The 144,179-nt window shown below is 40.5% G+C and overlaps 2 protein-coding genes and 2 non-coding genes across 4 annotated transcripts in view; 2 read left to right on the top strand and 2 right to left on the bottom strand.

Moving 5' to 3' along the window:
• LOC126419453 (odorant receptor Or2-like) overlaps positions 1-16,209 on the bottom strand; it is a 113,776-nt gene extending 97,567 nt beyond the window's left edge. Inside the window, exon 1 of the mRNA XM_050086641.1 lies at positions 16,183-16,209. Within this exon, the coding sequence (XP_049942598.1) occupies positions 16,183-16,209 (27 nt within the window). The remainder of the gene's footprint in view (positions 1-16,182) is intronic.
• Trnat-ugu (transfer RNA threonine (anticodon UGU)) lies at positions 14,495-14,569 on the bottom strand. Its single transcript has one exon. It is a non-coding gene; the product is annotated as a tRNA-Thr (tRNA).
• Positions 14,740-14,814, top strand: Trnat-ugu (transfer RNA threonine (anticodon UGU)). Its single transcript has one exon. It is a non-coding gene; the product is annotated as a tRNA-Thr (tRNA).
• Positions 16,210-56,665: 40,456 nt separating the features above from the next.
• LOC126419201 (snRNA-activating protein complex subunit 3-like) lies at positions 56,666-121,649 on the top strand. Its single transcript, XM_050086336.1, has 6 exons — positions 56,666-57,065; positions 71,821-71,998; positions 91,256-91,495; positions 95,933-96,180; positions 109,421-109,528; positions 121,017-121,649. Exons 1-6 carry the CDS (start codon positions 56,854-56,856, stop codon positions 121,162-121,164), a joined length of 1,134 nt encoding a protein of 377 aa, XP_049942293.1. The 5' UTR covers positions 56,666-56,853; the 3' UTR covers positions 121,165-121,649.
• The last annotated feature ends 22,530 nt before the right edge of the window (positions 121,650-144,179 follow it).

The raw sequence follows: 144,179 nt of genomic DNA, 5'->3' as shown, positions 1-144,179 counted from the left end.
TTCTCCTTATCAGTGTTTTCTACATATTCCTTTCCTCTGCGATTCTGCGTAGAACCTCCTCATTCCTTACCTTATCAGTCCACCTAATTTTCAACATTCGTCTATAGCACCACATCTCAAATGCTTCGATTCTCTTCTGTTCCGGTTTTCCCACAGTCCATGTTTCACTACCATACAATGCTGTACTCCAGACGTACATCCTCAGAAATTTCTTCCTCTAATTAAGGCCGGTATTTGATATTAGTAGACTTCTCTTGGGCAGAAATGCCTTTTTTGCCATAGCGAGTCTGCTTTTGATGTCCTCCTTGCTCCGTCCGTGATTGGTTATTTTACTGCCTAGGTAAAAGAATTCTTTAACTTCATTGACTTCGTGACCATCAATCCTGATGTTAAGTCTCTCGCTGTTCTCATTTCTACTACTTCTCATTACCTTCGTCTTTCTCCGATTTACTCTCAAACCGTACTGTGTACTCATTAGACTGTTCATTTCGTTCAGCAGATCATTTTATTCTTCTTCACTTTCACTCAGGATAGCAATGTCATCAGCGAATCGTATCATTGATATCCTTTCACCTTGTATTTTAATTCCACTCCTGAACCTTTCTTTTATTTCCATCATTGCTTCCTCGATGTACAGATTGAAGAGTAGGGGCGAAAGGCTACAGCCTTGTCTTACACCCTTCTTAATACGAGCACTTCGTTCTTGATCGTCCACTCTTATTATTCCCTCTTGGTTGTTGTTCATATTGTATACGACCCGTCTCTCCCTATAGCTTACCCCTACTTTTTTCAGAATCTCGAACAGCTTGCACCATTTTATATTGTTGAACGCTTTTTCCAGGTCGACAAATCCTATGAAAATGTCTCGATTTTTCTTTAGCCTTGCTTCCATTATTAGCCGTAACGTCAGAATTGTCTCTCTAGTCACTTTACCTTTCCTAAAGCCAAACTGATCTTCACCTATCGCATTCTCAATTTTCTTTTCCATTCTTCTGTATATTATTCTTGTAAGCAGCTTCGATGCATGAGCTGTTAAGCTGATTGTGCGATAATTCTCGCACTTGTCAGCTCTTGCCGTCTTCGGAATTGTGTGGATGATGCTTTTCCGAAAGTCAGATGGTATATCGCCAGACTCATATATTCTACACACCAACGTGAATAGCCGTTTTGTTGCCACTTTCCCCAATGATTTTAGAAATTCTGATGGAATGTTATCTATCCCTTCTGCCTTATTTGACCGTAAGTCCTCCAAAGCTCTTTTAAATTCCGATTCTAATACTGGATCCCCTATCTCTTCTAAAGCGACTCCTGTTTCTTCTTCTATCACATCAGACAAATCTTCACCCTCATAGAGACTTTCAATGTATTCTTTCCACCTATCTGCTCTCTCCTCTGCGTTTAAAAGTGGAATTCCCGTTGCACTCTTAATGTTACCACCGTTGCTTTTAATGTCACCAAAGGTTGTTTTGACTTTCCTGTATGCTGAGTCTGTCATTCCGACAATCATATCTTTTTCGATGTCTTCACATTTTTCCTGCAGCCATTTCGTCTTAGCTTCCCTGCACTTCCTATTTATTTCATTCCTCAGCGACTTGTATTTCTGTATTCCTGATTTTCCCGGAACATGTTTGTACTTCCTCCTTTCATCAATCAACTGAAGTATTTCTTCTGTTGCCCATGGTTTCTTCGCAGCTACCTTCTTTGTGCCTATGGTTTCCTTCCCAACTTCTGTGATGGCCCTTTTTAGAGATATCCATTCCTCTTCAACTGTACAGCCTACTGCGCTATTCCTTATTGCTGTATCTATAGCGTTAGAGAACTTCAAACGTATCTCGTCATTCCTTAGTACTTCCGTATCCCACTTCTTTGCGTATTGATTCTTCCTGACTAATGTCTTGAACTTCAGCCTACTCTTCATCACTACTATATTGTGATCTGAGTCTATATCTGCTCCTGGGTACGCCTTACAATCCAGTATCTGATTTCGGAATCTCTGTCTGACCATGATGTAATCTAATTGAAATCTTCCCGTATCTCCCGGCCTTTTCCAAGTTATCTTACTGGAGAAAAAAATAAAGAAATAAAAATAAAAACATGTGTAGGGCATTGCAGAATATGGAAATAGGATTAATCTGTAGCAATGAGGAACGCTTCCAAACTACTGTACTAAGGTGATGACCTCCATTTAATCCCATGTTCCACTGTGACAAGTAGCAGACATCCAGCATTCCACCAAGGCTCCCTCCATCTCAACGGAGACATTTCAGTCAATCATTGTGTGGCAATCTACAGCATACCCAGTGAACGGTCGAGATGGGGAAGATACCACTGAAAGGGGCGATATGCTTTAATACACATCGCAGTTAATAACGAGATATATTTTACCCAGAAGTCGGAGAGAGTAATATCTACCACATTCTACAACCCGTGTAGAAACATAGTGAGCTGAATTGGTGCGGTAGGGCCGTGTTTTGACCTCTCAGTGGAAATGGGAACATGTTGTCATTGCTCCGCCACCCGTGTACAATGTGTAAGGTGAGCGCCAAACGAAGCCTGCTCCTACAACACGACGTAGTATAAAAGACAGTACGAAGAGTTCTGGTGGTGTTTATCATGAAAATTAAGAAGACGCATCATACAGGTACTGCAGTCCGAAGCAGATCCGCATCCCTCAGGGTCCACTCACGTCTATCAACCAAACATTCTAACATCGTTATTCTGTACCATGCAACAGAGAAAAATTACGAGCTATAAAAGCTCCGCTAATTTCATCCAATAGATTTTTACCGCATCTCTCGCTTCTACACAATACAGTCTATGTGCTAGCAGCGAGTATATGCCACGATCTTATTAAATATACAGGTATTTATATATTGGAGCAGGTGACCAGTGATCTACGTCGCTTTCAGAGATCGGTGTAAAGGTTTCATCGCCCTTACTGTACGAGAAGCTTCTCCCACAGGTTATCAGTCGCAGGAGACGGTCCCTGTTAAGTTGTTTGATACATCGCTTTCCGTGCTGTAACATGCTTTGTACACTCCTACACGTTTTGTTTTTTTTCCGCCGTGACTTCGACGCCTGTGTCAGATTTCAAACTGACATTAGCACGTTTGGTCCATTGCCTCCTCAGAAAACTAGACGTCACACGGTGTAAATCATGTTGGTGCTGCTGATCCCACGATACACCCACACACTGGGTGATTGAAATAAAAGATAGTCACAACATAAGGAAACTGGAAGAGTTTTGAGGCATTGTGGAGCGTTTCCAAACTTCTGTCCGTGATTGACGACCTCTACATTTAAATTCATCATTCACAGTGACGGGATAGCTCATGGCGCTGTGTTCCGTTTGATTGATTCTCATATTGCTGCCATGCACGCTATCACTATTTATGTGTTAAGCGTCCCCCGAAGGTATTGCCTCCTCCACCGAGACTCTTTCTCCGTCTCAAACAAATTATGTCAGTCAATCATTGTGCAGTAATCAACAGCATACAAGTGGACTGTTGGGGTGGAAAAGACACCGTCGATGTACTGTAACAATAAGCATCATAGTTGATAGTGCGATCAATTTTAGCAATTTTATCGTAATTTCAACACCGACCAGTGACCCAGCAACATGCTTACCAATTTTTGTATCGTCCCTAAACAGCCCCTCCACTAATTTGCTGTACCATTGCGAATGTAAGTAGATGACTGTGCAGTACGATCATTCAGTGTGAATTCTCGATCATATACTCCGAAGCATACCAGACAGCGACCTACATGTCTCTAGCACATCGATGAGAGTGCGTAACTTATGATCTTTCTCTATGTGGATGTGAGCCGTGCATGGCTCGCATTGACCCATTTATTGTTTGTCATCTTCTATTAGGGTACTGCCGCCTCGTTTCTTATTCCATTTACTGGCATCACTAACTTCCTGCCTTACTTTCCTGTGAGCAGCAGCAGCAGCGCGTATCGATAAGTGCACTGTCGTACCATCTCTGGAGCGACCAACAGTATCTCCGGGTCGTCGTGTGTCTGTCAGCATTTCGAGACGGATCAGCAGTGCAGTCGGGATGTGGCAGCAGTGAAGTCGGGGATGGAGCGCCAGTGAGGTGCCGACAGCCACTGCTCACCGACCGCTGGTGACACACATGAACTATCCGACGGAGGGAGATTGGAGCGGGGCGACTGTTGGTTGGTCGTTTGGTTGGTCGTCTCATCGGCCGACGTATATTTGGTCCTTTCACCATTGCCAGGCCTGCAGTCGGTCGGTTGGCGTGGAGGAGCGAGCAATTCTTCGCGGGATGTAGTTTGGCCAGGGCCACTGGTGGTCTCTACGCAGTGTTGGAGTGTGTGGGGCTATTCCCATTACTATGAGGTCCGTGGCTCGCCGACCCTGGACACGAAACTTGAGTTTTGATTTAATCCACCAGCAAGTCAAGACTGTTCCATTGTGTCGTTTGGAGTTCGTTGTCGGTTGTTCGGATATTCCCGCGACCAACAACGTGGTTTTCAAGTTGGAAAATTCTAGCCACCCACCGGTGGAGTTTCACTGGAGTTGGTTATTTGAATTGAAGTGCACCAGCGGAATCTTCTGCCTTGTGGCCGTTAACATTCCGGTTACCTGCCCTGGCCCTTGACGTAAATTTCAGGCGGTGTAGCTTCTTCATCGTGTTGTTGCTGTCCAGCACGGTGTGTAGTTTGACAGCTCCATGTATGATTGGTTGTGGATGGCAATATCTTCTACGTCGTTCTGTTGAACTCCCTGTTGTGCCCTGGTCGGGTGAAGTGGAAGTTATCTTGTCGGTGGGTGCGTTGACTGTCGGTCAGTTGGGTTGTCGTCGCATGGTGAATGGTTGGCCTGACTGCCTGTCTCACCTAAGCTAGTGTTAGTGTTTGAGTTCCAGGCCGACCCTCGAACATCTGGGCGCCCTTGGGTGTACTGCCTTTTTTTAAATTGTTCTTGTTGTTTGTACTTGTATGGCTTCTAGCCGTTTTTTTTTTTAAATTAAGGTTGTTTTGCCGTAAGATTCTTTAGGCCTTCAGCCTTGTTCAAAGAACTGTTTCACGTAAGGCCTTTGGCATTTTAAAAATTTTAATGTTGTTGAATTTTAAGTTTTGGGCTTTCAGACGATTTTGAATTCAAATTCTTTGCTCTGAAAATCTCAGATTCTTTGGGCCTTCAGCCTAAATAAGGAACTGTTGTAAGATAAGGCTTGCCTTTTGAATTTCTGATTATGCTTTTTTAAGTTATTGGCCTTGAGCCGTTTTTAAATTAAAGTTGCTTTCAGCCAGTAACTAATTCTCAAAGATTAAAGCTGTGTGTTTAAAAAAAATTTTTTTTTGGGCTCTTGTAATGTTTGATCAACTAATAAAGTTGTATGTTCGAGTGTAACTGACAGCCACTTATTTTGGCCCCTTTACACAGTTTAAACTACCTGTCCTGTCCTGCTGGTTAAGCGGGGTGTCTGAGGATGGTAGTCACAAGACATTCTCGCACTTTTAGGATAAAGTTAGAGACCTAAAGATCTCCTCGCATAGTCTTTGACCAACACTCCCTGCAGACCACCAGAAGTAAACCGCCACATTCCAAGTTCCGTGTAGCAACAGTGCGAACCGAGGCTGTAGCTGCTGCCCGCACCCATCCAAGAGCACAAGATTTCTCCAGATGTGCGAATGTCGAAGAGGTTAGAACCCATTAATGGTATACAATAGATATGAATCTGTTGTGATGATGTAACAGGCGATTAAGAACAAGAAACGGGTGGTTTTATGTATGATGGAGCTCCAGACGGATTAAGTTTGTGGCGTTTTACGTAAATCAACTGCGCTATCAATTCTAAAGTATTGTTCTAGTGTGTGGTGTCATTACCAAGAAGTCACTGGTAAGAGAGAACATAAACACATGCACTCCTAAGGCTACAATTTTCTGCAGTTAAAACACGCTATCATGTTAGATCGCTGCGGTTCCCGACCTATAGTCATATTGAGTGCAACGCTGTTACTATCCCAATGTAAGAAATATATTTCCAACGCATGTCATACGTTCTCCTTGCAGGTTTCTCTACGATAAACCATGGTGATAAAATGAAATATGAAAAACTGCTTCCTTTAAAACATCGATTTCTTGTGACACACGTACAATATAGCTTTTCAGAGATGTATAGCTCCCACTATTCACATCCGATGAGGGTTCAGAAATTATACTATGCTAGCACCCGTCCTGTATAAAATGATCGTTAGTAACGGAGAATGCCTCTTACAAAGAAAGGGACAAACTCATAGCAGCGGTGTTTGACATGTGAAATTACACGCCATTCCGCCACTAACTCCGTAAGCAGGACATCTGTCAAGCAGATGTATGCATGGGGACTGTAATACCTCACAAACACCTGCCGCTTAGAATCACCGTAGTTACGAAATTGGAGACTCAATTTTATGCCCAAGATGCGGCAGAGGAATCGAGTACGTCGCATAAATCTTCGTTTGTCCAAAGGAATGTGTCGAAACAGGATGGAAGTCTTTTGATGACGAGAAGTTTGCTGTTAACAGTCGCACGTAGACAGTGCTCTAAGTCACATACAGAACACGCAGTTGTATGCGAGTCGAACGCAGGTTACGTCCACAACTGATGCATCCCTACAGAACAACAGAAAAAAATGAACAAATGACCTGCAACGACATGTCCCTCTCTCTCTAGAGTGCATTATCAGTCTACCATTAAATCCTACTTCGTTACAACTCCATCTCAACCGATCACTCCATCCACTCTCTGTCATCGTTTAACGCAGATGCAAGTAAGTTTAGAGGCAAATGGTTCTCTTTTTGGCACAACAGAGGCTAGGTTTGGACTGATGGAAACATGTAATATGTTCAGGATAGTAAATGTTCTGTGTGATCAGGCAACATCTCCACTGTTCCCTGATAATAGCAGAAAATTACTCGTTAAGGGGTGTGTTATGTAAGTATTTTTCCTTCTAACATGATCAATTGACGTAATTAATTTTGTTAGTTAGATAGTGAAAGAGGCAGAAGAAGCGATGAACTTCAAGCAGGTTGGGATTGAGCTGGGAGATTTCTGTCAGTGGTGAAAGAGCAGAATTTTACAGCCTGCTGTGAAGCCACTGTGAGGAGTGGCCCAGCAAGCATCACCCCCCATTGTCAGAGGTCGAGCGAAAGTTGAAAGGTGCAGTAAAGATAGCCACCTAACAAGAATCACCTGGAATTTTTTCAACCGAATAGGAATACGTCTCCTGTCTCCACACAGGTGCCCAAGAGTAAACAGTCAAGAACTCTTCCCACACAGAACGCTTAGCATGTCCCCGCCACTATATCTGGGAACTTGTGACTGGTTGAGCACTTCAGTCATCTAACAAGAATCACCTGGAATTTTTTCAACCATGTTGGAATGTGTCTCCTATTGCCACACAGGTGTCTAGGAGTCTTCCCACACAGAATGCTTAGCACGTCGTTACCACTGTCTCCAGGGACTTGTGATTGGCTGAGCACTTCAGCCATCTAACAAGAATCACCTGGAATTTTTCAACCATGTGGGAATGCGTCTTCTGTCGCCACACAGGTGCCTAGGAGTCAACGGCCAAGTACTCTTCCCACACAGAATGCTTAGCACTTTCCCACCACTGTCTCCAGGGATTTGTGATTGGCTGAGCACTTCAGATGAACGTTGCTTTCAATTGTTTGAGGCACTTCTAGGACACTCTATATGAACTGCTAGGGGTTGGTCTAGAAAGAGTGGGAGGAATTGAGGTTGTAATGAGGGGTCATCATTGGCTGCGTCGAGATATTTGCTAATATCGAGGCAGAATCTGTCAGGGACTCTCTGGCGGGTATCCAGCCAACACACATCACTGGAGAGTGTGTAATTTGTTTGAAACTTTGCTGGCAAAGCGTCCAGTGATTAATCTCAAACTTAAACTGACGAAGTGCCCATTGTGCCGCCTGGAGCATAGGAAGAAATTGGTGCTTCTCCATGGAGCTGTAGCCATTCCAAAGTGGTCATTTACAACCACGCACTTGAGTCAAGTGGCTGCTCCGGGAAACTGTGCAAGCATATTGTCTTCACATCTGCGCATTGTACTTCGTCTCCATGACGACTGCAGCCTATCACAGATCGACATAGCTGATGTGCTCTCCACTCGACTGTGGTGATACACGCGCCACGGGTTGAGGGACCATAACGATAAATGTTTTAGTTCCACTAGGTTGTTCTCGGAACTCTCTCTTGTCAGCGCCAGTCATTTTGGAGAATTTTATTAACAAAGAGGCTACGCAATATCAACTATTTAAGAGTTTCTCACACGAAAACGGAAGATGCGACTTTTGCGTAGAAGATAGGTGTTTAGCCAAACTTAGTCTGACCAATAGGTTTAATTGAATGTCGTACTGTACAGATTCTGTTTTGCAATTTCCTTAATTTTTTGTTATAAATATGTTGTTAGTATCTTACTATTCTTATTTAACTAGGATTAGTCTTTACCCCCACTGATCCTGAACAGGTTATTTAAGAACATTTATCAGTTGTGATCTATTAAATAATTTTTGTCTGACATCAGAGGGTGCCCAACCACAGCAGAGCTTGTCAGATTGCAACATATTAAAATCACGACTTATTTTTACTGTATGTGTGTTGCATTTTCTGGAGTGAAAATTAGAGACCAGCCCAGCATTTGCGTAAAAGAGAGCGGGAAACGGTCTAAAAACCACATTCAAGGTGGCAGATGTTCCAGCCATGATCATTAATCATCCATGCGGATTCGATCCTGGTCCAGCTCACTCCTCTGTTCCACAAGGTAGTGTAATGCCCCTTATGCTAAGAGAGCAGCTCGACCTTAATTTTAGGATGAGATTTCCAAGACTGTGCGTTAGTACTGAACAGAAATCAAACATGGACGGTTGGGAAACTGGAAAAGAAGAGTTTCGAAGAGTTTGAGATGTGGTGCTATACAAGGAAGTTGAAAATCATGTGGGCTGTTAAGATAAGAAATAACGTTGTACTTCGCAGATTCAATGAACAGAGGAACTTGTGGACATCTACATCTACATGATTACTCTGCAATTCACATTTAAGTGCTTGGCAGAGGGTTCATCGAACCACAATCATACTATCTCTCTACCATTCCACTCCCGAACAGCGCGCGGCAAAAACGAACACCTAAACCTTTCTGTTCGAGCTCTGACTTCTCTTATTTTATTTTGATGATCATTCCTACCTATGTAGGTTGGGCTCAACAAAATATTTTCGAATTCGGAAGAGAAAGTTGGTGACTGAAATTTCGTAAATAGATCTCGCCGCGACGAAAAACGTCTTTGCTTTAATGACTTCCATCCCAATTCGCGTATCATATCTGCCACACTCTCTCCCCTATTACGCCATAATACAAAACGAGCTGCACTTTTTTGCATCCTTTCGATGTCCTCCGTCAATCCCACCTGGTAAGGATCCCACACCGCGCAGCAATATTCTAACAGAGGACGAACGAGTGTAGTGTAAGCTGTCTCTTTAGTGGACTTGTTGCATCTTCTAAGTGTCCTGCCAATGAAACGCAACCTTTCGCTCGCCTTCCCCATAATATTATCTATGTGGTCTTTCCAACTGAAGTTGTTCGTAATTTTAACACCCAGGTACTTAGTTGAATTGACAGCCTGGAGAATTGTACTATTTATCGAGTAATCAAATTCCAACGGATTTCTTTTGGAACTCATGTGCATCACCTCACACTTTTCGTTATTTAGCGTCAACTGCCACCTGCCACACCATGCAGCAATCTTTTCTAAATCGCTTTGCAACTGATACTGGTCTTCGGATGACCTTACTAGACGGTAAATTACAGCATCATCTGCGAACAACCTAAGAGAACTGCTCAGATTGTCACCCAGGTCATTTATATAGATCAGGAACAGCAGAGGTCCCAGGACGTTTCCCTGGGGAACACCTGATATCACTTCAGTTTTACTCGATGATTTGCCGTCTATTACTACGAACTGCGACCTTCCTAACAGGAAATCACGAATCCAGTCGCACAACTGAGACGATACCCCACAGGCTTGCAGCTTGATTAGAAGTTGCTTGTGAGGAACGATGTCAAAAGCTTTCCGGAAATCCAGAAATACAGAATCAACCTGAGATCCCCTGTCGATAAGGGCCATTACTTTGTGCGAATAAAGAGCTAGCTGCGTTGCACAAGAACGATGTTTTCTGAAACCATGCTGATTACGTATCAATAGATCGTTCCCTTCGAGGTGATTCATAATGTTTGAATACAGTATATGCTCCAAAACCCTACTGCAAATCAATGTCAATGATATAGGTCTGTGGTTCGATGGATTACTCCTACTACCCTTCTTAAACACTGGTGCGACCTGCACAATTTTCCAATCTGTAGGTACAGATCTATCGGTGAGCGAGCGGTTGTATATGATTGCTAAGTAGAGAGCTATTGCATCAGCGTAATCTGAAAGGAACCTAATCGGTATACAATCTGGACCTGAAGACTTGTCCGTATCCAGCGATTTGAGTTGCTTCGCAACCCCTAAGGTATCTACTTCTAAGAAACTCATGCTAGCAGCTGTCCGTGTTTCAAATTCTGGAATATTCCATTCGTCTTCCCTGGTATAAATAAAATGGAAATGTCGTGTGGCTAGGGCCTCCCGTCGGGTAGACCGTTCGCCTGGTGCAGGTCTTTCGATTTGACGCCACTTCGGCGACCTGCGCGTCGATGGGGATGGTGAAGGAATTTCGGAAAACTGCGTTCAATAACTCCGCTTTAGCGGCACAGTCGTCGGTAACAGTACCATCGGCACTGCGCAGCGAAGGTATTGACTGCGTCTTGCCGCTTGTGTACTTTACATACGACCAGAATTTCTTCGGATTTTCTATCAAATTTCGAGACAATGTTTCGTTGTGTAACCTATTAAAGGTATCTCGCATTGAAGTCCGTGCCAAATTTCACACGTCTGTAAATTTTAGCCAATCTTCGGGATTTCGCGTTCTTCTGAACTTCGCATGCTTTTTCCGTTGCCTCTGCAACAGCGTTCGGACCTGTTTTGTGTACCATGGGGGATTAGTTCCATCTCATACCAATTTATGAGGTATGAATCTCTCAATTGCTGTTGCTACTATATCTTTGAATTTGAGCCACATCTCGTCTACATTTCCATAGTCAGTTCGGAAGGAATGGAGATTGTCTCTTAGGAAGGCACTTTATCCGCTTTTTTAAATAAAATTATTTTGCGTTTGTTTCTGTTGGATTTGGAAGAAACGGTATTGAGCCTAGCTACAACGACCTTGTGATCACTAATCCCTGTATCAGTCATGATGCTCTCTGTTAGCTCTGGATTGTTTGTGGCTAAGAGGTCAAGTGTGTTTTCGCAACCATTTACAATTCGCGTGGGTTCGTGGACTAACTGCTCTAAATAATTTTCGGAGAAAGCATTTAGGACAATCTCGGAAGATGTCTTCTGCCTACCACCGGTTTTTAACAAGTATTTTTGCCGACATATCGAGGGAAGGTTGAAGTCCCCACCAACTATAACCGTATGAGTGGGGTATTCATTTGTTGCGAGACTCAAATTTTCTCAGAACTGTTCAGCAACTATATCATCGGAGTCTGGGGGTCGGTAGAAGGAGCAAATTATTAACTTAGTTCGGCTGTTAAGTATAACCTCCACCCATACCAATTCGCACGGAGTATCTACTTCGACTTCACTACAAGATAAACCACTACTGACAGACACAAACACTCCACCACCAATTCTGCCTAATCTATCTTTCCTGAACACCGTCTGAGACTTCGTAAAAATTTCTGGAGAACTTATTTCAGGCTTTAGCCAGCTTTCTGTACCTATAACGATTTCAGCTTCTGTGCTTTTTATTAGCGCTTGAAGCTCAGGGACTTTCCCAGCACAACTACAACAATTTACAACTACAATTCTGACTGTTCCTTGATCCAAGCACGTCCTGTATTTGCCATGCACCCTTTGAGATTGCAGTCCACCCTGTACTTTCCCGAGGCCTTCTAACCCAAAAAACCGCCCAGTCCACGCCACACAGCCTCCGCAACCCGTGTAGCCGCCAGCTGAGTGTAGTGAACTCCTGACCTATTCAGTGGAACCCGAAACCCCAGCACCCTATGGCGCAAGTCAAGGAATCTGTAGCTAACACGGTCGCAAAACCGTCTGAGCCTCTGATTGAGACCCTCCACCCGGCTCTGCGCCAAAGGTCCGCAGTCGGTTCTGTCAACGATGCTGCAGATGGTGAGCTCTGCCTTCATCTCGTAAGCAAGACCGGCAGCCTTCACCAAATCAGATAGCCGCTGGAATCCAGAGAGAATTTCCTCAGATATAAAGCGACACACGTCATTAGTGCCGACATGTGCCACCACCTGCAGCTGGCTGCACCCTGTGCTCTTCATGGCATCCGGAAGGACCCTTTCCACATCAGGAATGACTCCACCCGGAATGCACACGAAGTGCACACTGGATTTCTTCCCCTCGTTAGCCGCCATATCCCTAAGGGGCCCCATTACGCGCCTAACATTGGAGCTCCCAACTACCAATAAGCCCACCCTCTGCGATTGACAGGACCTTGAAGGCTGAGAATCATCCTCTGAAACAGGGCAGGTAGCTGCATCTGGCTCAGCCAGAGACAGTGCCTGAAACCTGTTTGTCAGACGCACCGGGGAGGCTTTCTGATCAGCCTCCGGGGATGTCTTTCACTGCCTGCCACGCCTTGGAATGACCTCCCAATCAACCACAGGCGAGGGCTCAGCCCCACTGCGGGCAGCAACCGGGGCAACCACAGCGGCAGACCGATCTGGGGACAGACGGGACGAGGTTGACATCCCCGTGATACCCAAGTCCGGCTCCCCACAGTGGTGCCCATTAACAACAGCCTCAAGCTACGCGGCCCAAGTCAGCGCCGCTTGTAGCTGTGAGCGAAGGGATGCCAACTCAGCCCTCATCAGAACACAGTAATCACAGTCCCTGTCCATTCTAATCGATGTTGAACAACAGTCACTGAAAAACGAGTCCGTGCCTAGATAGCGCAAGGGAAACACGCAAAGAATGTATGAACTAACCTGTACAAATGCCTAACGACTGCGCTACAATCTGCCTGAATTTACGGTTACAGTAACTAAAACTCAAAATTACACCTCCTATACGAAACTCACACGCAATTTAAGTAAGAATCTACGAAGCAAACACTAAAGCGCGATGCTACAACTCTCAAATACTATAATACGCCCGAAATTTGTGAATTAAACAATGCAAGTACCCAAAAACACACAAAGAAATTAAGAATTAAACTATGTAACAAATACGTAAACTAGGGGTATACGACTTGCTGCTGGCAGCTGCTTATCCAACGGCGGCGGCATTGACAAGAAGAAGGGGCAGGACGTGTTAAGACATTAAAGAATAACTTGCATGGTACTTGAGAGAACAGTAGAGGGTAAAATCTGTAGGGAAAGACAGAGACTGGAATACAGGTACTAGCACATCCAACATATAACTGAAGACGTTCCGTGCAAGTGCCGCTTATGGATAACGAGGGTGGCATAGGAGAGGAATTTGTCTCGGGCTGTGTCAAACCAGTCAGAAAACTGATTACCCAAAAAAAGTGTCTTCCCCTGAGCAAAGTATTAAGGCTTACAGAGTACAAACGGCTAAATGTGCAAGGCTCATTCCCAAACTAATGCCTCCTTTTTTTAGTTTTTACTGTGCAGTTATAATTTAAGTGCAGCTGCTCACAGAGGTTCAGCGTGGGCACTAATCGTTTTATGGCAGCGAAACTAGGTACATATTCTAATGCATTAATGCAGAACCAATTTATGCTGGAAAAGTTAGTTCCAGTTTTGGCCACCAGGTGCACATCTGGCGTAGTAAGTTCAATAAAGATTAATAGAAATTTTTCCGTATGTAATGGATCAGGAACGGGAAGTAGGCAGAAAAGGTTAAATGAGTAAGAAAGGCATAATGTTGACGTTATTATTAATTTCCAGTCACACAGTTTGTTCAATATGAGCACCAGAGACATCGACGAGATGCTATACAGCGCCAAATTAGAACCTGGTGGCCAAAATTGGAACAATTTTTTTTGCATCATAAGTCGGGTCTGCATTAAGACATTATACTATCTATCATGTTTCGCTACCAAATGATAATTGCAGTCCACACGAGACTTCTATGTGTATTTGCACTTAAGTATAACTACCCAGTACCACTTTTTGAAACTTTCCCATATTGTCCTCTTGGTTTCAACAGATAGTAGCAGCAGGGGAGAATTCCAAATTGTATGTCACATGAAAACGCTTGCAGTGCAGAGATGTGTCATTGAATTCCACCCTGCTGAACAAATTGCGCCATTGACGCTTGCTAAATGTTTATCGAAACGATACAGTTTTTTTGTAATGAAATGATAATTAAATAGACACCCTAGCTGCAAGCAGACGTTGATACACTTCATTGGGGACATGTTGAAAATGTGTGCCCCGACCGGGACTCGAACCCGGGATCTCCTGCTTACATGGCAGACGCTCTATTCATCTGAGCCACCGCGGGCACAGAGGATAGTGCGTCTGCAGGGACTTATCCCTTGCATGCTCCCCGTGAGATCCACATTCCCAACATGTCCACAACACTACATTCGTAGTGCGCCTAATAGATGTTGGGAATGTGGATCTCACGGGGAGCGTGCAAGGGATAAGTCCCTGCAGACGCACTATCCTCTGTGCCCGCGGTGGCTCAGATGGATAGAGCGTCTGCCATGTAAGCAGGAGATCCCGGGTTCGAGTCCCGGTCGGGGCACACATTTTCAACATGTCCCCAATGAAGTGTATCAACGCCTGCTTGCAGCTAGGGTGTCTATTTAATTATCATTTCATTTCTAGCAAAGCTGCATGGTCATCCACGGTAACTGTTCTTTCGGGAACAGATACTACCGTCATATATAGTATTTTTGTACTTTAGTAATGTAAGGCAGTTGGTACTGCGTTTCACTTGTACGGAAAATGACGTGCACGACCAGCTACGTATCAGTCGAACCTGCGCACTTTCCGTTCCTCCTAATGAACAGCGCCTCGTTCGACTCACCCGTGATGTTCGGCAGATTACAGCCGTGGAATTGCGTACACACCTGGATGTCGACTAGTGGCCTTTGAACATGTTACGCAACCTCAGTTTTCGCAAAATGTCTGAGAGATGGATCCCGCGAATGCTTACACAAGAAAAAATACAAATAAAAAGTCGAATGGAAATTTTTCAAGACCTACTGGACCATTACGAGGCTGAAGGTGACGTTTTCCTGAACACCATCACCACTAGAGATGAGAAGTAATGTCACCCTACTAGTAGGAACCCAAAAGACAGTCCATGAGTGGCGACAGGTGACATCAAGGAAATAGTTCGAGACGCAGCCACCTGAAGAAAAAGTGGTCTGTATTCCTTCTGGGATAGGGAGGGTATGGTTCTTCCGGATGTCTTGGAGCCTAAAGTAACTGTCATTTCAGTGCGCTACAAGGCAAACCAGATTGGGCTAAAACCACGAAATTGCATGAAACCTAAAGCAAATGTCAACTTAAAACGCTAAAAGACGACCCTGACTAGGCTGAAAGCACAAATTTATAGAGTCTGACCAGGGAAGACCACGAACTTCCGTGTACAATAACTTTAGATCTCGCCATAGTTTTGTGAGAGCGGAACTCGTTGTCAAAATTTAACTCCAGTGACCTATCAAGTCCACCATTCGTTCTTGATTTAGGACATTCAGACTTTAATTTCTGTGAGCCTATAAAAGATAAACAACTTGGTCAACATTTTCCAGATTCAGTCGCTGTAAGAGAGGGCTATCATCGGTTGGTTTTACGGGCTTTTGTTCATAGTTGGCAAAAACGAATGCATAACGAATGGTGGTGATTAGGTGCAAAAGTGACGATATGTATCTGTTTAACTTCGGTTTTATGTTTTCTGTGTCTATTGTAATTTTCACGAAAATAAATGAGGGATATCAGTTTCGGATTACCTTCGTCTCACTGAAACAGAGGGAAACATATGAAAAGAAAATGATGCAGAAGGCATCAGCGAGATTTCGAACGCTAAAAGACCAATTTTAATTACCACTACAAGAAAATATCCAGTTTTCTAACCCCCCTGTACACCTGTAAAGGTGATACCTACCGGCTTACGGTGTACGTAGTCTGCCATCTCGCCAGACCGAAGCGCGGTGCCGGAATTAGCAGTATGGTGCGCCAGCCATTAAATATGAAGCCCCTTGCCGCATGGGTCTTTAATAGCGCAGTGTAGACGATGCAGCAGATGCCCAGAATGTAGCAGCGAACGTCAATGCCTCATGAATGACGACAACACGCACGCCGCTGAGCGGACGCGCACAAGTTCTCATTAAGTCCACGCCTATATTTATATTTCCGCTGCTCCGCCTCCTTGAGCAGTAGGCTTTGCTCAGAGGCAGTGAAATATGCAGCCGGCAGGATAGGGTCTATTAATATTTGAGGGCGCAGTCAATATGCAAAACACGAGAAGCACTCCGAGTGTTGCGTTAATGGTTCACCTCACTCCTACGAGGGAAACATACGGTTACAGCAACCGATCACCGATTTTTCTCCTCCTCGGCACGACTGTAGTACGTGCTTAGGTGTAACGATTGCTGTTCCAATACGAAGTGCTTCTCGAGAATTGTTGAGAAATCGTGGTTCCAACAAGGAACCCCTTGATTGCGAGGTCGCAAGTTCAGTGTTTACTAAGGCCCATTTGAAAGTATTGTGTTAACAATTATGACAGCAAAAATATTAGCTGCTAATGACTCACCATGTGCATCAAGAGGCCGACAGAAAATGAGTGTCCGGGATGTGCAGAGATCGATCTTCTATGGGATGTATGTATTACACTTCACAAAATGGACATAGTCGACATTCAAAAAATTTTCAGAACGAACCATTGACTTTCACCATGAACATCAACTGAAAAATGTCTCACCATGATGATTACAAAGGTTCGCACCATCAAAATCGACGGCAGATTCCTTGGGAGTACAAACCGTACAGGACGTTCATCTAGATATCCACACTTAAGGAATGCGTATAGAATCATATTAGTGTAACGGGGTGATGAGAACTGACGGATTGTGATGGCATGCAACCGAATGCGAAAACATATGTCGTGGAACTTATCGTGAAACTGGCTATCCTTTAACGTGTAGCTGCAGATAGTGCAATAATATGTTTTATAGGCACTGACAAATACAAACATCCAGGATTCCAGGTGGTATGAACTGCAATGTTACACAATTTTCAGGAGAGATAGTTTGCTCGAAATACGTGCGATTTTTATACGCAGACTAGGAATCAAGCGAAGGCAAATTATTTTGACCAGCAATTGGCCGAAAGCAGTGTTCACATCTTAACTGTGGTTGTCTTACGCCCATGTGAGTAAATATTCCCTACTGTCCTTGCGAGATCATGCTCACGAAAAAGAATCGTAACGGCAGAGCACCTCCAACTTCTCGCAGCACAATAAATAACTTTCCAGCCAATTTACCATCCAGATAACCGTCAACATAATTGTATACGAATGCGTTAAGGCATTGATGTTAGCCGATCTCGATACAACTCCCTTGGTACCTCTAATTTCCAGGGATCCTTTAATACGTATTTCTTCTTCAAATCCCGACTGGTCGGAATTGAAAACAAATTCCTTACTGGACAATGAGATAAGATTTTTTATCTCGTCTATAAATTTTCGGGCCGATTCCGCTGTTTGCTGTGCATCGCCAAGTTGGCGCTTTGTTTGAAATTTCGTTACCTTACGTCTTTCAATTCTGTAGCACTGTTTCAAGTTTTACAGCTATCTACTGCCTCCCTTGAAATTACTGTTTGATGTGCATAGTAGGTCACTATCATGCGCATTTTGTAAACTGTACTGAGCATTCTTAAAACGTGCAGACAATAGTTTTTGTAACAAGTACGTCTTGTCCTCCTCTGAATATCCATAGCTTTTCTTATGCACTACACGGTCATATTGCTGCGGACTTATTGGAAATTTGTTCATAACTGTCGTGGATAATATTCTGTGTACGTAATTACAGTTAGTACCCTCTCCTCGGACAACGATTGTTCTTTACACCGTTTAACTGGACACGGGATTTGAGGCTCCCTGGCCGGCCGCGGTGGCCGAGCGGTTCTAGGCGCTACAGTCCAGATCGCGCGACTGTTACGGTCGCAGGTTCGAATCCCGCCTCTGGCATGGATGTGTGTGATGTCCTTAGGTTAGTTAGGTTTAAGTAGTTGAGACTCCCTGTCCGACAAGGATGATGAACTACATGGCTGTTTCAAAATCACTTTCGCTTTTTAAGCAGGTACCGTCATCATTGTAATCACCCATGTATATTGTCCGCACAGTCGAGCGAATACGAACCACACATTCAACTGACTCATCTTGCGGAATTGATAATATTTCATCTGTCACTTCTTTCTCACTCTGCGAAATTCCTTGGGTCCCTTTCTGACGTAATGTCAACTTCCACAACTGTTGTAGATATAATGCAATGTATGCTTTGTTTATCGTTGCCATTGCTCTGATTTGTATCACTGCCTCTAGCATTGTAGCACTATTTTGAGTTGCTCGTCGACTAAGCAATTCATCTACGCTCCGTAGCCTCATTCTGTGCTCACAACTCGATACCTCCACTCCTGCCGCCTGTTGCCATTACCAGCGAATAATGTGGTTGCGTGATAGACGCTACGTGGGGCGTCGAATGCCATAAACATCATTGGCTTTTTGGGACCTCTCACTCAAGGGGTCCTTGTAAGTTTAAATACTTTACTAGAGCGCCAGCCATCGAGACCTGCTGTTAGCGCAGCCAGCTAGAGCGGCAGACCATACGCCCCTTACTGCACTTAGACTGTTGCCATTTTTTTTTTCACTGCAATAAGCTCATAAATGTATCCGTAAGTAAATGGTCATTGCTTCATCGTTCCTTCTTATATCTTGATTGTACCGCTCCATGAATGTACCATAAGTATTACAATTTTTTTAACCTTTGTATTGACCAACTACCGTCACGTAACATTTAAATTCCTCTTCATTCTTTGTTGTTTCGAGTTTTTCGAGTACTTTTCCCTATGTTATCTTTTTCTTCCTACAGTCCATGTTGTTCTCTATTTCTTATTTTTTCCATATCGGAATCTTTCAAAATTCAGTATTTTATTCCTAAACGCGTTTCTTTCCGTTATTTCTGACTCGTTGATGTTGTTTATTTCTAATTCTTTTCTTCTTTCTGTAATCTGTGCCGAAGTCGGTTTCCTGAATTATAGGTGCATTTGCTTCGTTAGCCTGTTCACATTCATTCAATAGAGGTAAAAAAAAAAAAAAAAAAAGAAACTAAACTTATCTTTGCCACTAGTTTTGAATTTTTTTTCTATATTTTCGTAGATATCCATGTTACTCCTCATTTTTTAACCATCAGTAATTTGTATTGCATCCACTATTTTCCTCATAATCCGTCTCTCAAGTGCCTCTATCCTGTCCAGGTTGTAGTTCGTCGTTAGGGATTCAAGGGCATACAAACATTCTCGTCTTACCACTGTAGTATACTGTTTTCGTTTTCTTTTTCTAAATATGCATTTCTCGTTTTAGATATTTTTTCCAAACCACATGCTCTTTCCATAACTCCTAAATCTATTGCAAATGATTCTATTCCATTCTTCTATATAGTTTCCACAAGATATTCAAAATTACTAACTCGCTCGATTTTATATATTTCTATGTATTTTGGAGCATTTTTTATGTTTGTTATGAACTTCATTTTTTCAGCGGAAATATTGAGACCAGTCCTATTTGCCATTTTATAGAATAATGAATTGGGTAACTGCCTGTCTCAGATTCTCTGGAAGTTCTGCTAAATCGTCTCCAATAGCCTGACAGTTTTCCTTAGTTACATCTGTTTTCCTTCCCAAAAGTACTTGTTCAGTTTTGTGATTTTTTTAGCTCCAAATACCAGATCCTCGCAACTTTTTTATAAACGCATTGAAATAGTGAACGAAATATGTCACCCGTTTTTATTTTCATTGCAGTGATTATCATTATTATTATTGTTCCTGTCCGATGAAATATGTTATACATGTTTTGATGCAAAATTTAAAAAAATGAAAATGACGTCACTCGAATGTAATAGACTTTTTATCTACTGGTTGCTCAAACGTAGCTGCTCGACGGATGGCGCCCTCGTAGGGCATTCATTCAACAAGCTAGCCAAACATTGAACTTTTATTCCTCAAAACGCCTGAGAAGCTTACAGTACAAAAGCAACAGTTTTACATTAAGTATGCGCTACAATCATGCGAAAGATGAGCAAAATCGATGACCTGTTAGTTGCGTGCTTCCCTTATATGGTCTGCTCAGAATCGCATGTCAACTGTCTAGAAACTTTTGTAACCGTATCCTCCACGCTATGCATTGTTAGCATTACGAGTGCTTTACGTGTTGAGGAAGTCACCTACATCAACAAATATACATTCACATATATAGGCTGCATATTTTTTGTCTGGGACATACCGTTACAAAATTAAACCAAAAATCGTTCCCATTCCCTTGGTTCTGACAAAGGGTTTCGGGAGATTTTCCTTGGTCTGAAATCAAATGCCGGAGCTAGAAGCCATCTCCCCTCCCAAATATTCCTCCTTCCCACTACCAGCTTTCCTGGTATTTGGCCGAAAGCTCCCTCTCCTCAGTGGGTCATTACCTGAACAACCAAATCTGACATTAGAGCTAGGAAACGATGGTTAAAAAATGAAAAAAGCTCTCTGTACTAGGAGGAAAAGTTATTAATCTGGGTGTGACAAAAACGGTAGGCTCGGGCAAGATAATTCCTACAGACATACACTCTGCCACGAAGGATTTATCCGTATGGCAGGGAAATTGGTAGATGTGACGTACATGCACAGACAAACAAATAAGTACAAATACAAAAAAGTTGGACGAGTTTTTCAAGAGAAAGAGCTTCACAAATTGAGTAAGTCAACAACTCGTTGGTCCACCTCTGGTCCTTATGCAAGCAGTTATTCGGCTTCGTATTGGTTGACGACGTTGTTGAACGTCCTCCTGAGGGATATCGTGCCACATTCTGTCCAAGTGGCCCGTGAGATCGTCAAAATCCGAGGTGGCTGGAGGGCTCTCCCCATAATTTTCCAAACGTTCCCAATTAGGGAGAGATCCCGCGCCCTTGCTGGCCAAGATAGGGTTGAACAAGCACGAATACAAGCAGTAGAAACTCTCGCCGTGTGAGTACGGGCAATATCTTGCTGAAATGTAAGCCTAGGATGGCTTGGTTTGAAGGGTAACATAACGGGTCGTAGAATATCGTCGACGTACCGTTGTGCTGCAAGGGTGCCCTGGATGACAACCAAAGGGCCGCTGCTAAGAAATGGCACCCCAGACTATCATTCCTGGGTGTCGAGGCGTATGGCGGCGACATCAGATTGGCATCGCATCACCGTTCAGGACGTCCCTAGACACGTCTTCCCTGGTCATTGGGGCTCAGATCGAAGCGTGACTCACCACTGAAGACAGCTATACTCGAATGAGATGCCACGCCGAATGTGTCTGACACCACTGCAGACGGAAATATTGGCGTACAGTGAAGCATTAGTTGCACGTCGCATCAATGATAAATGTGGAGCTCTGAGTGCCTCTCTAACGATTGCTCGGTCCTCGAGTTCTGTCGTGTCTCTGGGTGGATCGCTTGCTTCTTGCCGTTATGTTCAGCCATGGTTCACCCATTCCTGCCAACATCGTCGAACAGTGGCATAGCTCAGTGGCATGTCGAGCGATTCGTCGATTACTCCTATCGGCCTCTTTGAGTCCAACTACACGCCCTCTTTCAAATGTTGGTACGAGTATCTGTATACATTGTTCAAGCTCCTGCCTCAGCTGAATACACGGAATGAAATTCGCAAAGACTTCATGTTTTGATATCGACATGCCCCTGTTTACCATCCTTCCCAGCTGGGTGGTGAAACTGCTCTGCAGGGTCACACATTCATTCATCCATTCATCATACACCTGTATGAATATCAGTTTGTGACCATCTTGCATAAATCCTTCTATGTGCGTCTTTTTTTTCTTTTTTACCCAAAGTGTATGTTCTGTTTCAAATGATACCAGTTGTAAACGAGTATTTTCCTTCATTCCTTTATTTTTTTCTCCACAGCCCCATTCTGAAGCTTTCTTTGTGGTGACTGTAACGATGAAACTTTACATCATCATTGCGCACAGTTGGACTAACTATAGGCGGTGATGACATAAAGTTCCAACATTACAGCTTGGCTGGTCTGAACCATAAATAGCACTTCAGAATAAGGCCGTACACCAAAACTACCAGCGGAGAAAGTCAAAGGAAAAATGAACGTGAATTGTCATTGTATAAGCTTGAATGTTTACTATGTACGTCTACGTTTTACGAGGGGTGCTGAGAAGTTCCTGGCTTTGTTACCTTATAGTCGAAATAAATAAAAAAATGGGGACATTTGAAAGTCTTAAATCTTAAGATGTAGCTACGTAAATATCTGGTTCTCACTATTCGTACAATTTGTTCTGTTGTAGGTGATAGCCAAATGACAGAGTCATAAGCATATTTCTCGTCATTGCAGAAATGGCCATCATGAAGTTTTTGTATCTCCAGGGAAAGTCCACTAAGGACATTCACAATGAGATGTCACAAACACTAGGAGAGAACTGTGCTTCCTACAACTCTATGAAATCTTGAATATTTCGTTTCCAGACTGGCCACTTCATTGTTGAAGACGAGTCCCGCGGTTGTCGCCCTCAAACCGCAGCAAACACTGCAAAATCCGATGCTGTCCTTCAGCTGATTCTTCAGGACCGACGAATATCCGCCAAACAAATAGCCGCGATGCAGGACATCTCTCGGGAACGTGTTGGTTTCATTATCACCACAATCCCTAGACATGCGCAAGCTTTCAGTGAAATGGGTGCCGAAATGTTTGAACTGTGATCAACGGAAACAAAACGCTGTGACATTAACAGCCATTTTGTTCCATTTCGAAGGTCCAGAGACATTTTCGGTGATGTTAGTACTGAGGATAAAACTTGTTCTTCACATTTATGACCATTAAACCAAGGAACAATAAAAAAGAAATGTACCACAGCGGGTCCCCACGGCCGAAGAAGTTGGGCAACCAGAAATAGGCCAAAAAAGTGAAGGAATCCGTTTTCTGGGACAAGGACGGCATTATGTTGCTGAGTCAGTTGGAGGAAGCAATTAAGAACAAACACCGAGGAAAGTTGACCGTAGGTATTCTTTTGTTGCTTGTTATCGCACCTGTACACACGTCCAACGTTGTGGCTTCCAAACTGACGAAGCTGGGCATGCAACTAGACAACCATCCTTCCGAAATGGAAGGAACGTCTGAAGGGTAACCGTTTTCAGGGCATTCAAGATGTCAATGGGGCTGCGGAGAACTCGTTTCGTGACCGACCCACATGACTTTTATTTGCACGGACTAGAAAAATTGCAACAACGATGGGACAAGTGTATTAGTCTCAGGAGAGAATATATTTAATAAATGGATAATTTCAAAATTCTAGCTTTCTTCTTTTTAGGCAAAGCCTGGAACTTTTTAGCATTCTCCCGTATTTATCATAACTGCGAAAGTATTAGTCTTCTATTCTTATTATTAGTCTTGTCCGAAGACCAGTTCGAAGTAGCCCTCCACGCTAATCTTTCCCGTACAAGGTTCTTCTTCTCTGTACAACTACTACAATCTACATCTCTTCCAACCTGCTTACTGTCTTCTAGCCCTGGTCTCCCTCCACATATTAACCCCCCACACTTTTCTCTATTACCAAATTGATGATACCTACATGTCTCAGGGCGTGTCATAATTCTTTTTTCCCAGTTCGAGTCAGTACCTGCTTATTACTTATTAGATGCATCCATTTAATTTTCAGCATTCTTCTGTAGCACCACTTTTCGGAAACATCTATTCTCTTCTTGTCGGAATTGTTTTCCGTCGACGTTTCAATTCCTTACAAGGCACCCTCAGAAAAAAATTCCTAACACTGAAAATTCCTAACACTTAAAATTTATATTCGATATCAAGAAATTCCTCTTTTTCATGCATTCTTTTCTTGTAATTGCCAATTTGCTTATTATATCCCCTCTACTTCAGTCATAATCAATTATTTTGCTACCAAAATAACACAACTGATCTACTACTTTTAGCGTGTCACATCCTAATCTAGTTCCCTCATGTCGCTTTATTTAATTCGATAACATTCTACACCCTGTGCTTTACTTTCGTTGATGTTCGTCTCCTAATCCCTCCTCAAGACACTATCCGCTCCATTCAATTGTTTTTCCAAGTCATTTTCGTCTCTGAGAGAATGACCATGTCATCGACAATCCAAAGTTTTTATTTCTTCTTCCTGAACTTTGCTGCAAATTTCTCCATAATAACCTTTACCGTTTACTAAATTTACAGACTGAATAACATCGGGAATAGGCTACAAACCTGTCTCATTCCCTTCTCACTTACTGTTTCGTTTCCTTCACTCTTATAAACGCAGTCTGATTTCTGTGCAAGTTGCGAGCAACTTTCCGCTTCCTGTATTTTATGCCAGCTATCCTCAGAATGTCAGTGTATTCCTGCCAACATTGTCACAGATTGCTCTAAATCCTCCGTTATGGTAGGTCTTCGGTACGTGACGAGTCTGTAGAAGCTAAAGGGAGTTGTTGTTACCTAATGCGTCCCAAAATAGTCAGTGCTTACGTGCGCTCGAGAATTAGGCCTAAAAATATACTACAGTTCATAGGGTTTTAAATAAATGCCTTCGTTTTTCGGGTTACAAAATGCAGTTACTGCACGCTGTCAGCCTGACTGATAGGCCCCAAACTGTTCAAGTTTGTTACAGATATGCTTAATGAGATCGACTGTGATGAATGATTTGTGAAGAAGATTGTGGTTAGTGTGTAATCACTTTACATGTCTGTGATCATGTTCATTGCTATAATATCAGAATATGGGCTTCTGAAAATCCTCGGACAACGGTGAGTACGAAAGTAATACCCCTAAGGTGAACATGTGGTGTGTTGCTGAGCAGACGGTGACGTCAGACAATTATCTTGACTTGTTTAAGTAGCATGCAGTGCCACAGTTTCCGCAAGGTGTCATCTCTTAACAATAAGGCGCTCCTCCACACTACGCCAATAGTTCCTGGATATAAAATTTCCCCACCGGCGGATAGGAAGGGGTAGTTTTAGGTCATGCCACCACGATCCCGAGACCCAACACTATTTGTCTTTTACTTTTGGGGTTATGTGAAGCAACGTGTGTACAGTGAGCGTATCAACGACATTAATCATTTAAAACAGAGAATCAGATATGCTATTCATTCCGTTGCAACAGATGTCTTTACACGTATGTGAAAAGAACTGGAATATCGTTTAGATGTGTGTAGGGCAACAAATTGAAGCCACATAGAACAGCTCTGAACAGACATGCATACTTGGAGAGTTTGTCTTTCATTTCCATCTTGTTTCACATTTTTATCTTGTTTCATTGCTTTTCTGTGACCGATTAAAGCTTCACCATGACTCACGGACGCACTGTATCGCCCCGTGTTTTCCCACGTTTCTCCGGAACCCAAACCGATCTTTCTCGAGTTATGCTTCTATCAGTTTTCCCATTTTTCCGTAAATAATTCGTGTCAATGTTCTTCAACCATGGATTATTAAAAACTGATGGTTCGGTAATATTCACACCTTTCAGTACCTGCCTTCTGTGAACTTGGAATAATTACATTTTTCTCGAAGTCTGAGGCTATTTCGCCTGTTTCTTGTGTCTTGCACACAGGTTGAATAGTTTTGTCATGGTATGTTCTAACAAAAATCTCTACTCCAGATGTCCTGCTTCGACTTGGATCCTGCAGAACACTACTGCATTCTTCTCGCAGTATCGTGTCTCTCATCTCATCTACATCTACTTCCTCTTCGTTTTCTATGAAGTTGTCTCGAAGTTCGTTCCCTTGTATAACCATTCTAGATTCCTTCCACTGCTCAGCTTTCACTGCTTCGCCCACTACTGGCATGCCACCTGAACTCTTGATATCCATACAGCTGCTTCTCTTTTCTCCAAATGTCTAATTTTGCAATGGGAGGCATCTGTCTTTCTTGTAGTCATGCCCGCTTCTACAGCCTTATATTTGTGTTCTATCCATTCGTGAGTATCCACTTTACACTTTCTGTCAATCTCATTTTTCTAATGTCTGTGTTGCCTTTAGCTTGATCCATTTGCTGCTTTTTTTATATTTCCCCCTTCACCTTCTGCACGACTTGCAACGCTTTTGGATACGTGTATATCATAGTTTGCGGTAATTCTCCTTGTCTGCAAGTAAACATTTTGTGTACTTAGTCCCTTTTGGGGTTGTGCTTTGGGATCTTGAAGTTCGGGTGAGGGCTGTACAAGGCGGCAGATTTAACTGGCACTGTTTAATTTTTTATATTAATATACAGCTGCGATTACTCCGTTTTCATGTTCAAGATTAATAAGTAGCGTTGGCACGGTTCTTTTCACAAGTCATATCATAGGAAGTAATGTATTGTAATTAACTGTTATTATATTACAAGATTTAAATGACACAGATAACTGTTATTATTATATTACACGGCCAAAGCAAAATTCGAAGCAGGCGTAATCTTTGCCATTTGGTTGTAATTTTCGGCGATAAAACGAGTTATAATTTCGCGGAAAAGGCTTTGCTGTTGTGATAACAACTTTAATTATTGTCAGTTAATTGCAGAGATGTTTCAATGATATAATTCAGTTTTCCAGATGCTTCAAGATGGAAGATAGTTCCACATGATCAGGTTTCATTTAGTAAAGGCCGTAGTGGCAGTAGTGTTTTTATTTACTGTAACTTGCAACAGTTTGTTAATATTAGGTTGAGACACAAGTTCGTACCCTTTTTGGTTTTGCATGTTGGTATTCCGTTTGCTATGGGTTTGTTTATCGGTTGTCACTTTTTATCTGTAGATCACTGTTGCTACTTGCGTTTATATATTGTCATTCTGTCATCTAGATACGGTGAATGGAGCTGTGGAAGCTTGAAAATGGAGTGCCAAGTTGAGAAATCGGAACATTCCCGACATATTCTTCTGTTTCAGTTTAATAGAGAGAAGACAGCAGCGGAGACTGCCACTAACATTTGCGCCGTGTATGGGGATAATGCCAATGGACAGGGCACGGCAAGAGAATAGGTTTCTCGTTTTAAAAAGGATCGTTTTGACATTGGTGACTCTCTACGTTCAGGAAGACCTTCAGGGTTTGATGAAGATCGTTGAAGCGCATTAATCCACAGTTATCCACGTAAGTATACTCGAGTAGTGGCAAATCAACTGTCCCAAGCGAAAAAAAGGCCAAGTGTAGCAAGGAAGAAAGTCATCTTCCATCAAGAGAATGCGCGCCCGCACACATGTGCCGTTGGCATGGCAAAATTACTCGAACTAAGGTATGAATTATGAGATCTCAGGCTTTCCCGGCGAATGTGCTGTGTCCAAGGTTCTCGGGTGTCCAGCCGGATCCGTTCGTCGAAGTTCCACGATATTTCGGCGGACAACCGTTCCGCCATCATCAGGCGGTGCCACCTGATGATGGCGGAACGGTTATCCGCCGAAATATCGTGGAACTTCGACGAACGGATCCGGCTGGACACCCGAGAACCTTGGATACAAGATATGAATTGTTGCCACATCCGCCTTATTCACCTGATATGGCTCCGTCAGGCTTCCATCTCTTCTCGAAACTGAAAATTTTCCTTGGTGGATGAAGATTCACTTAAACGAAAAACTGATAGCCAGAGTTGACAACCATTATTCGGGCCTGGAGGAAACCCATATTCGAGGTGGGATCAAGGCACTGGAACATCGTTGGACCAAGTGTATTAATCTATAAGGAGACTACATTGAAAACTGAAAAAAGTTTCAGTGATGTAAGTTCTTATTTTCTATTCCGTTCCGAGAATTTCTCAAACCACCCTCGTAGCTTTTCTAGAGCCTTGCATGTTAAAAGAAGCAAACTTATTTCTTTATAGGGTTTCTGTTTAGTGCTGACTTGAGCATCACGATGGGATCCACAAAGTTTTGTTACATCGTCTAACATCGTCTAACTCCTACAATCACCATAAGATGACCAAACGCTTAGTATTTTTTGACATGGTCTAGGTGTTGGTGTAAATCTTAAATAAAACAGACGTGAGTAGTAACGACAACGTGGTACCCCTACTTCTTTTCCCTTTCTGTTATATATGTTGATTTCTCTGAAACTCGAAGTGGGCTCAACGATTTCAAAGATCCCTGGCGGTACATTTTGTGTACGTTGGTCAGACGTCGGGTAAACCACATTAATGGTGATGGGAGTAGTTGATTCTCTAATGGTCGCACTGAGTTTCCAAGGGCGTGGGATCGTAGCGTGGAAATACTAAAGCACCAGCTACATCCCAGGTTCTTGTAGAACAACTAACTAATCTTTAAACAGATACCGTCTTCAAAAGAAGAAACCATAGACTATACAAATTTTTCTTTCACTGCAAGCAATATGTGGAGAAAACTAAACCTCTGTTGTGTTAGTTTCCTGCTAACTGAACTGTGGTGATATTACGAGCTGTTGTTAATGTACCATGCTTAATGTACCTGTTCGAAGTCACTCTCTCATGCATGTGTGATCTCGTGCGTGCTGGGCCGCATGCTAGCATGAAATGTTAAAATACTACCTGTTGCCATGATGCCGTAATCGCAGACAATGGGCGTGCCCTTAAATGATTTAAGATCCCAACACCGGCAAGTACGCTGCACGATTGTACGTCCTTTGCCGAGAACTCTCAAAATGTCAGCCGCGTAATCTGCAGCATGTGTTGACACGCTATAAATTTAGCATTTCATTAAAAACATTCTACTTACTTTCACATCTACATGCATTCCCTGGAAATCAGTGTTCAAAGTATTCCTGAGAGTACATATAGAATCTCTTTGGTGTTATTCTCATGGCGTGTTCACTGCACGGACGTTCGTCATTTTTCATCGAAGTCGAAAGGCATGCTCACTTTTATAAATTAAACTTACGTTACATAGTTCACTGCGTATCTGGCCTAGTTGTGCTCTCGAGCTCTTCCTGTACAAAGAAAGCTGTAAATTTGCTAAATTTTTTAGTTTGTTGTGTCACTTAATTACGAAATAATAATAGTTCATTACTTTATTCTTCTGTATTTTATCACGTTCTGACAACTGGTTGACAATATTTACACTACTTCCAAGTAATTGCGATTTTTATCTTCTCACGTGAGGTACGAAATTCCAACTGTTGTTACGTCTGCACAAAGCATGTCTACTTCTCAGAACTCGACAATACTCTTTCTTAGAATTGCACTTCCATCCAAGTGCAAGGAAAAGATCAAACATTAATTTTTAGGACAGGGAGTTTAGATTATTAATATCACTGACAGAAACATTATTTATACAAACTGATACATATTTAATAAAATATTGTGTAAATAAATTTACCGATTTTTGTGATAAAACATCAAAACAATTCTAATCAGATAAAATGCAAACAGTCAACTTTGTCAAAAGCTTTCTCTAAGTCTACAAATGCTAGAAACGTAGGTTTGCCTTTCCTTAATCTATTTTCTAAGATAAGTCGTAGGGTCAGTATTGCTTCACGTGTTCCAATATTTCTGCGGAGTCCAAACTGATCTTCCCCGAGGTCGGCTTGTACCAGTTTTTCCATTCGTCTGTAAAGAATTCGCATTAGTATTTTGCAGCAGTGACTTATTAAACTGATAGTTCGGTAATTTTCACATCTGTCAACGCCTGCTTTCTTTGGGATTGGAATTATTATATTCTTCTTGAAGTCTTAGGGTATTTCACCTGTCTCATACATCTTGCTCATCAGATGGTACAGTTTTGTCAGGACTGGTTCTCCCAAGGCCGTCAGTAGTTCCAATGGAATGTTGTCTACTCCCGGGGCCTTGTTTCGACTCAGGTCTTTCAGTGCTCTGTCAAACTCTTCACGCAGTATCGTATCTCCCATTTCATCTTCATCTACATCCTCTTCAATTTCTATAATATTGTCCTCAAGTACATCGCCCTTGTATAGACCCTCTATATACTCCTTCCACCTTTCTGCTTTCCCTTCTTTGCTTAGAACTGGGTTTCCATCAAAGCTCTTAATATCCATACAAGTGGTTCTCCTCTCTCCAAAGGTCTCTTTAATTTTCCTGTAGGCAGTATCTATCTTACCCCTAGTGAGATAAGCCTCTAAATCCTTACATTTGTCCTCTAGCCATCCCTGCTTAGCCATTTTGCACTTCCTGTCGATATCATTTTTGAGACGGTTGTATTCCTTTTTGCCTGCTTCATTTACTGCATTTTTATATTTTCTCCTCTCATCAATTAAATTCAATATTTCTTCTGTTACCCAAGGGTTTCTACTAGCCCTCGTCTTTTTACCTATTTGATACTCTGCTGCCTTCACTATTTCACCCCTCAAAGCTACCCATTCTTCTTCTACTGTATTTCTTTCCCCCATTCCTGTCAATTGTTCCCTTATGCCGTCCCTGAAACTCTGTACAATCTCTGGTTCTTTCAGTTTCTCCAGGTCCCATCTCCTTAAATTCCCACCTTTTTGCAGATTCTTCAGTTTTAATCTACAGTTCATAACCAATAGATTGTGGTCGGAGTCCACATCTGCCCCTGGAAATGTCTTACAATTTAAAACCTGGTTCCTAAATCTCTGTCTTACCATTATATACTCTATCTTATACCTTCTAGTATCTCCAGGATTCTTCCATGTATACAACCTTCTTTTATGATTCTTGAACCAAGTGTTAGCTGTGATTAAGTTGTATAGTACCCCGTTTTTGAGATAGCCTTGATATATTTATGCCTCCCCATTAATTTTGTATTGGCTTCCTCAATTTTGTCAGCGACATATAATTCATATTGCTGTATTCTAAAATTTGACACCTCACCATTTCCAGCTCCGTTAATTTAGCGCTAATCATCTTGATTTTTGCGTCAATTTACACTCGTATGTGCTTTGCACCCTTCGGATGAGTGTGCAACACACTTGCAAATTTGTCCATAGTCTACAGCATACTGACACAATAACGTTTTAGTACACTGTCTTTCCTTTTACGCATAATCTCATCGATGTTCCTCTGTACCGGTCTTCATTCAGTTTACTAGTTTTATCTATAACAAGAAAGCTATACCATGATGTATTACAGCAATCTCCTTAGCACACTGGACTCGCATTCGGGAGAACGACGGTTCTATCCCGCGTCCGGCTGTCCTGACTTAGGTTTTCCGCGATTTTCCTAAATCACTCCAGGCAAATGCCGGGATGGTTCCTTTGAAAGGGCACGGCCGACTTCCTTCCCCATCCTTCCCTAATCCAATGAGACCGATGACCTCGCTGTTTGGTCTCTTCCTCGAAACAACCCAACTCAGCAATCTCCGCATATGACAAAGAATTCGTTGAATGACATGTTGGTTTCTACAAGTGCTTGGTATATATGCTTGAAATTCAGGTTGGCATTATCCCACTCCAACTAGTTTGGGATCCTAGAATATGTCTGATTGAAATAAAATATTTCGACTTGAATATGGTGATTAGAGCGGAAATATCGCCAGATCTCATCCTGATTTTCCATTGCTATGTTGTCAAATATCATAATGCTGTTTGGCTTTGCTTTTTCAGGCAGTGGAATATCGCTGCTTTTGCTGAATGTCAATGCCCTCAAAATTCTGCGGTAGCTGATATTTTTGGCTGGAACAGGGTTTCTGAAATATATATATATATATATACACATGCTCAAAGCAGACTTCTCAGAATGCGTTAGAGCGAGATTAGTCTTCCCACAGCCTAAAGGCCTAATAATCAAAGTACGTATGTTATCCAGGCGTAGTTGTCCATTCTTTATCTGGTTTCAGGAAGCATCATTGCAGGATCATTCACCTACCACAAGACTCCCGCAGTGAGGCTGTTTCGTCCAGTCGGTCATGGTGGTAACTGTTCATTTACACTGGAATGCAGTGGTTTTTTAAAATAACTAACACATGTATGGCTCTTAAACTTTATAAGCTCTTAGCTGTAGCTGTGTAAACAAACTTAAATAAGATTGTAGTCCTATGCCCGTATCTAGTAAAGTTGAATCATACATCTCCATGTCCATCGATGCACAGCAAGCATCACAGAGCTGTACTATGGTTTCTTCCAATGGGTAGAGATTGCTTCCCAATGTCCCATAGAATCGGTAAATGCATATGACTGCCATCCTGGACGACACTCCCTAGTTCATGTTGTATTGCATAGACGGCACACATGACACTGTTAGAGGTCTGCCCCTGCATATGCATGCATTCTCTGTTGTTAAATGTTCAAACTGTTTCAAGGAAGTCTCCTAAAGAGATTGATGATCGACCAATATAACAATGGAAGAGTGAACCTTACTGTGGAACAAGGCTAAAATCTGCATATGCACATCACTTAGCCAACGCCAGTCATCCATGGATAATATTACTTTGATGTCATTAAATTAAGGTTTTCAAATGTTCTTAACAGAAAAACTCCTAATTCGATATCATACCGACACTGATGCGCTTACAGCCACTGGTGTTCAAACAATAAGTTTGATTGAAGAACACTATTTCCACGTCAGGTGGATGCTTTTGGAATGACTCACCTCAACTGTGCGATGCACATAGCCGGATGTGGCTCCCGGAATGACCCTAGAGGTGAGGAAGTGTAAATGCTAACGTCAGCGAATTATTACAAGCACAACTGTCTGAGAATAGGATGGAATGACCTTGAAGGTAAGAAAGTGCTGACAGATGCTGAGTCAGCGAATTCTGCCAGAATTCCCAGTGACCCATTACGTTTCTCTCTGCCCCTTATCACTTGCATTTTGGCCTCATATTCATCTTGGCCCAGCATGAAGTTAGTCACAACCTCTCCATAACTGTGTACCTGACTGCCATTAAACCCTTTAATTTTACAGTTTGACGCCTACCACCTTTCATCCTCAACTTTATGGCACCCCATCAAAGAAATTTAAGCCCTTGTATCAACTATGACCTGGACACTTTGTCACAGCAAATTGCATTATCGAGCAGACATTTAGAGCTGTCGTCAGCGGAGGTCGCGGTAACTGCTGCTTCTTGAAGACAGGAGCAGTGGTGGTCCTTCCGTCCTCTCTGTCGCTTAACGTACTCCTTCCAAAGCTATCCATCTTCGACCTTGTGTTCATCTTCTTACAGTTTCGCGCTATGTGGCCTTCCACTTCACAGATGAAACAGTGAATATTTTTCCTATGAGAATTTGTGCTATGTTGCCAGTTCTTCTGACTGCTGGTTCCTGAGTAAGCTCCGAATACACTTCTACTCAGTCCGATAGCAATTTGAGATCTCCATAGCTCTTCAACAAATCGAACTTCTGTTTGTATGACTTCTTCAAATGTCTCGCGACATGCCAATCTTATTGCTCGATCGACTTCACTCTGTAGCTTGTTCAAAAAGGTGTTTAATGTCCTTTGTCCTGCTTCAAACAATTTTAGCTCGTTGTGTGAATTGTTCTCACTGAGCTCGTATGTGATGGCAGTAACTTTCCTAACTCGAGCTGCAAAACGCTCAGTTGATTCCCCATCCAAAACACGCATGCCGTGGAGCTGCTCCCTGTAAAACCTTGCCGTGTTTTCCTCTTGTACCGTCGCAAAAGTGTCTGTTTAAATTCTTCACAGGTAGCTGCACGACTGCAAGTGGTACCACAAGTGGCGAAATCGAATGCATCATCTTGGAGTCGCAGTTTTGCCACAGTTACTTTGTCTGAGTCACTCCTGGAGCCTAAATGAGCTGCATTTTCCTGTTTATTAAAAACACGTGAGCATTCTCATCTGATTTGCTGCGGAAGACTGAAACATTATTGATTAAAGAAAAGTTCTTAACCATCGCTGAGTCCATTTTACTTTCATCGGTTATACTCCGACGGCTGCTGTTTACTGGATCCACGTCCCTCCTATCTCCCGCATCTGCTTTTAATTGCTGAATTTCTGAGCGAAATCACGCTATAATAGTCTACACCTTGGTATCTGTCCGTAAAGACTGATTCTACAAAGAGTGCTCGAAAGAAATTGCCCCCCTTCTAACAGCAGTGTACCGCAAGAATCTAGAGGAACGGAAGGTTCCAAATGATTGGAAAAGAGCACAGGTAGTTCCAGTTTTCAAGAAGGGTCGTCGAGCAGATGCGCAGAACTATAGGCCTATATCTCTGACATCGATCTGTTGTAGAATTTTAGAACAAGTTTTTTGCTCGCGTATCATGTCATTTCTGGAAACCCAGAATCTGCTCTGTAGGAATCAACGTGGATTCCGGAAACAGCGATCGTGTGGCACCAAACTCGCTTTATTTGTTCATGAGACCCAGAAAATATTTGATGCATTCTCCCAGGTAGATGCCTTTTTCCTTGACTTTCGGAAGTCGTTCGATACAGTTCCGCACTGTCGCCTGATAAACGAAGTAAGAGCCTACGGAATATCAGACCAGCTGTGTAGCTGGATTGAAGAGTTTCTAGCAAACAGAACACAGCATGTTGTTATCAATGGAGAGACGTTTGAAGACATTAAAGTAACCTCTGGCGTGCCACAGGGGAGTGTTATGGGACCATTGCTTTTCACAATATATATAAATGACCTAGTAGGTAGTGTCGGAAGTTCCATGCGGCTTTTCGCGGATGATGCTGTAGTATACAGAGAAGTTGCAGCATTAGAAAATTGCAACGAAATGCAGGAAGATCTGCAGTGGATAGGCACTTGGTGCAGGGAGTAGCAACTGACCCTCAACATAGACAAATGTAATGTAATGCGAATAGATAGAAAGAAGGATCCTATATTGTATGATTATATGATAGCAGAACCAACACGTAGCAGTTACTTCTGTAAAATATCTGGGAGTATGCGTGCGGAACGATTTGAAGTGGAATGATCATATAAAATTAGTTGTTGGTAAGGCGGGTACCAGGTTGAGATTCATTGGGAGAGTCCTTAGAAAATGTAGTCCATCAACAAAGGAGGTGGCTTACAAAACAGTATTGCTCATCAGTGTGGGATACGTACCAGGTAGGGTTGACAGAGGAGATAGAGAAGATCCAAAGAAGAGAGGCGCGTTTTCGCCACAGGGTTATTTGGTAAGCGTGATAGCGTTACGGAGATGTTTAGCAAACTGAAGTGGTAGACTCTGCAAGAGAGGCGCTCTCCGTCGCGGTGTAGCTTGCTGTCCAGGTTTCGAGAGGGTGCGTTTCTGTATGAGGTATCGAATATATTGCTTCCCCCTACTTATACCTCCCGAGGAGACCACGAATGTAAAATTAGAGAGATTCGAGCCCGCACGGAGGCTTTCCGGCAGTCGTTCTTCCCGCGAACCATACGCGACTGGAGCGGGAAAGGGAGGTAATGACAGTGGCACGTAAAGTGTCCTCCGCCACACACCGTTGGGTGGCCTGAGGAGTATAAATGTAGATGTAGATATAGACTGATTACCCACTTTTTCTGCTTATAAAAAATCTGCCATCACTGCCATTCGCATGCACATCAAGCAAAGTCAGAAACTGCAGCGGTCCTGCCTTTAGTGCTAGATGTCGCTTCGCTGCATCGCCGGAGAGAAGTGCTCCGACGGAAGAATGTTGTCTGCATCAGCCTTCCGCTACTTCCACGTACAGATACCACACACGAATTCCCGTTACACCCTGAGCCGTGTGGTGAGGTCGATGCCTCGTACTCGGCGAACTCGAACACCATCTTTAGGTATCTGGCGGAGGAACGATGGAGGTGACAGTGGGGCTGTGGGTTAAGAAGAGCCTAGGAGAGGGTGGCGCCCAAGGCGGTACGTACTTGTTTTGTGTTGGCGTGGCTAGCTTTGCCGGTGTGCACATGTTATAGCAGCGGGCCCAGTGTGTTAGCGCTGATGATGTAGAGCCCTCCGGCGGTTACTGCGGCGCGCCAGCTGTTGCTGGTTCATTCCGGTGGTGGTGGTGGTGGTGGTGGTGGTGGTGGTGATTAGTGTTTAACGTCCCGTCGACAATGAGGTCATCAGAGACGGAGCGCAAGCTCGGGTTAGGGAAGGATTGGGAAGGAAATCGGCCGTGCCCTTTCAAAGTAACCATCCCGGCATTTGCCTGAAACGATTTAGGGAAATCAGGGAAAACCGAAATCAGGATGGCTGGAGACGGGATTGAACCGTCGTCCTTCCGAATGCGAGTCCAGTGTGGTTCATTCCGGCCGCACCGTTTGATGAGTAGTTTGACCGGACAGTTACCCAGCATGCTTGCCATGGTTGGTCGAAGATTGAGCTTGAGATTTGCCGCTACCTGCTTCAATGGTGAGCGTTCTTTGAAATGTCTGACAAACCACTCAGTTCTCCTGTTTCAGTTACATAATGCAGTTAATTTATAGCCCTTTAAATTTAGTCAGACGTGTTTGGTGACGCGCAACGATCGAGCGCCATAAGTACTGTATCGTTAGTTATTTGTTATTCTTAAAAATCGAGCCAGAATCGTAATTCGAAGTCCAATTAACTTTTTACAAAATAATTGCTTTCGAATGAACATTATCTACGTACATAGTTATTTGCCACCAAGCGCGCCATTAACCAACAACATTTTGACCTGAAGCTTATTTTTATTCGTTCTATTAAAGTCAATGACTACAATTTCGTCCAAAGTAAAGATAATCAGCGTTTAGAGCAGTTTCAGTTACAAATAAGGTTACTTCCACTTCCCCTTTTTATCGCCTTTGGTGTGGATCCTTTTATTTCAGACTTTATGAAATTTATAATCTGGAGAATCAAACGTTTTACACAAAAGGAAGCACTTCAAGTGGTGACCGTTTATCAGGACTTAAGTGCAAGTTTGTTGAATTTTCTGTATATACTAATTTTACCATCGCATAACTGCGGTTTGTAATTTTTTTTTCATGTTTCAACTAAGTGACCAATGAGGTAACATAATGTGGAGAAACAAAGTAAATAAGCAGTAAATATAAAAGGGTAATGTTACCCGCCAGGGTAGCCGAGAGCGCTAACGCGCTGCTTCCTGGACTTGGGTAGGCACGCCAGCCCCGGATCGAATCCGCCCGGCGGATTAACGACGACGGCCGGTGTGCTGGCCAGCCTGGGATTTGTTCTTAGGCGGTTTTCCATATCCTCCTAGGTGAATACCGGATTGATCCCCACGTCCCGCCTCAGTTAACGATTCGCAGACATTTGACAACACATTCACACTGTTTCATGATTTACACTAGACGCAGACAGCTGGGGTACACTACTTCCAACCTGGGGGGTACGGGATGGCGGCAGGAAAGGCATCCGGCCACCCCTTACAATTAACCATGCCAATTCCATACTTAACCCTGCCGACCCTGCGCACAATGCGGGATAAAGGCAGTAGCAAAAGAAAGAAAAAAAGAAGAAGATGAAAGAGCAATGTTGAAAAGTACATAAAATTTTCTAAAGGAAATTTTCCGATAAGGATATTTTTACTAACGTTCTAAAATATGCCGCCAAACATAAGGTTAGGGTATCATTGTTTATCCCTCTCCCTATAGATGTTATAAAATTTTGCCAATCAGGTAAATAGTTCAAGCTTTATCTCAAATTTAGTGTTCAAATCTGTCAATTAATTACGCTGTTCATGAAGATAACTGACGCAAAGTGGCTGATTTTGTGCATACTGGAGACAATATGGAATAGCACTATTATCTTGTCTCTTCAAATCGATAATTTCTTGTTCAAAATTCACACTTTGAACCAAAATTACAATCTAGTCACATGTAGACTCGTTTTTGGATCTGTATAACAGATAGAAACAATGATGAAGGCAAATTTCAACCGTTTGTTGTTAGAATAGGACACCTTTCAATCCGCACATGGTGCCTTTCACTCCTAACAGGACGCCCTAAGATCCGAAATTTCGGAATTAAAAAGTGCTTATCAGGGCATTCCTGATGGTAAAAGAAAATTAACAGACGAAGTGGCTTCAGTACAATCGAAACAATCTAACTTAAAGGAACTGTATAGCAGTTAACCAAGAGAGTAAACAATTTAGCTGCTGATCAAAAAGTAAAACAGAAAGAATAATTTGATGTACAGAGGTGGAATTTTTGTGGATTTACGAAATGGATGTCTGAGAAAGATGCACAGATGAATGAGAGCTGGACTCTGAGTTAAAAGTTGTTACTCAACAGTCTAACATCGGATCATCATCAGAATTAGATGCTTCAGTCGAACTACTCGTACTTCAATCTGAGTCGTGTCAAATTAACACAACATTAAGTAGGTACCTCCATGAGTTGCGTAATGATGTTGTTGTACAAATTAATGGTGTAAGGAGAGAGTTGTCCGCTGTTAAACACACAGTGAGGGAGCCATCACCCCTTGTTACTGCGGCAGGTGATGCACATAACATTCCAAATCAGTTTGACACGATACACACCGTGAATCCGTTGCAAGCTGGTAATAGGATCCTTAAGAATTTGTTCATGTATGTGAGGATCTGAAACATTTTGAGTAATGGTGTCCTTGATCACAGCATCACTATAATAATGTCCGCTCACACACTTAACTTTGCAATGGTATGTAAGACACTGTAAGTCCGCTACCCACTGCTTACGAATCTGATTCAGTTGCTCATACAAAGGAAATAATTTGTAATGCGCCGCTGCCGCACTACTCTGTTTATCAAAGTATTTGTCTAGTGCAGTAGTTGATCCTTCATAAGGAACACTCTCAAGGTAGTTGGTGGAGAAAAGTTTGCAGCCGGACCTGTACACTGACATTCCGACTCTTGCAAGAACATAAGTTTGCCTGCCCCTACCTTCAATCTGATGGCCGTGAAGTGTGCATCGAGCTGTGCATAGTACTCGAACCATTCCTCTTGTATTGAAACAAAAGCGCAGAATGGATGTGTGGACACAGGCGCTGCTTGCTGTTGCTGTGCTGCGATAGGTGTGTTTGCTTGACAGCAAGAAATCTTGTCACCGTTTCGACAAGCTGCTGCACGTGCTGCTCTTAAAACTGAACAATCTGTGTTACTGACAGTTCTTGCAGAGGACTATCTATGATCAATACATACAGGAGTTACAAGAACAAGAAAACGCATCTACATCTAGATACATACTCCGCAATCCATCATACGGTGCGTGGCGGAGGGTACCGCGTACCACAACTAGCATCTTCTCTAGCTGTTCCACTCCCAAACAGAACGAGGGAAAAATGACTGCCTATATGCCTCTATACGAGCCCTAACCTCTCTTATCTTATCTTTGTGGTCTTTCCGCGAAATGTAAGTTGGCGGCAGTAAAACTACTGCAGTCAGCCTCAAATGCTGGTTCTCTAAATTTCCTCAGTAGCGATTCACGAAAAGAACTCTTCCTTTCCTCTAGAGACTCCCACCCGAGTTCCTGAAGCATTTCCGTAACACTCGCGTGATGATCAAACCTACCAGTAACAAATTTAGCACCCTGCCTCTGAATTGCTTCTATGTCCTCCCTCAATCCGACCTGATGGGGATCCCAAAAACTCGAGCAGTACTCAAGAATAGGTCGTATTAGTGTTTTACAAGCGGTCTTCTTTACAGATGAACCACATCTTCCCAAAATTCTACCAATGAACCGAAGACGACTATCCGCCTACCCCACAACTACCATTACATGCTTGTCCCACTTCATATCGCTCTGCAATGTTACGGCCAAATATTTAATCGACGCGACTGTGCCAAGCGCTACACTACTAATGGAGTATTCAAACATTACAGGATTCTTTTTCCTATTCATCTGCATTAATTTACATTTATCTATATTTAGAGTTAGCTTCCATTCTTTACACCAATCACAAATCCTGTCCAAGTCATCTTGTATCCTCCTACAGTCACTCAACGACGACACCTTCCCGTACACCACAGCATCATCAGCAAACAGCCGCACATTGCTATCCACCCTATCCAAAAGATCATTTATGTAGATAGAAAACAACAGCGGACCTACCACTCTTCCCTGGGGCACTCCAGATGATACCCTCACCTCCGATGAACACTCACCATCGAACAAGGTACTGGGTTCTATTACTTAAGAAGTCTTCGAGCCACCCAGATACTTGGGAACCAATCCAATATGCTCGTACCTTAGTTAAGAGTCTGCAGTGGGGCACTGAGTCAAACGCTTTCCGGAAGTCAAGGAATATGGCATCCGTCTGATATCCTTCATCCATGGTTCGCAAGATATCATGTGAAAAAAGGGCGAGTTGCGTTTCGCAGGAGCGATGCTTTCTAAAGCCGTGGTGATGCATGGACAGCAACTTCTCTGTCTCAAGGAAATTCGTTATATTCGAACTGAGAATATGTTCGAGAATCCTGCAACAAGCCGATGTTAAGGATATTGGTCTGTAATTTTGAGGATCCGTCCTTCTACCCTTCTTACGTACAGGCGTCACCTGCGCTTTTAGTTGGTTCAAATGGCTCTGAGCACTATGGGACTTAACTGCTGAGGTCATCAGTCCCCTAGAACTTAGAACTACTTAAACCTAACTAACCTAAGGACATCACACACATCCATGCCCGAGGCAGGATTCGAACCTGCGACCGTAGCGGTCGCGCGGTTCCAGACTGTAGCGCCTAGAACCGCTTGGCCACTACGGCCGGCTCACCTGTGCTTTTTTTCCAGTCGCTCGAGACTTTACGTTGGGCAAGAGATTCGCGAGAAATGCAAGCTAAGTAAGGAGCCAATGCAGTAGAGTACTCTCTGTAAAACCGAATTGGAATCCCATCAGGACCTGGCGATTTATTTATTTTCAACCCATTCAGCTGCTTCACAACAAGGATGCACAACTTGTGAAAAAAAAGAAAACGAATTAGAATGTTAGCCTCTGAAAAGCGCTAAGGGCAGTTAATTGCAGGGCCAATGTTCTGAACCACAATCAGACAAATGCAAAGCAAGGCAAGCACGGTGAAGAACAACAATCCTGCAAGAAAGATACACAAATATTGTCGTCAGGTGGTTGTATGGCGAGAGTCGGAACCAGCCTGGACCTGGAACACCAGTGGGAACATCCTCGTCGCCAGTAGTTTGGTCAGCCCAGCGATAAATACCCAGGAGAATTTGTGTGCTGAGACACAGAGCAAAAATAACGACATGTAATAAAATGATGGAAAAAATCACAACACCAAAAAAATAATTAGTGTAGAGTAATTAAATTTTGCGAATGCATTTATCTAGGTAACCTATTTAAGTGATTAACATCACAAAATGACAGGCTAAGGTAAGTGTAAGATAAGCCAATGCAAATGTGAAATGCTGGTACATTAATAACCGGTGTAACCGCCAGAATGTTGGACGCAAGCATGCAAACGAGCATGCATTTTGTTGTCCAGGTGCCAGATGTCAGTTTGTGGGGTGGAGTTCCAAGCCAGTTGCACTTGGTCGATCGATACTGGGACGTTTAATGCTGTTTATGTATGACGCTGGAGATGTCATTCGATGGTGTCCCAAGCGTGCTCGTTTGGAAATAGATGTAGTGAGTGAACAGGCCAAGGCGACATGTCGACACTTTGTAGAGGATGTTGTGTTACAACAGCAGTTTGTGAGCGAGCGTTACCCTGTTGGAAAACACCCCTTGTAGTGCTGTTCATAAATGGTTCCACAACAGGTCGAATCACCAGACCAACGCCCAATTTTGAAGTCAGGGTGCGTCGGATAACGACGAGAGCGCTCCTGCTGCCACACGAAATCGCACCCCAGATCATAACTCCAGGTATTGGTCCAGTGCGAATAGCATGCAGAACAGTTGGCCTCCTCCTAATCAAAATACAGCCATCATAGGCACCGAGGCAGGACATATTTCTACGCTGCCCTCCAATGAGCTTTCCCTTGACACCACTAAAGTCGCAAATGACGGTGGTTTGGAGTCAGTGGAATGCACACTGTAGGATGTCTGAATCGGAGCTTTTCTTGAAGTAACCAATTTGTAACAGTTTACTGTGTCATTATCATGGCAGCTGCTACTCAGAATGATGCTGCAGATAAAGTACAATGCACCAGAGCCATAGGGCGAACACAGTAGACATCCCTCTTAGCAGTGCCATGTGGCCATACAGAGCCCAGTCTTCTTGCACCTGTACATTCTCGTGACCACTGCTGCCAGCAGTCATGTACAGGGCTACATTCCTGCCACGTCTTTCTGTAATATCACAGAAGCAAGATCCAGCTTCTTTTAGCCATACTACATGGCCTCATTCAAACTCAGTGAGGTGTTGGTAATGGCATCTTTGTCGCCTTAAAGGCATTCTTGACTAATATCAACTAACTATGTCCAATTTCAAGTGTAACTAACGCTCACAACTGTTACAGCGTATATTTATAGCAAACCTGATTTGCATCCTTAAAGTGGTGCTAACAGCTCCACTCTTACAAGACTGGCAAGAAGTTGGAACAGACACCATCTTTCAGATTTAGAAACATGCCTACCAACTTTCGTTTATGTCATACAACTCCTTCTTGATGTTGCGATTTTTTTCCTTCAGTCTATATATGTAACTTTGGTTTACTTAATGTGGATTCAGCAAGTCCAAATATAATCAAACAGTTTCATGAGACAGGCAGGTTCATCATATACAGTAACAACACAGGCTAACTAGTTGTTTGTTTGTTGTGGTCTTCAGCCCCAAGACTGGTTTGATGCAGCTCTCCATGCTACCCTATCCTGTGCAAGCTTCTTCATCTCCCAGTACTTACTGCAACCTACATCCTTCTGAATCTGCTTAGTGTATACATCTCTTGGTCTCCCTCTACGATTTTTACCCTCAGCGCTGCCCTCCAATGCTAAATTTGTGATCCTTTGATGCCTCAGAACATGTCCTACTAACCGGTCCCTTCTTTTTGTCATGTTGTGCCACAAACTCCTCTTCTCCCCAATTCTGTTCAATACTTCATCATTAGTTATGTAATCTACCCATCCAATCTTCAGCATTCTTCTGTAGCACCACATTTCGAAAGCTTCTATTCTCTTCTGGTCCAAACTATTTATCGTCCACATTTCACTTCCATATATGGCTACACTCCATACAAATACTTTCAGAAACGACTTCCTGACACTTAAATCTATACTCGATGTTAACAAATTTCTCTTCTTTAGAAACGCTTTCTTTGCCATTGCCAGTCTACATTTTATATTCTCTCTACTTCGACCATTATCAGTTATTTTGCTCCCCAAATAGCAAAACTCCTTTACTTCTTTAAGTGTCTCATTTCCTAATCTAATTCCCTCAGTATCACCCGACTTAATTCGACTACATTCCATTATACTGGTTTAGCTTTTGTTGATTTTCATGTTATATCCTCGTTTCAAGACACTGTCCATTCCGTTCAACTGCTCTTCCAAGTCCTTTGCTGTCTCTGATAGAATTACAATGTCATCGGCGAACCTCAAAGTTTTTATTTCTTCTCCATGGATTTTAATACCAACTCTTTTACTGCTTGCTCAATATACAGATTGAATAACATTGGGGAGAGGCTACAACCCTGTCTCACTCCCTTCCCAACCACTGCTTCCCTTTCATGTCCCTCGACTCTTATAACTGGCCATCTGGTTTCTGTACAAATTGTAAATAGCCTTTCGCTCCCTGTATTTTACCCCTGCCACCTTTAGAATTTGAAAGAGAGTATTCCACTCAACATTGTCAAAAGCTTTCTCTAAGTCTACAAATGCTAGAAACGTAGGTTTGCCTTTCCTTAATCTTTCTTCTAAGATAAGTCGTAAGGTCAGTATTGCCTCACGTATGTCAATATTTCTACGGAATCCAAACTGATCTTCCCAAAGGTCGGCTTCTACCACTTTTTCCATTTGTCTGTAAAGAATTTGCGTTAGTATTTTGCAGCTGTGACTTATTAAACTGATAGTTCGGTAATTTTCACATCTGTCAACACCTGCTTTCTTTGGGATTGGAATTATTATATTCTTCTTGAAGTCTGAGGGTATTTCGCCTGTCTCATACATCTTGCTCACCAGATGGTAGACTTTTGCCAGGACTGGCTCTCCCAAGGCCGTCAGTAGTTCTAATGGAATGTTGTCTACTCCCAGGGCCTTGTTTCGACTTAGGTCTTTCAGTGTTATGTCAAATTCTTCACGCAGTATCGTATCTCCCATTTCATCTTCTTGAACAGTTTCATGAGGCAGGCAGGTTCATCATATCCAGTAAGAAGACAGGCTAACTAGTAAGACTTCGAATACACTGAGAGAATTGCACAAACAGACTAGGCTGGCGTTAGTACGCCATCTTCTTAATTCGGTTTCATGGTGGCGACTGCAATGCATGTTGCAGGGGGTGTCTTCGAGCCAGCAACAGATTGGCAGGGCATTCACATGAATTACTGGCTGCCACATGACATGGACTGCTTGCCATGATGTAGATAGCATATGACACACACCAGGCATCATTCGAGCTTAAGAATACTGTACTGTCATACACCTTACTCCATCCTGTGGTCCAAGCGAGCGTCTGTTACTAAAAAAAGGTAGAAAATGCATCCTGGAAGTTCATTGAGCCTTTGTTATCACCTTGCTGTAGTCCACTATTAGCCATGGCTAAACCTGGTGGTAGCATTTTCCTTGTGCTTGATGCTAGACTGCTTGATCAAATTATGTTCCTATCTATATTGGGCCTGAGAACTTGAATGAACAAATGCAAAAATGTCATGGTGTAATGTTTTTGACAAGTATTGATCTAAGACCCTTCTGTTGGCAGGGGCTCTTAACAGAGGAATCTCACAAATATACTACGTTTAAAATTTCAGGTAGGTCTCAGTATCTTGTGTTCTGCCATTTGGCTTACGTGCCAGTTCAGGTATCTTTCTTACTACCCTAGACAGTGTGCTACGACCTGAACTGTTAGATAAGCTAACCCTGTGTGTCGATGATTTACTCATCACAACATCAATCTAGAAGGACCACATTAATTTAATATAAAAAGTATTAGAGAACTTTTTAGAGACAGGATTTACTGCAAATCCTCAACAATCGGAATTTGCTAAGGATAAAATCAAATTTCTTAGACATGTATTTTCACCTGTGGGAATAATATCAGTTGGTGAGAAAACCAGTGAAATAAAATTTTTTCTGTTCCTAAAATGGAGAAACAATTCAAACCATTCCTAGTTTTAGCCTCATTTCTAGGTGTTTTGTGCCCATTCAATTATAAATAGCGAACCACTCCTATATTTATTGAAAAAAGTAAACAATGCTTTTGGTCAAAAGACTGTCAAATAGTTTTTGATTATATTAAGCAAGCTTTGATGAATTCTCAACTGTTGCACCCTCTTTGTATGTCTAAGGGCTGTAAGTCTGCTTATTCCAAATAAATGAATAAGAGGGAAAAACCTAACATTTACATTATAGGATTTGCTAGATGCATCCTTTCTGAGTGTGAAGAGCATATCCTACCATTGAATTAGAGACTTAAGCCATTTTATGTGCATTTCAAAATTTTGAGTTTTCTTTTATACTGTAAACTCTTGCATGCCTACCTAGCGTGTTGGTCTTTATTTTTGCAGTACTGTAACATTGAAGTAATTCATGTTATTGGAAGAGGTAATGTGGTGGCAGATGCCTCATCCTGCCTCTCCCAAGGGCTTCCAAAATAATCAGAATTTTCTGAACAAACTTCAGACAACAAAATCTCCCTTATAAAGGACAACACTTACAGCCAATATTACATAGAATATGTAGACTGTCCAGGATGATGACCATAGGTGGAAAAATGTCAAAGAGTTACTACTACAAAATCCTACTGGTAACACTGTCACAACGCTATAGAATCAAAAATAATTTATTATACTATAGATGAATGCACAGTCTGAATCTTGGAGTGAGTGTGTGTGTGTGTGTGTGTGTGTGTGTGTGTGTGTGTGTGTGTGTGTGCATTCCCACAGCTTGTCAAGCTAGTCAAATCTGGTATACTCATTGTTTATCAGGGCACTTTGGTGATGGAAAAGTTCAAAGAAAGAAATCTTTATTGCTGGTTTCCAAACATATGTAGACAAGTTCAATAGCTTTTAAGAATTTCCATCATCTCTCAGAAGACTAAATCAAAGGACAAGTGATGCCAAACAGAACTACACTGAATATTACCAACTAAACTGTTACAAATTGTGTTGATTGAAATCTCTGGTCCCCTGCCTCAAGCTCAGGGTAGAGTTCAATATTTGATCATATTATACAATTTGTTTGTAAATAGATCACGTTGTGGGCAATGAAAGCAACCACAGCAATACTTATTATTAAAAGAATACCAAATGGCTATATGGCAAGGATTGGGAAGCATTGTGCATTACTATCAGTGTTTCTAACTGTACTAGGCAAACTGTACTAGGAAAGGATTAACAATAATTTAAGCAGACTTTAATTTCAAGATTTCATCCAGAGGCAAACCACATAAGAAGAACTCTTAGAGAATGTAATTGATTTATCTGTACTTATGCTGCCGATCAAGAAACAAACTGAGTTGAGTACCTTGAGCCTTTCGAACAAATATTCAATAACTTGCCATAAACCTGTACACAATACCCACCAGATAAGTTAATACTTGCAAAATCAGAAAGGGGTTAGAGGAATGACCTATTTCCCCAAATTTCAAGGAAGGAGAGCTCCTGGGAAGGGAAAATAAGATAAACACTGACTACATTGACCGAAAATGCCCATCTAGGGAAAGCATACTATGACAGAAGGCTAATATATGCCCAAGAATTCCCTCAGCAGGATAAAATATTTTAGAGGATACACCCGAAGCCATCCCTTTTAAGTAGGAATAACTGAGAATGGCAGCTAATGTATTCAGGTCCACATAAATTGATTAGGATACCTTATGAAGGGAGGTTCCTATTAGCCTGCCCTGAGTTAACCAAGGTTAAGGAGTTATACCCTCTCCAGGACTTAAAGAAATATGTAAGATTATATTAAGTTTTCTACACACACAGGTTTGTGTAAATATGCAGAAGTTACAAATTATAAATAAGTTAGTTGCTTTATGGGCATTGGTGAAAAATCCAATTATGTGATTTACACAAAAAAATACAGGGATACAACCAAGCTGCAGTAATATTTTAATATAAACAGTACTCATGTGCACACTGTATATATAATATATGTATATTTTATAGTTATTTAGGATGTCATTTCGGTTTCTATAGTTATGTAGGATGTAGTTCAAAGAATGCTCACAAACAGAAACTGTCTTTTGTCAACTGAATGACAGTTACACACAAAATAATTAAGCTGTGGAACAGAGTGAGTACTTAGCTAATCCTCTCTCTCTCTCTCTCTCTCTCTCTATATATATATATATATATATATATATATATATATATATATATATATATGTGTGTGTGTGTGTGTGTGTGTGTGTGTGTATAAGTGGTAGTGAGTAAGCCCACTGGTTAAAATAAAATTCTTTTTAAAGATTTCAAGTATGAACAATACTGTCCTATTGAAGACTACCTACAGTGCTATTAACAACTGTATCTATTTATGTCAATAATTATCACTATTTCATTGAGCTATGAATATAATAGTCCTATCAAGACACAGTCAGATTGACAGCATATGCATGTGGTCACTTAGAAAAGCATAAATGAGCATTAAAACGAAGGACAGTATATTGTACTACATGAATTTTCTTATGGTATTCAGAGTCAAACATATTTTCAGTGAGATAGTAACTGATACGCACTCAGATGTCAATGTAGTCCAGGTAAGAAACTAACCATTGGCACACAGTGAAAGGAATGTGTCTCCTGTCATGATGAATATAACTGGCGCCAAAGGAATGTAGAAGGGTTATGTACAATAACTACATACATAAATGTTCTTCATGTTTGTATACATGTATCTATGTATGGTAATTTAAGACTGCAGTGTGGAAATAATTTCCAAGTTCATGTCTGTGGATGTCCATAGACCTAGGGATAGTAATATTAGACCTTTATGGGCTCTGAACAATCTACTGTGGAACTGACACTAGTCTGTAGCTAATAAATGTTTATTTGAGTAGTTTTTGGAGCTTACAGCTGGTTTTTCTTTTCGTGCTAAATGAATTCTACTTCCTGCATGCTGAAATATGTATAGTATATGCACAGAATTATTCTTTTGAAAATAAACAGTGATATCCTAATCCTTCAGTAAACCTAATATGTTTGTGATTTTGTAAATGTAAACATAAGGCCAAAAAACTCATAAATTTGTATGGTCTTTGTGGTTTAAAGTTAGTGACTGCTATGAAATGTGTAAATACAATGTAAATGTTTTTTGCACTTTGTCTAATAAAAACCAATTATCGATGGGGACAAAGTTAAAAGTCTGTTCACATAAAATGAGAAATGTTACATCATGCAGCTATGAACTCTACATAGAAGTGCTTGTCTAAGTTCTTTAAAGTGAATGGTTAAGATACTCCTCCAAGTGATGCTAGCAACTGTTGACATGGACGACATGTCTAGAGTATAAATTTTTAAAAAAAAAAAACTTGATTTTTCACTCACCTTATTCATGTCTGTTCACATTCATGATCCAGAGAGAGATGTCAACTCCAGATGAGTTGTATGAACAGTTTTCATCAGCAAGTATGCACAAGGTCGTTGTGAGTGAACAGTAAACAGCCACTATATCTGCACTCATTATAAGCAACAGCGTTGTACCTGGAACACTGGATGTGTGACCATTATTAACTTAAACCGTACAGTTCCACAGTTAAACTTAGTTCTGTAAAGACAGTCATCCAGAGCATATACTGGACATCGACATTTATATCGACATTTATAACTAGCCTTTAAAATGTCACGAATAACAGATAGTAATTTGAATGAATATACTAAAAATGTATGGTTCAGTGAATGATAAACTGACCTGCAATTTTAAAAGAAAAGAAAAGAGGATCCACAACAAAACCACTGATGTATTTAATGTACCCAAATAATTTACAATTTCTGTATGTATTTATGAACATTTGAGTTATGTGTTGTTAGTTCTTTTCAGAACAACTTAATGTAAGTCTTATGCTATATGTTACTGAAACCAACATGCAACTGTTTAATATAATCCAAAAATGATAACCTGCAAGACAACTCCTTGAAATGAAACCAACCTGTTGTGAGTCCTGTGATCACCTACCATGTCATCAACCTGGATGTCTGGATCCCTTCCATTCTACAATGAGTGTTGATGACTGTCATTTCCTTCCTACCCAGTGTCCAGTTCATGTTTTCTTAGAAACAGAAGATCTTTTGTTGGCATCTACTATTCAGATGTCTTAGCTTCTCAAAGCAGTTTGTTCTAACATATATACTAATGTGTTTCTCTTTTCCATATATTAACATGTGTGCATGATTCTTGTAAATCATCTATTCTATGACTGAGGAGAAATTTTTTCCTTTCATGTGATGTATAAGTGTATTATTTTTGTAAAAAGGTTTATGCTCTAACAAATTCTACAGACTACAGTTATTTATTCTCAGATAAGATGTAAGAGCATATGGACTATCAGACCAGTAGTGTGACTGGATTGAAGAGTTCCTAGATAACAGAACATGTCATTCTCAATGGAGAGAAGTCTTCTGAAGTAAGAGTGATTTCAGGTGTGCTGCAGGGGAGTGTCGTAGGACTGTTGCTATTCACAATATACATAAATGACCTCGTGTATAACATCCAAAGTTCACTGAGGCTTTTTGCGGATGATGCTGTAGTATATCGAGAGGTTGTAACAATGGAAAATTGTACTGAAATGCAGGAGGATCTGCAACAAATTGACGCATGGTGCAGGAAATGAAAATTGAATCTCAATGTAGACAAGTGTAATGTGCTGCAAATACCTAGAAAGAAAGATCCTTTATCGTTTAGCTACAATATAGCAGGTCAGCAACTGGAAGTAGTCAGTTCCATAAACTATCTGGGAGTAGGCATTAGAAGTGATTTAAAATGGAATGATCATATAAAGTTGATCATTGGTAAAGCAGATGCCAGACTGAGATTCATTGGAAGAATCCTAAGGAAATACAATCTGAAAACAAAGGAAATAGGTTACAGTACACTTGTTCACCCACTGCTTGAATATTGCTCACCAGTGTGGGATCTGTTCCAGATAGGGTTGATAGAAGAGATAGAGAAGATACAACGGAGAACAGCACACTTTGTTACAGGATCATTTAGTAATCACGAAAGTGTTACGGAGATGATAGATAAACTCCAGTGGAAGACTCTGCAGGAGAGACGCTCAGTAGCTCGGTACGGGCTTTTGTTGAAGTTATGAGAACATACATTCAGCGAGGAGTCTAGCAGTATATTGCTCCCTCCTATGTATATCTCGCAAAGAGACCACGAGGATAAAATCAGAGAGATTAGAGCCCACCCAGAGGCATATCGACAATCTTTCTTTCCACGAACAGTACAAGACTGGAATAGAAGAGAGAACCGATAGAGGTACTCAAGGTACCCTCCGCCACACACCATCAGGTGGCTTGCGGACTATGGATGTAGATGTAGATGTAGATGTAGATGTAGATGTAGAAAACATGTTGAACACAAGTCTATGCTCACTGCTCATGGATAAAATTTAAAATTTGTTGAATGCTATATTCGCCAGAATATCTCTACTTTTACTAATCGTGTTTGAGGCAGATTAACTTTATTTAAGAGACAAATACTTAAAATGGTATTCATGGACCTTCAATTCATTATCAATTACGCATGAAATAAATTCCTAGCTTTATGTGGCATGTACCTACTGATACAAACTAGTTAAGGGTCATGAATGATGTTAAAGTTTGAAGGACCTGTCCTCGTTTTTAGCTCGCCTGAACAGAGTAGCAAACATCTTAAATATGACCCTGATGCAGTAATCCAGATTTTCACAATATGCTATAATCTTTAATTACCTAGCTTAGATTTGATTCAATCTGTAACTAACGTGAATGCCCTGCCACAGAAAGACCCTAAAAATAATGTTTGTTCTGCAAACTCACATTTGAACAACAATCAATATTGTTCAATCAAAGAATTCTCTCAACATGAACACTATGTGATTATTCACTGCACCTTTCTAAAGTTTTTGGTAACAACTAAAGTGAACAACATGCAGTAGAATGATGGAAGCCAAGTTACACTGATGAATACTGCCTTCACTATTCAAGTGGGTTGTATAACACAGATATTGATAAAGACATAAGTGTGAACTTCTGTGCCTGACTGAATGGTCTATAAGGGACATGATAGTAATAATTACAAGTGATATTCCTGCTTGTGGACCGCCATATAACAATTGCTGATACTATTTCGCTTAAAATGTATGTCAAATTATGTCAGTTCCTTTGCATGAACAGCAAAAATCTATTTTTTCGTTGTACTTATGAAAAGACAATGTCTTGGAAAATTTAATATCTGTAAACCACTGATATTATACCAGCCTTTGTACCCCAATAATTGTAATTGTTCTACTTGTGAAAAATACTACATCAGATTGAGTTTTCTTCTTGTTCTGGGATCAACATGATAAGGATGTAAGTTGTGTAAGTTGTAGCGTTTTGCAAGTAGTAATTACATGCTTTATTTCGTAAAACCATAACCCTATGAGTTCTCATGTTTTACTCAAGTAATGCAGTAATTCCTGGCTTTTAAAATCGTGCTTGGTGATGTAATGATCAAGTTCCATAAATGCTCTATCATTAGTTGTTTTACTATTCAGAGAAATCAAGCCTGCATCTTAATTCAGAGTCCAATTAATTTTTTACAAAATAATTCATTTTTACAAACATTAATTACATATGTTGTTATTTGACACCAAGTGCACTGTAAATCAACAATTACTTTCGGGTGTGGAGCTCGTTTTTGTTCTTTATGTTAAAGCCAATGACTACAATTTCATTAAAGTAAACGTAATCAGAATTTACAACGGTTTCACTTACAAATAGTTGCACTTCCCATTTTTATCACCTTTGGAATAGGTCTTTTTGTTTGAGACTTACACTCATAATCTGGAAAATTAATCATTTTATAGAAAAGCAACCCCTTCACTATCTAACCCATGAGCAGAGGCATTGTCCACACTTGCTCTAGCATATTACTGTCATAGTGTGGCATGATTGCTCTGCTTAAGTCAGCTTGTGCCATTTGCCGCATCTGGCAAGGGAAGGTAAACATGTGCTTGTGAATCGAACAAAGGTACAGTCACACATACACATTATTGAGCCCATGCACTCAGAGAGGTTATATCTGCACAAAAGGAGATCGGTATGTTCAAAATTTTGAATGATTAATTTGTACTAATCACAACATCCATTCACTGGCTTATCTCAGATGTAAACAGTTACATATAATATACAATTCATAAACAGCAGCTCTGACATCAACTGTCAACAGTAAAGGACAACAAGTTTAACATCAAATTCTGTTACATAAACAGGTATCACACAGTGAAACATTACAATCATTTATGAAAAGTTTGGTGCAATTTATATTCTGCATGTTTGAGAGAAACGATGAACAAAAGGGAGCTCTCTGATCTGAACACATGATGTTGATGTTCAGTCAAACTGAGCTTCATGGAAATGCTCTAAACACACTGTGCTTTATTTTACTAATTTGCTATATGTCATTACAAAGTCTTGATCTGCAACTTTTTCCTTTCAGTGCCTTTCGTGAATCTACATATTGTGAACACAAAAGCCAGTGAGTAAAAAAATTGAAATGAATATTTCAACCAAAAGCCTTATTTTAGCTAAAGCATTTACCTGTACAAAGTAATAGCAGACTTTCCACTTACTTTGATCCCTCAAATGGCGATATAAATGTTGGCACTTTGTTGGTAACACTAGTCTCTCAAACCTCATAATTTTTGCTTGATTTTATTTGCACATTTTCACTAAATATTGTACATATGTATGTATATAAGAAGTAAACACCACAGTATATATATATATATATATATATATATATATATATATATATATATATATATATATATAATACTGTAGTGAAAATGTGCTAATAAAATTAAAAAATTAATAATTTTCTAATAGTGTTCTTGTTACTTCATTGCAATCTATTGTTTAAAAACATTTTTAAACTTTTGAACAACAAATTACAATTAAGTAACAAAAACATTTACTAGAAAATTATTAATTTTTTATTTTACTAGCACATGTTTCACTACAGTATTATATATATATATATATATATATATATATATATATATATATATATATATATATATATATAAAAATCTGTAGTGAAACATGTGCTAGTAAAATATTATATATATATATATATATATATATATATATATATATATATATATATATAAATACTGTGGTGTTTACTTCTTATATACATACATATGTACAATATTTAATGAAAATGTGCAAATAAAATCAAGTAAAATTACAAGGTCTGAGAGACTAGTGTTACCAACGAAGTGACAACATTTATGTTGCCATTTGAGGGATCAAAGTATGAAGCCTGTACGAAATTCATTTTCATATATCCTACTTTTACATTGATACATAACTTATTCCACATAATAATAATATAACATAGTGTCTTTTTTCTTCATAAATTTGAATTGCATCCTCATCAGGAAAAACTTAAGAGTTTCATTACACACTCTTTGCACAACTTCTTCGAACACTCCAAGCAGTTTGGTACCCCACACTTGACACACTTGTAATTAGTTTTTCTGCATCTTCGTGTAGACAATAGTGGCATATTGTTCTTTTTTCAAGTCTCTCTGATCTCCACTCCATGTTTCTTTCTGCATCCTGCTGTAGGAAAGTATATATTATTATTTTCCTCACTTCTGTTTCTAAATTTCAAATGTCCAGCCATCTTATCCTATTAGATTGTTTGCTAATATCTTCATGAAGTTAACCTGTTCAATGCTGGGATTTGTTTCAAAGCTGTGAATATCATTTTTGTATTTACAAAGACAATTGATGTCATCTCCTGGTTCACCTATTTGTTGAATAGTTCCACATTTGTCCATTGAGTTAGCACCAGATTTGGTGGCATTATAGAAAAAAAATGTTCTCCATTTGCTATTTGTCGAATATGTGTACTTTCAGTGGTTGTAGTGTCCCTTTTGCGATGTTTAAAAATAATGTGTGTGAAGTGCGTATATAAATATTGAATAAGACCAAATACACCAGACTGAAAGTCAATTGTGAAAAAGATATAAAATTATTTACAAAAAAATATAACGTCGATACTATGGTAGGGAAAGATAATAACGATGATAAACAATGTCGCAGTAAGGAATATGGTGTTATAAAACATTGATATCTTTGTATAACTATAGAAGATGGAAAAGATAAGTTATTACTCGCTCTTCTGCTGCTTGCGATTCTCATGTTACTATTGTTAGATAGAGATTGTGTGTAGGATTGAAGGCTAACAGATGCTCTTTTTGTTCGTTCGACTAGACGATAAGAAGGTGTGTATCAGGTTATTGTTGGAAATATATATGTAAAAGTGAATTCATTGTATTATTACAAGAACATGCCAGACACTAATCGCAATGTTTTAATTGAAAAGAGAGAATAATTAGTATTTTCAGCTATCAAGAAGACGAAATCAGTGATCGCTGACTGGCAACAATTGGCCGCCATTACGTGGCGGACTTAATATTAACTTTTCTTACAGTTTTCCACAAGATCAGAAATCATTAAATCATTTTAAAACATTATTTAATTTAAATCTGAATAGTTCCAAGAGTTAATTTTGTGAGAGTTCAAACACTTTCAGAGATACCCTTTGTTGTAGATCTGTGAACTTTGACCTTGACTGTATTTAGATGAAAACCAGTTATGATAATCTTGTAGGGAGCCTGGCGCTCATTTAAATTGAAAAAACAAACAATTATTTTGGCTTCCTATAAGATACTCTGCTTATAACGGTCTCACCTATGTAAAGAAAATAATTAATGCTAACCTCAATTTCTGCAGTTCAACTTCCAAATTATCGAAAAAGATGTTGATAATTTCTGGAGAAACTTGTGCTCGACAAAGCTCTATATATTGTCTGCTAACCACACAGACAGCACATAACTATGGTGATTTAGGAATGATTGCACCCACTCATCACCAGGCATGTTGTTCCTGAATCTAGGGTTGGTTCTCCCTTGCCTGTCACGATAGTATTTAACTAAAAGTCTGATGTTATAAACAGTAAATGGAAATCCTCATTCACTTACTGTAAGAACATTTTTCACTTGAGTATCTTCTTCTGTTGCCAACAGAATAGTTTGTCCACCAGTTTTATTAGTGTTTTCCGTTAAGTGCACGAGAAAGCTTGCACTTCTCTATAGAATATTTCTCAGATGCTTTACGAAGGCTAAGGCGGCACATTTTTACATCTTCAAGAGCCTTTTCCAAACTTTCTAAGTTGCTACTTGCGTATTTGCTTGTACCAGCTTTTTTGACATGAACATGTAGCATTTTCTGCAAGAATAAAATTAAAAATCTTTAGTAGGAATAAGGTTATGTCTATACTTCAACAAAAATTCCACTTTTATTATTTTATATTCTTGTCAAAGCTTCGAAGATACTCTCCGAAAATTATTTTTCATGCAGTCAAACAAAGAAAGTTCCGGAACAATTGTCAAAGACGATATTTTACACCCTGTTTTCAAATGATACATGGCTGCCAACATTATTATTTTAAAAATGACTTTACCTCAGTCAGAAAGCTGTTGTTACGTACAAACCAAACAAAGGATAAAATTTTGGTTATGTAAACTAAAACCTGGCATAATGCAGAACTATAAATGTATATCATTTTGTCTCAAGTCACCCCGGTGTCTCAAGTCAAGAATAAATCGATGTCAATGATATTGAATGATAGTTTTGTGGATCACTTCCACTACTTTTCTTGTAAATGGGTGTGACCTGTGCTTTGTCCCAACTATAGCATACACTTTTTCGTTCGAGGAATCTACGATGGATTACAGTTGGAAGAGGGGCCAATTCATCTGCTGATTCAGTACAGACTCTGATATGGAATCCATCGGCCCCTGGAATTTTGTTCAGTTTTAATGGCTCCAACTGTTTCTCAACACAACTGACACTAACACTTATATACTGAAATAATCAGTAACCAGCTACATAAAAGAAATTTAATTTCTTAGCCAGTTGCAGGCATCTGGGGCCTTCTTCAAAAGGTTGGAACTATCGCATTATTTGCCTGAAACCGGTTAAGAAATTAAATTTCTTTTATGCAGTTGGTTCCTGATTATTTTCATGTATACAGCTACAGTGCTGAAGAAAATTGGTAAAATACTAAACGAACACGTCTTTCTCTCATCTTTTCAGTACCACGACGGTTTTGACACGAGACTGCTGAACCAGCAGCACACGGAGGCACTACTGTATCAACTGTCATACCATTTGTTGTGGCGTAACTTTTGTTGCTTATGGAAACATGAGTTCACGATATAAGTGGTAGCATCATTTTAGTGGCGCGTGGAAGTTTGTCTGTATATTATATCTTTCGCCAAAGATCTTCATTTTAGAAGAGCAAGTGCAGAACAGGTGGGGGTGTGTATGTTTTTATTCGTTGATTGTAGTTGCTTGAGTAATTGGTAGAGTGAAAGGGAGGTATCACATAGGATAAACGTTGTCACGGTTTTGATGTAATAGTGTGCAGTTTTGTTTGAAACAGAATTTTCTGTATAGTATTTATTTCCTGTAACATGGATTTCTTATACGAGAAAAATGCGTCGTTTGAAACGGAGAAAATTTACTTGTCAAGATACTTTCAAGAATTCCGATTATCACTGGAGACCGTGCCAAACACTGTAACCATTACAAAAAAGAAACGCAAGAAGAAAAACCCCAATGAACATAGTCTCATTGGTAGAAAGATTACTCCGGAGGAGCATAAAGAGCTCGCGGAGAGGTGCAGGTCAGTGCATGTTTTATTATTTTTACGATACATTTGTCGTATTCAACAGATATTTGTATATGGGACGTGAAAAGAAGTCTAAGGTGTTCTTTTAATTTAAATGCTATATAGTTACTTACTTTTCGACGTTATCCCTTGGAACTATCATTTTCGATTCCCCCACGCCTCTTTCGCTCCGTTCACCCGGTCTTAAATTTCCGTCTACCGTTGCTTACTGTATGTACTTTTCCCATCGTAGCGCTGGCCTTCCTCTCCTTCTTCCAGGTTTTAAAACATTTCTTGGCCACCTTTGGTTAGGCATAGGCCCTACATTTTACGTGCCAGTATCACAGAAGCCTTCTTTCTCCAACGTTTTTGTTATGGAGAACAGTGTCTCCATTCGGCTCCACACCTCCTCATTTCGTATCCTGTTATGCCCAGGTAGCTGTAGAAGTTTTCTCATACGTTCCATTTCAACTGTTCTAATTTTGTCTGTAACTTTCCGTGATGGGGACACGTCTCGGCTCCTTCCATATAGAACTATGTTCTCCACCATGCTGTGACATATTCTTGTCGTAGTGCCTTTCCGTATATTATTATTCCATATCCGAAATATTCGGATATAGAAGCGTCCGATTCCATCAGTCTCCTTTGACCCATGACGTAAGGGTGTAGGGTGTTGTGTGTGCTCTGTTCCAACTATGCCATACACTTTTTCGTCCGAGGAATCTACGATCAATGCAGAGTTTATGAATTGGTTGTGTTTGTAGATGTCGTCTTGTGTTTGATGGCGCCCTGTGTGTGTGTGTGTGTGTGTGTGTGTGTGTGTGTGTGTGTGTGTGTGTTACTACATACACGCGGCAACAAACATGAAAACACGTATAACTAAGACACCGTGGTTATAGTGGGTGGGGCAGGTAACAGTATTTACAGAGATCCTAGGTACAGTATGGAGTGTGACCTGGCGAAGATTGCATCAGCATCGAAGCGTACTACTGTTGAGTTTGCTGATGATACAAACATTGCAATAAATAGCAAATCAAGTGTAGTCTTAGAAAGATCAGCCAATAAAATATTTGTAGACATTAATCACTGGTTCCTAGCCAATTCTTTGTCACTAAACTACACACTACATGCAGTTCAGAACTTGTAAGGGGTGTCCCAAGAGTATATGTCTAACATATGATGACAAGAAGATAGAAGAAGTGGACGGTGTTAAATTCTTGGGATTACAGCTTGATAATAAATTCAACTGGGAGGAGCACACCACAGAACTGCTGAAGCGTCTTAACAAATCTCTGTTTGCAATGCGAATTTTGTCAGACATAGGGGATATAAAAATGAAAAAGCTGGCATACTATGCTTACTTTCATTCCATAATGTCATATGGGATTATTTTCTGGGGTAATTCATCAAGCCAAGCTAAAGTTTTCCGGGCACAAAAACGTGCAGTAAGAATTATATGTGGTGTGAACTCAAGAACATCCTGCAGAAGCCTGTTTAGGGAACTAGGGATACTAACTACAGCTTCCCAATATATTTATTCCTTAATGAAATTTGTCATTAAAAATATATCACTTTTTCAAACCAACAGCTCAATTCATGGAATCAATACTAGAAATAAGAATAATCTTCACAAGGATTTAAAGTCACTTAGTCTTGTACAAAAAGGTGTGCATTATTCAGGAACACACATTTTCAATAACTTGCCAGCAGCCATAAAAAGCTTAACAACCAATGAAATTCAGTTTAAGAGAAGCCTAAAGGATTTATTGGTGGCCAACTCCTTCTACTCCATTGATGAATTTCTGAGGAAAACCAACTGATTTGTATATAAGTACAACATAACTTCTGCACAATTTCAGTGCAGTAATGTGTTCACTGAAAATTTGTGTGTGTGTGTGTGTGTGTGTGTGTGTGTGTGTGTGTGTGTGTAAGTATAATCTAACTTCTGCACCATTTCAGTGCAGTAATGTGTTCATTGTAAATAAGTATTACAGTAGTTGTATTACATGTTTCTTACCTTATAAATAAATATAAAACTTTTTTATTTTAAATTCAGTGCAATAGTATTTGTAAAATGACTCTTAGTGTTCATTAAAAAATGACGATCATTCCACTTGGGACCTGTGGAATGGTACATTAGCTTATTTGTTTTAGTTTAAATATTTGTCATGTATTGTTGTTTTTCTGACATGTTCCACATCCTGGAGGACCTCCTCACTACGGATCAATTGGAATGAAAGTAAATCTAATCTAATCTAATCTAATGTGTTCTTGGGCGCCATGACCGACCACATTTGAACTCTTCTGTCAGAGTTAATTTGGAGCTGGAATGGCTGCTTATGTCGGGTGCAGGGTCAGACATTGGTGTGGTTCCTGTTGTTTCTCTCAGTAGGTGGGATTATACTAGGCATGGCATTCACCTACAGGAAGGGGAAGGGTAAATTGCCTGGGGAAATAGCAGGAAAGTTTAAGGGGGGAGGCACTGTCATGAGTGGTAAAATACCAGTGGTTATAGGATTCAGAAAAGACCCTTTTTTAGGGTAGGGAGGACAGAAAGGAAGCAAATTTTAAGAGGTTTGAACTGAGACAGACCTTCAGTTTGAGAAAGAAATCAAAAAACATAATTCCAGCTTATTACGTCAGCATAAACAGCTATTGGTTAAGAATTTTCTAGTCAGCAGATATTTTAACTCTACCCAATTTTAACTCAGGTAGTGTGAAATGTCAGCTATCTTTATTGCATCAAAATATTCGAGGACTGAGAAATAAAATTAATGAACTAACTATCTGCATAGATGAATTAGTCTTCAAACCCAGCTGACATAATCTGCCTCTCAGAACATCATGTGACCACTGGTATAGAACTTTGAAGTGTTACAGGGTTTAGGTTAGCATCTCACTTTTGTAGATCAGAAATGGAGAAAGGAGAAGTTGCCACATTCATCAGGAGCTGTCATAAATTTAAGAACATAGATATTCATAAATTTTGCCTAGAACCGCATATGGAAGCATGTGCAAACAGAATTAGAATTTCACAAAAAATCCTTCATAATATTAAGTGTGTATTGAGCACCTGCAGATAACTTTAATCTGTTTGTAAACCACCTTGAAGCTGTACTGGCCCATTTGACAACCAAAAACAAAGAAATAGTGGTTGCTGGTGATTTCAATGTAGGTTTCCTTAAAGACTCTCCCAATAAGATCTTATTTGAGTTAGTAACACTATCATTCATCTTAATTCCCACAGTAAAGTTCCCAACTAGGGTAGCAAATTGCTCAGCCATCGATAATATCTTCATAGAAAAGTCCAATGAACAAAATTATATTACTAAACCAGTAGTCAATGGCCTCTCAGACCATGACATGCAGTTCCTTCTGTTAAATTTTAATACTGAACAGGATATAAAATCTGTTAAAACTGAGCTCAATAGGGTAATCAATAAGCCAAAAATTGGTTATTTTAGGACACTCCTCAGAGACATTCCACTGGACTGATGTTTACAGTGCTCATGGCATGAAAGGAAAATAAAAACACATTTGCTAATGAAGTGCTTACCTTATTCGAACACTGTTTTCCCCCAAAACTTACCAAGGTTAGAGCAAAGTCTTCAAAGAAGCCGTGGATTACTCAAGGAATAGGGGTATCTTGTAAAACAAAAAGAAAACTGTATCTGTCAATCCGAAACAGTTCCAATGTTGATGCTATAGCACATTACAAGAAATACTGCAAAATATTAAAGACTGTAATACATATGTCAAAGCAAATATATTACAAGGAAAAGATAGTCATATCAGATAACAAAATAAATACAATATAGGATATAGTGAAGGAGGAGACCAATAGAACCAGACATGAAGAGGAACAAATAGTATTAAAAGTAAATGATACATTGGTGACAGATGTGTATAGTGTTGCAGAACTTTTTACCAAACATTTTATAACTGATACTGAAAAGATGGTGTTGTCAGGTTCGGTAGATGCTGCTATGGAATACCTCAGACCAGACATTTCAAGTAAATTCCATAATATGAATTTGACCCTCACTACCCCAACAGAAATAATGTCCATCATAAAATCTTTAAAATCAAAAAGTCTAGTGGGTATGATGAAATATCAACAAAGTTAAAGAATGTGATTATGAGCTAAGTAACATATTAAGCTATCTGTGTAACCAGTCGTTTATCAGTGGAATATTTCCTGAATGGCTGAAATATGCTGAAGTTAAGCCACTGTTTAAGAAGGGAGATAAAGAAATAGCATCAAATTTCTGTCCAATTTCACTGTTGCCAGCATTCTCAAAAATTTTTGAAAAAGTAATGTACAGTCGGCTTTATAACCATCTTATCTCAAATAACATACTGTCAAAGTCACAGTTTGGATTTCTAAAAGGTTCTGATATTGAGAAGGCTATCTACACTTACAGTGAAAATGTGCTTAATTCATTAGACAAAAAATTGCAGGCGGCTGGTATATTTTGTGATCTGTCAAAGGCATTTGACTGCATAAATCACAATATCCTTTTAAGCAAATTAGAATATTATAGTGTAACAGGAAATGCTGCAAAATGGTTCAAATCTTATATCTCTGGCAGGAAACAAAGGGTGTTATTAGTAAAGAGAAATGTATCAAGCTATCAGGCATCATCCAACTGGGAACTAATTACATGTGGGGGTCCCACAAGTTTCCATTTTGGGGCCCTTACTTTTTCTTGTGTATATCAATGACCTTTCATCAGTAACATTACCAGATGCCAAGTTTGTTTTGTTTGCCGATGATACAAACATTGCAATAAATAGCAAATCAAGTGTAGTCTTAGAAAGATCAGCTAATAAAATATTTGTGGACATCAGTCACTGGTTCCTAGCCAATTATTTGTCACTAAACTTTGAAAAAACACACTACATGCAGTTCAGAAGTTGTAAGGGGTGTCCCACAAGTACATGTCTAACATACGATGACAAGAAGATAGAAGAAGTGGACAGTGTTAAATTCTTGGGATTACAGCTTGGTAATAAATTCAACTGGGAGGAGCACACCACAGAACTGCTGAAGCGTCTTAAAAAATCTCTGCCACACACTGCTTGGTGGCTAGCGGAGTATATATATGTAGATGCATTTGTTGATGGTTTTTAAATGTTTCATTAGCTGCCTTTTCAGTAGGGGGACTAGTACTGTTTTTGTCTCTTATCTACAAAAAGGACAAAATTTGCAATTTATGAAATTGTAAGGGAAAGATTATTTTTGTATAGGGCAAAGCATTTAGACAAGTTGATTGAAAGAAAGTTTACAAATTGGAGATAATGTTTTCTTGTTTCTTTTTTTTCGTGAATCCTTTGCGTGTGAATGGAAATTGATAGTTTATCTTGAAAGTTATAGGTTTTTGAATACACTTTATCAGAGCCTGGACTTGCGCATGACATTGCACTGCATCTCCATTTCATGGAAAATTTGCTCCTTCAAATCTCTGGTTCTTCTGAAATACTTTGGATTTGGGGTAACCCCAGAGAAGAAAATCTTTAGCTGATAAAACTGATTAACAGGGAGGCAATGGAGTATCACCAATTCTGCTGGTGAGACAGTCAAGAAATAAGAATGTAAGCAAATCCATTGACACTGCAGCTCCAATACTTCTTTCACTGTCCTCCTGGAAGATTGTTTCCTTATTTGCTGTGTAGGCATTGAGCCCAGTCATAAAATGCTACCAACATGTCAGCATAACATTCAGAGTTCACCGTCACTGTGTTACGTTGTTCATATCCAAAAAAGTAATGTCTGATTATTGCCCAAGATGGTATTGTACATCAAACTGTTACTTTTCTGAATGGAGAGGGACTTTCATGTAGGGGATAGGGTTTTCATCACACCAATATTGAAAATTGTACTTGTTGTAGACAAAGCCACTAATGTGGAACTACTTTCCTATTCATCCGTAATCTGTGATGTCTATCTTCATTTTCTCCAAGAACGTGTAACATCCCTTGGTTAAAGCATATGTGGCTATTGTTACCTTGAGGGTGGAGTGGTAGTAACCCGCATATTACTGCACCTCCACCACCGCTACTGTTTTGCATCTCGACACATGCACTCATTTAAATAGCACACCATTTGACTATTATGGCCCCCCCACCAAAGGCCACCAACCATGGCCCACCAACTATATCACCTGTAGCTGATACAAGTGGCCCCTGGCAAGCAAATGTACTGACTACAACTGGCAGCTCTTGTGTATTTTCTCTAAACTGTAATGTACATACGCTGCCTGCAATGACCAAAAATAATTGGTTCCTTATGACAGTGTCGTTTTGTATGTTAAGAGTTAAGACATATCTTCTATGGATTGGTGGGGGGGGGGGGGGGTGTAACGGAAATGTCAGATTCCACACATCTGCTTTGACCAATGATATCACCAATATGGTGGAAACGACCATTTACAACTACTCCCATATTGCGACTATGATGTCATTATGTAAAAATGACATCAAATACAATAATAGATCGAAAAACCACCAAACACACATTCCTCCAAAAATATAATGAAACTGACAGGACAAGCGGGGGAAATTGGGGGTTTTTGGGTGGAGACAAACTAAAAATAAACACACTCCACTAAACCGAACGACAAAAACGATAAAATAAAACGACCACAACGTTCCCAAAATCAACTAAAAACAATATCCACTGGAATCGAACATTTTCCCTTGACCTGTTATCCTTAAGACATCTCCACATATAACAGTCCCTGATCCAAGACGCCTGAACTTTAGTAAGTCTCATTTCTTCACGACACACTGAACACTTCACTACTTCAGCCAACAGGCCAAATAGCTGAAGAAATTTTATTAGATACAACACACTGTCCCCCATCATCGCTGACAACCAAAAACTGTTGACCTTGTCAGTCATATGCATACCTACCAAAGACATAAAACAAAGCGATTTACCAAAATTCACACACGCCGAACAGAAAAAAAAACTAGAATAATGTCGACATAACAAAACCAAAATCGTTAACTCACTTAAAAATATTCCGCTGAAAGCACAGTCACCACCAATACCACACACGTGCAATGCTACCACGCAAATGAACCCATACGCCTCATAACACGCTAACCATAAACACACTACCAGAGAGAACCACAGATTTCAACAATATGCCACCTATAAACACGCCACACATGCAAACTAAACTAAAAACATCACCTAACACACAACACATAAGCACACCACCAGAGAGCACCACCAATAGCATCAAAACGACACCTACAAACACCCCACACTCATAAACTAAACTCCCCGCCGTCATGACTTCATGTATCACAACAGCCTTACGTCACGGGTCAGAGCCGACTGGTGGAATCGGACACTTCAGTTGACCGGTGATAATGGTGGTGGTCCTCAGTCCATAGACTGGTTTGCTGCAGCTCTCCATGTTACTTTATCTTGCGCAAGCTCCTTCATCTCCAAGTAACTACTGCAGCCTACATCCTTCTGAATCTGCTTAATGTATTCGTCCCTTGGTCTCCCTCTACAATTTTTACCCTCCACACTTCCCTCCAGTACTAAATTGGTGATCCCTTGAAGTCTCAGACTGTGTCCTACCAACCGATCCCTTCTTCTAGTCAAGTTGTGCTACGAATTCCTCTTCTCCCCAATTCCATTCTCTACGTCCTCAGTAGTTATGTGATCGACCCATCTAATCTTCAGCATTCTTCTGCGGCACCGCATTTCAAAAGTTTCTATTCTCTCCTTGACTAAACTATTTATCGTCCATGTTTCGCTTCCCTACATGGCTACACTTCGTACAAATACTTTCAGAAAAGACTTTGTGACACCTAAAACTATACTCGATGTTAACCAGTTTCTCTTCTTCAGAAACACTTTCCCTGCCATAGCCAGTCTATATTTTATATCGCCTTTACTTTGGCCATTATCAGCTATTTTGCTCCCCAAGTAGCAAAGCCCATTTTCTACTTTGTGTCTCATTTCCTAACCCAATTCCCTCAGCATCACCTGATTTTATTCAACTACATTCCATTACCTTTGTTTTGCCTTTTTTGGTCATCTTATATCCTCCTCTCAAGACAGTGACCACTCTGTTCAAATGCTCTTCCAGGTCTTTTGCTGTCTCTGACAGAATTACAATGTCATGGCAAGCCTCAAAGTTTTTATTTCTTCACCATGGCTTTTAATTCCTACACCAAATTTTTCTTTTGTTTCCTTTACTGCTTGCTCAATATACAAATTGAATAACATCGGGGATAGGCTACAACCCTGTCTCACTCCCTTCCCAACCACTGCTTCCCTTTCATGCCCCTCAACTATTATAACTGCCATCTGGTTTCTGTACAAGTTGTAAATACCCTTTCGCTCCCTGTGTTTGACCCCTGCAACCTTCAAAATTTGAAAGAGAATCTTCCAATCAACATGTTGAAAGTTTTCTCTAAGTCTACAAATGCTAGAAACTTAGGTTTGCATTTTCCTAATCTATTTTCTAAGGTAAGTTGTAGGATCAGTATAGCCTCACGTGTCCCCAACATTTCTACAGAATCCAAACTGATCTTCCCTGAGGTCTCCTTCTACCAGTTTTTCCATTCGTACGTAAAGAATTTGCGTTAGTATTTTGCAGCCGTGACTTATTAAACTGATAGTTCGGTTATTTTCACATCTGTCAACAGGTGCCTTTTTTGGTATTGGAATTGTTACATTCTTCATGAAGTGTGAGGGTATTTTGCTCACCAGATGGAAGAGTTTTGATGTTGTCTACTCCAGGGGCCTGTTTTGACTAAGATCTTTCAGTGCTCTGTCAAACTCTTCACGCGGTATCATATCTCCCATTTCCTCTTCATCTATGCCCTCTTTCATTTACATAATATTGTCCTCAAGTACATCGCCCTTGTATGGACCCTCTATATACTCCTTCCATCTTCCTGCTGTCCCCTCTTTGCTTAGAACTGGGTTTTCATCTGAGCTTCTGTTATTCATATAGGTGGTTCTCTTTTCTCCAAAGGTCTCTCTGTAATTTTCCTGTAGGCAGTGTCTATCTTACCCCTAGTGATATATGCCTCTACATCCTTACATTTGTCCTCTAGCCATCCCTGCTTAGCCATTTTGCACCTCCTGTCAATCTCATTTTTGAAACATTTGTATTCCTTTTTGCCTGTTTCATTTACTGCATTTTTGTATTTTCTCCTTTCATCAAGTAAATTCAATATTTCTTTTTACCTACTTGATCCTCTGCAGCCTTCACTACTTCATCCCTCAAAACTACCTATTCTTCTTCTACTGTATTTCTCCCCTCCATTCCTGTCAATCGTTCCCTTATGCTCTCCCAGAAACACTGTACAACCTCTGGTTTAGTCAGTTTATCCAGGTCCCATCTCCTTAAATTCCCACCTTTTTGCAGTTTCTTCAGTTTTAATCTACAGTTCATAACCAATAGATTGTGGTCAGAGTCCACATCTGTCCCTGGAAATGTCTTACAATTTAAAACCTGGTTCCTAAATCTCTGTGTTACCATTATATAATCTATCTGACACCTTCCAGTATCTCCAGGGCTCTTCCATGTATACAACCTTCTTTCATGATTCTTTAACCAAGTGTTAGCTATGATTAAGTTATGCTCTGTGCAAAATTCTACCAGGTGGCTTCCTCTTTAATTTGTTACTCCCAATCCATATTCACCTACTACTTTTCCTTCTCTTCCTTTTCCTACTGTCGAATTCCAGTCACCCATGACTATTAAATTTTCGTCTTCCTTCACTATCTGAATAATGTCTTTTATGTCATACATTTCATTAGTCTCTTTGCCATATGCTGAGCTAGTTGGCATATAAACTTGTACTACTGTAGTAGGCGTGGGCTTCGTGTCTATCTTGGCCACAATAATGGCGTTCACTATGCTGTTTGTAATAGCTTACTCGCACTCCTATTTTTTTATTCATTATTAAACCTACTCCAGCATTTCCTCTATTTGATTTTGTATTTATAACCCTGTATTCATCTGACCAGAAGTCTCATTCCTCCTGCCACCAAACTTCACTAATTTCCACTACATCTAACTTTAACCTATCCATTACCCTTTTTAAATTTTCTAACCTACCTGCCCAATTAAGGGATCTGACATTCCAAGCTCCGATCCGGAGAATGCCAGTTTTCTTTCTCCTGATAAAGGACTACTATATTGTGTAATCCCCATAGGTCTGCAGTTGTGAGTTGTAGACTTATATTGGCAAGCAGAGACAAAGTAGGCTTCCATTCCTTATTTTCATGAAAGTTTAATTTCAAAACAGTTGTCACAACACTGCTTAGAATATTGACAGTTATTTTCATCTGTAATTTTCAGGACAGTCATCTATTGAAACAGGTGAAGTTGTAAAGGTATGTGTCAGTAGCAAGTAACTTCTGCAAGCACTTCAACAAAAGCTTGTGCAATTTTACTTCTGCAAGTCGATTAGGCAAGTTAATTTCAGGAACCTGCTGCAAGTGGAAGTTTACAGTGCCATACTTAAAAACCAGAGCTGCCACCACTGGTTGGTAATGCATTAATATCACTGAAGGAAAAGTGTGATGAAAAACAAAAAGGTTGTGAGAATGTCAAATGCTTGTTTCCAAACTCACTTGTCTATTGTAGGCTTGCAATGAAATATTCGAAAACAGAATATAGAAATATGGCAGGCTGTACCACAAAGATATTGCCTTTTAGTTACTCTTCAATTTTTGCAAACCCTAGTTATTACTTTTATTACAAATGTAATTCATGTATGTTTATGCTAGCATGAAGAAATCAGCTAAAATTTATAGACATCTGTACTGCTATTTTGCTTCCTTTTCTGGTGAAACAAAATAATCCATAAATTCGTTGCACATTTCATTAGCTGACGATATTCAATTACATGTGTTTAGGGGTTTTTATGGTATATTTAGCTGATATGTCTTTGTGTCCTTCTTTTCGACACAGGTATTTTCATACCAGTGTTGAACACACAAAGCTACTAAAAGTTTGAGAAAACCTCCCAGCAACTGGCATATTTGGCAAATACTTGTAGCGAGGTGCAAGAAACTGTTTCCAGTAACTCGCAGAAGCTGATGAAACTCGTGAACATTTACTGCCCATACCTTTTTCTTCCACTACAAAAATCATAGTAAATATCCTGTGTTTGTGGCCATTATCATTTGGTCTCTGTACATTTATCTGATTAAAATTTTGGATATTAAAAATATAACTATAACACTGGTTAGGTACTGCATGTGACCATAATTCTACTTGTCTAAATTTCATATGGCAACCTTGAGTGTGTTACAGTGCTTTGTTGAGTCTAATAATTCATTTTTAGGCTAACTATTTTTATTACTAGTTTGTCACAACAGAGCCACAGTTTTTTCTTGTAAGGAAGATTTTCTACAATGAGTTATAGTGGCATGAACAAGACATAAATTCTTGCTGAACTTTTAGTAAACAATGAATTATCATAATTCAGTGATTTCATGTCAGATCACAAGGAAATTTAAGAGGGTTCAAATGAAGAAGAAACAGAAGACAGTGAAGGAACAAACCATGCAGGCTACACTCCAGATATATATGTTATAAATTCCGATAGAGTGTACCTTGCAGCAGCTCTGAGCCAATGTAGAAGGGATTTTGCCAGCATAGTCCATGAACCTCAGAGAACAACTGCTGGTGGGAAACTAACTAATATATGTGTGAAGTATTCAAGAAATTTTTCACTCCTGAAGTTGTTAGGAAAATTGTTGAGGACACAAATGAAGCAGCTCAAAGAAAAAAATGTATCTCCTGTTTGCAATTCTAAAATATATGCCTTAATGAGAATTTTAATGAGGATTTATCAGTACTTGAATATTTCATTATTGGATTTACTGTCAAGTTTAGTGGGAAGAGCTGTATATGGAGGAAGTATGAGTAAGACAAAGTGATTCATTTTGATAAGGACGCCAGGCAAAAAGACATGCAAGTGTTAGTTACTTCACCAAAAAAGAAAATCCACATAACCCTATACCATAATTCCACTGACAGAGAAATAGAGGATGTAGTTCAGATGCCTGGACCATACTCTTCAAAAGGAGGTACAAGGAGATAGCTACTGTCATTGTTTTATAGACTACTTGATATAGCAGTAGTAAACTCATACACACTATTAAAGACAAATGTGTCCAAGTGGAATGAAAGAAACCCAACACCGAAAATTGTATCTGCATGAATTAGGCCTTGAACCTTTGAAACCATGTGTAGAATACTGATCCGAGGACTTAAAAGGACTCCAATTGCTTATCATTTATGATATGGGAGTCTTCCTTGGATATAAATGAGTAATTATCAAAATTACTCCAAATGAACTAACTAGGAAAGCAGTGTTGTCTGACTGAAAACTTTTTCATGAAAGTTTTCAGTATACCATAACCTGTATATGTGAGAGTTTTTTAATTAATTTTTTATTTATTTTTAACTTTCTGTCAAGGGCAGAAATTTATTATGCAGGTACAAGATCAAAGAGAGTGTAGAAATTTTGGACAGCCTCTTATAGCCTGTAACACGGGCAAATTTTGGCCTTGGTTGTTGCTCCTGTGTAACCTAAAATAATTTGATGCTCCTGGGGTTAAAAACAAATTTGAACATCTTACTTTGCATTACATGTCTGTCTTCCACTACATTGTTGCATCTGCCCAACTGAAATTGTGTCAAATAGTTTTGTTTCTTACAGCACGATAATATGTGCAGTAATGTCGAATTTCTGCTTAAAACATTGATAATACGACTGTGGTGGGGTGGCTATCCAGATGAAGCTATGAGTGCAGGCTGCAGGATGAGGTGGCAGGCAGGCTGCAGGAAGCAGGGAATTGAGGTTTTCCTAGCTGGATGGAATGTGTCTTGTCTACAGCTAGGCAGCACAGTATGGAGGCCCCAGTGGCTTGGTAAAAGGGTGATGAATTGTAATATTCTACAGAAGACACACAAAAAGCCTTACAGCCATCTGCTACATGAAGACTACACACAGCTTACTGAACTCTTCATCCAACTGACACTTACAACACATCAAATGATGCCAGCAATTACAAGTAGTAGTTACTTTTACTGCATTTACTATGGAACAATTTGTTAATAAGTATACAAATTTTATCTTTTTATATGCAAACAGTGCTGTAACTATGAATTCATCCATATCAACACACTTCATAAAATCAGCATAAGTAAGTATCCTGTCTGTTATCCAACAAATTCGTATGTTTAGTTAACCATATCTGATGTTTGTAATGTATTTAAACTAGTAATTTGACTAGGAACACATTGTCAGATGTTGAGCAGTGGTCATGTGATGAAGTATTTAAAGGAATGTGCACAGCAGAGCTTGAGGTCTTTTATTTAGTTTCATGTCGAGATAAAGTCTTCTGGCCAGTGTTATTCAGAGTGGTGAGATCGGTGAGTTTAGGGAAACCATAGGAGCCGCAGGACCTCTGTCTGTATTAGTGGGACTCAGAATATTTTGTGGCCGTGAGCTGAACACTTGAATATGTTTCAGGACATTGAATTTTCATGTCGTCTCTGTGATTGATTCTTTTGCAACCATACAAACGTTACCATAATTTAATGGTTCATAAGTAGCTGTAATTTTTTTTAGTTTTGCTGCATTATATGATTTCAAATGTGTGACAAATTTGGTCTTTGTCTTGATGGTCTTGATAATTGTGAGCTTTAGATTTTTCTGTGAATGTTAATGAGATTTTGTGCGAACAAAGTCTATGATTTTGCTACTGATGCTTCGTGAATTAATGCACAACTTCGCACACTTATTCCACACATGCTACTGTCTGGTGGCCTAAATGCTCTGCTTGCCTATGCAAACTACATTATGCACCACTACTTGAATAAAAAAATATAAAGCAGTCATAAATCCAAAGATTATTTTGAACACTACAGTGCTTTACTGTATATGGTGGTGGTGTGCCGTTGCCTTCCTCTGACCTTTGACCTGATTTACCCAGCCAGCTATGGGGGACCTACAGTTTAGCATAAGTTCCAAACCATGGTGCAACTCAGCATTTTTCGCATTGAAAAACATTGCCAGAGGAGAAAGAAGTGGTAGGTTACATATCCTAGGATTGATAGGGGATCGGATCTGAGGCATGTGGATTTGCAGTCTGGCCCTTTACCACGGAGTCACCGAGCCACACACAGTTGAACCATTAATTTACGTGAATCCACCATTCACAAATATGTTTATGTGCTTACAGACACTTTTGCTTCAGATTACAAACAGTGTTCATTCTTTCCTTATATTTTACCATTACACAATGTATTTCTTGCACTTTATCACATTTCTCAGCTAATCAAAGGTTACAGGATTAAAATTGTGGTCAAAAATGGGCGTAAAAGCAATGGTGCACAAGCATCCCCTACTGACGTCAGGAAGTTGTGCTGAAGTTGTAGGCCATGCAGTTTCCACACTGGCTATCACTCTTGTCCCATTGTAATTGAGTTTCTCATTCATGGATACAATTTGTGATAGACAGCCACCGATTTGTTGCACCTGGGGCTCATCCGGAGTAGTTACAACAATTTCATTGCAGACTGTGTAATTACTTTTTATAGGGGGTCACTAATTGCTATTTACGTTGTTCAGAATGAAAATAATGTATGTTATCTTAAAGAGACATTGAGAGTAACTTACCCCCACTCCCCTCCATCAGACACACATCATTTTTAGTTTGCCTTGCCATTAAACATAATTGTTAATTAGGAATTTGTTTTCATTTCAGTATTTCAAAATTAAAGGTTCCTGGTGAACCAGAGCAAATACCTGATGTGTATTTAAATGGCATGTGGTACTTGAATGAAACTTGTGCAGTTCCAAGTGGGTGTAATTTGCGGACGCCAAAGTTTCTGAATGAAAGAAAGCTATCACGGAATCTCCCATATTCCAACAGAATTTTTCATGTAAGTGCACAGTTTTTAATAAGTTTGTAAATAATATTAATTTTAGAGCTTCGGATGATATTTAGTTTGTGTGTAGAAAAAGATTGTTTGGATAATCTCGTACCAGCTTCACCAACTTCTGGCTGAGCATGATAATGGATGTATCTGCACCATTACTGATGATAGTGAAAAACAACCTAATCCTTATGGCCCATAAAGCAAATATGCAATAACAGCCTCAGAATCGCTTGTTCTCCTCAAATAAATGGTTGAGCTTCAGAGCTGTTTACACGGCAGAATATTTTCACTGTATATGTTTTAAATTTTTTAAAAGTTCAACCATGTTAGTGTGGAACAAATTAGCACTGGGCTGGTGTGTCAGTCAGTATGTCAAGAGGTGAACCGCAGCAAGCCTCACAACAAGACAGACAAGAATGCAAGTGCTGCTGTGATACTTTACAAGACTCTGTGAGGTAACGCTATGTAACTTCACTGCCCAAGTACCACTACAAAACTGAATGTAGATGAAAAAGAACTGAGCTAGAATTATTATTGAATTTACACAGTGAAGCAATGAGCACTGAAAGGTCTGCTAAATGAGGACAAATGCACTCACACCCACAACCACAGGCGCCGATGTGACCAGTTAAATTGAGAGGCTTTCAGACCTCTAGAACACATTCTGGCATGCTGCCGTTCTGTAAGTGTTGTTAGAGCCAGAGAGATTGAGAGTGTATTAAGTTTCAGTGAAACAATGACGAGACTGATGACTGACAAGCCTACGACTTGCTTGCTCACTTAAACACTGAGTCTTGATGCATACCACAGCCTTGGTCTGCTGCCGTTGCTACCTATTGGGTCATCACAGATAATGTGCAAGCTGCTGTCATCACACTGATCAGGCAAGACACATCAGAGTACCCACCTGACCAATTTGTGAGCATCTGCTGCAGTCTTGGTCGATCTGTGATGGATTACCAGGGCCTAATCTTCACAACCGAGTTCCTGGACCACAGTCGGCAGTCTTGACCTGAGCACGCCACAGGCTGTCGTAGATAGTGCTGGAGTGGGACACTACTTGGTCACTGGGGAACATTTGGGCATGTAGTGCCTTCCTTGCCCCACTGTCACCGCCAGAACAGCATGCGACCAGGGCACTGAACTGTGGTGACGACGACATGACTTGCTGATGAGGTGTCGGCACTTCTCCATGGCACATGCGCTTATGCCTGGTCACCAACTGCAGCTGTGTAGACACTTATACCGCTGTACATTTTGCACAAAAAAATAAATGTTCTAGATACCGCCGTATTACTGACACATCCGGGCATGCACTGGACCACTCAACCTTGCTCTGCTCTCGACCTCCTGATCTCAACACCCACCAGCCAGCCCACAGGTCACAAAAAAGCTAAGAGAAGCTAATAATGATAACTTTATTTGATGCTTGTGGAATGGTTTTGAGTTCCATTTGCATACAACAGTTGATGATCCTACAGCATCCCCATTCTGAAGATCATGACTGATCATTTCCAACAAATATGCGGAACTGAATGGATGTGTACAATAAGATTGCACTTTACCAACAGTCTTAACCAATATCTGCCAAAATGTTGTTCTGCTCTCCAAACAATGGATGTCTGCACTGTGTGACTGTTTCTCTCCCCCTCCTGGAATCACAGTAATGAGGATGGTGTTTCGAATGATTATACATCATTCTCAGAGAGTTGTGAAGCTGAGTGCATCTGAAGACTAATTCTTCAAATGAACGTTAGTTGTAACTGAAACTTCCATAACATATTTTGCAACAAATTTTAATTCTTAATGTTATTGACATGTTCTTCACATACTATAATGAATTACTACCACCATATTTTGTCAGAGAACAAATTTGTTATAAAATTGTTGAATAGGAGAAAAAAGTTGTGTAGTCATCACAATTTTTTACAGTTAACAACATACTAAAAATCCACACCAATATGATGCGAGTGCGATGGTGAGGGGGTGTTTACTGGTCATTTTTCATTTTTTTACTTGAATATCTTGAAAACTGTGGCTTCTAGTGAAAATGTTTCCTGGTACACAATCAAACTATATTTCCTACAGAAAAGCCATCTTAATTTTTTCTCTATGATTAATAGTTTCTGTGTTACAAAGGTTGAAACAAATGCATATGATTGAAAATATGTTACTGGTATAAAATTGGTTACTGTGAAGTGAGGTTGCTTCAGAAAAGATATTAAATGTATGTATTGTGCATAAGAGCTGTAGAGCAATATTGAAGGTTTAATTGTGTTGTGGGGGTGTAACAGGGTGGAGGATAGAAGCACGAGAGAAGGTAGACTGCCAGGTTGTCATCACACTCTTACTACCTTAAAAAGTCTGCAAACTATGAGCAAGCTGATGATTCCCCACTCGATCTACCCAACTATATCACAAGAAGCAGCAATGGAGTGTTTAACAGTTACACCAACTCTCCACAGTGCACCTTACAAATTACTGACAATGCCATGTGCAGACATGCCCTGATGTGTTTATTTTCCACAACGTGCATTAACATTACAGGGAATACAGATACTAATAATACTAATGCAAGAAAGAAACATGGGCAGAATCTACATAAATTCCTGCACACTACTCCACACTTCAAAAGGGGAAATTGATTCTTTGTCATATGGTATGGCAGCTATAGCATTCTTATGAGGAAAGCAACTTTCCCCAACATGATCACTGCTTGCTTTCCATTTTGCAGACTACATCCACAGTATTTGCTGTCCAGCTCTTTTATATGAGTTGACATAAATAACTTCACTGAGTATGTGTTTACATTGTTGTTATTTTCAGTTTATTAAATGAGTGCTTGTTTCCAGTGGGTAAGTGAGCTGTTATGTTAAGTGTTGAACAGCTGGAGCTGTCAAATGTCTACCACATTGAGGAGCCTGTCCCTAGTGTAACACGCTGTTAACATGTATTTGACAATGTCAGTTTCAGTGCCTTCACAATCACTGCCTGGAATAGTTTCCACAGCACGACGTGTATCAAAGGCATCACCCCAGCCTCAGCTCTCTCAACATCCAAAGAATCCCATAGACTTGAATTGGCTTCCTCTGCAACAGAAGTGGATCATCTGGGTGTTATTAAACTTCAGATATCTCAGCGTGTGTCAAGCAATCCATTAAAAAGATTACTGTTCTAGACTTGAATGTAAACAGTCCCATTCCATCGGACATATTCACATGCATCTGGGAAGATATGCTGTGGATGTGTGTTTCCAACCAACATTGAAAAGATCACTGACAACATGACTCTCGCAATTATACATTTCTCAGGAACTGCTTGTAGAAAAGTGTTGTACATAAAAGCTCACTTAATAGCTGAAAATAAGTACTCATTTATGTGATATGAGCCTTAACTGACACATGAGAGTGGTCTGCATTGTTCTCGGAATGGAATAGAAAAAAAGTACTTACATCACTGAAACTTCTTTAATTTTTCATTGTAGTCTCATTGTAGATTAATGCACTTGGTCCAACGATGTTACAGTGCCTTGATCCCATCTCGAAAATGAGTTTCCTCCAAACCTGCAAAATAGTTGCGAACTCCAGCTATCAATTCTTCGTTTGAAGTGATCCTTTTTCAGTTTTGGGAAGAGATGGAAGTCTGACAGAGCCATATCAGGTGAATAAGGTGGGTGTGCAACAATTCATATCTTAGTTCGTGTAATGTTGCCATGGCAACAGCACGTTCGCAGGTGCGCATTCTCTTGATGGAAGGTGACTTTCTTCCTTGCTAAACCTGTCCTTTTTTTTGCGAACTTTTGTTGCAATTTGTCCAGGGGGTTAGCCAGGTATTCTCCAGTAATTGTTTCCCGGTAGGGAGATAACCTACAAATAGAATCCCTTTCACATCCCAGAACACTGATGCCATGACGTTTCTTGCCAAAGGAATTGTCTGCTTTCTTTTGGTGGCATAGAATAAGCATATTTCCACTGCTTTGACTGCTGTTTCCTCTCTGGGGCATAGTAGTGCACCCAAGTTTCATCTGTGGTCACAAACCAGAGCAAAAAATCTTGTTCGTTTCTCCTAAAATGGGCCAAACATTGTTCCGATATGTCCTTTCTCGTGCGTTTTTGATCCAGCGTCAAGTCGCGGCACCCATCTTGCAGATAATTGTTTCATTTCTAATTCTTCAGTTAACATGCGATACACCCTTTCATATGACAACTGGCGCGGGTGAGCAATTTCACACACTTTCAATCGGCAACCCTCCATGACTGTTTTGTGCACTTTTGCAATGATTTCTGGAGCAGTGACACATCTTGGCCGGCCACTGCATAGATCATCATCTAAGCTCTGCCAACCAAATTTAAATTCATTTGTCCACTTTGCAACAGTAGAATATGAAGGAGCAGAGTCCCCCAGTGTATTCTGGAAATTTGCATAATTGGCATGAATGTCCTTTGCTTTCATACATTTCTTTATGAAGTACTTGATCACTTCTCAAATCTATTTTTTTTTTTCCCCTCTCCTGCCCCCCCCCCCCCTCCACCCCCCAATCCCATTTTCACAAATCCCTAGGCGGAAATAACAACAGAGCCACAGCTCTCCTCCAAGAGCACTGACATGGCATGTGTTTACAGGCAACAGTCCAATTAATATCATGTGAACAACTTGTTGCAGTAGCACTGACTTTTCATGGTGATTCCAAGAACTTTTCAAACCACCCTTGTATATGCTGCTTCCAAAGTTCTTGGGTATACTGCCAAATTGAGTTTTTGTCATGACATTTCTGCGAACAACCGTTCCACCATCAGATGGTGCTGATGGAATGATGTGTCTGTTGTGTGCTGACAGTATTCATGCCTGCCAGTCCAGTGTTCAGGCCTCGTTGGGCCTGTGAGGTGGGGGCTGTGTGTCTGCAGTGATAGGAAGGAGAGTCTGTTGCCTTCTACCACCATCCCTGTCACATCTCGCATCTGAATGTCATATTCTGTTTTGATGGAGCTTAGTATTGGCTCCTGTGCCTAAGATGGGATACTGTGTCCCTGTTGATGGAATTATGTCACAGTTTTCAATCATTTCTTTGAATATGGAGTTCCAAAATTTATCAGTGGTTTGCTGGTAATTCATTTGATGTTCATTTCCAGTGCATTGTTCTGCTATTCCAGTCTAGCTGGGCAGCAGTAAGCAGGTTGGGCACCCATGTTCTGTATGTTGATCTTAGATTGTGCTGATCAGTTGTCCAATATAAGTTGTTTCTGATTTGAACAGTTCTCGGGTATCCGACTGGGTAGCATCATAATTTCTCCACAATATTTTGGCAGACGTACATGCTGCCATCTTCAGGTGGTGCCTGACGAATGCTGTGCTGTTCATCTCGGTGCCCTATATATACTAGCCGTTACCCCCTCCACCGTTCCTCTCCTGGTGTCTTCGGCACAGCGGCTACTGGGGGTGGTGGGGGAAGCGGTGCCTGGGGTCTGCAGTCTCCCTGCTGCTGCCGTCGGGGGCAGTCCTCGATCTCTGGGACCGCATCTTTCTCTCCAGGCTGAGTGCAGGGTTCCAAGCTTGACTAAGTTGAAGGCTGCTGTCTTTATTAATTAGATAGTCATGTAGTCGGATTTCGATGGCCTCTTTAGTAACGCAGTCCCAGAAGTAGGAGTATTGACAGAGTATTTTTGTTTTTTCATAGTCCATAGTATGGCCAGTCTTAATACAATGGTCAGCCACGGCTGATTTAGTGGCCTGGCGTATTTCGGTATGGCGCTTGTGTTTGCGGCACCTCTCTTCTACAATGTGGAATGTCTCCCCATTGCATGATTTTCCACACTGACAGGGAATTTGATAAACGCCTGGTTTTTGAAGGCCTAGGTAATCTTTCACTGAACCCAGTAGAGTCAAGGTTTTTGCAGGGGGTTGGAATACACATTTCACATTGTGTTTCCCCACACAAGCGTATCTACATATATACTCAGCAAACATCTGTGAAATACATGACAGAGGGTACCACATGGGAAGAATGACTGCTTAAATGCCTTTGTGGGTGCTGTAATTAGCCTAATCGTAATTTCGGCCAATTTGGGAGTGATATGTATGGAGCTGTGGATACATTATTTGTAGATTCTTCATTTGACGGTGGTTCTTGAAACTTTGTAAGTAAATTTTTGCAGAATAAGTTGCACTTATATTCTAGAGTCTGCCATTTCAGGTTTTTCAACATTTCTGTGACACAGTCTCACATGTCAAACAAACCTGTGAGTATTGGTGCAGTTGCTCTTCTTTCATTTTCAATATCCCCTGTTAGTCCCACTTGGTATGGACCCCACAAACTTGAGCAGTGTTGTAGGGTATGTCACACGACTGTTTTGTCAGTCACCTTAGTGGACTGACTGCATTTTTCCAGTTGGTGTCAATAAACAGAAGTCTACCACCTGTCTTCTCTCTGGATATGACTGAGCCTTATGTAGTCATTACATTTCAAATACCTGTGTACTGTTACTCCTGAATATTTTTATGAGTAGAGCGACTCCAATTGTAATTCATTGTTGTTTTAGTCTGTATTTTTTGAATTGTACTGTTTACATTTCTGAATGTTTAAAATAAGTTGCCAGTCTTTGCTCAAGTTTCACTTCTTATCAAGATCTGAATATTTACATGGTGTTTGTCAGGTAGTACTTCATTATAAATAACTGCACTGTTTGCAAAAAGTCTGTGGTTACTATTAATACTGTCTGCCTGGTTAGTAACATATAATGTGAAAAGTGTCCCCCACACAATTTCATGTGTATGCCTGAAATTAATTCTATTTATTCTTCAGTTTCAGCTTACCGTTGACAGGGAACAGCAACTTTATTTAAATTCCCTAAATATTTATTAATGATTCTGTCAACAGTTGTATTTAATGATTAGGTGACTAGTTTTGAACCCTTATATGTTCATTTTCAAGCTCGGCCTACTGAGGCTGCCTTGACAGTGCCTGACCTTAATAATAAAAATTGAGTGGAAACACATGCTTTATAAATGTTAGCAGGATGAATGCCACAATCCACACATGCCTGTTGCCAAGTCAAAATCAAATTTCATTCATCTTGTTAACATTTTTAGAACATGTGTTGCTACTCAATGTTTATTACTAAGATTGGGCACTGTCAGTGCAGCCTCAGTGGGCCAGGCTTGAAAATGTACCTTTAAGGGTTCAAAAGTAGTTGCCTAATAAATAACTGCAGCTGTTGACATACCATTAATAAATGCTTTAAGGAATTTTACTTATGTTGATGACTCTCAAATCAAAATAGCATGCTACTCCTTCCATACCAATACATCTTCAGTGCAGTCAAAAATTTTGTTAGATACCCATAGAACCATAATTTTGTTAATAAATGATGCTGTGGTACTGATTCAAATGCTTTTTGGAAGTCAAGAAATACTGCATCCACCTGACTGTCTTGATCCAAGGTTTTCAGGATGTCGTGTGAGGAAACTATCAGTTGGGTTTCATGAGATAGAAGTTTTCAGAATAGGTATTAGTTGCAATGGATAATGTCATGTGTTCTAGGATTCTACAACAGTGGATGTCAATCAAATTCAGTGGTAATTTTACAGATCACTTGTACAACTATTCCTATAGATGAGTGTGATGTATGAGATTTTCTGATGTATGAGATTTTCTGAACACTAGGCTCAGCTGTCCCTTGACGGGTCAGTGGTATATTATGGTTGAAGTTAGCACTAACCTAGCTGCAAACTACGTATAGAATTTGATAGAAATTGCATTAGGCTCTGGGGCCTTGCTTGATTGTAGCTATTTTAGGTGTTTCTCAGTGTTGCAGGCACTGATATCTGTATCATTCATCTCACAGTGTTGCAAGATGTAAATTGGGACAGTACTTTTGTATCTTCCTTAGTAAATAAACATTTGAAAACAGAGTTCACCATTCTGTCTTTTGCTTTGCTACCCTTAATTTCAGTTCCTGTATCATCCTTCAGTGTCTGGACACTAAAGTTTGGTGTGATTAACAGCTTTACATATGACTAGAATTTTTTTTTGCCTTTGTAGTAAAACTTCTGATAAGATTCTGCTTCACATATTTCCGTCTTTACAGCCAAACACTTCTAAATCAGTGGATCTGTCTATAGCTGTATGCTTCGTTTCACACTTATTATGCAGTAGTCACTGTCTCTTTAGAAGTACTTTTACAGTTGCTGTATGCCATGGGGGTTCCTACCATAATAACATTTTTTACTAGGTACATTTATATCCAGTGAAAGCACATTGATTCGTGTTGGGATAGCTGTCAGTAGAACACCTGCCTGTGAAAGGCAAAGTCTCAGGTCTGAGTCCCAGTCCAGTCCAGTCCAGTCCACAGTTTCAATCTGCCAGATAGTTTCACACCAGTGCCCACTCTGCTGCTGAGTGTATATTTGTTTGAATCCAGTGCATGGACAACTATTCTTTTAAACTTCAGTGACAATACTTTTACATGCTGGAGCCCATAGCTAAGTGTTTTATTTTCTTCTTTGAGATATGATATGACTGCCTCTTTATCTAGTTTACTGAACCTGTAAATGTGCCTACTAGTTTTAGCTGTCCTTTGTACTTTAGTAATTGTCACAGATACCAGTTTTGGTATGGATGTCCTCAGTGACATGATGGCAATTTGTTTGCTGTTTTGTGTGGCTTTCCAAGCTATCTGTTCTAGTTAGTTTTCAGAGAATGCATTTAGTAAAGCAGCTCATACATGATCAAAGTTGTTTGCCAAATTTGCCCTTTTCTACCCACAGGTTTCTCAGACTAGCCCAAACACATACCAACAAAGTTTGTCAGTTTCATCTCTCTATGGAAGCAGACACTGTTTGTTTTGCACACTATTTTGACACTAGTGGGAATGACTACCAAAGCAGACAAAGCATTTTGTGCGCTGACTTTACCATTGTGAATAAAGAAAAAAAAAAAAGAAAACAAGGTGGTGGTCCAGGAAATGGCTGAAAATGAGAAACATATCCATGAAAATCTGCTAAAGGAAATAATACTGCCATAATCTGATGAGTACATAAACTTTCTCAGAATGGACAACCAAGCTTTTTATAATTTGACTTACTTCAGTCTCTCATTAGAAAAGAAAACACAAATATGCGAAAATTTATTCTCTTCTACTTGACTGTCTAACGACAGTTCACTAAAATACCATCACCATATGCATAATCATGGAAGAACAAAAGAGCTTCGATTTTTTATTTAATTGCACTCTGGCTTATATGTTGTGCACAGAATATTGATTTTCTTATTAACCTCTTCTTGTGTAATATGTGGCTGGAAAGGTGCAACACTGTATCATTTTGATAGTCGCAAGAGCTATTTTGTTTTTACACCTAATTGTTGTAGAAGTTCGTGATGCAGTGCAATAAATTATAATAAAACTCTTTTCTGCTCAACATGTGCAGCACAACATTAATGCAGAGAAACATCCACCATGTTGTCAAATCTGCCATCAAACAATATTTCTCTTAAAACATGCTGTATGTTCGACCAACGTAGCAAAGCTTGACAAATTGTCTAATCGTGTATGGGCAGCATATGTCTTTCCACACCCATCACCCACATCAATCAGTTCTTGGATTATTAAAGCCGCCTCTGTTGATGACAATGTGATTGTGGGACAAACATACTCAGAAACTGAAGTTTTTGGTTATGTATGGGGATGAGTCTGGTGGTCAGTTGAAAGACCCAGTTAAGACTTTACATGCACCTGCCCTGAAACTGAGCACCTCAAATGCAGCCTCAGTTTCTCTGACATTGGATTTGAGTTTCTTATTTACTGGAACAAGTGCACCATTTCCACATCCCATTAGCCCATTCTTTTGACCCAAAAAATTCTTTGTTGTTAATTTAGGGTTCTAGGCCCATTCTCTTGTCCCAACAATCTTTTTGTTGTCAATTTTGGGTTTTAGTCAGCTTTCTATGGCAAGTATTATATGGGGTTAGCTTTTTTTTTAGGACTTACAGCAAACTCTGGGATTTTGTTACAAATACTTCAGCAATTAATGGCCAGGAGTGAGACTGTTCTATCTGGGGGGGGGGGGGGCCGCATTTCTCTGGATCTTACATTAAAACTTTGCGTCTCGACAGCTGTGCTATCTTCAATGGATGCAGAGTCACCTAAGCTAAAAGAGGTTTGTGTGGACTCCACACACACACTGTCAACCCGCTGACTAGCAGCCTCTGACATGAATTGCACCCATCGCCTATTTAGGGAGGCCGTAAAGTCTCTGTCCTACATCATAAGAAATCACAGTGCAGCTTGTTACAGAACCTTTGAAGTCTCTTGTTTAAGCATTCTGCTTTGATCAGAAACTGAAGACACATCAGTTTTGGGGATAGTGCTGCCGATTGTGAACTTGATTGAAATTCCACGAGGAAAGCTGGTTTTGTCGACTTCATCTGCCAGTTTCTGAAACAATCCAAGAATCACATCAGACTCCAGATGAGAGGCATCTTTTGTTCCCGTGCATGCCACAGTCTGCAGTTGGTTGCATCTTCTACCTCAGCAATGTGTTTGGACTGCCAGTGATTAAGAGACCCCATATACTTTTGAGCTTACTTCCCCCTGAATTGTGTTGCAGCAGGGTTCCCAGTAGGTGAAGTGTGTGTCATTGCTTCAATTTCAGTGGAAGACAGAATGTCAGACCGCTTGCGACCTGATTGGTAGGTAGTCAGAGAGTGCGCAGGATAAGGTTAAGGTTGTGGATGGGGCCATAAACAGTTACTGTGAGTTGCACAATCAAACACACAACTTTATTTTTCTAAGAACCGCTTATTCACACGTTGGCTTAAGGATCACAACTAAACAATATGACTGAAGGCATAGTTAAAGAAAACTTAAGATGCTTTCTGGGCTGAAGGCCCAAAACCACACAGCAAACACAAGAACGACTGAAGGCCTGGCTTAGAAATCAAAAGCAATTAAAAATAGAAGGTAAAATTTTTAAAAAATGCAATGAAAATAATTAATGGTTGAAGGCCTACACTACACGTCTGAAGGACAACTATAATTAAGGCACATTAATAAACAATTTTTTCTAAGCAAGAACATTTCCTTTCAAACTTACAACAGAATGGCCAAAGCCTGATTAACTTATTGCAGAGCTGCAGGCCACAGACAAATTTGAAACCACAGCTGAATACCTGAACAAGTCAGATAACTAATTTAGAATAAATCCCTTGCTTCTTATTAAAAAAAATAAATAAAAAAAAGCCTTTAGAGAATACACACGGCTGAAGGCCTTAAGGGGTTCATGCAAATCCTTGCCTGAAGGCCACACACAACACAAAGAACAACTAAAGGCTTAGGGCTGGATTACAAAAAATTCAGATAGAACAATTTCTAAGGATAAAAGATTTTTTAAAAAACAATCAATGCTCAAAATTTTAGTTCAACATGGCTGAAGACCTTTATGTAAAAAAAAAAAAAAAAACTGAATTAATACACGGCCAAAGGCCACGCACAACGCTTCAACTAAAATGAAAATCACTATTTAAAACAAACAGAACAAGTGGTGTTGAGAAGTGTTCGAAGGGTCAGCCTGGGAAGGTAGCTCAAACGTAAGGTGAGGTGAGACAGTCATCCAAGAGTTGAAGTTACGTAGTCAGATGGCAACCCAAACTAGGGACGGCCCAAGGAACAACCAACAATTTAACCAATTCCCTTCCGTTCGACCAACGGAACAATCATGGAGAATATTGGCCAAGGACAAGAATACAAACAGCATTACGCCTCAAGAAATCGGCGTCTAAAAACCGGCATGGGAACAATAACTACTCTAAGCAAAATATGAACCAAACCACTTAGAAGGCTGTCGAACTACACACTGTGCTGGAAAGCAACTACATGACGAGAAAAAGGCACGCTGCCTACAAACTATGCTAACGACCAGGGCAGGTAACTGGAGCGTTAACGGCCACAAGGCAGAAAATACCACTGGTGCACTTCACTGATAAGTAACAGTCAATTTAATGATTAATCACAACATAGGAAGACAGCTGCAATGTTTTGCTGACTCCAACACATCATACGATGCTGCTGGCCTGAACAGCCAAGGGGGCCACAGCCTGCAAATGAACGAAGAGAAGTCACAATAGTTGAGGTTTCATAACAGATTAACTGATCACTCAACTTCAGCGTCCAGGTTCAATGGGCAACAAACTTGTTGCTCTCGCAGCTAGCGCTTCACGATCCGACAGTGCATGCACATTGCCAGCGCCCCCAGTCTGGCCTCGCACCGTGGAGACTTGCTTTATGCTCCGTCCGAACCGACTCACTCCATCCAACGCGCAGACAGCATTACAATAAATGGTCAGTCAAAACCACAAGATACACACGGTTCCGCGTAAACACTTCCACAAACAACTCGAACAGTACTAAAACCATTCACTGAGGAACAACAAGGACAAATCAAGAGTCGACACACAGAGAGAACCCAGAAGCAGTCGGAAGACCAACTACACGTCGCCCGATGAGACAACCGACTGAACAGCCAACCAACGGTCATCCCTGCTAAAGTCTCCTTCCATGGGACAGTGCATGTGTGTCACCAGCGGTCGGGCGAGTACTGGCTGTGCAGACCTCATTCCCTACTGAACTCACTGCACACCACGACCTGGAAATACTAGTGGTTGCTCCAAAGATAGTATGACAGTTCTCTTATCGATAGCGCTGTTGCTGCCACTCATGGGCGGGCAGGCAGGCCAGCAACTTAGTGACACCAGTGAATCAAATAAGTAACAGGACAGCAGTACCGCAAAGACAAGATGTCAAGTAATAAACGGCACAAACACGAGTTGCGCACAGCTCAACCTCCCCCTCCCCCCCCCCCCCCCCCCCCACCCCTCAAACATCAAACTGGGGATCACAAGCCAAAATGAAATTGACCGGCAGTTCCTTAATGAAAACAAAAGACAATGGCCATGAGAAAGCCGCAAGTGAGACACTCACTCGGACCCACCCGTGCAGAGGGAACACCTGCCCACTGGGCACCCAACATCCCTGCACCAGGAAGGGACTGATCTAAGTCCCACGAGATGACCAACCCAGGAACCGTTTCTAGCTCAACAATGAAAAGAGATACCAGAATTTGAGGCAATAAGATGATGTCTTTGAACTAATGCATTAACTGTGCCTGCACCCTGTCCGACTGACTGCCACTAGATTGAGTGCCTTCCAAAACACTAATGGTGTCCTCAAGGCCCCTAATTGCCTTAAACAAAGCTCAAGGGCTGCTTCTGTCTCAACCACCACGCCTGGTTTGGTAGAACAGAGTGGATCAGGTTATAGTTGTGGAAAGGGGCCAAAATCAGTTACGGTCAGTTGCACAAAACATACAAACTTTATTTTCTTGATACACTTAATCAACATGCCGTTAAAAGAACCAATATGGCTGAAGACCAGGACACAACTTATTAAAGTTGCCTTAAGGAATACACATGGCTGAAGGCCTTGGTTACAAAATTTAACATGAAAACTCGGCTGAAGACCACACACTGGAGATAAAGAACTGAGGGCTTAAGGCCTGGATAACAAGAATTTCAGATAGAGAAGAAAATTTTAAACAAGTGACTTCAAATTTTAATTTAAGACATCTGAAGGCCTTATCTTAAAATATTTCATGTAAAATTTGGCTGAAGGCCACATACTGAACATAGAACAACTCAAGGCCTAAGACCTGGATAATAATGAGGATTTCAAATGGGCAAAATCCCCTTTCTTTTTTTTAAAAAAAGAAATGTTTAAGCAAGAATCTTCCAAGTTTTAATTTAAGATGGTTGAAGGCCTTATCTTAACATTAAAACAAACCAAATTAATAGATGGCTGAAGGCCTCGCACAGTACTTGAGACGAAAAGAAAATCACAATCTAAAACAACAGAACAGTGGTGCTCAGAAGTGCTCCAAGGGTCAGCCTGAGGAGGTAATGCTAACATAAGTTTAGATGAGACAGGCAGCCAAGCGTAATACTAAATAATCAGATGGCAACCCGACCCAGGAACGGCTGTAGGACCAACCAACAACCTAATAAATTCCCTTCCGCCCGACCAACAGAACGGCAACAGGAATATCACCGACGACGAGGATACCAGCAGCTCTACATCTTGAAAATTGGCGTCTAAATACAGTCAAGACACAATAACCATTCAGAAATATGAACAACACTAAAGGCTGTCGAACTACACGCCGTGCCAGACAGCATCAACATGGCGAGGAAAACACACCGTCAGAAAACTACGCTAACGACCAGGGCAGGTAAATGGAATGTTAACGGCCACAAGGCAGAAGATACCACTGGTGCACTTCACTAATAAGTATCAACCAATTCAATAGTTAAACACCATACAGGAAGACGGCTGCAAAATTTCGCCGACTCCAACACACCATACGTTGCTGCTTGCAGGAACGGCCCAGAAAGCAACAACTGGCAATGAACTAGGAGATGTCACAACAGTTGAGGTTTCATAACAGGTTAACTGAGCACTCAACTTCAGTGTCCAGGTTCGGTGGGCGATGAAATCTGTAGCTATCGCACCTAGCGCCTCAAAAATCCGACCATGCGTGCACACCGCTAGCGGCCCCAGCCTGACCTTGCACCACGGAGACTTGATCGCTGCTCTGTCCCTACTGACTAACTGCCACACACACGACACACTGAAATATAGCGCTCACACCAAAGATGGTACAGCAGTACTAGCATCAATAAGTGCTGCTGCTGCCACTGATGGAGGCAAGTCAGCAACTCGTTATGGCAGTAACTCGGAGAGAAATAAGACGCCACTCAATTGTGACAGATGCCAAAGAACAAGGCATCAATGCGAGCCAGTCACGGCTCAGTCAGACTTGTTGTTTGGAGGGGTGGGTGTAATACCCCGTGTTCTTCCTCATCACTGCCTCCTCTATACAGAGCATTTAGACCTACCAATGACACACCTCTATCAGTCAAGTGGATGAGCAGTGATAGATGTTGTACTCCCAGCAGAAAAGGCAGTATCTATTGGAGAGGCCAGTTCTTGAGGTACTTCGATATCCCTGGTGCTTGACTGACCATCAGCATTTTGCCAAACACACCCATTCAAAGCAGCTTCAGTCCCTTTTGAGCAGTCAGTGATTTTCATCTGCTTACAAATAGCAACTAACTCAACCTGTGCCCAAGAACAGCAATCACAGTGGGTCTGCATTTTGACTGGTATGCTGTTTTTTATGTAAATTGGTCTCACTGATATTGTTCTGACTTCATGATCTGTTACACCACAGGTATTACTAGTTGTGTTTAAGATTTGAAGCTGCAACACCCAAATGTGAGATAAAATTCACAAATTCCCTGAAGACAGTTTTGTGTCTCCAACTCCTATCAAGATTATGCTCACTAGAAGCTCACTAGTGCTGTCAGTGTACACTACTGTTGAACGGAGACAGTTATAATGTTCACAAAACATTATCTCATAAGGGATAAATTTGTAAGTCATAAAATTTCAGACACTGGCTTATAACAAACAGATAAGTGCATAGAAGAAGCTGAAAATATTATTCTCATGAAATTCAATAAAGGGGAAAAGATTTTCTAAAAAGATAATGTTGCAAAAGCTTATAGAATGCACAACTGTCGCTCATAATTTACTAAGAAGTAAGTTACATACCTCACACATAGGCCTCCAAAAATTCTCAAAAAGTGTGCTTCACTGTGTAAACACACATTTTGGAACGGTTCTTTTTGAACCAGGACATTGTTGCAAAAGAAGAATCATAAATTCAATCCACAGTTGATGATATAGTGTGAATTTTGTGTAGCACTTATTTATAATTGAAAATAAATGTCATGACACTCACTAGTTTTGACATAATCAGTAAAGTGTGGGAAAGTGACATGATCAGTAAAATGTTAAAAGCTAGTATTTAGAATTGAGTGTATCTGCCACATATAGTGTCACTTAAAGGAAAATCCAGAAGTTGGTTTATAGACAGTAAATAAATAACAAAAGGCATGGATTTTTTAATTAATCAAATTCTTGACACCTCCTACAGTGGCATCCTGAAGACAAACGCTGCAGCGTCAGTTTATCACAGTCAAAAGGAAAATTATGGAGCACCAACAAGCACATCTTTCTCTTGGTGCTGCTAACAATGAACTGTGCATTTTATGTCTTTGTATTCCCTATAAGAAGGCTTCCCAAACTTCGGGCCTGATTCTCTTGGTAATAAGATTTGCATCATCTAAGGAGCCACTGGTGCTATAGAATGGGATACTCTGTGTGAAGAATTTTCCTGTGGTGTTGTGTCCCAGAGATCTTTAAAATTTTTATATTCCTTTCCCACCATAGATAAAATTCAATCATTTAATATTTGTTGAGATAAAAATATTTTGTTCATGTTTCAGTTCAGTGGACTCGCATTCAGGAGGACGATAGTTCAATCCTTTTCCGGCCATCCTGATTTAGGTTTTCTGTGATTTTCCTAAATTGCTTCAGGCAAATGCCGGGATGGTTCCTTTGAAAGGGCATGGCCGACTTCCTTTCCCATCCTTCCCTAATCCGATGGGTCTGACAACGCTGTTTGGTCCCTTCCACCCAAATCAACCAACCAATCATACTTCAGTTATACATCATTTATAATCTCCATTTGTCGCCATGTTCTTACGTACAGCTTGTTTCGACAGAAAAACAGATTTCTTCTTCTAGCACACACTACATTGAATCAATCTTATTCAAATTAACTGCTAAAATTATTTGTAGAAATAAATGATGAATTAGCAAAACATGAGAGAATATGTTTCCTGAAAGAATATCAAACAGTTGAATTTTATCTAAGCTGGAAAAGGAATTTGATAGCTTTAAAAAATCTCTGGGACACAATACTAGTGGAAAACCAGAGATTGAACTTACTTACTGAAAAACTTTGTGCCATTGAATTGCATAAACAAAATGCAATGGATGTAACTGTATTTGTAGTGTCTAATGCACGGAAAAAGAAGTCTGAAGAACGAGCAAAACAAAAATTGCCGCATAATAAATGTAAACAACTAGGTCACTGTGCAGCGGAGTGTCAACTGAATGCTCTTGACTGCAGTAGCACATGGCAGGAAGAGAAGACAACTGGAAAGGCCATATTTACTTCACACACCATGGGTTCATCTACTACGAATTGCACTGACATAAATAAATGATTTTGTGATAGTGGCGGCATGAAGCATATCACTATGAAGAAACAGTACTTTGTTTTGTACAGTGCTAGAATGAAAAATATTTCATATGTGCCTGATGCAGGTGCTCATATGTTCGCAACCAGAGCCGCTGCATGTAAGTGCTACAGCAAAATTTTTTAGTATAAAAGTGTTAGAATTCAGGAAAAGGCCAGCGACAACATCGTCATGTTGGGCTGTGTGAAAAGTGGGCTTTACATGTTGAATATGCCTGTTGTTAGGCCAGAAAAGTCATTTGGAGGTGCTTGATATTATAAATGTTTTACTGATGATTCCAGTCCATATTTTAAATCATACTGGAAGGTCTTCCATTCCATTCCAAACAACTTTTCCATCAGAGCTGTGGTACAAGAAAGAAAGAAAAAAACTTCATCAACTCAGAATTTTTGGCACAGGTTGCTGTGTTAATATAAACAAAAAAATTTTATTCAATGTTTGATACAAGGCTGTCTTTGGACAGTTTGTTGGATATGTCAGTGAGAAAGATGGATTTATATTCTGGATACCTTCCAAAAATAATGTGATGATTCTTGATGTAAAATTTAAGCTGAAAACAGTTTGTAATTCCCGTTGTGATCATATTGAATTTGATATTCCTTGGCAACCCAGAAGAAGTCAATGTGAAGAAAAATTTAATGTACTTGATCCTGGAGAAAGTAAAGTATCAGATGACAGTAACATAGAATCAACAGAATTCTGTAATGAAGAAGCCTCCGAATTTTCTGGTGAAGATAAACTGGAAAACAGAAGACGACAAAGAAAAAACCAAATGGATAGTGTGTGGTGAGTTCTTGATGCTAACAAAAGCTAGTTCTTTGAATGTGAAGATCCATACAGTGCTTTTTTGCCGTTCAGGCGAATAGAAAGGATAAATGGATGCAACCTGTCAGTGAAGAAATAGAAGCGCTAAAGAGTGTTAGTTGAACGTCCCACAAATCCCAAAGTATTACAGAATCACTGGATTCCATACCAAAAAGTTGCAGTTGGTAGAAGCACTTGCTTCAAAGCCCCATTAGTTGTTAAGTGATATTTTCAGAAACCAGGAACTGATTGCGAAAATACAGTGTGTCCTGTTGTATTTTATGATACCATTAGAGTTTTTCTAGTGGTAGCTGCTTTAAAGAACATGTGTTGAAACAGTGTGAAGATAGCCTTTTTGAATGGAATGCATCAAGATAGTGAATATAGAACAACCACAAGGCTTTTAAGGTAATACACATCAAGTGTCTCTATTGGAATAGGGGCTCTGTTGACTCAAATAAGTCTTAGACTGCTGGGACAAACGTTTTATGAGAGTCTTGAAGTAAGTGGGTTTTCAAACAGTGCTGCAGATCCTTGTTGGTTTTATTGCACAATGAAAATAGACTTCCTGTGTCAATTTATGTTGATGGTGGTCTAATTATTGGCAAGTACAGCTTTCTCACTTAACACGAATTTGACATAGGGTACTATTGACAGTTTACATGGCTCCCCCCTCTGCACCCTTCTCTCCACCTCCCTCATCCCTTTCCACCTCCAGCCACTGACATTTGGCCTATAATTATTTCATATCAAGTGCTCATTTTGTACTAGTGCATTAGACAATAGTCAGAGATTTAAACAGATTGTTATTTCATTCAAATGACTTCATAGATTTCTAATTCATTTTTTATCCTTTGAAACATACTGGAGATTACGATGGGAGTAAAATTAATTTATTAAGGGATTGTTATGCTAGTAAACCTTTGGAAAAAGGCTATTTTAGATCACCTTTCCAGTCACTGAGAAAATAGGCTTTAACAGAAAAGAAAAAGTAGGAAGCTTAATTCAGATAAACAAGTAGCAGCAACAAGAAGGGGTGCCCTCAAGTGGTATTTGTGAAATATCAATGTTGGTTAATGACACCAGAATTAAGATTTCTCAAGGTGATATAGAAATTCTCATTTAAGCAGTCTCTCCCCACAGCGAACATATTTTTATGTGCACTTCAGCCATCTAATATTATGCATAAGTTCCTCCTATGCCTTTGTGTCCATTATTGATTTGGTTTATATTTCCTACAGACTAAACCAACACCTGAGGATGATCTTCGATCTTATGATGATATTGTAGCTGTTGTACATGTTTATGAGCCATTCAAACATACTGACACCAGACATGGAAGAGGTATATTTGCTGAAATACAGCTCCTTGGGAAGCAAACTTTGGCTGACCTCAGAGACAGGATAATCTGTCCAAAGGATCTCGAATGCCCTGGTGATGTCAGTGAGAGTGCTGTAGCAGCTCAGGGAAAAAAAGGAAAGGTAAGAAGCTGTACTACATATTGCAATGAATCTGTATTTGTTTGAAAACTTTTTGCATAATCCTCAGTGTGGATAAATGCAGTGCAACCTACTACAGTTGTAGCAAGTAACTTTTCATAATGTTAATTTTGCATTAATCTGGCTAATTTAGTAATTGCCAAAACACATTAACTCACGCACAGGCTAACCGCCTTCTCAAAGGGATCCTCCTCCCCTCACCCAAAACCATCCTTTGCAGACATTTCAGGAATTCCTCGCATCCAGTGTTGCCTCCCAGTCCTTCTTGAAGAACATCCCGACAACCCCCAACATCACCCCAGCTGAATCCTGTGCCATTAAGGAGCTGAAAACAGACCACTCTATTGTCATCCTCCCGGCGGATAAAGGCTCCACAACTGTGGTACTTGACCGTGTGGAGTATGTGGCAGAAGGACTGCGTCAACTCTCCGACACCTCAACCTACAAAGCTGTTACCCAGGATCCCATTCCCTCCATCCAGACTGAGCTGCAGAAAATCCTAAAATCCAAGGTCCCTCACAAGGCCTCACAACGGCTTCCATAGACTTACTCACTCCATCTGAGCCCCGTACTCCTACCTTGTACCTATTACCCAAAATCCACAAAGAGAACCATCCTGGCCGTCCCATTGTAGCAGTCTTCAAAGCCCCAACAGAACGTATCTCAGACCAACACCTCCAACCTATCACCCGCACACTCCCATCCTACATCAAAGACACAAACCACTTCCTAGAACGCCTCAAATCCATTCCCACTCGTCTCCCACCTGAAACCTTTCTTGTCACCATAGATGCTACATCCATTTACACAAAAATCCCACATACCCATGGTCTCTCTGCCCTTGAGCACTACCTCTCCCAACGCCCACCTGAAGATCTTCCAAAAACCTCGTTCCTTATCACGCTTACCAACTTCATCCTAACCCATAATTACTTCACTTTTGAAGGCCAGACCTACAAACAAATCAGGGGAACGGCCATGAACCAGGATGGCTCCGTCCTATGCTAACCTCTTCATGGGCCGCATGGAGGAGGCTTTCCTGAAGACCCAACAGCTGCTTCCCCTGGTCTGGTATAGGTTTATAGAAGACATCTTTGTGGTCTGGACTCATGGTGAAGAGACACTCCTTAATTTCCTCCATAACCTCAACTCCTTTTCGAATCTGAATTTCACCTGGTCCTTCTCCAAAACCCAAGCCACCTTCCTGGATGTTGACCTTCATCTTGTTGAAGCTCACATCCACACGTCTGTTCATATCAAGCCCACAAACAAACAACAGTACCTTCACTTTGATAGCTGCCATCCATTCCACATCAAACGCTCCCTTCCCTACAGCCTAGGTATTCGTGGCAAACGTATCTGCTCCAGTGACGAATCCCTCAACAATTACACCAATAACCTGACCTGTGCTTTCCTCTCCCGCAACTATCCTGCAGACCTTGTCCACAAACAGATCTCCCGAGCAATACATTCCTCCCCGTCCAACAACAATGTTCCTACCCCCAGACCACACAGAAGCATCCCCCTCGTCAGCCAATATTATCCTGGCCTCGAAAACATCAACAAATTACTCCGCCAGGGATATGACTTTCTCAAGTCGACCCCTGAAATGAGACCATCCCTTGACAAAATTCTCTCCACACCCCCCAGAGTTGCCTTTCGTCGCCCCCCTAACCTCCGTAACATCCTTGTTAAACCCTACAATATTCCCAGACTACCTACTCTACCCACCAGTTCCTACCCCTGCAACTGACCCCGCTGCAAAACCTGCCCCATGCATCCCCCCACAGCCACCTACTCCAGCCCCGCTACTGGTAAAACATACACAATTCAAGGCAGGGCCACGTGTGAAACTACACATGTCATTTATCAGCTGACATGGCTGCACTGCACAGCCTTTTACATCGGTATGACAACAACTAAACTGGCTGAGCACATGAACAGACGCAGATGAACTGTCCGCCTAGGAGATGTCCAATACCCAGTAACAGAGCATGCCCTCCAGCATAATTCTAGGGACCTAGGAACCTGCTGCACCGTATGTGCCATTTGGCTTCTCCCACCCAACACCAGTCCCTCTGAACTGCGGAGATGGGAACTTTCACTCCAACACATCCTTTCATCCCGCCATCCCCCTGGACTGAACCTACGTTAAACAACCTCACTCCCATTTACTATTCAGTCTTCTCTTCTTTCCCTTTCGTCTTTAGCCATTCATGCATCTTTTCATCCTACATAGTTGCGTTTATCTTTATACTGAATACCTCTTTACTTCTGTATGCATCCTCTTTGGTTTGAAGCTGGCACAGTACTTACAGTAGAATATCTTTGGCTTCCCTCTGACAACCATCGCTCCATCCTTGCTACCCTCCCTGTTTTCCTTTCCCTGTTGCTTCATAACCTGGGTTGTGAATAACTGAATCCACTTTCCCTTCTTCCCTTTCTTTCCCCTCTCTCCTCCCTGATGAAGGAACATTTGTTCGGAAAGCTAGGAACGTAAATTTTCGGTTCTGTTTTTTGTGTATCTATCGGCTGTGCTGAGCTGCGGTAAGTACTGGCCAGCCCCTCTATCTCTTTGTTAGTATTTGTTTCACATCTTTATATGAGGTTTTCCATTAATCATTTATAATCTGATATCTGTGATTTTGGAATCTCTGCTTGACTGAGATGTAATGCAAGTCAATCGTCCCATATCTCCTGGCAATTTCCAAGAACGATCATACTTCCTCCTCTTGTGATTCTAAGAAGAGTATTCGCAATTACTACCTGAAATTTACTGCAGAACTCAATCAGCGTTTCTCTTCTCTCATTCCTACTGCCAAGCCCATATTCTCCCATAACCTTTTCTTGTACACCTTCTGCTACAACCAAATTACAGTCCCCCATAACTATTAGATTTCATCTTCCTTTATGTGCTGGATCACCTGTTCAATATCTTTGTTCTCTCTCTCTCTCTCTCTCTCTCTCTCTCTCTCTCTCTCTCTCTCTCTCTCTCTCACACACACACACACACACACACACACACACACACACACACACACACACACTCACACACTCACACTCTTCTGCTTGTGACATCCGCATGTATACCTGAACTATCGTTGTTTGTGTTCATTTGCTGTTGATTTTGATGAAACCAACCCTGTTGCTGAACTGTTCACAGTAACTCACTCTGTGCACTACCTTGCTATTCATAACAAATCCTACTCCAGTTATACCATTTTTCTGCTGCTGTTGATATTATCCTATACTCATCTGACCAGAAATCCTTGTCTTCTTCCCATTTAACTTCATTGATCTGTACTATGTCTAAATTGAATCTGAATGTTTCCTGTTTCATATTTTCTACTTTCCCGACCAAGTTCAAACACTACACACTCATTTCAGAATGAGACTTAAATAATTGTGTAATTATATATAGACACTACACATTATGTGAGGTGAGATGGTGTAGTAGTTAAGACAAATGTACCTCTATTCAGAAGGAGTGAGGTTTAATTCTTCTTCCAGCCATCCTGGTTTGTTTTCTATGGCGTACCTAAATCACTTCAGGTGAATGTGAGAATTGTTCCTTGTAAAGGTTGTTGTCTATTTCATATCCCATCCTAGTCCAATTCCGAAGTAGACAAGACAGCATTTCAAGTGGTGTTGTGTGTAGGAATAATGGTATACATTTAAACTCTTTTCAATAATATGTCAATTTCCTGGACTTGTCAAAAGTCCCTGCCCAGTCAGAATGCAGATTAAATTCATGCAAGTCAGAGATCAAACTTCATTGTCTGCACCATTCAATACAGAAGTCTGATTTTGGTTTTGCATTTTGTGGTACCCAGTTGATGACAGCAGCCAGAGCCCATACAGTTTACTTCTGGCTTGATTGTGTGTGTGTGTGTGTGTGTGTGTGTGTGTGTGTGTGTGTGTGTGTGTGTGTGTGTGTGTGTGTGTAACAGACTGTCAGTGAATGTTACACCAAAAACAACTGAGAGAAGTGTAGTTTGCAACACACAACACTTACCCACCCATGCTTATTTTTCCTGTCAGGTTTCGGCCTCTGAAAAATGTGACTTGTTGTGCTATCTCATATGTATTCTCAGGATCCTATGAACACAGTATAGAACCTCATCGACTAACTTAACTTGTCCAACAAGAGTTTTTGGGGAGGCTGGTGTTTACATTAATTGTAATCACATTTCATCTTCAGAGTTTCTGTTTGGGTAAGGTACGAACTCAATATCATAAATTGGCTATTTACAGCTGCTAGTGTTTTATATCCAATAAGATTTTATATGTACCTTGTACCAGAGTCTTTGGTTCCATAAATTGTTTTAAGATCTGCTTTAGATTAACTGTACATTCTATTTATTATTCTCAGTAATTATTTTAAAAATTTTAATCCAAGATTTACATTATGTTCTGTAGGATATACTCCCTTCAAGTTTTATTTTTATTGAGGATGTCTTCTATAATGACAAAAGGACACCTGGTAATATTGATTACAGTTCCGAAATAAGAACTTGGGCTGAGTCACAAGGAGTAAGCCTAGCATCACTGGAAACTAAGAGCATGGAAAAGACAAAAGTAACAGATCTATGTCTAAGATTTGGTCGTCCATATGTTTTTGTGCACATGGGCAACTGTGAGCATCTCGTAGTCTTCCGCACTGCAAGGTATGTTTATATCACATAGTTTATGGCATGAATTTTTAGTTACTTTGTCGCAGTTGTAAATGGAATTCAATGTAGAATCCAAAAAAGTTAAAAATGAATCAGTTACGTTAATAGTCATTTACAAACCAATATTTTGCATATCTAGTAGGAAAATAGCTGCATAGAGTTAAGCAGGGTGGAAGAATAACTGGGCAAGAATAAACACAGGAGGTCTGTTTGGCCTCTATTGATGTTTTTTTGAAAATGCTGAAGAAGTGGGAGGGGGCTGAGTGGCGGGGGGCAGGGGGGGGGGGGGACAGGAGTGGTCTAGTTTGTGACTGGAAACATTAATGAAAAGCTTCTAGAAATAAAATCAAATGTCACAAAAATACTAGTGATGAATATATGTAAGTTTCAACTTGTAATTGAATATGGTTATAGAAGTTTGAAGCTTTCTGAAATTGTTTATTCCAATGGCTGAGAATTGTATTTATCATCAGGTTGGATGCCCTTAGAGCCATTGTGCACAGCGACTGTGATGTAATTCAAGTAGGAAATGTCAGCAGTCAGTTGTGATTCAATCTGTTTTTTACTGCAGATCTAAATTTCAGCTACAGTATAACTACCATCAGTGCATATGAAATGAGTCATGTGGATTAACAGGCTCGTAAATGCACATTTTATTAATTGACTTAAGCATCTATGATAGTGGTTTCATAAGTCTGATAAAAAAGAAAGAAGAAATGTTTGTTTTAGAAACAACTCCCCTTACTTCTCCCTTTTTAGGGGTACACACTTGGCCTAGTGGTCCTCCAGCTTTTTCATCCCATCGGAAAAATAGGTTCTGTCCAGCTTTTTAAAATAATCGTCAGCTGCAATATTACTTCATTTGGTGAAAATTGTTTCACCTCAAGCCCTAGTGTCAAGTTAGGAACAGGAAGAAACCACTTGGGGCTAAGTGTGGTCAATAGGGTGAATGAGGAACCAATTCAGAGCCCAGTTCATACACTATCACCATTGTTATCACAGGTCTGTTGGATGGTGCATTATCCTGATGAGAGCGCTTTTTTGTGTGGTCTTTATTAAGCCAACGCAAGTTTTAGACAATCCAACAATGAAGCAAAACAGATCCAGTTATGGTTCTGCCTTTATCCAGTTGATCCAAGAATACTATTCATTGGAATCCCAAAAATCTGTGGCCATCACCTTACCAGTGACTAAATGGTTTTTGGCCTACTTTGGTGCACTTTCACCAGCCTTTGTCCATTGTTTTGACAGCTGTTTTGACCATGGTTTGTAGTGATGGATCAAAGTTTCATCAAGAGTCATAAATAACCGCAAAAAGTCTTTCAGACTGTGATTAAATTTCACAAGACAACATGTTGAAGTGTTGTGCCGGATGCACTTTTGGTAGATAGTGAGCTATCGCAACGCCCACCTTGCATATAGTTTCTTCATAACCGATTCTCCGTGCAGGAGATGCCTATAGTCTCAGCAATCTCACGAATTTGTGTTCAGTGGTCTTGCATTACCATATCATGGATTTTGTCAATGGTCTCCTTTGTGGTGATCTCAGTTAGATGGCCTGGGTGCACTTCATCTTCAGTGCTTGTCCGATCCTGTTTAAATTTATTACTTCAAAATGCTGAAGTTGCTCTATCATCATTACGGTTTAGATACATTTACTACTAGGAGTTCATAAAGTCAAACTTAGTCACTCATTTAGTTATATTTTGGTTGGTTACATTTTTTTATATAAATATTAGTGCTAGATCTGGTTTTCAAAATACAGTCTGACATGACAGTCGCATATGATGTGGTCCTTCATACCTAATGGTAATGACTGATTAATGTAACTAGGATGTAAATGATTGGTAGCTTGACAATTTGTGCCTATTTTTAAGCACTTTATTTTCTAACCTATTTTACATTATGAATACCATTTACATCACATTTATGTGGTGACTGATGTTTGTGTTTACACATCTCGTGGATTATTACGCAATGATTATCCCAGTGTTTAGCATTTAGATATTGCAGAGGTTTGTATCTGCTTGCTATGGGATAGATGTTTGTCTGTATTTGGAACTTTCTTCTACGTCTACCACATTCTTCCAAAGCAGTGAAGTCTTGAGAAATAATTATAGCTGCGCTTCCCCTCCCTCTCCCCCCCCCCCCCCCTTTCTCTTTGTTCTGTACTCTCTTCATTCAGTGACTGGATTAGCCAATGGTTCCTGAAATCCTCTCGAACAGAGTTGTTAATGAGGTTTTTTTTCTCTTTCTTGTTTGCCTCTTCCTGTGTGAATTTGATGGTGTTGCATGTAATCATACACCACCGATGATGAACTTTGAAAGTACGTATGACATGGAGACTGCAGTCTGTGCTTTGTGGTAGAGAGTTAGCAAGAAGAAAGCTCAAAGTGTACAGGTTGGCAGGCAACAGTCACATAGGCACCTGTCCCTTTGGGACGGAGTGATGGAATCACATAACACTCACAACCTGAATGTGTTTCTGTGCCAGTGCCTTGTTACTTTACACGAGCTCTTTTTGTCGTCAGTGTTTCTGTTCCTTGTGCTTGGGTATAGTATAGTGTCGGTGTTGACAGTGACATAGAAAGTTTCTCCTATTAATTTCCTACGTGTGTCGCTTCTGTACGCTGAGTGATCCTCAATTTTTGAATGAATGCTTTTTGCATTACTTTGTATGGCTCTATTACAAATACATGAAAAGCCAATTTTCTGAAACATTATTTATGGTGGTGTAAATTCCTTGGTGGAAGACAGGTAATGGACGTAGTAAAGGTACTAACTCGCTGAACAGTTGAGGTGCTGAGTTGTTGACAGGCTCATAAACAAGTCTCTCTCTCTCTCTCTCTCTCTCTCTCTCTCTCTCTCTCTCTCTCTGCAGTCCTTTCCCTTCACCCCTCTTCCTTCCCCTTCAACCCTTCTGCCTAAAGAACGAGCCACTGTCTCCGAAAGCTTGCCTAATTATAACCTTCTAAATGTGTGTGTTCTGCTGCTGCTTGATGAGTACATTTTTTAATCTATACAATTCAATTATTTATCTAAAAACACAGATGATGTGACTTACCGAACGAAAGTGCTGGCAGGTCGATAGACACACAAACACACACACGAAATTCAAGCTTTCGCAACAAACTGTTGCCTCATCAGGAAAGAGGGAAGGAGAGGGAAAGACGAAAGGATGTGGGTTTTAAGGGAGAGGGTAAGGAGTCATTCCAATCCCGGGAGCGGAAAGACTTGCCTTAGGGGGAAAAAAGACAGGTATACACTCGCGCGCGTGCACACACACACATATCCATCCGCACGTACACAGACACAAGCAGACAGTTATGTGTCTGTGTCTGTGTATGTGCAGTTGGATATGGGTGTGCGTGCGAGTGTATACCTGTCCTTTTTTCCCCCTAAGGTAAGTTTTTCCGCTCCCGGGATTGGAATGACTCCTTACCCTCTCCCTTAAAACCCACATCCTTTCGTCTTTCCCTCTCCTTCCCTCTTCCCTGATGAGGCAACAGTTTGTTGCGAAAGCTTGAATTTCGTGTGTATGTTTGTGTTTGTTTGTGTGTCTATCGACTTGCCAGCACTTTCGTTCGGTAAGTCACATCATCTGTGTTTTTAGATATATTTTTCCCACGTGGAATGTTTCCCTCTATTATATTCAATTAAATTATTTAACTACTATCTTTGATATTTTTGACTCTGGTTCTATTAAGTCTATTACTTTCATTTTATTTCTTTATTCAGGGTGTGAAAACTTCATTGTAGATTGTTTTCATTGGCAGTAAGTTAATCAGTGTCAACCTGCATATAGAACTGAAGGAGTCTTTGAAGAAGAATAGCAGTAGTATCTTTGATCAATTCAGCCTCTTTGTTCAATTCAGCCTCTTTGTTCAATTTCATTGTGTATCAGCATGTACGAATATAAGTTTTTGAGAATTTTTGGAAGTTTCAGTTGTTACTTGTAATGTATTTCATAGTAAACCAGTATTTTTGATTTACTTATTGTAGCATATATTATAACTAGCGTACCATGTGAAATTGAGTGTTCCCTTTTAAGCATGAATGTATAGTGTCTACATTTATTATAAATTAATGCTATTGTTGAGTTTGTTGGTGACACTAACATCTAAAAGTATTTCAAGAGATTAATAACTTTTATCTTGGTTTTATTTATTTTTTAATAGAAATCTCAATAGCATTCTAATTAACCAACAGGCGTATTTGGGAGTTACTTGTTTATTATTTTATAAAGTGTTGCACATGCCACAGTACAGCTCAGCTGTGAGTGCTGTCGTCGTACAAACGATTAGTTAGTTGACATTTAGAAGTAGCTGTAAATCACCATTACTAATCTCAAATGATTGGAAGCTGTTGCAAATAGGTGTATTGGGAGGGCTCCCAAGAGTCATGTAGAGGAGATATAAAAATCTCAACCTCTGTCCTCTGCTGTGAACACTGTTTCTTCTACAGGTAATAGAGCATCAGTCACCGCTATTCGCACACTCGACTGTGAGTGGCATGTCAGTAGTAGGGTTAGGTACCCTATGTGGGGGAGACAAGAACCAGGGCTAGTTCAGGGTTCCACACCCAGCCCCTAGCAATGAGTTTGAGGTGCTGTCTTAAACTTAAACTGAGCCAGTGAGACTCACTTCACCTGTTGGGGAAGATGCTGTGTTCTGTGCCAAGAGCAAGCAAACACAAAAGGACAGGGGTCTATTAATCCTTGGCAGTCCAAACGTATGGTAAATAATGGGACCCTGTACGGAAATAGTTGTAAGAGATGGGAAGGAACATCAGGTGCACTTAATCTGTTTGCCTGGGGACCTCATTAACCATGTTGAAGAAGCTATTCCAGATGCCATCGAGGTAAAAGGATCCAACCAACTGCAGATTATGGTGCGCATTGGGACAAATTATGCCTGTTATCTGGGATCTGAGGCCATATGTGGAGTGTTCAAGAAAGTGGCATAGAAGGTTGAGATGATCAGCCTTTCTGATGGAATTTCAATAAAGCTCACAATCTGCAGCAATGCTACCAAAGCTGACCACAGCCCCCTGGTTCTGTGTAGAGTGGAGGGGCTAAACTAGAGACTTCAAAGGTTCTAAAAATCAAGGCTACAATGTCCTGGACTTACCCCATAGGGTTGAGATCTGGAGGATCCACCTAAATGGGTCAGGTGTATGCCACACATTCGACGCTGCTGCCCAGGTAGCTTTCGGTGTGTGGGGTGTGCATGTAATGGCCTTTTTAGATGTTTCTTCATCTAGTCCAGATAAGCATGGCTATAATAGATACAGACATGTCAGTAGATCAGCAGAAATTCCTCAGTAGATAAGAGTAATTAAAATCCTAGTGATTAACTGCCAAAGAACTTGCAACAAAGTGCCAGAAATCGTGGAGGAATAAAGAAAAACAGAAGGTGGCTGCAAAGCAGCTTGGCAAGGTGCAGACTGGTCTGCTTAGCCATAACAGATGGAATTAGCAGCACATTCATTGCTGGGATGGAGACCCACATGCACTGCTGGTATGGAGACCATACTGGGCATGCCCCATCTGCTTTTTGACAAACAGCGTGTAAGGATGCCATCCCTGAAGTTCACTTTGTGAGAACAGGATCTGAAAACCCATGTCCTTGCGTCAAACTGCCTTTCACTTTCATTGTCTTCATTGAAGTTTGCTCTAGTATCATATCAGACCATACACCACACCAAAATTGTGACTGTGAAAAAATTGGGACTTTGTACGGGCGCTGATGACTGCACAGTTGAGCATCCCACAAACCAATCATCATCATCTCTGAAATTTATCACGTCGCCTAGTGGTGAAGTAGCCTTCAGTTGTAAATTGTTGAATTCAGTAGCATCCATTCAGTTTACCAATGTGAGCATGTCTTGTAAATAATGATGAGCAGTTTTAGCATACAGGAAATGACCAGCAATGCAAAAGTACAGTAGCATTTCCTGCCTGGTATTTAAATACAGCCGGGCGAGATTAGCCGAGCTGTCTAAGGCGCTGCAGTCGTGGACTGTGCAGCTGGTCCCGGCAGAGGCCCGAGTCCTCCCTCGGGCATGGGCGTGTGTGTTTGTCCTTAGGATAATTTAGGTTAGGTAGTGTGTAAGCTTAGGGACTGATGACCTTAGCAGTTAAGTCCCATAAGATTTCACACACATTTGAACACAACATTTAAATACAGTTTCCAGGACATTCAGCCACAGTGAACTGTTTTGTGGACATAACCATGCGATAACATGACACACATAATTTAGCTGTTTTTCCTCTTGCTTCAATGTTGCAAATCACGTTTTTGAACTCTATTATCATATTTATGTAATCTTTGTATTCAAGGCATTTGAATACAGAAGGTCTTTTATGGGGAAGTAACATTTCCTCAGTTATTATCGTTTCATTATCTTTGAACTTAGTCTCCTGAAAGGTGTAATATGACAATACTATGTGAACCAGTGTATGTGCTTTGCTCTGCTCAAACAAACGCATGCCCACTCAAAACTGTACCGAAACTGTTCCCAGGAAATATTGTGGATTGTAAGTCTCTAAGGCACTTCCTGCCATTATTGTACCAATGCACTCCAATAAGGGTATTGATTGATGACGACGACGACGTAGTAGTAGTAGTAGTAGTAGTAGTCCCATACTTCTTGACAGAGCGTAGGGGAACGATTTGGGAGACATGCACCGCCATACTTGGCAAGGTCCAAGGGGAGGTGGTTTACCAGTGCCTTCGTCTGACTGTAATGGGGATGGATGAGGATGATGATGATGAGGATGATGATGATGATGATGATGATGACACAAATACACCCAGTCATCTCGAGGCAGGTGAAAATCCCTGACCCTGTCGGGAATCGAGAACGCTACCGCGAGACCACGAGCTGCGGACCAGTGACGGTATTAGAAGGTGAAATACACCCAAACGTACAGTGGCATGTTCTAAATTACTGCCTTCACTTCCAACAATATCCATCGCCATCAGATAAAGTGAATTATCGAATGTGGCAAAAGTCACCTTTGATCATGTTTTATGCGTTTTTTTCAGTGCTGTTAGAAGAAATGTATATATTGTCATAAAAAGTTGGAGGATAGTTTAAGAATGGGAGGCACAATTTTTTGGAACAAACGGACTTTTTGTGGCTTCTTCCACTCCGGCACGCCAGTGAATTTCTTCCACTTTCCGTAAAGCCACAGAATCTCATATTCAGAGAGCAGTTCCTTCAAGCACTCAGGGTCATCAAAATTGAGATCCTGTATAATAATATTGTTTAAGCCATCATGATTTGCTTTTTGATAAGTGATCAGCTAAGGTGCCCCAACTGTAGACAAAAATTCAGAAGGTGAATGTCTTCTTTCCCGATAAGTGTTCTTGTCAGACCATAGCTGTATAAGGAGTGACTACCATAATTCTTACCACGTAATGGGAAGTATTCAAAGCGTCAGTCACGCAGATGTAAAATCAGTGTTATCACAGATGAACTGGATGACTGCTTCACTGGTTATGTTCAAATGCTCAGGTCATGCAGTCGAAGATGTCTCAAATAGGAAGCTTCCATGTATGGAGCTGCAAATCCAATTGCACTAAGAGTCGACAATGTCTTGATCTGAATCTTTTGTACATGAATGTACTGAGCCCAATTCAATAATGGAGATAGAAATGACCAGGGCCTTACTGCAGAAATCACTGCATGTGCAATGCAACTCACATTTTTTCCATGTATCTAGAGGGTTTTGTTTGTTTTTTTCAAAATCAACAACTCAAAGAAATGGACAATGTTTCAGAGATCTTTGATTGGACACCTGACAAAAAATTGTCAGGTGGGGATATTCTGATGTATTATAGACCTGTGTACAGATGTCCTCATGAAGTGTGTCTGCAACAGCACATACAATTCTCAGGTATTCGTGTGGATCAGATAGCTTCCTGTTATAGGAACTATCAGACAGTATTTTACAGCCTGTACATTCAAAATACACTATTGTGCTCTTTTTAAGTCTGTCAGCAGTCATTATTTCTGCACCATACTTCCAGAAGAGTCAGGTTTTTATGGGCCTTACAAGTGCCTCCCAGTCATTTGTGATTTTCACCTTGAACTCTTGCAATGTAAGCTGACACTCTTCTGATTGTTTGCTGTATGAAGAAGTAATTTCCATTGCTTCAGCTGTCTGTGTGGATTGAGGACTTCCTTGTTCTCCTCCATCCCTGACGGCCGGTAAAAATCCTTCTTATAAAACAATGAGCACCTTTAGCAGATATGTCCTCATCACGAATATTTTCCAATACTTCACGAGCCCAGTCTTCACCTCGCCTTTCAGCTACCCCAGTAACAGTACCTCATAATTAAAGTTTCATCACTTTAGAACAATATTTTGCTTTGATTGGAGAAATCTGCTTAGTTTCTCCCAAATAACATCAGTTTCCTCACCAGAATAAAAGCTGTGTTTCTTAACATCAGATATCTTCTTGTATGATCAAACATTCAACATTGTTGGTGCAGGGCCTTTTGTTAAAGATGACCTAATCAGTTTTGGTTTATTGTACTTCTCCTGACAAGCATTTTGCACTTCAACTTCAGTCAGACCGGTTAATAACTTATGATGTGCTGCGATTTTTCTATCCTGGCTGTATTGTGATTGGGTAAATTGCCATAGCACATAAGCACACCTCCATATGATCTGGAGCACACATTTTAAATGCACTGGCCACAAAACTAAACTCAAATGAGGAAATGAGAATTTTCCAAAGCACAAGGAGTTTCGGAACACATACCCCGCACAACACAGGAAGACTGGGCGCAGCTAACAGTGGAAATAATAACAAAGGAACAGCAGTCTCTGCTGGTTATGACATGTAAATCAAGGGAGATCTACAGATACGTCTATACGTGAAGATGGGATAGAGTTATGTCTTCCTATTGGAAATTTCATTACACTGAATAACTTTGACTTACAGAAAAACAACAAAATGGAATTACCGTGGCTTTCAATGTATGAACGCTTAATAGTGCCTAAGACTAAAAAACTATGTGCTTTTTTAGCATGATATTTCATGCTCTACTACTTTAACTTCACATTTTTCATTTGGAGTAGCTGTTTTTGAGTTACAGGCATTGAAACTGACACACACACACACACACACACACACACACACACACACACACACAGAGTTGTCCTGAGGGTTTAGAAGGTTGAAAGCTTGGATTCTGCATACTCTCGACTACATACACAAGATTAAAAAAAAAAAATTCTACCTATTTTCTGCAAGAGGGGCTTCTTTTGTGATGCCATTACTGGACTATTAGCCCATGCACTGAGTGGTTGCTGGATTCATTACAGATTGTATAACATACGCACAGTTTCTTATAAGTTGCAAATAGCATGTGGATCTCCATCGATGAGAAAGAAAATAACATCAGACAACTAAGTCAGTTTTACTTGGGCCTAACAGAGCAGCATTTATGTAACTACACTACTGGCCATTAAAACTGCTGCACCAAGAAGAAATGCAGATGATAAACGGGTATTCATTTGACAAATATATTATACTAGAACTGAGATGTGATTACATTTTCACACAATTTGGGTGCATAGCTCCTGAGAAATCAGTACCCAGAACAACCACCTCTGGCCGTAATAACGGCCTTGATACGCCTGGGCATTGAGTCAAACAGAGCTTGGATGCCGTGTGCAGGTACAGCTGCCTATGCAGCTTCAACACGATACCACAGTTCATCAGGAGTAGTGACTGGTGTATTGTCACGAGCCAGTTGCTCGGCCACCATTGACCAGACGTTTTCAATTGGTGAGAGATCTGGAGAATGTGCTGGCCAGGGAAGCAGTCGAACATTTTCTGTATCCAGAAAGGCCCGTACAGGACCTGCAATATGCGGTTGTGCATTATCCTGCTGAAATGTAAGGTTTCGCAGGGATCGAATGAAGGGTAGAGCCACGGGTCGTAACACATCTGAAATGTAACGTCCACTGTTCAAAGTGCCGTCATTGCGAACAAGAGGTGACTGAGACGTGTAACCAATGGCACCCCATAGCATCACGCCGGGTGATACGCCAATATGGCGATGATGAATACACGCTTCCAATGTGCGTTCACTGCGATGTCGCCAACACGGATGCGACCATCATGATGCTGTAAACAGAACCTGGATTCATCCGAGAAAATTATGTTTTGCATTCATGCACCCAGGTTCGTCGTTGAGTACACCAACGCAGGCGCTCCTGTCTGTGAAGCAGCGTCAAGGATAACCGCAGCCATGGTCTCAGAGCTGATAGTGCATGATGCTGCAAACATCGTCGAACTGTTTGTGCAGATGGTTGTTGTCTTGCAAACTTTCCCATCTGTTGACTCAGGGATTGAGACGTGGCTGCACAATCCGTTACAGCCATGCGACTGCTAGTGATAAGAGGCCATTGGGATCCTGCACGGCATTCCGTATTACCCCCCTGAACCCACCGATTCCATATTCTGCTAACAGACATTGGATATCGACAAATGCGAGCAGCAATGTCACGATACGTTAAACCGCAATCGCGATAGACTACAATCCGACCTTTATCAAAGCTGGAAACGTGATGGTACGCATTTCTGCTCATTACACGAGGCATCACAACAACGTTTCATCAGGCAACGCCGGTCAACTGCTGTTTGTGTATGAGAAATTGGTTGGAAACTTTCCTCATGTCAGCATATTGTAGGTGTCGACACCGACACGAGCCTTTTGTGAATGCTCTGAAAAGCTAATCATTTGCATATCACAGCATCTTCTTCCTGTCGGTTAAATTTCGCGTCTGTAGCTTGTCATCTTCGTGGTGTAGCAATTTTAATGGCCAGTAGTGTAAATATATTATGACATACACATCAGTCTTTTAATCGTAACTGACAAAATTTTTTTAAAGATATATGAATGTAGAAAATACATGCACCAGCATAGGTAAAAGCGAATCTTAGTAGACCAGCTTATCTCAGACAGAATGAGGTAAAATGGAAGCCCCTTTACAATTATAAATCTTTAACTTGGGTGCATCCTTACTACCAGAATCCTGCCAGCCAAACCAGCAGCCAGTAGTGTAAGCCTTATCAGCTAACAGCAGACAAAATTCATTAGCAAAAGCACAGGGGTTTCCATGAACCGAGGCTGTCCCTTTATCACGCACGAGTAGTAGTGTTCACCATAATTCCTATGTTAGGCCTATCAGAATTACGGATTGTATGTGTGCCCACGTCCACCAACCAAGACAGCAGGATACAGGCCTAGTTGATCTCCAGAGTACAACCTGCTACCGCACAGGCAGAGGGCAGCAGTCGTAGGCGCACTCCTCAAAGTAAACATCCACTATCCAGATGTGGTGTGTGGGCCTCCACAGCTAATTTTACATAACTCCTTTGATTTAAGAGGAGACAGTTGGTAAATGGGATTGACGTACACAGACAACAGAGAAACTATAGATAGGAGATGAAACCAAAGGCATTCTGCATGCAAAGGTGTCCACACAAGTGCAAGTATGGCTCAAAAGCCTTCAGGATTTATGGGGAAATAATTTATCCCAAATACGTAAACCCACTCACACGCTCACTCACACTTCAGTATGCCTAGTCACATTTAAACATCTCAGTTCCATCACTTTCTGCAGAAGACATTTTCAGGGGCAAAGGAGACATAGGAAGTTGGTTTTCCAATGTAAACTGTTGAATAAATGTGCATTGTACTTTCTCATCTAATCTAAACTGCTAAACTATTCATTAGTAATCATACAACATACTAAACAAATAAAATAAATCATGATGTCCCCCAACCATTGCTGAAAATCACAGATTTACAGTGACCTGTGCTATGGAACTTCTACACCAGAAGTGTTTGTGTTGGTTGCTGTATTTAGCACTGATATTCACAACTTGTCAAATTTCAGTCCTTCTTTTCTGTTAAAAGTTGTTTTTGTGTGCCTGAACTTCTATGCCTAACTCTGCATCCTAGGATAGTCATAATTGCACCGTAATAAAACCTAGTATTGGAGAATAGAATTTGGTGCTTTATCTGCTAATGTTAATTTTATGCCAGACAGCAATGACCGGTATGTTCTTTGAGGCAAATAGGTGTTGATGCTGGTTTTAGTAATTCCTATGGGCACTTGGCAGTATAATCTGAATCACAATGTAAGTTTCTCTCTACAAATTAGAAGTTATGTACATTACTGATTCTTGAATTTAGTAGCACATCTCCAGCACCTTATAGAGATGACCATGAGAAATGATCAGCTGTTCCAATATTTTCCTTGGAAATTTTCATTGTGAACAATAGGAACAAGTAAAAATTTTAAGGAACCATACTCCTCAGTCAGCCTATAAAGTAAGTTTTTTATGATTTTTTTAAACTAATAGAAGTGATCTGTGTAAACCTTTGCACATTATTTATTGATTCTTGGACAACATTTTCAGAATTTTGTAAGAAATTAAGTCATCGTGAAGCCCCCTGTCCAAGGAGTTAAAGTTGCCCTGTCCAAAATAAGGTGTGACCATGACGGAAGTCCTGAAGTCTGCATTTCTTATCTGAAATCGAAAAACAAACAATTCTCTTAATCTGTGGGATATTGCACGCAGAGTAATGGCACAGTTTTTGAAATTTGGAAAATAATAAAACAGTAGGTGTTTGAAACAGAACTGTAGTTTTGTTATATGTTTTCAGTAAATTAAAATAAAAATTACCCTGTTATTTTATGTGAATGTGCCTGAGGAGTAATTCATCCAAATTTTATTTGAGTTTCTTCATTAGCTTAAAAAAATTAAAAATTGCTTATTTTATAGACTGACTGAGGCGAATGGACCCTTGATGCTGCCAGGTAACAGAATCGCATTGTAAAGAAAGATTATTTGTTACAAATGAAACTGTATATAGTAAATTGAACAAAGAAGAAATCGCGTACTTTTTCTAGCCAAAGTGACAAAAGAAAAAATTGGGATTGGAAACTTCAAAGTTCAGGACAGATGATATTCTCTCTCCAGTGGTGTCAAAAAGTGACAGCTTGTCTCCCAGATTTTACTGTTTCCTGATTGAATTCAGCTTTATTTTGACTCATGTTCAATAATTCCATCAATGAGTGTTAATTCACTGTGTTTAACAAAAATGAGTATTGACCATACGCCCACCTTTCTCACATGATAAACTTCTATTTTACTTTTTCCAAAGATTTTCTTCTGCTGATGTGTCATATTGTTTTCAGACTACTGCATGAAACTGACTGCCTACAGTCAGCAAAGTATCCACTCTATACATCTTTATTCAGGAGGCAGTGTAAAACATGCATGATGTGCCAGAAAATTACTGCAAAGTAAGTGAACATTATTGTGCCTTAAAATTTCTAAGATTTGTTGTTCTACCTTCAGTGTCAATATCTTACATGTAGATGTAAAGGCTCTCTGTCAAATAATCATTTGAGATATGCACTAGGAAAAAACTTCCCATGTTTGATTTGCCCTTCATTTTTCTAAATTGTGTATTCAAACAGCCATATGTAGTACATATGGGGAAATAAATGATACAATAACAATGAAAAATGTAATCAAAGGTGATACAGTGTTTGGGTATGTCAGACATTCCTGGTTCATTTACTTATGTCTCAATGGCTTTTGTTTAGTGGAATGAGTGACTTCAGTAACAAAAACATTTTATTTGCAGTAATTCATTGCTTGATTGATTAATTAGGCATGCAACCTAAAGTTGTGGAATGTTTGTTTAGCTCTATTAAATTTTGCCGTGTTTTAAAGTGCACGTCATTTATGTGGGCGGCAGAGTTTAGGTTCGTTCTGCGCATCTGACGTCAGCCAATGAACAGAGGACGACGTTGCCACATCTCGACTGCAGTGCAGAGCATAGACGAGTGTCTTCAGTTTTAGAAACGTTCAGTCATAAATAAAGTAATAGAACAAAAGCAATGTCTTGATAGCAGACATTCTTTTATAGAAAGTTTGGAAAAAGCATTCTTTATACCAATTGCTTCATATTCTATTAATTAATTAATTAAAGGAAACAAGCAATAAGACTCCTAATTCAGGCGATAGCAAGGAAAGGTGTTTGTATCACTCTCACGAACCGCTTTTTCGCAATAAAGAACAGCGGTAATTGTTTATTTCCTATTGTACTTCGACGAAGCGTGAGTAATTCATAGTCATACCAACAGTGTTTGTCAGTATTATGCGTGACGTGTCATACTCCTCATGGCATTACATGGTCTGACAAGGTGCGTTAGCGTAACGGTTAAGGTGTTGGGCTGCTACGCGAAAGGTTAGGAGTTCAAACCTTATGCGATGCTTAATATTTTCATTATTTAAAAACAATATCGAAGTGCCTTACTTCACGAATTATATTCGTTTGAATGCAATTTTTTGAAATTTCTAGTGCTTTCTCTCTTCATTAACCCTTTCGCTGCTGCAGACACGCGCTCCCCGCATTCCACGCTGTGCGCGATTTTGTCATCACTGTACTGCTCGCCTGTGCAGACACATGGTGTTCCCACTGCTTTGACACACTTATCATTCGATTTAACAAAAACTATTTGGCCCAAAAATTTGATTTTTACACGTCTTCTTGACTGATACCTTCCCCTCATAAATGACTTAATTTTGTTTCGATGTTCAACGCAGTTATTATGCAGCATTAAATGTAGTAAACCATTGCACGAAATTTTGAAGCGTTTGCAGAGGTAGAAGTCCATAGCGTATACTTTCCGTATGGTCGATTTTAGTTGCCACAATGTTGAGAATGAAATGTGGGCAAGATACCTAAATTTCATATAAAATTTACTGTATAACAATATCTCATTTAATTACGACATAGGTGTCGTATGCAATATTGAGAAATATTCTGTCTTTCGCGACTGTAATAAAAGTATTATTTACACCGGACGCGTTTGGCTTTATTTTAAAGCACTTCAATCAAGGAAAGGTATGGCACATACACAATGGTACTCATGTTCTCTTTCTCGTTTTTGTTCCACAGTCGCAGTTTTACCAATGGTACTGAAATATATTCCTCTTCTGCAACTGTAATAAGGGACTTATTTAGACCAGACGCGTTTCTCTCTTTTGAAGCATCTTCAGTGGACAGTATTTTGTCTCCTCCATTGCCAAGTCACCTTTCGTAGTTTTGTGCTGCGGTAACACAATATTCAACGTTTGAGTTGGCAGATCAGTGTTTTAGCAAATAAATGATGTTTGTGTGTGCCACACACAAAAATTATATTTGACATGGCTCAGAGCACTTCACTGATAGACGGTATATTCAAGTCCTAATGTTTTTGTAATTCCACAGTTTTGTTTAATGTATTTTGTCTACTTCCTTTTGATTGATTGAAGTGCTTTAAAATAAAGCCAAACGTGCTCAGTGTAAATAAAACTTTTGTTACAGTGGAGAAAGACGGAATATTTCTCAATATTACATACGACACCTATGTGGTACTTAAATGAGCTGTTGTTATATAGTAAATTTCATATGAAATTTAGGTATCTTGTCCACATCTCATTATCAATATTGTGGCAACTAAAATCGATCATACGGAAAGTGTACTCTATGGACTTTTACCTCTGCAAACTCTTCAAAATTTCGTGCAATGGTTTACTATATTTAATGCTGCATAATAACTGTGTTGAACATCGAAACAAAATTAAGTCATTTATGGGGGGGAGGTATCAGTCAAGAAGATGCGTAAAAATCTAATTTTTGGGCCAAATAGTTTTTGTGGAATCGATTGATAAGAGTGTCAAAGCAGTCCAGTCGGAACACGTGTCTGCACAGGCGAGCAGTGCAGTGACAAAATCGCGCACAGTGCGGAATGCAGGGAGCACGTCTTTGTAGCAGCGAAAGGGTTAATGCGGCCATGGTGGCCTTACTTCATGAACTGCGCTCTCCCCCCCTACACGTAAGCTTGCGAACTATGCTATACTATGGCGCTGCTTCTATTGGCGCGTGTGTCGTGTGCAACTGGCAACGCAGCAATCTCCCGCGTCTGGGCGGGCATGCACGAGCCGCCAAGATAAAAGATTTGAACTATGGTATGTGAATATCAAAAGTACATGACTGTCCCACAATTCAGTTCCATGTTTTATTTTTGATCCATCCCGATTGAGTGGATTAATTTGGCCTTGCTACAGAGGAAAACAGTTGACTACAATCAACCACCCAGATTTTGACTTACTACCAAGCTGTCATCAGATGATATGTTTTAAAGAGAAAGGGAAAGAAGGTAGTAAAATACTACTGTGCACAGTCAACTTGCACATTGTCATGCTAGAGCAGGATCACTCTGAGACTTGTTTCCAGATGTTTTGCTTTGTGCAAGAAAAGAGTGGGGGGAGGAAATTGCTGAATATCGAACTTACCTTCATCCACAACAGTGGTAGTGATGTAGCTACTTGTTGCAAATAATGTGCATACTATTCTCTCCCCACAATTCTCGTTTTTGCTGGGTGGACTTCTCCTAAGAAAACTGTTTCTTCATTTTAGAGTCCGATTGGTACCACTATGTATGTTTCCAGTTACAATATGAAATCTCCAGCATTTGCTGTCAAAATTGGAACACACACAGTTTTTTGCTCAGTAGTTATCAAAACCATTTACTCTGTCATGCAGTGCCAACAAATAGGCTGATCTATTAACTAGATCAGTAGACATTATTACCAGTCATCCAGACAAAAGTTTATTTCATTTTTGAATACATTACATCATTGGCATGCAGGTCATTTGGAAGATGAAGTTACGAAAAGCCTGTGACTTATGTTCCACCCACTGCATTCATTTTCTCCTGATGCCTTGAAATTGTGAAAGAAATGTATATTAATATATGTATTTTAGCACTATTACTGATTCTGTCTTATCCATACAGTAAAACAAATAGTGAGCCATTATAGTAGTAAATTTACTAGCAGTGAGCACCTCTCCAAACTGCATTTCTTGGAAATAAAACAGCAGCAGCATCTTGGGAAGTACCAAAACTTTGACTGATTCTTTGGCACAGATTTTTATATTGATCCCAGATGTTCAGTGAATTAAAATTATTTATAAATTACTATCTATAAACAAAGAAATTTCTTGCTGTCTTTAAGTTGATTTGAATTGACTGTGTATTTGAAAAAGCAATGCACTTTGTGGTTTTTACACTCATAGTACTAGTTGTGTGACACGGTTGTTATGCTGGCAGGATATAACTATTTTACTCCTTGGACTATGACAGCTGAGACACTGTGGGTTGGGGTGATGGGTTTGTAACTCAGTGGCTTCAGGCACCAGCATGGCTAGTGCTGGTGATTGTGTAACAGTGCTGGCAGAGTCATGGGCTTGTCTTCTTGCATAAGCTGGCTGGTACCACTAGAAGATGCCCTGTTCCACAGAATTCCTTTTTGATATGTGAACTGCACATTTGTTGCCACCTATCTGTGGCAATATATGTTTTTCCAGGCCAGTGAAACACAATGCCCTCCTAATTAGGGTGTGGATAAAGCTTTTGGTCCGTGTACCCATTTCAGTGTGGCATATTTGGTACTTACTCTGAAGCACCTGCTGCAGAGGTGACAGAAAGATTTCCTTTTCGGAAGTGTAATTTGCTCAGGTTTGTTAGACTGTCGTGTGACATAAACCACCAAATTCTCTTGTTTTCTATGAATGCTGATTAGGTGGTGAGTGTAAGTCAGCAAGTGACATAGTTAAGGAGTATTCAGACTTTCTATTGTTTGATATTAATCTCCAATCATAAGCAGTTGGAAATCTGTGTGAGCATTGTTAAGTAATTTAAAGTTGCATCAAACGCATGTGTTGAACAAACTACTGAGGACCAGGTATTAGAGTTACTGAAGGTACCTCAGGTACTGTCCTCTCCCTTAGAAACTGTCACCTCTCCTAGAATTAAAAGGTCTATCACAACTCATTCACCTGACTATGAGTGGTGTGTCAGTGGTAGATCTAGGCGGCCTGAACATGGTAGACAGGAACTGGGGAGAACTCGAGGTATTACACCCAACCCCCTAACCAACCATTGAAAATGGAAATCAGCGAGTGATGCAGACTTCACCTGCTGGAAAGCCTGATGTGTTCTGCGATGAGGAAGCAAGTGCAGAAGGATAGAGGTCTGCTACTTCTAGGCACTTGAAACATATGATGATTATTGGCACTCCATAGGGAATTGGTAGCAAGTGATGGGAAAGAGAAAATGAACACTCTGTGTGTACACTTGGAGGCATCTTTCAACATCTTGAAGAGGCTGATGGGTCCCTTCGGATCTCAACTGAGTAGAAGTCGTAAACCAGAACCTTTGAAGGTTCTGTGACATGCTAGACTTACTTTCTGGGCCATGAGAATTAAGGGTCCTTTCAAATGGGTCAGGGGTGCACTACACATCAGAAGGCAGGTGGCTGACTGTGTGTGGCATGTGCACAAGGGTGTTTCAGCTTTGGTGACTCTCCATCTTACTCAGATAATGATTGCTGTAAGAGACTCCAAAGTATTAGTGTAAAACTCAAATAAATGGCCTCCACAGACAAAATAATTAAAATTGTAGTGATAAGTTGCCAAAACATTCACAATGACATGCCAGAGTCTGAAACAGTCATAAAAAGCATTGGAGTTAACATCATTCATCCAAAAAGTTCAGAGACTGATTTTATTTCCGGCATATAGGAGATGTCGGTGCAGTAACTACTGCGGCAGCATGAGCTAACAACTGTAAACAACAGATGTCCATTCAACCATCGGGGTTTGAACAGAAAGTGTTTAAATAGTGGGTGTGCAACTGTGGTGTGTCAGTGTTGGTGTGTAATATGTGGCACATATAACATGTGTGGCACATACAACATAACTTTCTTAGTTGTGGAACACAGCATTTTTCAGGAGCATCGATGATACATCGTGTTGCTTACCTGGGCTGTATATTACTGATGTACTGCTGTAAAGAAATCTTTGTCAACCCATACTATGACCAATCTACTAAATCAGAATAGTAATATTTTAGGTGGATACTGTATATCTGTTGGGTCGGACTGACACAGCACTTCTTCAGTTTTCTTCATATCTAACTGAATCTGAAGGTCAATTTCCAGACATAAGTTCTCTAAAGCAGTAAAACTAAACTTCTTTTTACTAGCAGTTGAATGCATAGAATGTAACTCTTACAGTCCCAGAGTTCTAGTTCGATTCTCAGTGCTCGAATTAAAAAGGGTGTAAGACTGGGATGCAGTGTTTTGTCCCAACTGTTCAATCTATCGAAAAAGATGTGACTGAAATAAAAGAATGGTTCAAGAGTGGGTTTCATATTCAGGTTGAAAGCACATCAATGATATGATTCGTTGGCGGCATTGCTGACCTCAGTGAAAGTGAAGAAGAATTAAAAGATCTGTTGAAGGAATGAACAGTGTAATGGGTATATAATATGGATTGAGAGTAAAACTGAAGAAAGATAAAAGTAATGAGAAATAGTAGAAATGAGAACAGAGAGAATCTTAAAATGAGAATTGGGGATCACAAAGTAAATGGCGTTAAAGAGGTCTGCTACCTTGGAAGCAAAATAAGTCATGATAGAAGAAGCAATGAGGACATAGAAAGCAAAATGACAAACGCACAAAGGGCATTTCTGGCTAAGAGAAGTCTATTATTATCAAACAAAGGCCTTAATTTGAGGAAGAAATTTCTGAGAAAGTACAAGGGTTGTACCAAAGTAAGGTTCCCAATGAGCTACAGCCTCGAGGGAAGGTGCTAGGCTAAATCCGACAACAGTGCCATGCGCAGTGCTTCCCCCACTCTCAAGTCTGCCCATCCGCAATTTGCTACATTGTGCAGTGTTTACTTGGAGCCGTCAGATGTGGAAGTGTTGATCGCCGCTCCCGCAAAGTGCAACGTTCGAGCAGTAATGCGGTTTCTGCACGCAAGGAAGCTACTGCCCCTGGAGATTCATCGACAACTGACTGAGGTTTATGGTGAAGAGTTCATGTCTGTTCAGCACATCAGCAAATGCTTTTGCTGAGGGTCGCACGGAAGTTCACAATGAAGAACGGAGTGGAAGACCGCTGGTTTCGGATGTGATTGTCCGGATCAACAGTGAGCTGCTCAAAGATCGCAGGGTCACTGCCCGTGAACTTGTTGAACGCATTCCTGAAGCTTCCCACAGCACAATTGAAAGAACTTTAACACAAACGTTGGGTTATCACAACAGGTGTGCTCGCTGGGTCCCCTGAATACTGACTGACGGACACAAGTAGCAACGCTTTGACTGTGCTTGCAAGTTTCCTCAACAGTGTGTGTGTGTGTGTGGGGGGGGGGGGGGGGCAGAGGGGGGGGGGGGCAGGTAACAAGGAAAGTTGTTGGACTCTCGTCACAGGTGATGAAAGGCGAGTGTTTCATTACACCCGCAAAACAAACAAACAACCTCATCAGTGGGGTCACATGCTTCCTCATAGAGTTGGCAGGAGATTTCTTCGACTTAGGAATACACTGTCTTCAAAAGTGTGTTGAGAAAAATTGAGACCATGTTGAAAAATAGACAAAAGTGGAAGCTTTTCAACAATGTATAAATTAATAAACATAAACAATGTTTTCTGTTTGTAAAAGATATAGGAATCTTACATTTGGTACAACCCTTGTATGTTTGGAGCACAGCATTTTCTGGTAGTGAATTATGGACTGTGGGAAAGTGAGAACAAAAGAGAATCGAAGTGTTTGAAATATGGTGCTACAGTTGCAGTTTAGGTGAACTGATAAGGTAATGAGAAGGCTCTCCGCAGAATTGGCAAAGAAAGGAACATATGAAAACACTGACAAAAAGGTGGGACGGGATGATGAGACTTGTATTGAGACATCAGGGATTAACCTCCATGGTACTAGAAGGAGCTGTAGAGGGTAAAAACATGAGGGGAAAGACAGAGATTGGAGTACATCCAGCAAATAATTGGGGATGTAGGGTGCAAGTGCTACTCTGAGAAGAAGAGTTTTGTCCAGGAGAGAAATTTGCTGTGGGCTACATCAAACCTTCAGGAGACTGATGACCTCAAAAAAAGCTAAAAAGATTTTCTTAATTCTATATTTATCATCCAATGGAGATGTTATGTAATAAATGTAGAAGGATATTTCAGTATTAAAATTACATCATTTTATTTTTAATTATTGATCATATTAAGCTTTCACAGTAAATTAAAATTTGGTACAAAAGTACAAAACATCAAATAAAAAATGGAGTACTTTCTATTTATGGTGATTGATATGTGTAACTAGTTTCATTTAACAATAAGGCATTTCACATGTCTGTATAAAATTGAAGTCACTTTCACTAGCCTCTACATCTGTATCTTGAGAACTTTCAGAACTGTCACTGAAATTATTGTCACTTTCTAAAAGCAGCTGCTCAATCTCCGAATCTAATAAACGACTTCTTTTCGCCATTGCAAAAGATCACTCATTAACGTGGGGGTAAACACAGACGAAAAAGTGCAAATTAGAATTTAGTATTTGTTAATTAACACTTCCATTTGATAATAAATATAGTGTTTAAATAAAAGTAAAAAAAAAAGATTGCTACTAATGAAAATCAGGCAGGCAGCTGTGTGATTACAAAACTTACATGCTGCAAACTCTGCTACTGGCAACACTTGTTTATTGGTTTGAAATGTTTTTATGAAATGTGTTTAATTCAGTTTTATTTTTAAATTTTCCAGTCTTCAAAAGCATGTTTCTTTTTTATATTAAATATTGTGGCTTACACCATTAGAAAATTACTCTTCAAATCCTGTAAGTACGAAGAAAGGCCGGTTGAAGATGCCAGCACGTATACCTTAAAAAGACTTATTAGCTTGATGGTGAACATTACAATGAATCCTCTGAGGACTCAATGAATGAAACAATAGTGAACACTTAAACTATGAAAAAATTGTTTCCATACTTTCCTGCATATGTTCTGAAATGAGTTAAGGTGTTGGGTATGAAATATAAAGTTCACATGTAGCTCTTCATGATTTGTCTAGTGATATTGAGCAGCAAGTACAAGAGTTGGGCAAAAATATGGAAACACCACAAGAAATGGATGCTTGAACATAAATGCAGATGCTAGCCAAGCCTGCAGTTGACACTATTGTATTCAACCATGAATGGCACAAATGGCCTCAGTTGTAACTGTCAGTTGTTCTCGGAACTGTTTGGTGTGGTTATGAGCGCACTATGTAAAAGCTAAGTGAATTTGAACATGGGTAAGTTGTTATGCTTGTATGTTGGATGCTTCCGTAACTAAGGTAACCAAAGTGTTGGGTGTTTCAGAAGGCACCATATCAAAGATTTATGCCGGATACAGGGAAACCAGAAAAATATCACCCTCTAAGGCACAACATTAATGAGGACTGTGATAAAAAATAAGAGGATGACAGCTGCAGAAGTCACTGCAGGACTGAATGTCGCACTCACGAAGCGTGTGGGCACCAAAACAACAAGAAGGGAGCTCTGTAAGCTGGGAATTGCAAACCCACACATCAGTGATGCAAATGCCTGTAATGGGAAAAGCCATGAAACCTGGACTGTGGAGCAGTGGAAGAAAGTTGCTTGGTTAGAAGTCCTGTTTCATACTGTTTACAATTTCTGGCTGAGTTCACATCTGGCGTACTCCATCCAAAGCCTACAATGCAGATTGCTTGCTGCCAAGATAGAAACATGGCACAGGTATGGCGATGATTTGGGCCATATTGTGATATTCGATGGGCCATGTGGTTCTCGAATAGATTTTCAGAAAAGCTTTTGTCCACATACCTGCGTGGATTTTGAAAGCATCGCTTGTGCGAAACTCAACTTGCCCTTTCCTCACATGATATTCTGTGGACCATAGATGAAGGGTAACAAGCAAGTACAAGCTTATGGAGTAGATTCCCAGATATGTGAGTGCCTCAAAGAATTGTTAAGTAATAGAACCCATTACATTGTCTTTGACAGTGAGTGTTCCTCAGAGACAAGGGTATCATCAGGAGTGCCTCAGAGAAGCGTGATAGGACCGCTGCTAGTCTTTATATATATATAAATTATCTTATGGACAGGGTAAGCAGCAGTCTGCTGATTTTTGTTGATGATGCTGTGATTTATGGAAAGATATTGAAGTTGAGTGATTGGTGGTTACAAGATATCTTACACACATTTTCTAGTTTGTGTGATGAATGGCAACTAGTTCTAAATGTAGAAAAATAGAAGTTCATGCAGATGAATAGGGAAAGCAATTGTGCAATGTTTGAATACCATATGTGCTGCTTGACACACTCTGTCGCCTCGATTAAGTGTCTTGGTGTTACGCTGCAAAGCGATATGAAATGGAACAAGCATGTAAGGACTTTAGTAGGGAAGGTGAGTGGTTGACTTTATTTTATGGGGAGAATTTTGGCAAAGTGTGGGTCACCTCTAAAGGAGACGATGTGTAGAACACTAATACGACCCAGTCTTAAGTACTACTCAAGTGTTTGAGATGCCCACCATGTAGATTAAAGGAAGACATCGAAGCAACTCAGAGGCAGGCTGCTAGATTTGTTACCAGCAGATTTGATCAACATGTAAGTGTTATGGAGGTGCTTTAAGAACTTAAATGGGAGGCCCTGAAGGAAAGGCGACATTCTTTTTGAGGAATATTATTGAGAAAACAGGCATTTGAAGCTGACTGCAGAAAGATTCTACTGCCGCCAACATACATTTTGCATAAGGCCCGCAAAGACAAAATATAGAAATTAGGGCTCATACGAGGGAATATAGGCAGTCATTTTTCCTTTGTTCTATGTGTGAATGAATGGAACAGGAAGGGAATTAACTAATAGCAGTAGAAGGTATCCTCCACCATTTATCATACGTGGATTGCGGAGTATGTATGTAGATGTGCTTTACAGGGTCGAATTACTGCCAACAATTATTCGACCACTTTGGCTGATCAGGTCCATCCCATTGTACAATGTTTGTACACAAGTGGTGTTGCAGTGTTGTAAGATCACAAGTTCCTGTTCACAAAGCTCGCATCATCCTGGGCTGGTTTAGTGAGCACAAGGATGACATGTCACATCTCCCCTGGCCACCAGTCACCAGATCTCAACAATATTGAGCCTTTGTGCTCTGCTTTGCAGAGAAGCGTGCGTGGTAGCTGGCCACCTTCGTTGTGCTCTGCTTTGGAGAGAAGCGTGCGTGATAGCTGGCCACCTTCATCATTGTTACGTGACCTTGCCTCTATTTTGCAGGAATTATGGTATACGATTCCTTTCAAAACAATACAAGACCTTGTGTTTATATATTCCTAGATGACTGGATACTGTTTTGAATGCCAATGGATTTCCTACACTGTATAAGACATGGGAAGTATTGTGTTTTGGTGTTCCCATGTTTTTGTCCACTGCATGTATCACATGTCACTGCTTTTCCAGGCTGTCATTCTCTGCGTCTTCCTGGGTATTCTTTTTGTTACTACGTGGACTTCCATTCTGACACTGTGTAACTGTGTAGCTGATTTCTCCTCCACCCTTCCCCGCACTAGAATTCTCCCATGCCCTTCCCAATGTCATATTGTCATGACATGGGTTACGTGCAGCATCAACCCCGACTCCTCACTCTACCTTGAGGTGTAAGCTTTTGTTACAGAAGTCTTAGCATTGCATGTTAAGTTAGAAAAATCTAATAATAATGAACAGTTTGAGCTGCGAAAGTTTGCATTTTATGATGATGTCATCTGTGGGGCCAGACTTTGTTTGCTGCAGTTTGTTTTTCATTTTATTAAGTTTCCTCTTTTTTCATGTGTAGTTCATGAAACTCTGTGATCTGATTACATTCATTCTTTTCAGATGGCTTGTCCGGGAATGCGATCGTCTGGTGTATGATACAACCTACCTCTGTATTACTTGTTTTGAATCTTTTCTTTACCTAAGTGGCAATAAAGTTGGAGACTTCAAGGCATATGTTTATGTTGATAGAGCATCCATTCTGGCTTGACAGTGCTGCATGAATATGGTAATAGGTGTCACTGTGTTGTTCCTTGTAATTTTCACAGAATTTGGAATGTTCTTTTGTGTAAGTTATAAAATATGAGTTAGTGTTGGAAAAACTAGTAACTGAAACAGTTCAGATTTCAGATATTATAAGAAGAATCCATCATATGTATACATTGTTTGTCAGATGTGGCTGTGAAGCTTGCAACTAAGCAATCATAAGATTGGGTTGTGTCTGCTGCCATATGATATCAGTCATCTGCAGATAAGTGTTATTGGCTGATTGTAAACTTAATGTGACTACACTTTCAAATATGGAGTGTACCTTTGGAACTGTTGCTTTTTCCTTCATTTTAGTATAATGTACTTTACAGAAAAGTTACGGAAAAAACACTGTACAATGAACTTACTGTTGGAGTATTTTTCATTTTCTTGTAAATAATGTAAAACCATATTATGCTCATAAAATAAACTGAAATTGTCTGTGAAGTGTTAGAATTATCTAGTTGTGAAATGTTTTGTATGTGAATTATTACCTTGACAGTTTGAAGTTTCTTCAACCATATTGTCTTTTTCCTCTCTCTCTGTCATTCTCATGTATGTCATCAAAATCTTCACTGATTCTGTTCTCTTTGAACGAGCCAGTTATTCAGCAGGTCTAGCCTCTCATGGCAAAAATAAACAAATATCCAGACAGGCATTTTTCAATGGGAATATTATTGTGTTTCCTAACATCTTTGTCAAATATTGTTCTTTTTTCCTCACTTCGTGCTGTAAATATGTAACATTTTGCACCAAAATTATTAATGTCTGTGTAAATTACTAAAGATACTCTAATAGCTCACATTCAGTCTTGCATTATTTCGTTGAGTTCTCATTTTATAAATGCTTTTAGTTTTGGCATCATCTCTACTTGCTTCTTTCTGCTTGCGTGTTGAGAGGAAACTGAGAGGGATTGGAGACCTGAGGGATAAATTAATGAAGTGAAGAACTAGAACAGTATTTTTTCTGAACTTAAGAAGTTGGGAAACAAAGTACTAAAATCCTTCATGATCACACTAAGACTGTCTAAAAGAAATGGTCATTCTTGAAAAATGCCATGACGCTGAAACTTGTTTGACTGCTACAGAACACACATCACTGAATAACGTATTTACATAGCACTCAACTAGAGATGTTCAGATTTTAGAATGTATGTCACAACCTAAAATTATATAATCATTAGCTTGCTTCCTGCTTAGTAAGAATTTATTGCCAGTGAACTGTATTTCTGGTTGAATGTTACTGTAACTCATATATTCGTAATAACCACACAAGTGTTTATTAAACACCTAAAATATTATCTACAGAGGAGGTACAGTGGTTAAGGCACTGGGTACACATTTAGAATGTGCAGGGTTAGCTCACAATATGGTCATAAAGATTAAAGTTTTTTGAAATTTCCCTAAATTACTGTAAGTTAACACCCAGACAGTTCCTTTAAAATGTACTTGACCAGTCTCTTTGCCAAGTAACCACACTGGACAAAAACTTGTAACCCCCCAGGAGACATCACGATAACATCATGTAACATCATCTCTAGTCTTCATAATGGCCTCAATTCGCCAAGAAAGAGCGCCCACATTTCTTCAGATATTCTGTATCCAACTGAAGACACTCATTGATAATTGGGTCCCTTAGTGCTACTGAATTTCGGGGAAGTGGATTGCTTCATTTCACCTGCTGTTCAAGGTAGTCCCAGACATTTTTATAAGAATAAGATCAGGTGATGTAGCTTGTCAGATGAGATGTAGGGTTCCTGAGTTTTCATCAGATGAGGCATGTATGCACACTGCCCTTTGAACATCACTGTTGTCATTGGAAGACTGGAGTGTCCACAGAATACTCGTGGAGATGTAAGTAATGGGCAACACGTGGTCACTCATCTACATCTACATCTACATGACTACTCTGCAATTCATATTTAAGTGCTTGGCAGAGGGTTCATCGAACCACAATCATACTATATCTCTCTACCATTCCACTCCCGAACAGCGCACAGGAAAAACGAACACCTAAACCTTTCTGTTCGAGCTCTGATTTCTCTTATTTTATTTTGATGATCATTCCTACCTATGTAGGTTGGGCTCAACAAAATATTTTCGCATTCGGAAGAGAAAGTTGGTGACTGAAATTTCGTAAATAGATCTCGCCGCGACGAAAAACGTCTTTGCTTTAATGACTTCTATCCCAATTCGCGTATCATATCTGCCACACTCTCTCCCCTATTACGTGAAAATACAAAACGAGCTGCCCTTTTTTGCACCGTTTCGATGTCCTCCGTCAATCCCACCTGGTAAGGATCCCACACCACGCAGCAATATTCTAACAGAGGACGAACGAGTGTAGTGTAAGCTGTCTCTTTAGTGTTAAAATAAACATTCTGGTTCGTATTTCCAGTACTTGAATGTATAAGTCCGAGCCAGGCCACATAAAACACCCCCAAAACATCACAGAACCATCTCTGTCCTGAACTATGTACTCACATTTAAATACTCATTGGGCAGCCATGCCTCCAGTCTGCCATTGTCCATTTACTGTGTTTTTGGCCTACTGAAAATGCACAGCTTTATGTGATGCTTTAACCAATGGCCTTCCGTGAGATACCCAACTCCAAATGGCCATTCATGCTCTTCCCTTTGCAGTGCTCACTTACAAAATGGTTGAGGTAGGCTTTTGTTCAATCACAGAAGTTTAAGAACTGATTAGCATTGACAAGGCATGACACTCCTCTCCACTTCTTGTCAGCTTGTATCTTTCTATGGCCTCAGTTCTTATACAAAGATTCGAGTGGTACACTATTTCTTGAAGACACACTGGATAATCCGCATTGATATACCAACAGATTTAGCTATTTCGTTCACAATGTGGTCATGGGTACGTCCAAATATGGCAGCCCCTTTCTGTAATGTCTTCATTGTAAGGGTTCGTAACCCTTTAAGTGGGCATGCCAGATATATTCATAGACGCTCTGCTAATTCACAGTGGGTTTGGTGGATATATCCATCCACTGCATTTTGTGGTTAGTAGCTAGTGGGGATGATGAGTTATCAGCATGACGTTGACACTGTGGTATTAGTTGAGCTTCGTCCACTAGATGGCAGCTCTCGTCGGGCAACACAGCGTGTTACAGGCTAGTTACAACATTGTCCACTCGAGCGCGCGTCGACAGTATGTGTCCAGTAGCAGCCGCAAAAGCACACCTTTTTCGTCTGTGTTTACCGCCAGGTTAGTGAGTGATCTTTTGCAATGGCGAAAAGAAGTTGTTTATTAGATTCGGAGATTGAGCAGCTGCTTTTAGAAAGTGACAATAATTTCAGTGTCAGTTCTGAAAGCTTTCAAGACACAGGTGTAGAGGCTAGTGAAAGTGACTTCGATTCAGGAACATCTGACGACGAGACACTACTGCAGCAGACGGCACCTAGTGCATTTGTGCGTTCTAGTTCAATTAGTAATCAATACTTGTTCAGTGGTAGTAATGGTACAGTTGTGCCTCTAATACAATATGATGTGATGAGTTGTTTTATGTGTTTTGTGGATGATGCTTCGTGCACAATAATAGTTGAACAGATGAACGTATATGCAGAACAGTTCCTAGCTTCGCATCCCAATTTAGCAGCATGCTCCAGGGTTTGCAGTTGGCAGGATACTACATCTGAGGAGGTAAAAACACTTATTAGAATGCTTATACTTCAAGGAATTCTTCACAAACCAGACCACAATATGTACTTTTGAAAGAGAGAATCAGTTGACACACTTTTCTTCAGGAAACTGATGAGTGAAAAGCGGTTACATCGTCATTGAAATTCCTCCACTTTGCTGACAATACCTCGTATTACCCACTAGGCACTATCAGCAGAAAACTATTCAAAATTCTCCCCATTGTGGAGCATCTGTGGCATAAATTCAGATCACTATATGTGCCAGAAAGAAACATCATCGTTGACGAATCATTGTTGTTCTGGAAAGGACGGCTTGGATGGAGGCAATATATTCCATCAAAGTGTAGCAGATTTGGCATCAAATTATACAAACTCTGTGAAAGCAGCTCCGGGTATGTATGGGACTTTATTGTTTACACAGAAGAGGACACTAACTATGGAAGCCACTATCCAGACAAAAAAATAACCTCTTGGATTGTTTGGGAGCTTGCACATGATCTACTTGTGAAAGGCCACTGCATTTATCTTGACAACTGGTACACCAGTCCAGATTTGGTGGACAAACTAACCAGCAATAACACTGAAATTGTTGGCACAATGTGGCAAGACAGGAAGGGGTTCCCTGACTTTTTGGCAAGCAAATGGTAGTGAAATGGAAGGACAAGAGACATTGTTATGGTCAGCACCTTACATTACGCTGAATATGTTTAAATGTAAACTCGAAGAAAGGAATCGTTCAAGTCACACGTTGTTGTTGACTACAACAGGAATATGGGGGGCATGGATGTGATTTTCAGTTACAAAACTACCAGATGGCCAGGAGCAGGCTGACAAAATATTATCAGAAGCTTTTCTGCCACTAGTTGGACACTGCATGCTTCAGTGCATACATTCTCGACAAGAAGCATGGTGGCGAACAAAGTAGAGTGGGCTTCGCGATTAGTCTTGGCGAACAGTTGACCATATCTTTGCCGCAACACGGGACATCAGTAGGACACCCACCTCGAACACCGAAAGCAATACGCATTGCAGCCAGGCATTTTCCAAACCTTCAGCTGCCCACAACGAAGAAAAGGCCAACAAGGAGGCGTGTGGTGTGCACAAGAAAAGGCCTTTGCAAAGAGACTTCACACTGGTGCGCAGAATGTGAAGTTCCCTTGTGTGTAGCACCTTGTTTTAAAATGTTTCACACTGAAAACGACTTGTAATATTGTGAAAATGCAGTTTTGTTAACTTATGGAATATATTTTACTCATTTCCACCCAATATAAATTTAAATTCAACAACGAAAATACGAAGAAAAACTTTTATGTGTAGTGAGAACAGTACGCAGTGACGCACGCGTGCAAATTGCCCACTTAATGGGTTAATATGCTGATTGCGTATCACCAACTGGCACATTCACACATTTCGTGCCATAACTGTCAGTGCTGGAGGGTCAGATGACCACATTGTACTAGTTCTGCACCATATGCAGTGCTCCAAAGGAACCAGAGCACACTTTTAAGGAGTGACAAATATTTAGTCCAACGAGATTACAAGAGAGTGCTCCATCTATAATGCTCACATTATCAGTGAGATATTAAACCCTGTTATTTCTTCTTTACTTGAACAAAGGCATTTGCCAGTGTCTTACCAAAGAGCATCAACATACAGTACGGTCACTGTCTGAAACTAGATTTTTTTTCCAAAGTTATGTATCACCTGTTGGTGGCCAAGTAACCCCAAGACAGGTAAAGAAGTTGCTATCTGTCGGTTGCACAAAATGTGCTTGGCCAGTTGCAGTGTATGTTTCACATCGGAATGCAATTGGTTGAACTGAGGAAGCGTCTGTGATTTTGTAATGATGTCAAGAACTATCACCACCCCCATTTGCAGAGAAAACTGTGACCATAAGTAGTTAAGCACATTACTGTAAAAGGTAAGTGAAAAAAAGTAAAGATTTAGCAGAGAAGGCAATATTTTACAAACATGTATGGAATAAATGTTACAAGAGACAAGCAGAAGAAAACTTTCACAGGGTAGAACTAAGACAGAGGGGGGGAGAAACTTGGATAATTGTGAGTAAATATAAAACTGAGCACACCACTACAAACAGTGCATGTACCCTTATAACTAAAAACTTGTAAGCTAATCAGGTTGAATTTATTCTTTAGGGAGGAAGATAAGCACTCTTCAAATAATACAGGCTGAGTCATTGACAGGCATATGTCATGCTATTGAAGTAGCTATACACTGAACAACTTCTACATTAGGCAACATATTATAAGATTTATTTTTTTTTCACTGATTTGGGGGGGGGGGGGGGGGGGGGAGGGAGGAGGAGATAGTTCCTGCTTCATTGTTACTGAAGTAGCCTATGTTCTTCCTCACAGATGAAGGCAAGTAAGTCCAATCATGTCCAGAGGTGGCTTGAGTAGTCGGATATAGAGATGGGCAAACTCTTTCATCCTTGGGAACTAGTCCACTGGTAATCACATTTTTTTTGGGAACTGTCCATTTCTACTCCTTCACAGATCATTGTGCTTGGTATATGGTTCTTATGAAACATTGAAAATTAGTAGCATAGATGACTGAAGTTGGAAAGCGCCAAGAGGGGGCACTTGCCTCTCCCCTGGAGTACAGAGTTCTTATTCATAACAGAATTCTCACACACTTGTAATTTTCTTGATTCTGCAAAACATCTTGTTTAGCCAACTGCAGCTTTAGGTTGCTGATAGCAGTGAAATAATACGAGGTGGCGCACGAAAAGCAGAAGCAAATATTTAGTCCGAGATTACAAGAGAGTGCTCCATCGATAATGATCACATTATCAGTGAGATATTAAACCCCCGAGTACAGACTGCTCGCCAATGATGCACGGCCGATTTTTTGTGTGTCACCCTTTACCACTGAAATAATATGTAGGAGTTATCATACTCTCTTTACAAAATGTGACACTATACACTCGATTAAGAAGCGTGGGCTTAATTCGGTTGTAAGTCGATCTGCCTTCCATAACAATGAACATGCTCTTTTACCTTTGATCAAAAAACGACAGTAAATGGCCACTTGTGTGTGTCGTGCGGAGATCCTTTGCAAGAGTAATAAAAACAAAACAAAAAAAAAAACACTTTCCTTTTTACAAGTAGTTCTTCTGCTGTTTATCGAAATAGTGAAGTAAGCTGATACGCCAATTTGTTACCTGAAAAGATGTATGTATTACATACCAAGTAATTTTTATGTAATTTACTTAATTATAAAATACATTTTAACTACCGGTCATGGACGCTGAATAGAATACGAAAAGAACCAGAAGTTCAGAGTTTAAAAAAGGTTTGATACAGATCTAGAATGGGAGTGTGAAGCAAACGAAAAGAATAAAAACTCGATACTGAACTAACTATGAGCAGTCGGCAGTGGAACTGCGACGAGTGGCCACGCGAAGGACGGGAACGGGAACGGGACCGAGGCCAGAACAAGACCAGCTGACATGCCGTTCAGGAAAGACCAACCGTTTCCCATTCCCGGGAACTATAAATAGAAAGCCGCGACCGAAGAGAATTATGAAAGACCGTTTCTTAGAATTTGTTCCTCTCTCGTTCCATTCATCTTGGTGAACCATTCCTTTGGACCCATTAGTTTGCGAACGACCCATCTCTAGTCGGATAGGAATGTGTACGAACAGGAGTAGAGAGAAGGTATGAGGGAATAACACTGCAGTTTGTCTTATGATGGCAACAGTTATTTCATAGTGCTAGGATGAAATGGCCGCTCTGGTACTGTCTCCCGCAACGGTGAGGTTTATGCTTTTACCAAATTTTTGCACACTCAGAATCAGCAAAAATCCATCACCAGCTGTGCCACATGTATGGACACGACATTATGAGCAACAGTGTGGTCAGACAGTAGTTCAGGTAATTTGTCATGAATATTCGTTCATCCTTCAGCAAAGACCGTAGTGGCCGCCCATCCCGGGTGACACTAGAATTCATGGAAAGTGTGTGGCAAGCATTTCTGCACAACTGGAACTTCAGTTTCAAAACACTCTTGTCAATTCCCTCGGATGTCTCGCCTGCTGTTGCACATAATTGTCTTCCAGTGGCTTGGTTTTTATAATGTGTGTGCAAGATGGGTGCCAAGGCAACTGACACAAAACCATACATCTGGCCGTAGGGTTGACATTCCTAGAGTTGTATGAAGAGAAAGTTGATGAGCTTGTTGACCACGTTGTCACTGGGGATAGACATGTCACGTGCCACATCAGAAATAAAACAAGCAGCAGCATTGGTGGCGTAGTGATTCACATGTAAAGACCAAATTCAAGCTGACAGTGTCTCAAAAAAAAAAAGGGCATATGCATTGTCTTCTGGGATCAACGGGCACTTAAATGTGATTTGCAGAGTATGAATGTAGATGTAAAACACAGTCTCCTGTGCGAGTTTTTACCATGAGGGGGACTGTAAATGCTGATCGGTATTGAGAGACTAAATGTTGAGAAGAGGCATTACACTTGAGCATGGCAATGTGAGACCTCATACAGCCAATGCCACCTGAAAACTTGAATGTTTGTGTGGGAGATCTTGGACAACTGACCCTACAGTCCCAACCTCACCACAAGTGACTTTCATGTCTTCCATCTCATGATGTGTTTCCTGGCATGAAAATGTTTCCATGAAGGCACTGAAATGCAGATTAATGTGACATTGTGGCTTCAGATGTTGATGGCAGACTCCTATAAGTGGGTGTACAATTGATGGTGCACCGTATGAGAAACACCTTAACAATAGTGGTGAATACATTGGGGAGGAGCCTGTGAAGCTACAAGGAGGTACCAAAAAGAAACAGAATTATTTTTTAAAGGCTATATATTTTCAAATTGTTTGCAAAACAACCTTATCTCCTTCAAAATACTCTCCATTGCAACTAATGTATTTGTCTCACCAGTGCTTCCACTGTTTGGAACATTTTTTGTCATCATCTTTAGAAATGGCTGACAGCTTGTGACATTCGCCTGCTTTATTTCTTCATTGATAGTCCTCAGTGTCGACGTACTGTATTTTTATGCTGTATGAAAAATAGGGGCTGGAAGTTCAACTCTGACTACTGTAAATGATGTAGCTGACAATTGCATAGTTGCATTTCACAGTTCTTTACTTTCACTGTTCACAACCCCCCACTATTGGTAAATGTTAAGCCACAATAATAGGTTGCAAACACCAGCATACTGCTACAATAGTTTGCTGTTGAACATCTATGAGCAGTAAAAACCTAACCACACAGTTCACAGTTCTTGCAGAATACTAAGGTACGTGTGACACTATTTCTCAATTAAATTGAACAGACATTAGTCTAACACATAGCCTATTTGTGTTACAATTATTCCACTGTTAGGTTGATGCATTGTTGTTACTTAAAACAGTACATAATTTGCCTCTGAAAATTGACTGTGGACTGACTGTGTAGAGACAAAAAATCCGTCCTTTATATATCCTCACAATAACAGCACTGACTTTATACATTGTTCGGTGTTTTATTTACAGAAATTGCAATTCGATTAACTGAAAACATTGAAAAATTCCTTCTTTTTAACAGGTCCTTCTACCACAGAGGTTAGGCTGAATTATTTGTTTGTTTGTTTGTTGTTGTTGTTGTTGTGATCTTCAGTCCTGAGACTGGTTTGATGCAGCTCTCCATGCTACTCTATCCTGTGCAACCTTCATCTCCCAGTACCTACTGCAACCTACATCCCTCTGAATCTGCTTAGTGTATTCATCTCTTGGTCTCCCTATACGATTTTTTCCCTCCACGCTGCCCTCCAATACTAAATTGGTGATCCCTTGATGCCTCAGAACATGTCCTACCAATCGATCCTTTCCTTTAGTCAAGTTGTGCCACAAACTCCTCTTCTCCCCAATTCTATTCAATACCTCCTCATTAGTTATGTGATCTGTCCATCTAATCTTCAGCATTATTCTGTAGCACCACATTTCAAAAGCTTCTATTCTCTTCTTGTCCAAACTATTTATCGTCTATGTTTCACTTCCATACATGGCTACACTCCATACAAATACTTTCAGAAACGACTTCCTGGCACTTAAATCTATACTCGATGTTAACAAATTTCTCTTCTTCAGAAACGCTTTCCTTGCCATTGCCAGTCTGCATTTTATATCTCTCTACTTCGACCATCATCAGTTATTTTGCTCCCAAAATAGCAAAACTCCTTTACTACTTTAAGTGTCTCATTTCCTAATGTAATTCCCTCAGCATCACCCGACTTAATTCGACTACATTCCATTATCCTTGATTTGCCTTTGTTGATGTTCATCTTATATCCTCCTTTCAAGACACTATCCACTCCGTTCAACTGCTCTTCCAGGTCCTTTGCTGTCTCTGACAGAATTACAATGACATCAGCAAACCTCAAAGTTTTTATTTCTTCTCCATGGATTCTAATACCTACACCGAATTTTTCTTTTGTTTCCTTCACTGCTTGCTCAACATACAGATTGAATAACATTGGGGAGAGGCTACAACCCTGTCTCACTCCCTTCCCAACCACTGCTTCCCTTTCATGTCCCTCGACTCATATAACTGCCATCAGGTTTCTGTACAAATTGTAAATAGCCTTTTGCTCCCTGTATTTTACTCCTGCCACCTTTAGAATTTGAAAGAGAGTATTCCAGTCAACATTGTCAAAAGCTTTCTATAATTCCACAAATGCTAGAAATGTAGGTTTGCCTTTCCTTAATCTAGCTTCTAAGATAAGTCGTAGGGTCAGTATTGCCTCACGTGTTCCAGTATTTCTACGGAATCCAAACTGATCTTCCCCGAGGTTGGCATCTACTAGTTTTTCCATTCGTCTGTAAAGAATTTGCATTAGTATTTTGCAGCCATGACTTATTAAACTGGTAGTTCGGTAATTTTCACATCTGTCAACACCTGCTTTCTTTGGGATTGGAATTATTATATTCTTCTTGAAGTCTGGGGGTATTTCGCCTGTCTCATACATCATGCTCACCAGATGGTAGAGTTTTGTCAGGACTGGCTCCCCCAAGGCTGTTAGTAGTTCTAATAGAATGTTGTCTACTCCTGGGGCCTTGTTTCGACTCGGGTCTTTCAGAGCTAAGTCAAACTCTTCACTCAGTATCGTATCTCCCATTTCATCTTCATGTACATCCTCTTCCATTTCCATAATATGAGGGCTATCCACAAAGTACATTACGTTTTCGTTTGTGTCCATTAGGGGCGGGGCTAGTGCGGCCATCTTGGTGTCATGGCATTCCGCCGCTCAGTCGGCATCATGCTCGTGCTGTACTCCGTTGAGTTACTGTGACAGTTTGAAATGTCAGCGTTAATTGAAAATTCCGCGAAGTGTGAATTGCGTGCTGTAATAAGGTTTCTGACTGCAAAAAACTGTAGACCGATAGAAATCTATCGGCAGCTTTGTGAAGTGTATGGGGACAACATAATCACTTAAGGTGGAGTGCGTCAATGGGTCATAAAATTTAAAAATGGTCGAACTAACGTTCACGACGAAGAGCGAAGTGGAAGACCCAGCATAGTGACTGCCGAACTTATCGAAAAAGTCGATGCCATGGTCCGTGAAAACCGTAATTTCACAATAACGGAACTCTCTATGAGTTTTCCACAAATTTCACGAATCATTTACCGAAAAGCTTGGTTACCACAAGTTTTGTGCAAGATGGATACCAAAAATCTTGACAGAGATTCACAAAAATCAGCGAATGGCTGCAGTGTTAACGTTCTTGGACGCTTACGAGAAATATGGTGACTCATTACTCGATTGCATGATTACTGGTGACGAAACGTGGGTTAAGCATGTGAACTGTGAGACAAAATTGCAGTCAATGCAGTGGGGGGGCACAAATTCCCCCCAAAAACCCAAGAAATGCATGCAGACGATGTCGGCAAGGAAGGTGATGGCGACTGTCTTTTGGGACAGAAAAGGTGTGATTTTCGTGGATTTCCTGGAAAGAGGCACTACAATAAACTCTCAAAGATATTGCCAAACTCTGCACAACCTCAGAAGAGCAATACAAAACAAGCGCAGGGGAAAGTTGGGCTCAAAGATCTTGCTGATTCACGACAACGCCCGAGCCCACACGGCAAATGCCACTCGTGAAGTTCTCGAATCTTTTAAGTGGGAGTTGTTTCCTCATCCGCCGTACAGTCCTGACCTGGCACCGAGCGACTTCCACTTATTCCCAGCAATGAAGAAGTGGTTGGCTATGCAGCGTTTTGATGACGATGCACAGCTTCAAGAAGAGTTAACTACATGGTTGAAGGCGCAGGCGGCCGAATTTTACGACGAAGGAATTTCTGAGACCTTCTAGTATCTCCAGGCTTCTCCTATGTATACAACCTTCTTTTGTGATTCTTGAACCAAGTGTTAGATATGATTAAGTTGTGCTCTGTGCAAAGTTCTACCAGGCGGCTTCCTTTCTCATTTCTTACTCCCAATCCATATTCACCTACTATGTTTTCTTCTCTCCCTTTTCCTACTGTCGAATTCCAGTCACCCATGACTATTAAATTTTTGTCTGCCTTCACTATCTGAATAATTTATTTTATTTTATCATACATTTCTTCAATTTCTTCGTCATCTGCAAAGCTAGTTGGCATATAAACTTGTACTACTGTAGTAGGCGTGGGCTTTGTGTCTATCTTGGCCACAATAATGTGTTCACTATGCTGTTTGTAGTAGCTTACCCGCACTCCTATTTTTTTATTCATTATTAAACCTACTCCTGCATTACCCCTATTTGATTTTGTATTTATAACCCTGTATTCACCTGACCAAAAGTCTTGTTCCTCCTGCCACCGAACTTCACTAATTCCCACTATATCTAACTTTAACCTATCCATTTCCCTTTTTAAATTTTCTAACCTACCAGCCCAATTAAGGGATCTGACATTCCACACTCCGATCCGTAGAACGCCAGTTTCCTTTCTCCTGATAACGACCTCCTCTTGAGTAGTCCCCACCCAGAGATCTGAATGGGGGACTATTTTACCTCCGGAATATTTTAGCCAAGAGGACGCCGTCATCATTTAACCATACAGTAAAGCTGCATGCCCTCGGGAAAAATTACGGCTGTAGTTTCCCCTTGCTTTCAGCCGTTTGCAGTACCAGCACAGCAAGGCTGTTTTGGTTAGTTACACAAGAGTAATAGAAGGCAGATTTCAGACTACCTAACAGATCAAAACGAAAATTTCTGTTCCGACACTGACAATGTTGAGTGTTTATGGAAAAAGTTTAAGGCAATCGTAAAATGCGTTTTAGACAGGTACGTGCCGAGTAAAACTGTGAGGGACGGGAAAAACCCACCGTGGTTCAACAACGAAGTTAGGAAACTACTGTGAAAGCAAAGAGAGCTTCACTCCAAGTTTAAACACAGCCAAAACCTCTCAGACAAACAGAAGCTAAACGATGTTCAAGTTAGCGTAAGGAGGGCTATGCGTGAAGCGTTCAGTGATTTCGGAAGTAAAATTCTATGTACCGACTTGACAGAAAATCCTAGGAAGTTCTGGTCTTAGGTTAAATCAGTAAGTGGCTCGAAACAGCATATCCAGACACTCCGGGATGATGATGGCATTGAAAGAGAGGATGACACACGTAAAGCTGAAATACTAAACACCTTTTTCCAAAGCTGTTTCACAGAGGAAGACTGCACTGCAGTTCCTTCTCTAAATCCTCGCACAAACGAAAAACTGGCTGACATCGAAATAAGTGTCCAAGGAATAGAAAAGCAACTGGAATCACTCAATAGAGGAAAGTCCACTGGACCTGATGGGATACCAATTTGATTCTACACAGAGTACGCGAAAGAACTTGCCCCCCTTCTAACAGCCGTGTACCGCAAGTCTCTAGAGGAACGGAAGGTTCCAAATGATTGGAAAATAGTAGAGGTAGTCCCAGTCTTCAAGAAGGGTCATCGAGCAGATGTGCAAAACTATAGACCTATATCTCTGACGTCGATGTGTTGTAGAATTTGAGAACATGTTTTTTGCTCGAGTATCATGTCATTTTTGGAAACCCAGAATCTACTCTGTAGGAATCAACATGGATTCCGGAAACAGCAATTGTGTGAGACCCAACTCGCTTTATTTGTTCATGAGACCCAGAAAATATTAGATACAGGCTCCCAGGTAGATGCTATTTTCCTTGACTTCCAGAAGGCGTTCGATACGGTTCTGCATTGTCACCTGATAAACAAAGTAAGAGCCTACGGAATATCAGACCATCTGTGTGGTGGATTGAAGAGTTTTTAGCAAACAGAATACAGCATGTTGTTATCAATGGAGAGACGTCTACAGACGTTAAAGTAACCTCTGGCGTGCCACAGGGGAGTGTTATGGGACCATTGCTTTTCACAATATATATAAATGACCTAGTAGACAGTGTCGGAAGTTCCATGCGGCTTTTCACGGATGATGCTGTAGTATACAGAGAAGTTGCAGCATTAGAAAATTGTAGCGAAATGCAGGAAGATCTGCAGCGGATAGGCACTTGGTGCAGGGAGTGGCAACTGACCCTTAACATAGACAAATATAATGTATTGCGAATACATAGAAAGAAGGATTCTTTATTGTATGATTATATGATAGTGGAACAAACACTGGTAGCAGTTACTTCTGTAAAATATCTGGGAGTATGCGTGCGGAATGATTTGAAGTGGAATGATCATATAAAATTAATTGTTGGTAAGGCGGGTACCAGGTTGAGATTCATTGGGAGAGTCCTTAGAAAATGTAGTCCATCAACAAAGGAGGTGGCTTACAAAACACTCATTCAACCTATACTTGAGTATTGCTCATCAGTGTGGGATCCGTACCAGATCGGGTTGACGGAGGAGATAGAGAAGATCCAAAGAAGAGCAGCGCGTTTCGTCACAGGGTTATTTGATAACTGTGATAGCATTACAGAGATGTTTAGCAAACTCAAGTGGCAGACTCTCCAAGAGAGGTGCTCTGCATCGTGGTGTAGCTTGCTCGCCAGGTTTCGAGAGGGTGCGTTTCTGGATGAGGTATTGAATATATTGCTTCCCCCTACTTATACCTCCCAAGGAGATCACGAATGTTAAAGTAGAGAGATTCGAGTGCACACGGAGGCTTTCAGACAGCCGTCCTTCCCGCAAACCATACGCGACTGGAACAGAATAGGGAGGTAATGACAGTGGCACGTAAAGTGCCCTCCGCCACACACCGTTGGGTGGCTTGCGGAGTATAAATGTAGATGTAGATGTAGAAGGCCAAATCAGTCAATCATCCAGTCTGTTGCCCCTGCAGCTACTGAAAAGGCTGCTGCCCCTCTTCAGGAACCACACGTTTGTCTGGCCTCTCAACAGATACCCCTCTGTTGTGGTTGCATCTACGGTACGGCTATCTGTATTGCTGAGGCACGCAAACTTCCCCACCAAAGGCAAGGTCCATGGCCCATTTGTTTAAATAATGAAATTAACAGATATAATTATGAAAACAATGCTTTTGACAAACCTGGTAATTATTTTGGAATTAATTAAGCATCTTCTTCCTGTTGGTTAAATTTCGTGTCTGCAGCACGTCATCTTCGTGGTGTAGCAATTTTAATGGCCAGTAGTGTACATACACAAAACAATTAGACCTGGTGCTATATTCTTTAAGACTTGAGGTCCAACCTTTCTCTTTTATGGAAATGCAGATTATACTCATGCATATTAATAGTAATTAGGCAAAAATTAAAATAAAATAAATATAAGGAGGCAGATAGCAAAACAAGAGAGGAAGTAAAGAGATCCCAGCTTGCTTCGTCACAAGCTTCTCCATTTTTCTTTGTCATTGGTGTCCTTTTATTCACCTTTTCAAGTGTGGAAATAAGAAAAAGTCGCACGGAGCCAGGTCAGACAAGTGATGTGCTTGGAGCAGCAGAACCAACCATTTTTAGCCAAAAACTGTCAGACAGAAGTGGCTGTATGTGCATGTGCTTTGTCTTGAAGGAAGAACCAGTCTCCTGTCTGCCACAAATTGGGTCTTTAGTGACGAACACTGGTGCGCAATCTTCTTAAAACTTCCAAGTAAAAGGTTTGATTGAGGGTCTGACCAAATTTTTTCGATATTTTCATCGATTCAGGTCGTTGCTGGATGTCCGGAACAGAGTTTGCCATCATTTGACTTATCGCCATTTTTAAATTGAGCAAACGACTCATACATTTTTAAGTTTTTCCCTTAGTGTAAGCCTGGAAGCTGTTTTCAACGTTAAAACAGTCTCAGCAGCATTTATACCAAGCAGAAAAAAAATTTCACAGTTGCATATTGTTCGCTTAATCTTGCCATTGTAAAAAATGAAGCCAGAACAAAACAGTGCCAGCAGAAATAATCACTGCAGATGGACAATATAAGCCAGACTTGACAACACAGGCAGCCTGAACTGGCAATGAGTTGCGCTGTACGCGCTTAGCAGCAGAAATTCGTACTTCACAAGCTCCGCCCACAGCAATGTTGTTCCTGCTTTTTTCCCCTTGTATGTAAATATTCCAATAAATATTTCTTACTTAGTGATGGTTTTCTTTTCTTTATTGGTCATCGGAACTTAATTTATGGCTGCACCTTATATTAGTATGGAAGTATGGATTAAACATGACGAAGATTGTATTCATATTTTACACACACACACACACACACACACATACACACACACACACACACACACACACAAGCTCAACTAGCACACACATCTGCAGTCTTTATTGTACCTATCGTGGCTCAGCATCTCTGCTATATGGTGAGTAGCAACTTTCCTTCTCTTGTATTGTTACATTCATTATGTTTAATCATATTATGTAGAACATATTGACCAATAAAAGCATTTTCAGAAATATGATAAAGTTAAAAGCCATAGTTCTTCCATTATTCACATAATATTCTTCAAATCGATAAATGTCTTACACTACAAATTATCTAAAGTTCCCTGCATCCTTTCTTCAGGCTTGAGTATCTCCATACCAAATTTAATCAAAATCTAGCAGTTTGGTCATGAAAATGCAACAGTTACTTTTACATTTATGAAACTTTAAATTACATTTTTTATTTTTTTCCTGATCATATTTTGATGAAATAAAATGTGTATGTTACCCCAAACTATACTCAAGTTACCTGTGAAAACCCCCATGAAAATTTCTCTAGCAGTTTGAGATTAGCATATTCAGACAGACACAATGATTTTACAGTTTTATTATTAGTATAGATGCAAGAAATTCTCCCTTTAGCCAGATGTGAGATTACAATAAACGTAGAACTGCAGTCAAGAATCGTGCAATGACAATAGGTGTAATTCCATTTTCATGCCAACAATAAGGATGGAATATGCATGGTCTGACATGTTCAATACATTTAAGAAATTCTGTAGCTATGTGATACGCAGCTCTCAAAAGGTCCCAGGTGGTGACATCTTCCTCAGAATGTTTCCAGCATTTAATGAAGTAGACAGATACTTTCTCTTCTATATGGGCAGTTCTAAGGTGACAAATATTGGTGTCATCAGAATAAAGTTTGAGCAAACTGCACAATGGGAAAACCAACCATATCCTTCTACCATGTTAGCACAATATTGGTTCACCCTGGTCAACTCTTATGTTTCGTATTAATTCAAAGAGACTTCTCAGCTAATACCTCAAGACATTGGAGTCTGCTTCCGACCTGTCCTCTGTAGAAAAATCCCAGGTGCTCATCATGTTTCAAACATGGTGAACCTCATCATTAACCAACTATGTTAACCACAAGACTCTTCTGGGGAGATATGCAGTGGTGCATATGCATGAGTGATAATACACATCCAGACCACTGACCATTACCACCATCATTTTCATGTTTTAACATTCTGAGCATTATTAGAGTTTCATCATTCTCTGCATCCTAGCTAGTGGCCCAAACTACAAACTCCATTTCACCTCCTGCAAGAAAGGTGAAAGCCCTGCTTTGTAGTGTTAAAGACAGTAAAGGCTTCCAAAATTTGGTGTAAACTTTATTTCACAGAAATAGGGCACAGCATATGGGGGATAGAGCAGCAAAACAGTTGAGAGAGATGATGGAACATCAGTGGCGCGCCCAAAGGAAGCCACCAAGAAAATAACGTGTCCAAGAGCTCTGCCTGCAAGACGGTCATGAAATTAGGTATTACAAGATAAGTGTTTTTGTCGATGTTTCTACTACATCATTATTAACAAGTCTATGAAATAAAGGTGTCACAAAACGTAAGTAGATATTGTTGGCATTTGTAGCAAATAATTCTTAATGTGTTTTGCAAAAGCATGTTTCACCCTGTCATATTAGGCACTGTCAGAGGCCTATAAAATTAATTAGTCTTTCCACTCCTGGGATTTGAATGACTCCTTAACCTCTCCCTTAAAACCCACATCCTTTCGTCTTTCCCTCTCCTTCCCTCTTTCCTGATGAAGCAACCGTTGGTTGCGAGAATTTTGTGTGTGTGTGTGTGTGTGTGTGTGTGTGTGTGTGTGTGTGTGTGTGTGCGTGTGTGTGTGTCACAGCACCTTTGTTTTTTATATATATTTTCCCCACGTGGAATGTTTCTTTCTATTATATTCATATAATTAATTATATGTATTTTCATAGAAGACATGTAGTGTTTCCTTGCTGCACATTTAAATTATGTAACTATTTACAATTATAATATTGGAATTTATGACTTATGTTATATTTCTATTAATTTCAGGTGTCTATTGGTTTTCTCATACGCACTAGATGAACACAGGACAGGTTGCTATTGTGCATCTTCATATTTTCACGGCACAATGATTGTTTCATAAATTTTCAGGTGTGCAGCCACTTAAAATTTACGTTTTCTCCTTATATTTCGGCTGTATAATGTGCAGCCATCTTCAGAGTGAGTTGGCTGACTGACGCTTCAGCACTTTCTCTGACCTTTTAAACCCGAGGACGTGGCACATTCGCATGCGACTAGAGATACACAAAGCTCCAGAGACATTGATTGCCAGCAAAGAGGTACAACATGTGCATGAAATTAGATCTATGGCTGCACTATTAAACCACTCGTGATATCGATGTGCCACTGCGAGGAATCTGGCACTTACTGCAATAAACTCACAAAGACGTTGAAACGATGCAGCTCGCAGTGATACATCGATATCAGCTTGTAGTCGACCATGCAGCCCTAGATCTACTTTCATGCATTTTTGTAATTCATTGCCGCTATTCAATGTCTCTGGCACCTTGTGTATCTGTGGCCACATGCGCAGTGGTGCCATCCGAAGATTTAAAAGGACAGAGCAAGTGCTGGAGCGTCAGTTCCCTGGCTCACTGTCAAGATGGTTGGATGGTATACAAATGGAAATATCAGAAGAAGAAGTAGTAGTAAAATTTATGTGACTGCATACCTGAAATTTTATGGAACAGGTTTCCTATTGTTCGCATGTCACACTTACATAAATTACTCCAGTGTACAGCAAGAAATGGTATGTCCAGAAAAAAGCATCAGCACGGCATACTACCAGCTGCTGTGTGCAACAAGGAAAAAAACCTCTTCCATCCTCATCACAACTTCTCTCTCATTGCAGCGCTAACATTAGTCATAGACCTACCAAGGGGGTCCCTCAGGTAAAGTGTAGACCCACAGCTGCACACTGTCTCACTCCCTCATCAAAACATTGCACAAGTCATCTCCCACAGCCAGCTCTTTGCCTCTCTCCAGCAGGGGTCACAAAGTAAAATAAATAGAATTTTTTTTTATGGCCTGTCAATTTTATTTTCAATACTCAGAAAAAAAACTACTTGTAATTCTAACAATATATACTTTATGATATGGATACAATAGAGGGAAACATTCCACGTGGGAAAAATATATCTAAAAACAAAGATCATGTGACTTACCAAACAAAAGTGCTGGCAGGTCGATAGACACACAAACAAACACAAACATACACACAAAATTCAAGCTTTCGCAACCAATGGTTGCTTCATCAGGAAAGAGGGAGGGAGAGGGAAAGACGAAAGGATGTAGGTTTTAAGGGAGAGGGTAAGGAGTCATTCAGATCCCGGGATCGGAAAGACTTACCTTAGGGGGAAAAAAGGATAGGTGTACACTCGCACACACCTCCATATCCAACCGCACATACACAGACACAAGCAGACATTTGTAAAGGCAAAGAGTTTGGGCAGAGATGTCAGTCGAGGCAGAAGTACAGAGGCAAAGATGTTGTTGAAAGACAGGTGAGGTACGAGCGGCGGAAACTTGAAATTAGCGGAGGTTGAGGCCTTGCGGATAACGAGAAGAGAGGATATACTGAAGGGCAAGTTCCCCTCTCCGGAGTTCTGACAGGTTGGTGTTAGTGGGAAGTATCCAGATAACCCGGATGGTGTAACACTGTGCCAAGATGTGCTGGCCGTGCACCAAGGCATGTTTAGCCACAGGGTGATCCTCATTACCAACAAACACTGTCTGCCTGTGTCCATTCATGCGAATGGACAGTTTGTTGCTGGTCATTCCCACATAGAAAGCTTCACAGTGTAGGCAGGTCAGTTGGTAAATCACGTGGGTGCTTTCACACGTGGCTCTGCCTTTGATTGTGTACACCTTCCGGGTTACAGGGCTGGAGTAGGTGGTGGTGGGAGGGAACTCCGGAGATGGGAACTTGCCCTTCAGTATACCTTCTCTTCTCGTTATCTGCCAGGCCTCAACCTCTGCTAATTTCAAGTTGCCGCCGCTCATACCTCACCTGTCTTTCAACAACATCTTTGCCTCTGTACTTCTGCCTCGGCTGACATCTCTGCCGAAACTCTTTGCCTTTACAAATGTCTGTTTGTGTCTGTGTATGTTCGGTTGGATATGGGTGTGCGCGCGAGTGTATACCTGTCCTTTTTTCCCCCTAAGGCAAGTCTTTCCGCTCCCGGGATTGGAATGACTCCCTACCCTCTCCCTTAAAACCCACATCCTTTCGTCTTTACCTCTCCTTCCCTCTTTCCTGATGAATCAACTGTTGGTTGCAAAAGCTTGAATTTTGTGTGTATGTTTGTGTTTGTTTGTGTGTCTATCGACCTGCCAGCGCTTTAATTTAATATATACTGTATAATGTAATTGTATTAAAAAAAGATGCTGTGACTTACCAAATGGGAAAGCACTGGTAGATAGACACAATAAAAAACACACAAACACACACACAAATATCAGGCTTTCGCAACCCACGGTTGCTTCATCAGGAAAGAGGGAAGGAGAGGGAAAGACGAAAGTATGTGGGTTTTAAGGGAGAGGGTAAGGAGTCATTCCAGTCCTGGGAGTGGAAAGACTTACCTTAGGGGGAAAAAGGGACAGGTATACACTTGCGCGCGCGCGCGCGCACACACACACACACACACACACACACACACACACACACACACACACATCCATCCGCACTTATACAGACACAAGCAGACATATGTAAAGGCAAAGATTTTGGGCAGAGATGTCAGTCGAGGCAGAAGTACAGAGGCAAAGATGTTGTTGAGTGACAAGTGATGTACGAGGGGCGGCAACTTGTAATTAGCGGAGGTTGAGGCCAGGTGGGTAACAGGAAGAGAGGATATATTGAAGGGCAAGTTCCCATCTCTGGAGTTCTGATAGGTTGGTGTCAGTGGGAAGTATCCAGATAACCCGGACGGTGTAACACAGTGCCAAGATGTGATGGCCGTGCACCAAGGCATGTTAGCCACAGGGTGACCCTCATTACCATCAAACACTGTCTGCCTGTGTCCATTTATGTGAGTGGACAGTTTGTTGCTGGTCATTCCCACATAGAAGACTTCACGGTGTAGGCAGGTCAGTTGGTAAATCACATTGGTGCTTTCACACGTGGCTCTGCCTTTGATCGTGTACACCTTCTGGGTTACAGGACTGGAGTAGGTGGTAGTGGGAGGGTGCATGGGACAGGTTTTACACCGGGGGCAGTTACACCTGTCCCATGCACCCTCCCAATCGATGGGCGATTGTACAGGAAGAATGCAGTAAGGTGGGCAATGTCAAATGGAAGTGCATATGTTGTAGTTTGAAAAGGAGACTGGAATGCCAAATATGGTCATATTCTTTCTCTAGATCAAGGGATCAGGGGTGGCAGAGCACAGTTTGGCAAATAAACACAAGATTATATTCGAACATACTAGAATTCTGGCTGATACTTCGACCTATTGGGATTAAGAAAGCACCCCTGGATCTACGATATTTCTGAACTGGGCAAAAACTTGATAGTGCGCAGAGGAAGACTTCTCATAGTTTACCACCTGATGTAAGCGGTGGCACAGCAAGTAATGCAGGATGGCAAGCGCAAAAGTAATCCGTGAGAAAAGAGGACGGCACTTCAGCATGAACCATTTCTGTGATGTAAATTAGCCAATTAGATACCATTCTTTGAGCATACAACTGGGAGCTTCGCCTGTTTCACGACCGTCGGACTTAGGTCCTTGGTGTTTTATCTGAATGTGGCGTAGCAAGTTAAACAAGAACTTTTTATCAAATTCATCGTTTGTTTGTTGATGTGTGTCTGGTACACGCTGAAAGCCTCGCACCATAGGAGCACGGCACGCCCATGGAGGAGACAAAACAAGATGGCATAGCCCTTCATCACCGGTTTCACACACAATTCTGACATTGCGGTTAGTAATGGAAGCAAAACTAAAGAAAAATCGAGATAAGTTATAGAGTTTGTCAACCTGAAAAAGCGTTCGACAGTGTAAAGTGGTGCAAGATGTTTGAAATTCTGAAACAAGTAGGGGTAAGCTATAGGGAGAGACGGGCCATATACAATATGTACAACAGCCAAGAGGGAATAATAAGGGTGGACGACTAAGAACGAAATGCACATATTAAAAAGAGTGTAAGATAGTTATTTAGTCATTTGCCCCTACTGTTCAATCTGTACATCAAGGAAGCAATGATGGAAATAAAAGAAAGGTTCAGGAGTGGAATTATAATTCAAGGTGAAAGGATATCAATGATACGATTCACTGATAACATTGCTGTCCTGAGTGAAAGTGAAGAAGAATTACATGATCTGCCGAACGGAATGAACAGTTTAATGAGTACACAGTATGGACTGAGAGTAAATTGAAAAAAGACAAAGGTAATGAGAAGTAGTAGAAATGAGAACAGCGAGAAACTTAACATCAGGATTGATGCTCATGAAGTAGATGAAGTTATGGAATTCTGCTATGTAGAAGTAAAGTAACCAATGACGGACGGAGGAAGTAGGACATCAAAAGCAGACTAGCTATGGCAAAACTGACTCCTGGTCAAGAGGAGTCACTAATATCAAATATCAGCCTTAATTTG

The sequence above is a fragment of the Schistocerca serialis genome, chromosome 9 (assembly GCF_023864345.2).
Source record: "Schistocerca serialis cubense isolate TAMUIC-IGC-003099 chromosome 9, iqSchSeri2.2, whole genome shotgun sequence".
NCBI lineage: Eukaryota > Metazoa > Arthropoda > Insecta > Orthoptera > Acrididae > Schistocerca > Schistocerca serialis.
Note: the sequence above shows the minus strand (reverse complement) of the source record. Positions and strands in the feature narration are given on the sequence as shown.

Coding starts and splice junctions, on each gene's coding strand:
- LOC126419201 (XM_050086336.1), top strand. CDS start 56,854: ATGGATTTCTTATACGAGAAAAATGCGTCGTTTGAAACGGAGAAAATT. Junction 71,999..91,255: donor ATTCCAACAGAATTTTTCAT/GTAAGTGCACAG, acceptor TATTTCCTACAG/ACTAAACCAACACCTGAGGA. Junction 91,496..95,932: donor CTCAGGGAAAAAAAGGAAAG/GTAAGAAGCTGT, acceptor TATGTTCTGTAG/GATATACTCCCTTCAAGTTT.